This window comes from Alligator mississippiensis, chromosome 1 (genome assembly GCF_030867095.1).
Source record: "Alligator mississippiensis isolate rAllMis1 chromosome 1, rAllMis1, whole genome shotgun sequence".
Classification (NCBI taxonomy): Eukaryota; Metazoa; Chordata; order Crocodylia; family Alligatoridae; genus Alligator; species Alligator mississippiensis.
Window position 1 is genome coordinate 437,406,857 of NC_081824.1, and position 144,139 is coordinate 437,550,995.

The following is a 144,139-nucleotide window of genomic DNA, read 5'->3' on the forward strand; positions in this document are numbered from 1 at the left end:
GGCCCAATTCCACATGGCTGCATCAGGCCCAGGCTGGGCTGTTCCCAAGCAGCTGTATTGGGCCTTGGGCACCCAAGGCTGCATTTGTCCCTCACTGGGTCCCATGCAGCTGCATCAAGACCTAGCCAGGCCGTTCTGCACAGCTGGATCCAGGTGTGTGGAAACAGTGCCCAATCCCTCAGCTCAGAGTCAGTTTGGCTGGGGGGGTCTCCTGTGGGAGACCTACATGCCAGATTACATGGCTCCAGGAAATGGATCTGGCTCTTGGGCTGGGGGTTGAGCACACCTGACTTAATCACATGCCATTTTTCTCTCAGGAACCTTGCTCTGTTGTGTTGCCCAGTACTACAGCAGTCCCTGGCAGCCAGGAGGAGCAATTTTAGGGAAATTCTGTTCTGCTCCTGCAGGCCTAGGATAGAGCAGGCCCAGTACAGATGAATACTTCAGAGAATTTAGCTGATTAACCCCAAAACATCTCCACTGAGCTCTGTTTTAGAAATGTTTTAATAGACCAAATTTGGATGAATTTTCACAAGGATAAAAATACCAAACATGTTCCTTGCACCAAAATCACCAGCCTCCAACATTTCACTCCCTTGTTCTGAAGCGTGAAGTCCCAGGAGGAACAAAGGAGTTCAGTTGTTGCAGACGACCACATTGCCCAATCCAGTGGTGAGCTAAATGGTGGATCCAGCTGGCAGCTGGACTCCATTTCCCAGCAGCCCCTGTCCACATTACTGCAGCCAGTTTCTATGGAGACCCCAGGAGGAGCAGCCTGTGACAGCATGGGGCCGGGGTTTCCTTGGAGACCTGCCCAAGCAGCGCTGGCAGGGCGGGCTGCTGGGTGGGGAGCTGCTCCAAGGCTGGGGCCAAGATTTTGCAGTGGTGACAGTGTGGTCTGGACCTGCACACCCCAGGCAAGGGCATGCAGGCAGCAGATCGCAACTCTGCTCTGGCTCCAGACGATGCTGTCATCACCAAAAAATCTGGGCCCTAACCCTGGAGCAGCTCCCTGCCCAGCCATGCGCCCTGCCAGCGAGGTTTGAGCCAGTGTCCATGGAAACCCTGGCCCCATGCTGTCAAGACCCTGATCCTCCTGGGGTCTCCAGGGAAACTGGCCACAATGACGTGGGGAGGAGCTGCTGGGAAACGGAGTCTGCCACTGGCCAAATCCAGCCCACGGGCCGGCCTGTGCCCACCCCTAATATAATCCCTTAAATAAACTTGTCAAGGTCCAACTAGTTCATTCCCACCTGTTCCCTCACTGATCTTATGATTAGAAACCTTCTTCGAAATTCTGACCTTTTTCATAGCTACTTTGTACCCATTTGTGCCAACCATATTCTGTGACTTAATTCTTTTTCCTCCCTGGATTTTAGGTCCTCAATCTAATGCCTCTCAGCTTTTGTTAAGTTAGTTTAAACAAGTCCACCTCTCTTACTTTTATGTTGTAAGACAAACTCTTTATTCCTCCACTTATCCTGGTAGTTCTTCTCTGCATTTGTTTTAGTTTGAATTAATTTTTCTTGAATGTGGGTGGCAACATTGTACAGTGTTCCATTAGTACCTTGGACAATGGCATTAATATTTACCTTTATGTACTAGAAATGCCTCCCCTGATATGTGCCTGGAGATCTTTTCAAGGGTGCCATGGGGTGCCATGCAATGCTAGCACTGTTAGGTGTGTAAACATAATTCACAGGGCAAACCTAGGGATTTCAAAACGGAATCAACAGTATGAAATATGTTCTGACTTGTGGTCTTTCTGAGTTCTTTGTAACAGAAGAATTGCCCTATCATTTTTCTGTAGTCAAAAAATGTCAAAACTAAGAGCTGGCATTTTCTGAGAGGTGCCTCAAGTCTATCAAGGGGTGCCTCAAGTCTAAAAAGGTTGAGAACCACTGTTCTAGAATTTCATTTCCTTTTTTTGTGATGCCATTACATTAGTGGCCTACTTTCATCCTGTGATCAAGTCATATGCTTAACTCTTTCTTTTTCCTGTCATTTTCAATTGCTGACACCCTGGTTAAGAGCAAAAAATCTTGTTCTTATTCCTTAAGTGCATAACTTGGCACTTAATATAATTAAATTTAATCCTGTTTCTATTACTTCTGTCTACAAGGTCTTCTTATTCTTTCTATATGATATTCCAATCCTCTGTACTGAAAGCACCTCCCAATTTTCTTTTATTAGCAAGTTTCCTTAACACAGCCCTACTTTATGTGCCATAACTCAGATCAGTCTAAAATTGATTCTTGAGGAATGAATAGCTCCCTCCAGCTGGATAATTTCTCTTTCAACACAACCTGTTGTTGTCTCTCTTTAGCCAGTTCCTTAGCACCATACAATTCTTGTGGTAATCCATATCTTCTTAAAGCTGAACTAATAACTTCCCATGTGGCATCCCTTTTACTGAAGTCCAGATAAATGAGAACTATGTTTTCCTTGCCTAGAAAATAAATACTCTTATCAGAGAGTTTCCAAGCTAGTTTGGCATGAACTGCTTTTGTTAAATCTATATTTTACCCAATTTTCTATTTTCCTCCAGATCTTTAATTATTCCTTATTTCAAAATGTGTTCTAGCCCTGACATTTTGTGGAAACTAATGGGCTAGTATTACCTCCTCACCTTCTTAAAGCTAGGCACTACATTTGTGGTTCTCTAATGGAATGGTTCCAACCCATCTTGACAGATTTAATAGTCCTGAGCTAGACCAGGAGTTTGCCCACGAACTGGCTGAGGCAGCTTGCTCCAGGACCATGGTTGTCATGGGTGACTTCAATTACCCAGACATCTCGTGGGAGGATCGCTCAGCAAAATCTGAGCAGTCGCAGAGCTTCCTCTCGTGCGTGGATGACCTCTACCTGACTCAAGAAGTCTATGGGCCAACGAGAGGCAAAGCGCTGCTCAACCTGGTGCTGGCTACTGGGGAGGACCTAGTCGGCGACCTAGTGATCGATGGGAAGCTGGGTGACAGCGACCACGAGCTGATCACCTTCACCATCCGCCGAAAAGCTGGCAAGTCAGTCAGCAACATGCAAGTCCTTGACTTCAGGAAAGCCAACTTTGACAAGCTCAGGAGGCTTGTTAGTGAGGCCCTAAGGGACTGTGACCACAGGGAGAGGGGAGTTCAAGAAGAGTGGTTGCTCCTCAAGGGAGCGATCCTCAATGCACAAACTAAGTCTATTCCATCTCGGAGGAAAGGCAGCAAGAGGGCACAGCAGCCCCCGTGGCTCTCCAGGGACCTAGCAGACCTCCTGAGGCTAAAAAGAAAGGCCTACAAAGGATGGAGGATGGGAGTCACCTCCAAGGAGGATTATTCTGCACTGGTCCGGTCCTGTAGGGAGCAGACCAGGAAAGCCAAGGCTGCAACTGAACTCCAGCTAGCTTTGAGCATCAAGGACAATAAAAAGTCCTTTTTCAGATATGTGGGGAGCCGGAGGAAAAGCAGGGGCAACGTTGGACCCCTGCTGAACCAGATGGGGCAACTGACAACTGACGCCCAGGAAAAAGCCAACCTATTAAATAGGTACTTTGCGTCGGTCTTTCATCAGCCCTATGGGACGCCTGTGCCTGCTACAGGGCCGGGAAGTCCGGGTGAGGGTGATCCCCTGCCCTCCGTTAATGCTGACTTTGTGAAGGAACATCTTGAGAAGCTGGATACCTTCAAGTCAGCCGGCCCTGACAATCTTCACCCCAGGGTACTCAAGGAGCTGGCGAGCATCATAGCCCAGCCTCTAGCGCGGATCTTTGAAAACTCTTGGCGCTCTGGTGTAGTGCCCGAAGACTGGAAGAAGGCCAACGTGGTGCCTATCTTCAAGAAAGGGAGGAAAGTGGATCCGGCTAACTATAGGCCCATCAGCCTGACTTCTATCCCGGGGAAGATCTTAGAAAAGTTTATTAAGGAGGCCATCCTTAATGGACTGGCCGACGCCAACATCTTAAGGGATAGCCAGCACGGGTTTGTTGCGGGTAGGTCTTGCTTGACCAATCTCATTTCCTTCTACGACCAGGTGACCTATCACCTGGACAAGGGAGATGAGATTGATGTCATATATCTTGACTTCAAAAAAGCCTTCGATCTGGTGTCCCATGATCGTCTCTTGGAGAAACTGGCCAATTGTCACCTTGGGTCCCCCACGATCCACTGGCTGGAAAATTGACTCCAGGGTCGGACCCAGAGGGTAGTAATTGATGGAAGTCACTCATCGTGGTGTCCTGTGACCAGTGGGGTCCCCCAGGGCTCTGTCCTTGGACCCATACTGTTCAACATCTTCATTAATGATGTGGACACTGGAGTCAGAAGCGGACTGGCCAAGTTCGCCGATGACACCAAACTTTGGGGCAAAGCATCCACACCAGAAGACAGGCGGATGATCCAGGCTGACCTGGACAGGCTCAGCAAGTGGGCGGATGAGACTCTGATGGTGTTCAACGCCGATAAATGCAAGGTTCTCCACCTTGGGAAAAAAAACCCGCAGCATCCTTATAGGCTCGGCAGTGCTATGTTGGCTAGCACTATGGAAGAAAGAGACTTGGGGGTCATCATTGACCACAAGATGAACATGAGCCTGCGATGCGATGCGGCGGCTAGTAAAGCGACCAGAACGCTGGCTTGCATCCATAGATGCTTTTCAAGCAAATCCCGGGACGTCATTCTCCCCCTGTACTCGGCCTTAGTGAGGCCGCAGCTGGAGTACTGCGTCCAGTTTTGGGCTCCACAATTCAAAAAGGATGTGGAGAAGCTTGAGAGAGTCCAGAGAAGAGCCACGCGCATGATCAGAGGTCAGGGAAGCAGACCCTACAATGACAGGCTGAGAGCCCTGGGGCTCTTTAGCCTGGAAAAGCGCAGGCTCAGGGGTGATCTGATGGCCACCTATAAGTTTATCAGGGGTGACCACCAGTATCTAGGGGAACGTTTGTTCACCAGAGCGCCCCAAGGGATGACGAGGACGAATGGTCACAAACTACTACAAGATCGTTTCAGGCTGGACATAAGAAAGAATTTCTTTGCTGTCCGAGCCCCCAAGGTCTGGAACAGCCTGCCACCGGAGGTTGTTCAAGCGCCTTCATTGAACACCTTCAAGATGAAACTGAATGCTTATCTTGCTGGGATCCTATGACCCCAGCTGACTTCCTGCCCTTTGGGCGGGGGGCTGGACTCGATGATCTTCCGAGGTCCCTTCCAGCCCTAATGTCTATGAAATCTATGAAATCTATGAAATAAAAATCCTTGTAATTTCATAAACTAGCTCTTTCAGATTTCTGTCAGAGATTATCCAGTCCACATAACCTGAGCACGTAGAACATATTATATTTTGTTTCCAAGTTCAGTGTGGCAATTTCATTTTCCAAGACCTCATTTCCATTAGCCATCTTGTGCTTGCCCACATCATTGTCCATCTTGTGCCTGCCCATACCACATCATTGTCCATCTTGTACTTGCCCACATCATTGTCCATCTTGTGCTTGCCCACACCACATCATTGTCCATCTTGTGCTTGCCCACATTATTGAACAAAAGCAAAGGATTTGTTTAATTTTTGGCTTGTACCAATGCTATCTTTAATTTCTTCCCCGTTCTCATTATTGTGTGTCCCCATTTCTTCTTTCCTTGTTCACTTTCCTATTTGCTTTAATATATTTTACCAGATCTAACTCAGTTTGACTATTGGCAATAAAATAATACGTGTAAGCATACTACACTTACTAATCTCTAAGAAACAAGCTTTCTTTGCTGATCCATCTTCTGTTCGTTGTAGGCTCTTGTCTTACTACTAATAATGTTCTTGAGATGGTTGTTCATCCTCTTTGGTCATCTTTGATTTGAATTTCAAACTTCTTCCAGTTTCAAGTCCTTGAATTTTTCAGTCTAGTTTATTTCATGAAGTAAAAAGTTCCATTAATTTCTCAAACTCTGCCCTTTTTTCAAGACCTACATTTATTTATCCTTTCACTTAATTTTCTACAAAGTCAACACATAATTACTTGATCCAAGGCTATTTTATACCACTAGCACTACTGCAATGTCTTCACTCTTCATCAAAACCAACTCTAAGGGTAGGGACAGACATTACACAGAAATTGGTTTAAGCGATCAGAAACTGGTTTAAACCTGTAATAGAACAGACATTCAGTACACATAAACCAGTCTAAAAATGGCTGAAACCAGTTTGAGATAAACCTGGTTGAATGTAGTGTCAGACTTAACTGATTTGGCTCAAACTGGTTTATGCAATGTCTGTCCCAGACCCCTTCCTGGTTTAACTTAAACCAGAGTCCCTCAGCACCCTGGATGCTTTGTAGCCCTGGCCGGGGATCTCTGTTCCAGTGAACAGGCTGGCCCCACCCCTCTGCTCCCTGGCTGGAGCTCCAGCAGAGACAGCAGGCACAGCAAGGTTTGCCTGGCTTCCCCTGCCTCCCCCCAACCCCCGGCACTCCCCGCTCAAGCAGGGATTCCCTCCTTCCCCTCTTCCACAGCATGGACTGTAGCCAGCATGTGATTCATAGATTCATAGATGTTAGGGTCGGAAGGGACCTCAATAGATCATCGAGTCTGACCCCTGCATAGGCAGGAGAGAGTGCAGGGTCTAGATGACCCCACCTAGATGCCTATCTAACCTCCTCTTGAAGACCCCCAGGGTAGGGGAGAGCACCACCTCCCTTGGGAGCCCGTTCCAGACCTTGGCCACTCGAACTATGAAGAAGTTCTTCCTAATGTCAAGTCTAAATCTGCTGTCTGCTAGCTTGTGGCCATTATTTCTTGTAACCCCCGGGGGCGCCTTGGTGAATAAAACCTCACCAATTCCCTTCTGTGCCCCTGTGATGAACTTATAGGCAGCCACAAGGTTGCCTCTCAGCCTTCTCTTGCGGAGGCTAAAAAGGTCCAGGTTCTCTAGTCTCTCCTTGTAGGGCTTGGTCTGCAAGCCCTTAACCACACAAGTTGCCCTTCTCTGGACCCTCTCCAGGTTATCCACATCCCTCTTGAAGTGCAGCGCCCAGAATTGCACGCAGTACTCCAACTGCGGTCTGACCAGCGCCCGATAGAGGGGAAGTATCACCTCCTTGGATCTGTTCGTCATGCATCTGCTGATGCACGATAAAGTGCCATTAGCTTTTCTGATGGCTTCGTCACACTGCCGACTCATGTTCATCTTGGAGTCCGCTAGGACTCCAAGATCCCTTTCTGCTTCTGTGCCACCAAGCAGGTCATTTCCTAGGCAGTAGGTATGTTGGACATTTTTCCTCCTTAGGTGCAGCACTTTGCACTTCTCCTTGTTGAATTGCATTCTGTTGTTTTCTGCCCATTTGTCCAACCTGTCCAGGTCTGCTTGTAGCTGTTCCCTGCCCTCCGGCGTGTCCACTTCTCCCCACAGTTTTGTGTCATCTGCAGACTTGGACAGAGTACACTTCACTCCCTCGTCCAAGTCGCTGATGAAGACATTACAGAGTATTGGTCCAAGGACCAAGCCCTGCGGGACCCCACTGCCCACACCCTTCCAGGTCGAAACCGACCCATCCACGACTCTCTGGGTGTGACCCTCTAGCCAATTCGCCACCCACCGGACTGTGTAGTCATCCAAGTCACAGCCTCTTAACTTGTTCACCAGTATGGGGTGGGATACCGTATCGAAGGCCTTCCTGAAGTCTAAGTATATGGCATCCACCCCTACTCCTGCATCCAGGCGTTTTGTAACCTGGTCATAAAAAGAGACTAGATTAGTCAGGCATGATCTGCCTGCTACGAACCCGTGCTGGTTTCCCCTCAGCATAATTTTTCCTGTCGGTCTCTCGCAAATGTAAGCCTTGATAATTTTTTCAAAGACTTTGCCAAGGATGGAGGTGAGACTGACTGGCCTATAGTTGCCCGGGTCTTCCTTCCTCCCTTTCTTGAAAATGGGGACCACAGTGGCCCTTTTCCAGTCCTCCGGGACTTGGCCCGTGCGCCACAAGCATTCAAATATTCCCGCCAGTGGCTGTGCATTGATGTCGGCCAGTGCCTTCAGTACCCTCGGATGGAGCTCATCCAGGCCTGCTGACTTAAAGGCATCCAGTTCCTCCAAGTGACCCTGCACCATCTCAGGGTCTACGCATGGTAGTGTGGCACCTTGCTGCTGCCTCTCTACAATCCCAGTGAGAGACTTGTCTTGCCCCTCGCTTAGGAACACTGAGGCAAAGAACTCGTTGAGGAGTTCAGCCTTGTCCCCCCTGTCTGTCACCAATTGTTTCTGTGATGTGCTAGCTAATGCTGAGAGGTATCTGTGTAAGGCAGACAGCACCAAGGCAAGCAGGACAGGCCATGCAAACAGGCGCATTTGTCTGCCCAGCATGTGAGTTAGTGCGGAGTTTGTGCAGGAGGACCAGCGGGAAGGCCCGAGGCCCTGCCTGTGATCCCCCTAGGGTAGGCAGTCCCAGCCGTAGCCGGCCTCCCAGTGGCATCATATGGATGGGCACGCGTCACAACCCGAGGGTCCCCTCGGGGTCTGCACCTCCCCCCCCAGCTCCTCAGAGGCCTCCACCTAAACGGAGCCCATGGTTCCGGGCTCGACACAGACGGAGACTCTGGCTCTCGGCTGTGGAGGCTGCCTGATACTTTTTCAGGCTCTGGGGTCCGGGACCATGGCCACCTCCCCTCGTGAGGTCTGCTCCTTTTTGGGGTCTCTGGCGCACCAGCTGGAGGAACTCCAGGCTGTAGTCCAGAGACTGGTGCCATCAGGGAAGGTGAGCGGGAGATTGACTCCTACTGCCAGGCCCTTCTCCCCTTGGAGGCAGAGGATAGACCAAGGTCACCTCCTAGGACAAGGGAGGACTCAGGGACCTCTCATGCTGTCCAGCCAAGGGGTTGGACCAAGGTGGTCAAGGGCCCTAAGGCCTGCTGCACCAAGGTCCCCGCCCCACTGGAGCTTTGCAAAAAGGTATGAACCTCTCACAGCCCCAGCAGAGCCTGCTATGCTGCTAGCTCCGGTAGGCAGCACAGGCTCAACTGTAGCTGCTGCCCCCACTCTCCCTAGGACAAAAGGCAAAGTGTTTGTCTTGGAAGACTCCATCCTGAGGGGGAATGAGGGGGCAATCTGCCACCCCAACTCCTTAGCCCGGTAAGTCTGCTGCTTACCGAAACCAAATCTGAGACATTGCAGAGAAGATCCCTGAGCTCCTCCAGTCCACTGACCACTACCCTATGCTCCTTATCCATGTGGGCACGAATGACATGGCTTGGAGCAATCTTAGCCAGGTCATGAAGTGCTACAGGGATTTGGGAGCGGGGCTTAAGGGGTTGGGGGCACAGGTGGTGTTCTCTTCGATCCTCCCAGTCTTGGGCTATGGGCTGAGGAGAGAGAGGAGGATTGAGGTAGTGAACCAAAGACTGCGGCGCTGGTGTCATCGGGAAGGCTTTGGCTTCCATTATCACAGTCCGCTTTTTGGTGAGAGAGGCAGTGAGCTGCTGGGAAGGGACAGCCTCCACCTCTCTCTGCTGGGGAGGAGGCTCTTCTCAGTCAGACTAGCTGACCTGCTCCACCGGGCTTTAAATTAAGCCTGCCGGGGGTTGGGGGGACTACTGCCACTGCTGGCCTGCTGAGCAACCTTTGCAAAGCCAGCAGGCCAAGGAACTTTAGCTAATCCACCCCTGTCCCAGCCCTGGAATGATCTGTGGACAAGGCAAGGGCCCCCAAGGGCCCGTACATGAATGCCAGGAGCTTGGGGAATAAACAGGAGGAACTTGTCGTCCTGCTTAACACAAACAAATACGACGTCATAGGGATAACGGAGACCTGGTGGGACTCCATCCATGACTGGGCCAGAGGTCTAGATGGCTATACCTTGTATAGGAGAGATCGAGTGGACAAAAGGGACGGGGGTGTAGCTCTCTATGTCAAAGAAAGCTATGCGTCCCTACAAGCCAACATTGGCACCCAGGGTGGACAACTGGAGACCTGTGTGCTGGGGAACACAGCACAGGGGACACAATGGTGGGAGTCTACTACAGACCCCCTACCCAGGGTCAAGAACTTGACCAGGAGTTCGCCAGGGAACTGGCTGAGGCCACATGCTCCCAGTCCATGGTTGTCATGGGAGTCATGGGAGACTTCAACTACCCAGACATCTCATGGGAAGAGCACTCGGCCAAATCCAAACGGTCACAAAGCTTTCTCATGTGCGTGGATGATGCAAGAAGGATCTTGCAAGATCTGATGCAAGAAGTCTACAGGCTGATGAGAGGTAAAGCGCTGCTTGACCTGGTACTGGCAACAGAGGATGACCTTATCAGCGACCTAGCGATTGAAGGGAAGCTGGGTTACAGTGACCACGAGCTGATCACCTTCACCATCCGCTGTAAAGCTGGCAAGTCAGTCAGCAATACAGAAGTTCGCAGCTTCAGGAAAGCTGACTTTGACAAGCGCAGAAAGCTTGTCAGTGAGCCTCTAAGGGACCACAGCCCAAAGGGGAGGGGAGTTCAGGAACAGTGGTTACTCCTCAAGGGAGTGATCCTGGATGCACAAGCAAAGTCTATCCCATCTCGGAGGAAAGGCAGCAAAAGGGCACAGCAGCCCCCCTGGCTCTGTAGGGAACTAGTGGACCTCCTGTGTCTAAAAAGAAAGACCTACAAAGGATGGAGGACCGGATCCACCACCAAGGAGGAATATTCTGCACTGGTCCGAACCTGCAGAGAGCAAACCAGGAAAGGCAAGGCTGCGACTGAACTCCAACTGGCCACAAGTATCAAGGACAATAAAAAGTCCTTTTTTATATATGTGGGGAGCCGGAGGAAAAGCAAGGGCAACATTGGACCCCTGCTAAACCAGATGGGGACAACTGACAACTGACGCCCAGGAAAAAGCCAACTTGATAAATGGGTACTTTGCGTTGGTTTTTCACCCATCCCAAGGGACGCCCCTGCCCATTACAGGGCAGGAAGGCCTGGGTGTGGGGAGATCCCTTACCCTCCATCAATGCTGACCTTGTGAAGGAACACCTTGAGAGACTGGATACCTTCAAGTCAGCCAGCCTTGACAGCTTACACCCCAGGGTACTCAAGGAGCCGGCAAGCATCATAGCCCAACACCTGGCACAGATCTTTGAGAACTCCTGGTGCTCCAGTGTAGTGCCCGATGACTGGAAGAAGGCCAATGTGGTGCCTATGTTCAAGAAAGGGAGGAAAGTGCATCCAGCAAACTACAGGCCCATCAGCCTGACCTCTATCCCGGGGAAGATCCTAGAAAAGATTATCAAAGTGACCATTCTCAACAGACTGGCAAAATCCTGAGGGATAGCCAGCATGGGTTTGTTGCGGGTAGGTCTTGCTTGACCAATCTTATTTCCTTTTATGACCAGGTGACCTTTCACCTGGACAAGGGAGAAGAGATTGATATTGTATATCTTCATTTAAAAAAAGGCTTTGATCTGATATCACATGATCAACTCTTAGCAAAACTGGCCAACTGCAGCCTCGGCTTCACCATGATCCACTGGCTGGGGAATGGGCTTCATGGTTGGACTCAGAGGGTGGTGGTTGATGGAAGTCAATTGTCATGGTGCCCTGTGACCAGTGGGGTCCCTCAGGGCTCTGTCCTTGGGCCTATATTATTCAACATCTTCATTAATGATGCGGACATTGGTGTCAGAAGTGAACTGGCCAAGTTCACTGATGACACCAAACTTTGAGGTAAAGCATCGACACCTGAGGACAGGAAGGCGATCTAGGCTGACCTTGACAGGCTCAGGAAATGGGTGGACAAGAACCTGATGGTATTTAACACTGAAAAATGCAAGGTTCTCCACCTTGGGAGGAAAAACCTGCAGCATGCTTATAGGCTTGGCAGTGCTACACTGGTTAGCACTATGGATGAAAGGGACTTGGGGGTCATGATTGACCACAAGGTGAACATGAGCCTTCAATGTGATGCTGCAGCTAGTAAAGTGACCAAAACGCTGGCTTGCATCCATAGATGCTTCTCAGGCAAATCCCAGGATGTCATTCTCCCGTTGTACTCAGCCTTGGTGAGGCCGCGGTTCGAGTACTGCATCCAGTTTTGGGCTCCACAATTCAAAAAGGATGTGGAGAAGCTTGAGAGAGTGCAGAGGAGAGCCACGCACATGATCAGAGGTCAGGAAAACAGACCTTATGATGAGAGGCTGAGAGCTATGGGACTCTTCAGCATGGAAAAGCGCAGGCTCAGGGGTGATCTGGTGGCCACCTATAAGTTTATCAGAGGTGATCATCAGGATCTGGGGGGACGTCTGTTCACCAGAGCACCCCAAGGGATGGCAAGTTCGAACGGTCACAAACTCCTCCATGACCATTTCAGGCTGGACATAATGAAGAACTTCTTTACTGTCTGAGCCCCCAAGGGTTGAAACAGACTGCCGCCAGAGGTGGGTCAAGCATCTACTTTGAACACCTTCAAGAGACATTTGAATGTTTATCTTGCTGGGATCCTATGACCCCTGATGACTTCCTGTCCCTGGGGCAGGGGGCTGGACTTGATGATCTTCCAAGGTCCCTTCCAGTCCTAATGTCTATGAAATCTATGACAGTGTCCGCTTAGGGCTTTTTGGAGCGAAGCAACAGGTCAGCTGGTAATGTCCCTCTCTACCTTCCTTGGAAAAGGTTGTTTAAGAAGAGCTTAAACTAATGAGAGAGGCTTTTGTTTTCTTGATGGGGTCCTAAATGCTGTGTTATTAACTCCCTGCTGGCTTCCTTACTGCTCAGAATATCCTGCAGTGACGCATTTCCTGTTAGTATTTATCTCTATATTATCAATACAGATATCTCTAACCATATCCAGACTTGGATAGAGGTCTGTATCAGACACCTAGAGCTACCCCAGTAAAACATCTTTTACTGTTCTTTTCCAAAGCACTTTACATTCAATTATGTTTTAGCTATGCTATTCCTTCTTACTTATTTAGAAGAGAATGGTTGTAAGAATTTTTTCGACATGAGCAAAATAGCTTTCTTTTACCTAATGTTATTTCTCAGAAACACTTTGCTTATCTAAACTGAAACTTAAAAAAACAGACACACAGCATGGAAATATGAGCTCAAATGGCTAAGTTTGGCAAAGGTATAAGTAGTAATTGAAAACAGGGTCTTATAATGGCAAGGATTGGGTTACCTGAACAATACAGATCTCTGCCTATAATGAATTATTTAAAGACTAGAGTCAGTGTTCCTGATTCTCAGTTACACTACAGTTATTTTATGATTCTAAGCATAGCCACTGTCCATGGAATTCCCCCCAGTCAGGTGAAGCATGAAAGCTCTATACCAGTCCTAGTCCAAGTTCCTGTAATAAGGGATATATTAAGGACATAATAAGGAGAGGGCAAAGGTGGAGCAGCTGTTCTGATCTTCTTTAGCCCATAGGAAGGTATAGGTATTAGAACGTAACCTAGAGTATCCCCAAGGCTGTTTGAATTTACAATGGATGGGCGGGGGGAGGGCAGGGGTGGCACACAGGTCCCTGAATAGGCTCAGAATACAGGGAACATGAATGTAACTTAAAGCTACCTGTCTTTGTACCTCAAACCCCTTATAAACCAATAACAGGATCAGAAAAACTGAGAATCAGGTCAGACATTCACATCAACCACCTTCCAGGCTGAAGTAAAGCACAAGTCTCCCATGACACACTTGCTTTTCCATACTGTATGATCCTTAACAAAGCAGATGGAACTGGTCAAACCATTCTGTCAGGCTGTATATAAAATGTCCAATAAAAGAACACTCCTGCTAGCAAAAATCTGCCCCAAAATTAAAAATCATGCATTATCACAGAAATAGAGCATGTCGGCTTACACCCAAGAAAGATACAAGATCCTAGTAGAACAATATCACAGTCTTCCAGCAATAGCTGGCAGAACCTGCTGTGAGTAGTAATGAAACAGCAAGGTCACCTGTGAGATTAATTTATTGTTGGAAGACAGTGACAGAGGGAGCAAAACCAGATAGCAGCAAAACTAGATCAGATCTTAATGTAAATCAAACAAACAAGTTATTTATTATTTTGGAAGGGAAATTTCTGTTGTTGAGCATTATATTGTTGGAGATGAGCCTGATATAAAGTGTGTATGATATGGCTGTTCAAGTCTTGAACATTATTTTTGATGCCTCCCAGCAATTTTCCTTCCTCATTGTAAATGCCACTCAGCCACCATTAAAACACTGTGTAAAGCTGCTCTTCCTGGAAAGCCAGCACATATATGTGGTTGCCGAACAGTTGTATACATGGTTGATGGGACTTGTTTAGTTTTCTGACTACTATCCCTTGCTGCTCATCCATGTGGGCAGTAATGATATTGCCAGGGGTAACCTTGAGCAGATCAAAAGTGACTTAATGGATGTGGGTGCAAGGGCGAGAGGGGCAGGAGTCTAGGTAGTGTTCTCATCAATCCTTTCAGGCAGGAGTAAAGGCCTGTGTAGGAGCAGATACATCTTAGAGGTCAACACATGGCTGTGTAGATGGTGTCGCTAGCAGGGCTATGGCCCCTTTGACCATGACGTTGTATTCTAAAAAGAACTACTGGGAAGAAATGAGCTGCACCTGGTGAAGAGGGGGAAGAGTGTCTTTGCATACAGACCTGCCAGGCTAGTGAGATGTCTAAATTAGGTTCACTGGGGGATGGAGACAAAAGCACAGCCACCTTAATAAAAACTTAGTAAGGAGAGGCAATAGTGGAAGCTTTAATATTCTCAGGGAGAAAATAAGACAATCAGTTATTTATCTGAAATGTTTATACTCATGTGAGAAGTATAGGGAATAAACAGGAAGAACTGGAGGTCCTAGTATAGTTATCTAGTAGTAGGCAACAATTGATCCTGTGTTTACCTGGTGTACCTGAAGTTTAGTCAGATTCTTGATGGATCCATTTGTGGCTCATAAGCACAATTAGAGAGCAACACAGCTTGTTACAAGTTTCACAGATCTATATGTTGTCTGAGTTGGAGTCCAAGTTTACAGCATGCTGCTTTCTTTTTTCTTGCTTTGCTTCTATCTTCTGGATTAAAGCTACTTCATGTTGACCTGCACCCAGTGCCGGATGTTCCCTCCAGATTGGATGGGATTCTGCATGCTCCTCCCAGCTTTCTATGTTGATGTTGAATGACTTAGTATAACTTTTGCACACATTGTGATATCGCCATAGAAGATGAACCCACTTTCCAGAGCCATCTTGAATCTTACTATACAAAATATTCTTGGGTATATGGTCTCCTCCCGTTCTCCTGAGATGACCAATCCATTGCAACGTCCTCTTCTTGATAGTGGTTTCTAAGTGTGTCAGTCCTGTGCACTCCAGTACCTCTGTGTTTGGTATTCTGTCTTCCCACTTTATTTTCAGGATCTTATGTAGACATCTCATATGGAAGCTGTTCAACCTCTTGATAAGCCTAGCATATGTAATCAACTATTCTGAACCATAAAATAGGGATGACAGCATACAAGTCTCATAGTCACCTTAGCTGATAGTTTGCTGTTATTCCATGCACATTTCTGTAATAGCCCAAAAATTCTTAGCTGCTTTTCCATAACTTAGTCAGCTTAGTCTGAAGGTCAAGATTCCTGTTGATTGTAGAAACCAAATAGCAAAAACTGTCAATGACACCAAGAGATTTATCCTCCAGAGTGATGTCAGGTATTGGTTCTTCCACCCATTGGTATATGATCACAGGCTTCTTGGGTGCCTGGGCATGTAATTACAGCACATCAGAGCAGACTTGATTAACTGAGTTTGCTGGAGCTTGGTAATTAGTTTAACGAGCTTTAGTTCAAGTACCCCCACTGCCATTTTGAAGTGGAGGGATGCTGATTCATGAGATGCTGTGGGCACTTTAATTAAGGTGCCTCTCGGAGCTGTTCTAATTAAAGCGCCCCTCCCATCCTCTAGAGCACATGTAAAAATGCCCCTTGAGACTAATTGTCATCCTAAAGCTTTTGCATGACTCAGAAAATATGCCCAAGAAATTTTGCAGGAAGATTCTTTGTGAGCAACTAAGGCCGCATCATCGGTGAACGGGAAATCTCTCAGGACCAGTCCTTTCACTTTGGTTTTCTCTCTAAACTTTGCAATGTTGGACAAGCCTCCATCTAATCTGGGGCAAAGATAAATGCCATCATTCCTGTCCTTGAATGCATTAAGAAGTAGGAATGAAAAGTAGATATTAAAAAACATAGCTGTTTCACTCCATTGTTGATGTCAAAGGTGTTTGATTCTTTATTTTCATACAATACAGTACAATTATTGGGTATGATCATAAACAGTATCTGACTGGAGGGCTTGGTGGCAATGTCGTGAGGCTACTTGTGGCAGGATAGCTCCTATAAAATACCATGTATAAAATACAAAGTTGCAACCTCCAGAGTAAGATGAATTTAGGGTGCCTCAAAACTCTAGCTCCCAGTGGTCTGTGGGTATTCCTTGGTTGGAAAAAAGCTACGAGAGATCACCCGACAGAAACACACCCTTGCTGTGCGTTAGGCAATCAGCAACAGCTTTAATCTGTTGCTGTCTGGCAGAAGCTACAACCATTTAGGGACTGAACATATGGACTCAATCTGACCTTTAGACTCTGTCTCAGTGGACTAAAGAGCTGGTGGTAGGTCTAGGACAACCTCAACTCCTCCATACTCTTGCTTAGGCATATGTGCTGAAGGTCTTGGTGTGATCTATACTGGCCAAAATGATAAACTGACTTGCATGCTGGAATGTTCAGCCTCTGACCCCTGGGTTTGATTTGGACTGATTTATGGAAAACTGCATTACTAAACTATGAATTGGTTAGACTCAGAATTGACATTGCTGCATTATCAGAAACTCAGCTCTCAGATACAGGTTCTATCCAAGAGAATGATTACATCATATTCTGGAATTGGAAGCCGGCAGGAGAAAGGAGAAAACAGGGAGTAGGCCTTGCTATTAGAAATACCTTACTACCTTTCTGTGAAAAACCCATTGCTGTATCTATTTGACTCATGATGCTTAGAGTGTATACACAAAATAGCTTCATCATGTTGTTTAGTGTCTATGTGCCTACCCTTCAAGCTAGTGACAAAGACAAGAATGTTTTCTAACATCAACTTGAAGAAGAGATTGAGAAAATTCACAGAAACAAGACCATTATAATACTTGGTGACTTCAATGCAAGAGTTGGATGTAGTTTTAAGAATTGGTCTGGTACAGTTATTAAATCATGATATAATTGGGATCAAAGAGACATGTTGAGATAGTTCACATGACTGGAGTACTGTCATGGATGTGTATAACTTGTTCAGGAAAGAGAGGCAGGGAAAAAAAGGAGGTGTTGCCCTATATGTAAAATAAATGTATGTATACTCTGAGGTGCAGGATTAACAGTGGGAGGTATTTCTGTTGAAAGCTTCTGGTCAAAGGGTGTCACGGGATGGGGTCCCCATGGATGGCTGTGATACCCCTAGGGCTCCTTGACCATGCCAATCCTGCCCAGTGGGCACCGTCTTTCTCACCTGCCACATCTTGTTGGTAATTATTATGAATGGGGAGGCTGCCATTGAGATTGTTTGGACATGGCCCTGATGGACCCCACTGAACCCTGTGGGTTCTTGGATCCCTTTTAGGTCCTGCACAAAATGGTTGTCTCACGGGCCACCCTCAGCTTTATGGGCTAGATGCATGGCTCCAAAACTTCCCCTTTACCATGCCCCAAGCCTGACAGATGGTATTCACACATTCTCTCTGGGGCCTTAGTTAGCTTGGCCTCTGGTCAACACTGGGCTCTCTGCAGCACTGTCTCTGCACCCCGCAGCACTGGGGTCTATTGACCCCCTTTGTCACTGTGCCCCTGGCGCTGGGATCTGCTCACCCCCTTTGTCTCAGCGCCCCCTGGCGCTGGGCTTTGCTCACCCCCCTTGTCTCCGCACCCTCTGGCACTGGGCTCTGCTCACCCCCTTTGTCTCCGCGCCCCTGGTGCCAGGGTCCCCACACTGTAGTGGGCCTCCCTCAATGAGGCCTCCTCTTTCCCCAGTAGCCTCAGCCTGATCCACTGGTCTATAAACAGCAACTAAAATGAGCCCCTGGGCTATAACATAACACAAGCAGTTCAGGGTGTGCTCTGTCCCTTTAAACAAGTCAAACTTCCCCCCCAGCACTAAGTGCCTTGCAGGCCAGACCTGGTGAGCTCCTGGAGCCCCATTAGCCCTAAGTGCAGCATATCAGGCAGCCACAGCATCGCTGGGTGATTCCTCCCTGGAGGCTCCTTCCCCTTTGGCTGCTGACAGAGAACTGACCCTCTAGACCAAGCCCTGGGGTTTATATGTGCCCAGGGCCCTGCCTCTTCCAGTCAGCTGACCGGCTGCACGTGCAGGCTAATTTCCTCCTTAGCCCGCTGCCACAGTAACCTGCACCTGTGGGGTTCCTGCCTGACTGCTTGCTAGGGCCCTCTCTCTAGGCAGTTTCTGTCCTTAAAGGAGCAGGCACCTTAGTGCCCCATGACAGAGGGAAAAGCAACAGCCGGGATATCATGACCACCAAACTAGGAAAAAGAGTGGACAAGGCCTTCTTTAAGCAATTAAATTAAGCTTCCAGATCACAGGATCTCTTCCACATGAAAAACTTTAATTACTGTGATGTCTGCTGGGACAGAGACATAGCAGCAAGGGCAACATGTAGGGGGTGCACATGCGCCATTCATGCATAGCAGTGCACAGGAAGTTCAACAAATTCTTGGGAAAAGGAGTCCAGGAGAGCCGGCTGTCCTTTAAGGAGGTCATATTAAGGGTTCATGCACAAGCTATTCTGATGCAACAGAAGAATGGTGCAAAAAGAGACTGGCCTGCCCAGACTGTGATCTCCTCACTGAGTTGAAACTCAGAAAGGAATTCTATAAAAAAGGAAACTTGGTCATATTATTAGGGAAGAGCATAAGAGTATTGTGCAGGTATGCAAGGAAAAAACCAGGAAGGCCAGGGCAGGATTTTAAATGCAATTGGCAAGGAATATAAAAGGCAATGAAAAGGGATTATACACAAATGTGAGAAATAAGAGAAAGACGGAAGAAAGTTGAGGTATTTTGATGAATAAAAAGGCAATTTAGGTATGGATGATGCAGAAAAGCCTGAGGTATTTAATTAGTTTCTTTACTTCAGTCTTCACAAATAAAGTCCGCTACTAGATCGCAGCAAAGATGGGGATGGAGACAAGCAGACTAGAGTAGTGGAAGAACAGGTTAGAGAAGTTAGAGCCTTTTAAGTCAGCAGGACGTGGTATGAATACACCTGTGGAGCTTGCGCCCCTCTCGCTGCCCAGTCTGTCGGGGTGTTGCCCCTCCCCTCAACTTTCCTGCCACGACTTGGATGTTAAACACACTTTAAGAGGGGTCTACAGTGGAGATCTTAGCTTGGATGGGCCTCCCGATAGACGGTGGTACTCACGGTCGTCCGGCGTGATGTTCCACAGGGCTCTGCCTCCCATACACCCTGTCCACACGCCAGCTGATGGGTGATGCATTAGAGATGTTTCCTGGCCCCGTATGATGGCCTCAGACCAGTTCTCTGGGTTCCAGTCAATCTCCCTCTCTTCGTGGGGGAGATTTCTTTTCTTATAGAAAATATTCCTCCGAGTCAGGAGGAACTTTATGGTTATCCCCCTTGTTCCAGCTCCCTCTCGGATTCTCAGCTGCCTCCTCTCCCCTACCGCAAGCAGGGAGCTCCCTTGCCTCCTGGGTGTAAGCCTCTTCAGGTGGCTGAAAGGGTGCTCCTGCTTGACCTGCTAGTCGGCCTCCTGCTCTGCCTCCTGCAGAAGGCTTAAAGCCCTTCCCTGGGCTGCCTGCTGGAGCCTCGCAGGCTGGGTCGCTTCCTCCCCATGCTGGAGCTCACCTCACAAGCTGCCAGCGCGTGCTCTCTCTCTCTGGCTCTCCCTCCATCCCCGTTCCGACAGGGTTTTTAAATCTTCCTGCAGCAGCCGATACGGCCGCTGGGATTGGCTCAGCTGTTCTCCTTGCCGGAAACAGCTAATGCCACAGCCGGCGTAATGCCAGTTTGCGCGGCTGCGGCCGCGGCTCCTGCTCCCGCTGCTCTCCGGGAGGTACATACGCCCCTCTGGGGGCTTGGTCTCGGGGTCTGGGGTCCATGGGCTCTCTTCTCTCTCCCTTGAGAGCCTGTGGGGGCACCTCGCCGCCACAACACCATAGGGTAATGAAGGAATTAGTTAAGGTAATTTCAGAGCCAATAGCCAGGAGCGAATCCAGAGGGGGTACAGTAGTGCAAATGCTACTACCCTTTGATCCATCCAAAGTTTAAAACTGCCTAGCAGTGGTGGCCACATTTCTATTTAGGCAGCAATGAGGGAGGAGATTGACTTCACGGCACATTATCTTTTCCCCAATTCCTGCTAATCTCTCCATTCCACAGGTGTTAACAAACCTCTCTCCTTTTTAATGATCTTGATGTTCCACTAACCAAACCTGCCTTTCTTCTATAATTCTGTTGTTTGTTAGTGGCTCTTGGTAATGTAGCTCCCATTTTACAGCTACAAACGTTGATTTAGGTGTGGAAATGTAAACTCAAGTGAACATTAACTCAGGTGTGGAAATAAACTTTCAGTGAAGCATTGAATGCACTGTCAAGATGATCAAGAAGGCTAGATTTTATTTTACGAATCTGAAAAAGAGCTGTCCGTTTAATTCTAATGACAGCAGAACTAATAAAACAACTTATTTTGATTATTTTTGCCTAATTTGTTTTGTTTTGTTATTCATAATATATGATACAATAAATTATTTCACATCGCAATCAACTGATATTTGTTTTTGCTCCTACCTTAAACTGAGTAATATAGCCTTAGGCCCCTTGCTTATTAGTAAAGCTCTTAGTTTTTTTCTCACTGGACAAAAATATGTATTGTGTTATATGGGATGATGCACTGCACCATCTGCACCCCAGCTTTTCAAAATCCAAGATCCACCCATGCCAGTAGCTATCCTGTTTAAAAACTTGTTGAGGTCAGGTGAGGTCTTAGATGATTGGGACAGGGCAAATATAGTGCCCAACTTGAAGAAAGGGAAGGAGGAGGAGGAGGAGGATCTGGAAGGTAAGGCTTGTGAAGAAAAGCTAAAAGAATTAGGGTTATTTAGTTGGAGAAGAGAACACTGAGCAGGGATTTAATAATGGCTTTCAAATACCTAAAGAGGATGGAGGTAGACTTTTCTCTGTGGTTGTAGGAGGCAGAACTAGGGCCAATGGTCTCAGAATGCATCAGAGGAAACTTAGTTTGGAGATTAGGAAGAACTTTCTGAATATGAGAACGGTCCAGCATTGGAACAGGCTACCTACAGAAGTTGTGGAATCTCCATTCCTTGACATTTTCAAGAGCAGGTTAGGCAACCACTTGACTGGGATGGTGTAGTCAGGGATGATCCTGCTTTGAAGAGGCAGCTGGACTAGATGACCTCATGAGGTCTCTTCCAACCCTACTTTCCTATGATCCTATGAATTTCTCTAGGCTATTTTGGAAGCAGTATTGGAATAAATACACCTAAACTGACAAGAAAGTTTTGTTTATATATTTATTATAGCTGCACTCTTCTAGCTGTGGTGGATAAGTCAACATAAGATGATCAGACTTTCAAGGAAGAGGTGAAAAGTTGTGTCACTGAGGCTGTCCCGGTTTTCTAGCTGATTGAAATATGTTTTGTCCTGGTTTCAGTTTAAATAGCTCTCTGGCCCCTTCCTTCCCATGGAAACACACGGCTCCTCTTTCACTACAACAGTGTATGGTGTGTATAACAAAAAAACTGTTGAAACTTTATTGGATCCTGGCATAAGACCTCATCAGTAAACTCTGGAATACTGGTGTGTGATGAAATGAAAGCACCCCAAATGCAGACACATAGGGGACATTAATGAGCAGAGAATACTGACTCCCACAGCAGTGTGTGCATGTAATTCACTTGACTCTGGGGCTCTGCACAGCTGCAGCTGGATTATAGGTTTATTTTTGAAAAGGAAAAAGGGGACCCACCCCAGACTCCCTCCCAAACACAACTCTGCTGGTAAGCATTACTGTATGCCTCCCACACAACACAACCATCCCCACCCTGGCAGTCATATGCTCCCACATCCTTCCATAATAGGGCCTTTAATGGAGGCCCTTTAATATTTGCATAAGCACCTAGAACTTGATAATTTATACATTTAAATAAATAAATAGTAATATCAATAAGAGATGTGGAAGCATGCCTTTCTGTGGACCTTTGAGAGGCTAACAACATTGCAACAATTTCTATGTATATGCTGGTGTGCAATAATTATGAGGGTTCCTGGTTCTCTCTCAAAAAAAAATCCCCAATTTTCAGTTTTTAAAAAGTGACCCCAAATCCACATTTTTTCACATTTTTCCATGTTTCATTTTAACAATGGAACAATGCAGATTTACTTTTTTAAATTTGAAAATTGGGGATTTTTTTTTAACAGAGAAAACCAAAATCCCTGATAATTATGGTTTGTACTTCCAGTGAGCCTTTCATCAGAGGAACTTTAATTGAGTTAGTACCTCCACGTTACTTCTAATATTGCATAATATACCTGTATTCTTTATTGAATATGATAATGTACCAATTATATAAAGTGCAGGTATATTTGTGTTTGCCTGTAAATAGCCTTATAAAGCACAAACACAATATAATAGACTAGGACACACACTAGAAGATGTGGGAACAAACTTGTATGGACAGAGAGAGGAAATGGATGACAGAAAAGGACTTTTTATCTCCAATGCCTATGGCTTTATTTAAAAAATCTGGTTACTTTTGTTTAAAAAATCTGGATAATTTTTTGACCCTGGATGGGATTCACAGTACTACTCAAAACATGCCTTAATACTTTTCATTAAAATATTGGAAAGGCTGTGGTTTCCTTACACCTAGATCAGGACTAGCATCACATAACAGTATAAGATTGGATTGTAAGGAGTTTGTAGATATAGATATTATAGTAGCTGAAACAATCTGCAGAAGAGCCTTGTGATCATGTCATAAACCTCTTTCCTAGTTGCTTTGTTAATTACAGTGCTATACTGTATTTCTCTTAGATTCATTTGACTGAAAATGTTGAAAAGTTTAACACAGGAGTCAATAACAAGCATGTGGAGGCTGACAACATGAAAGACAACGTGTGTCAGGCTTACTTACATAGCTTACATACAGGTGACAGCTACATGAAGCAGCCAGTATGCTCATTTAATTTACCCATCTCTTGAAGGCAAGTATTCCATTGGAAAGGACTCTCTTCAGATGAATTAGAAATTATATTATGCTTTCATTTAAATTGTGCCATTCATTATTTCCATGTAGAAGCAGCTCTGTAGATACAGCCTGTGATATGGATATTAATTCAAAATTCTATATACCATGAATAAGTGTCTGCAGCACAGTTGATCCAGTTATGTCAAAATGCTGCAGGCATTTATTCATGGAGATTCACAGAACCCGGGAAGCGTGTATGTTATTTTTACTTGAATTACACAAATTGGCAAGTTGAGTCACTGGAGAAGCTAGGAATCCCAGTTTCTAAAAATTCCCACTAGTTGGGGATGCTTACATTTTGGGGCACAATCTGAAAAATCTTGCATCTTGATTTTTGGAGGGGGCTGAGTATACACTACCCTGAAGGAGGATATGGGTTTACAATCCCTCTCAAAATGTAGCACTAGACCTTTCAAGATGGGTACCCCAAACTAGAGTTTACTTCTGAAAGTACTGGTGTACTGATTTGTTTAAGGTATACAAAGGGCCAATTGCAAAGCTATTCTACTTCTATAGAATATGAACAAAAGTCATGAGTAATAAATACTGTAACACCTGATCATGATACAAGGTTAGGTTCCTTACCATCCTGCAAAAATAAGGATTTGTGAACTGTCACAACCCAAAGTTGTAATTTTTTGTTTGTGTGTGTGCTTCGGCACCGCTAAAATATTTCCCGCCAAATTTGTCGCTTTCTTTGCACGGTAGAGTTCTCTGCTGCTAGAGAGAACTCTGGTGCAGCGGGGGATTTCCCGCCGGATTGCAGCTTCTTTGCAGTGTGTATCTCTTTCTTGCACCGTAGTGATACACGTTGTAAAGAATTTCCCGCCATTTGTATTAGGATCCGCGCCATGTTATTGGCCGATTCCTAATCTAGGCACACGTGGCGGCTAGCGATTGGCTTGCTAGCCATACAAAAGGCTTGGGTAGTTTCCGCCCAAGCCGGAGGAGGGAGGAAGAGAGAGAGATTCTGTGTGAAGATCTCCAAGCGCTGTGGACCCTCGCGGACCGGACGCGCCTCCCCTAAGCAGGCAATAGAGGCAATAGAACCGAGCCTACGGAGCTTTCGCTTCTCGCCTCTCCCCGTCGCCGAGCGCAATCCTAGACATATCCCTTTCCTGTAACTTCGGACCCCGCGGAGCCTAGCAAGCTCCGGGGAAAACTTATCAGACCCGCGGAGCCTGAATAACTCCGGGGAAACTTTTCGAACCCAACTTAACCGGACCCGTGGAGCCTAGCAAACTCCGTGGGAGCAATCGATTTGTCAGAGTCCTCCAACGAGGGTTCAAGCGGGAGCTGTGCCTGGAAACTTGTCCAGCCTACACCAATACCATCTTTGGGTGTAAGTAAACAATCTTTTCAATCAACCATTACGCCTCTGTAACTAATTCTAACTCACGTGCGCTAAACTGCCCCGCGGTTCTCTCCCACCCCGCGTGCCCGGGCTGCTGGCCACAGCCCGTGTGCACCGAAGACGGGTCCGGTACGACCCCGGTTCGCCCCCGGCTTGCCCATGGCAGCCAGAATGGGATTGGAATCACCGCCGCGCATGGCGACGAGGGAAGGATCGGGGCCCGGCCTGCACATGAACTAGCTGTGGGGTATTATATAGCCACAGCAAACAGCTGCACAGGACTGCAGAAATGCTCAACTGTTTGTTGTGTCTTATTTCAAAGGGTGCCACTTCTCTGATGAGATCTCTGGGACTACTGATGAACTACAGCTGATCAGAGAAGCAATGTGCTTTGAGGTAAAAAGTTCAAGTGAGCTGAGTTCCTAATTCAGCAATACACTGTGGTTAACGTGGGTTTTATACTACCCCAATGATCTGGGTTCTAATGTAATTAGAAGGCATTGTCTGTTTTTCTCCTCTCTCCTGATTCTTGAGGAGGACCTTGCTAGGAGATGGAAATAAAAAAAAGTTGGTAAACATGTATCATGTAAATCACATAGTCCCTGATGTATGCATAAGTAATATGGTCTCCTTTAAAAAATAAGATTGCAAATGGCAGCTGGATTGCAAATACTGCAGCTGTAAAATACATAACGTTAAATTTGTGGAGTGGGCAGATTCACTGCATAGTGTTCCCTAATTGTTTTTGTGATACACATATACCCTCATGGATGACCCTAGGAAAATTATAGTTGCAAAGATATTCAGAGAAACAAGATGCCTGCTTACTACTAAGGATCCCTGGGTAAGGTTGCATAGCTTTCCAACTGCCCACCAAATCCTAATAGTTTGTGACAGAACAGGGCTTTGCCAGGTTACTGAAAGAATCTGACTGCAGGGACAATGAAGAATAATATTTGAAACTAGTGATTTTGGAAAAACAATACTTTATGTCTTACCTTGTGTGTAAAGCAGATACAAAGAACAAAAGGAGAATTTAAACTACAGTCAGCTCTTTGAAGAAAAGAGTCAGCCTTTGGCATGCCAGGGAAAATACTAGTATTTTTAAGCCCAAACTATTTGTTTGCAAGGCCAAACAAAAGTATTTGGCGATGGGAATAAGAAGCTGAACAGGCTAGGAATAGGAGCCAGTGTGCTGGGCTGGTAACATTTTTCATTATTTTCATCATCATCATCATCATCATTATTATTATTATTATTGGGAGAGCCTACAGGATTTGCCTAAAATGGGGTATATACATCACTACCAAATATCTCACTCTACTGAATAATTTAGATGATATCTTCACTGAAGATCTCTGTTCTGATTTCTTACCTTGGCCTCTCATCTCAGTTTCTCCCTTAGTTCCCTTGTCCACATACAAATCCCTTGCTGTGGAGTTTAGTGGTGATTTCAACCTTATTTGGTCCATCTTAGGGTAGGGAAGACACTTTAATTTGGAGACTGGAAACTAGCTGACTCGGCAGTGAGGACACAGGGTAAATCACTTGAGTAAGGATAATTTTCCATACCCTTCCCACAATTCTCTATGGGTGCCCATAGAGCACAGAACAGCAAACAAGTTATCTGACGTTCACTTATGAAAGAATCTAAGCGTGAGTCAGCAAACTCCAGCCAAAAGAACCCAGGAATAAGTTGAAAGTCCACACATAGGATGCAGCACCAATGAGGAAACAGTAACACATACAGGTTTTAATGGTGTTGAGTTCGGTTAACATGAGTGCTCGGTACTGGATGCCAATCTCCTAAACTAAGTCAGCACTGAATGCATAGCCTTAGGGGGCACGGCTCTGCCACGATGCTCACAGTGATATTGGTATTATACTTTGAGTTAGATGGTGGGTTGATCTTGGTGCACTCCTGTGGTGTGTAAAGGGGAATCAGAGCTGTCCTGAGCATGCTGCGCAATCTTGGGGGCTGGAATATAAAAATAAGTGAGTCCTACATGCCCATTACTTCATCGCTGCAGCAGACTCCCAGTGAGAAGGAAAAGGTAGGGAGTGGCCCCAACACCCTCCATGGCTAACTAACAAGGAGCTGGGGGGAAGAAGCAAATTTCTATATGCAGTGGGGAACAAAATTTTTGCTATTTTAGTCATCATTATTTCCCTAAGGTGTACTTGAAACAGAGCGGCAAAAAGTTGTCCTGACTGTGGATGAGCTTTGGCAGGCAATGCCAGATTTTGCAATTTCTGTGAAATCTGTGAAATTGTGACTGGTAGGTCCCTAGGTATAAGGAGCCTACTGAGAAGGGAATTGCTCGCTGGCAGCTTTAAATCCTCAGAGAGACAAGCAGTAGGGCAGCAAACTGAAGGAACAGTTGTGAGCCAATAGGTGGTGGACAGAACTGCTGGTTGCCAGATTGCTGTGCAAAAGCCAGAGCCACAGGGGACCCCTCCCAGTCTTTGGGAGAGGACAACCAGATTTTTTTCTTGTTTTGCTTTTCTGAAGACTATTTACTGGTGTGAACTGGTTGGGGAGCAAAAGCCAACCAGGAAAAGCCAACAGAACTGCTTACATTCTCTTATCTGGGGATATAACAAGAAGCCTTTCTGGGCATATGGAAGCCTGGTCTCCTGCATTTTGGAGGAGGAAATTCTGAGTCTTCAATTCATAGCAACTCTCAAAGAGAAAATCCAGAGTTGTGTAAAAGCTAGAATCAGCCCATCCAACTTCTCAGAAAATTTTCCTTTGCTTCATTTCTCATTGCCATAGCTTCACTTCTCAAAGATGCTCTTTTTCCAGAAGATATAATACACATCCCTTCAGACAGGAAATCTGGGCCAAGACCATTAATGTCATGTGTTGACATGCCAAACAAAACCTACATTGGCTATTCTTGCCATTTTATCATGAATCATGCTACATTTAGTGTATTCTTTAAAATAGCTCCTGGAATCGAGAGACTGCAGGAGAAATTCAGTTTTCATTCAAAACACAGTAAGTTTCAGGCTTTCCCGGTTGCAAAGAAAAGCATGAAAACCTGGTGTGAGTGCAGTCTGGAGGCTCTGAACCAGCAAGCTCTTTGAGGTCATTGGTTTTTGGAGTCACTTGAAAGATAGGTTTGCTTGTTGTAAGACCGGGGATAAAATTCTGGCTCTATTCAAGTCAACGGTGGTAAACCTCCCATTGACTTCCACAGAGCTAGGATTTCTTCTTTGAACCTGATCTTGGTCTTACACAATAATTGAAGGGATTTATTTTCTGTGGCAGTCATTGTTTTTCATTCTGATTCTTAAGAAAATGCTCAGTATGAAAATCTAGCACTGAACAGAATGAATACAGAATCAACTTGACATGCAGCATGGAGCCAGCCTTGATATCCTCAAGAAAAATGAGCCTTTGGCATTGCAGAGGTTTGCTACAGAGAGTTTTCCTATCCTGAGTGGCAGCAGCAGCAGCACATCTTGAATGTAGGTCAACAAATATTTGTCAAGGCTCCTTACTACTGCCCGAACATTCTCCTAAAACAATCTGCCCACGTCTCATCGTTTCTTGTAATATGTACTGTTGGCCTCTTCTCTGGTGGTTTTAAGCTGGTTTTTATGCCAATAGGTTTCTTCTTGTTTCTGTAATAGATTTTGTTTCCTCTGACATGAGTGGTTGGGTAATATGCTACTTTTCTGTGTTTTTCTCTTTGACTCATTTTGAAAGTGGCAGTAGATTTAAGAGTACAAGCAGAAGACACATTTACACTTGTGCAAATGGCCTTTACACCCATGTAGAAAACAAGTGTTTTAATTCATTGTTTTAAAACAATGAATAGCTCTGCATTGGGGTACCTTACTACTTAAATCTGGTGTAGATGTTATCCAGGAAAAAATATGGGGTAAAACGATGGTGCTGTTTGTTCACACCTTACCTGGAATAGCCATTTGCTTAATGCAAGCACACTATTACTTGCTTCCCTTCTGCTAGTAGTGAGATATTGTAATACTGCCAATAAAATGCAACTACTGGAGATAGCTTCTCATATCTGTTCTAGATCCTGATATAATTTATGGAAATGTTGCTTAAAATCATTGCCTATTACACTGGCATAGGTGTGTTGTGTCAAGGGTCTCAATGTGGTCACATTAGGGTAAGTTCATAGCACCTTTCATCCCCACCACTGCCCACTAATGTAGTAGCACTGCTTAGAAGTCCTGAATAGACAGGAACTAGTCAGCTTCATGGCTGCTCACCCTCTTATTTTCAGGGCTTCTAATACCAGCCCTTAAACTGATCAGTCATCCATCACCCAAGGGTGACAAGTGAACACCTGAAGCAAACAGCTGGTCTTCTGCCAAAATCTATCAGTTTACAAAATGAAGTGTGGGCTTCCATGCATGTCACAAGCCCCAATAACCCTATTTACTCCAGCAGTGCCTACCAACAATGCATTTCAAGGAGACCCAGTAGCATTAACAGAATAGGAAAACTGAGATCCTGTTCATTTTCCCACACACATCACTTAGAGATGAAAGCATAGTTAGAACAGTGACACAGAAACAACCTTGGGGCAGCAGGCAAGGTTGCTCCACTTGCTGGAGCAGATTGGTAGTGAAACACCAGCTCTGATCCCCCTCTTCAGTTACCTGTACACTTCACAGACCGCATGCTGCAGCCTCAGAGTATTCCAGCAGAGGACAGCTGTCCACATGGTATTAGGACAGGGGCGGGCAATTATTTCTGGTGGAGGGCTGCTTACTGAGTTTTGGCAAGCCATCGAGGACCGCATGACAGGCAGCCAGGGCCAGATAAATATAAATCTTCTAGATATTTTAGGGGCCCTGCGGGCCGGATAGAATGGCCTGGCAGGCCACATCCAGCCCTCGGGCTGCATTTTGCCCACCCCTGTATTAGGACATCAAACCTCAGGTTACAGGCGTCCCAGGTAACAACATCACTCAGCATTTTCAAAAATGAACTGATCTAAAGCATCCCTGGGAGATATGTAATTATTACACACATTTTACTTATAGGAAAATTGAAATCTAGAGCTTAGCACTGGAAGTTACAAAAGCTTGCATATATAGTCAGCTTGGGAAGTCCCCACCACCTGGGAAGTCTTCAAGAGCTGCATCGCGAGTTGAAGGGTGATGTGGAGAGGGCGTCAGAGGTGGCTTGGCTCCTTCGGCTCCACTAGGGTCAGTGGTGGATTTAGAGTTAGTGGGGCCCTGTGCGCAGCTTCATTTTCGGCCCCCCCCGGGACCCTGCTAAGAAAAAGAACATTCAAGACAGCAAAAAAAAGATGAAGCCAATTCTTTGGTAGACTACTTTAACAAACCACGTTTAGGGCATAGTTCGCAGAAGCTCCCAGCATGCATAAAGCCTGGACCGCTTTGCAACTTGCAGTGCTTATTAAGTTCAGTCATTTGTCAAATTTGTCCTGCCTTTTGGACCCCTGTACCACCCCACGGTTTGTTGCGCAGTAAATCTGCCACTGACCAGGATCATCACTGCCCTTATCTTTGCATCCTTGGTCCTTCTCTACTTTCCCCTCGTGTGTTACTTTCCAGCTCCTTCATCACATCTAAAACTAGACTGGGAGCTTTTCTGTCCTTTAAAATGCTAATTTAGGGGCCATTATCTTTGTAAGGAAGACTATAAATAATATCCGGAACGATTTTAAGTGAGGAAACTGCTTCGAGTAAGCCAGCGGACAAAGCAGGTCTCCTGGCAGGCAATACCGCTGTCCTCTGGGGGCCACTTCCCTTGTGCGGGGTGACGGGGAGAGCAGCTCGGGAGCGCCGGGACCACCAAGGAAGGTGCTCGAGAAACAGAAAGGACTGGGGTGGAGGCAGGGGGGATAGACTGGCCCAGGAAGAAGCGGGGCGGCCTGCGGGAGGAATGGCGGGAAAAGGGCTCGTGGGGAGAGCGGAAGAGCCGAGCTAGGCGCGAGGGGGCGGGGTTAGACCCCGCGAAGGCTGCCGGGAGTTGTAGTACGCAGTGTCGCCATGGCTGCCGCCTGCCAGGTAACGCGCCCCTTCCCCTCCCTCCCCCCCTCATAGCTGGGCGGCGAAGTCCTGGGCTGGGCTGGGCTGGGCTGGGCTGGGCGGGGGGTTGGGCCTTTAGGATCTGGGGCATCCATCTTCGACACCGGCTCCACCGCCGCGCCGGGCAGATGCAGCGTGTCCCTGCGGGCCTCCCCCTGCACGGGCCTTGCTCTCAGCTCTGCTGGGGCCTCGCGAGCGGCAGGGAAAGGCCCATGGGCATAGGGTCTGAAGCGCCGTCGCGCCTCCGGGCGCTGTGGGATGCACCACCCTGCCGTCAGGCCTGGTTGGCAGCACGGCGGGAATTGGGGTCGCCATCCCAGCTCCCCTACCCCGGCCCCCACGCCGTGAGTCCCGTGGCTGACAGGACTCGCAGCTGGGGCAGCACTGGTGCCTTTCACGACCCGGAGCCCCACGGCTGCTGGACAACGCGGGGTGGAGAGTCTGGTGGCTGCAGGGCTCTCCTGGCTGTAGGCGCTGCAGGGCTCAAGCACCCACTGAATAAAGTTAACAGGTGCTCAGCACCCATGAGCCACGCCGGGCGAGGTGGGCTGAAGTAACGGGCTGCCTCGTCTGTGTATGTGCGGGGCTCGGCCTGGGACACCCACAGGCAAACACAGGTCGGTGTGTATGGTCCTGGCAGCAGCTGGGAGCCCCCTGTCAGCCGAAGGGGCTCCCAGCCTCAGGAGAGACCCGACTACACCTGCAAATTAAAGCTGGACAACAACCAATGATAAAGTTACTGCACATTTTCCAGCTCTAACTTTATAGCTGGGTGGGACCTTTTTATTGCATGGTAATCACTTAGCACGTATAGCCGGTCTAGATTAACTGCACAAATAGCCAGTGAAGTGCATAATGTATAGTGTGTAGAGGTGGTCTTCACTGCCTCTGGTAGTGTAGCTCCTGTTTCACAGCCCTGCAGACCGTTTTTAACTCTACACATTAACTCAGGTGTGGAAACGTTACATCAGGTGAATATTCACTGAAGCATGGAAATAACTTTCAGTGAAGCATTGCACGCACTATCAAGATGCTTATCCATCTGAAAAAGATTCATATTAAATGCTAATGACTACAGGACTAATGAAATAGCCTCTTTTGATTATTTTTTGCCTAGTTTGTGTTTGTTATACATAATACATGATACAGCAAACGAATACGCATTCATATCTATATAATTTGTGCTTTGATCTTGAATTCATTAATAGAGCCCTAGGTCCCTAACACATTAGTAAAACTTTTAGTTTCTTTTTAACTGAAAAAAATGTGTTGTGTTGTATGTGATAATGCACCACACCATCTGCAACCTCTTTTCAAAATCTTAGGTCTGTCTGTGGCTGCAGGCAACAAGGTATCTCAGCTGATGCTGACTCCGGGAGAGAAGCGGTAGAGCTGCGGGCATGGTGCCATCCACCCTGGCACTTGTAGCCAGGCTCTGCTGCTCTCTACGCCCCTGCCCAAACTAGCATACAGGCAGTTGACTGCTGTCAGTGTCACAGTCTCTCCCCCTCGCACATACCCACCCTTGCAGGTAGCTCCATGCCTCTTGGTTGAGATCTGCTTATTGACACTATGGCATCTCTTTGAGGAGGGGGAAGCTCTCACTATGTTCGTGTATCACACTGAGCATAGCAAGGCTGATTTCCAGCTTTTTTTTTTAAAGATGCTGCTGTGAACTTATCAGCTGAATGAGTTCCAGCAACTTTGAGATCTTTCATTAGAGAAGGGTTGAACCTAAATCCAGACCCTTGATCAGTCCAGCCCTGAATTTTAGGGCATCCCTTTTTAAATAGTAATTTTGCAAAAGACCCCATCTTGGTAACAATAAAAAACGCTGGATCTTGGGAGTTTTGGAGCCCAGCTTTTGTTTCTAAAATAGAGTCTTGAGTTAGGCTCCCCGTATAATCTTGCTAATTACTTGCAAAGTAGGTTAATGAAGGACCTTGGAGATACAGAACAAAATCCAGGCCTTGATCTCCAGTGAGAAATGCTTAGGAAGGTGTGTGTTGTCAGAGATATTGTTTAAGAATCCCTTGTATGTGTATCATTGAAAGGTCAGGGCTTTAGCAATTAATAAGTATAAAGGTATTAATCTATGGGTACTTCTATATTGGATTAATAATTAACTGGATTATATGCAGTGGCATTTTACTACAGTATGTCTTATGTACAATATTAAAAACATCAAGAAATAATCATATTATTTAAAATTATTATAATTTAAAATAGTATTTCTCCTCATACCAACTGCTGTTCTTACTAATATATTTTAAATGTCTAAGCCTTTAGACCAGTGGTGCTCAACCTTCAGCCTACAGGCCAGATCGAGCCTGTGGACCTGTGTCATCTGGCCCATGGGGCTCCCCGCAGCTCCAGAAATCTGGTGGCGGAGCAGAAAAAACAGTGTTAATTGCTGCTTCTCTGTTACTAAATTTCCGGACCCGTGGGGAGCCCTGTGGGCTGGACATGTTCCTGTGCATTAGATCATGCCAACAAACAGGATCACTCCACAGCTAATCTGGGCCCACAGGGTAGACTGACATCCAGCCTGTGAGGCCAAAAGGTTGTGCACCTCTGCATTTTACCCTATTTTTTCAGAATTACAAAGCACCCACAATCCAAGTGAAGTCAGTTGTTAGTTCAGTTGTTGAACACTACTGCCAGATACTTGCATCGCATTTGTCTGTCCAGAAGGATGGGCATATGTATGTGTTTTCATAGCATAAAAAATTAAAAAACGCCAGAACAACTTTACAACTAGTCATAGTGCTCCATCTACTGGTAACTAGGTTGCCCAACTACAATCTACTAAATGATCTTAGAACACTGGTTCTCAAACTTTTTAGACTCCAGACACCTCTCAGAAAATGCTGTCTCTTATTTTTACTTCTTATTTGACTGCATAAAGACCTTAGAAAGACCACAAGGGGTCAGAATGTTTACAACATGATTTCCTATTAGGAAATGTTTGGATTTATCTTGTGAATCATTGTCAGTGGTAGGTGTTGTAAGACTTCGGCCCCTTTCTGGTTGGCGCCTTTCTCCCTAGTGACGTCAGGGTGAGACCGCACCCTGGGGCCACCTAGATGGTTCTGAGTGCTGCCCCAACTCGCCTGCCACGACTTTGATGTTGATAGATGGGGAGGCAGTTCGCTGTTGGTGATCCCAGAGAGGTCATGGCCCTGGTCTTTCTTTGTGGGGCTCCAAACCTCCCCTTTACCCCACCCTTACCACATCCATGGCCTGGGAGGGCTCTGCTCCCTGTAATCTTCCCTGGGATGATCTCTTCTTACCCACGAGGCCCGCCCCAAGCAGGGTTGGGTATGTTTGGCTGTCAATCGCTCTGGATAACTAAAACATGCCCCACCTGGGGTAACGATAACTTAGAAGTCTCTTCACTCGAGGCGAAGATGTTCGGCATCTGCCGATGAAGTATAATGGGGACTCTGGCTCCCCAGGTCTCCTCTCCCTCCCCGGGATGGGAGAATGAATCTTTGTCTGTCCCCCCAGTTACTTTTCCCAGGGACTAGCAAGCTAGGAGTTAATTGCTCCTGTTCCAACCACCTGGTGAGAGTCACCTCTTCCCCACTGGGATCTGGGCCAGCCGCTGCCTGCACCTCCCTCTTCACCCAACTGCCCACTGGGTCTGGCTGTCGCTCGCTGCCCTTCCCCGCTGGGGTACCTGAATGCTCCAGTGCAGCCGGGTCTTCCCTCTTGATTGCGGGGATGGTCTCGTTCTCCCTGCCGTGCCCATCTGGCCAACTTTGGCTCCCTGAGCCCCGACCTGTGGTCCTCCCCACAAGGGTTCCTTGGCTGACGCTGGGGCTTCTTGCCCCGTGCCCAGCTCTGCTGCTCCTACTCGGCTCTGCCACCTGTGTATCCCTGCTGGCTCTGTGCCTCTCCCCACCGGCATCCTGCTTCTCCCTGCTCGGCTCCGCCACCCGTCCCTTGGTGGCGGCGTTCTGCGCTCCCTCTGGCCAGCTGGGTGTTTCCCCAGCTGCTTTTTGAGCAGCCCGTGCTGCTTTTTGCCCCCACCCCCAGGGCTCGCAGTTTTTTAATACTCGTGAAGAATTGGGTCCCATTTATGAGCAAGTGTTAGGTAAGCTTTTCTACAGAGTCTATATCACTGCCTTCAAATCCTCACTTGGGTGTCCATTTGTTTTTTCAGTTCTGTTGTTGGTGCATTTCTTCTCTCTGCCTTTTTTTTCCACTTTTTTTCATAATGCTGCCAGTTAAACGTAATAGCTTGAGCATATCAGAGATCAGTTTTGAGTCGCTCTAAGGCAGGGGTGGGCAAAATACAGCTTGCGGGCTAGATCCGGCCTGCCAGGCCATTCTGTCCAGCCTGTGGGGGGTCCCTAAAAAATTTAGAAAATTGTTATCTACCCATGGCTGCCTGTTTAAGGCAGGTGACAGGACCCAGCAGCCACAGCAGCAAGGCCTGCCCAGCTTGGCCCCACCCCCAACCCAAAGCTTCTGTCTGGCCTGGCAACCCTGGGGCTGTTCCCCTGCCCTTCCTCCGTCTGGGAGTGCAAACTCAGCTAAGAACAGGCCGGGGTGGGGGTGGGGGATTAGGGTTAGGGGAACTGCTGACAATAACTCCAGTCCTCAGGGCTGGGCCAGCTCCTACTGTGTCCTGTGATCCTGCCCTGGTTCATAGATTGTAAGGGGCTGGAAGGGACCTTCCAAGATCATTGGGTCTAGCTCGCTGCACCAGGCAGGAAAGGCAACTGGGGTCAGGTGACCCCAGCAAGGTGACCATCCAGTCTCCTCTTGAAGATTTCCAGGATAGGTGATTGCACCACCTTTTGGAGGGAGTTTATTCCACAGTCTGGACACCCTGACTGTGAAGAAATTTTTTCTAGTGTTAAGCCTGAAAAGGTTTTCCAGGAGTTTGTGGCCATTACTCCTGGTTTTCCCCAAGGGCGCCCTGGTAAACAGTTGTTCGCTAAGCCCCTGATGTAGTCCCCTGATATAGCAGTAAGCTGCTACCAAGTCCCTCCCCCCAGGCCTGGCCAAGAACAGGGACTTACCCCTCCACGTGAGGTGGATGCTGTCCCTTCCCAGGAGTCCTCTCTCTCTGAAGTATGTGCTATGGTTGAAAAAACTGAAGCCCTCTCGGTAGCACCACCGGAGTCATTGATTCACTTCTTTGGCATGTCCTTCTCTCCTACGTCCGTGGCCGCACCTGGAAGCACAGAGGAAAAAACTACCTGTGTTCCCAATGCCTTGAGCCCAGTCCCCAGAGCCCTGTAGTCACTCATGACCTTGTCTGGAGTGCTCCTGGCCGTGTCAGTCGTGCCCACGTGGATGAGCATGGGGTAGTGGTCAGAGGGCCAGACGAGCCTAGGGGTCCTCTCTTCAACATCCCAGATGTGGGCCCCAGTGGAGCAGACCTCCTGGGCTAGGGGGTCTGGACAGCAGATGGGTCCCTTGGTGCCCTGCAGGAGGGAGTCCCCCACCAGGACCACCCTGTGTCTCCTCTTGGGGGTGGGAGTTCACTGACTACCCACCTCCTCCTCTGGTGAGGGGAGGGGTAGCAAAGATCAGGGGTTAGGGGGTGGGACTTCTGGCCCCAAGATGGTGACCAGGGGGTGTGGCATCTGTCAAAGGCTGGGGCTACCCGTGTGGCCCTCGACAGCTTGCCAAAACTCATTAGGCAGCCCCCCAGCCAAAATAATTGCCCACCTCTGCTGTAAGGAAAACTGTTTAACTGATTTCTCAAGGTCTGTTCTTCAGTTTTTTTCTAGAAGATGAACTGGAATTTTAACTTTGTTCTTTGTTTTTTCTGTGTGCTTTCTGCTTCCCAAGTGAAATGTAGATCCAGTGCATTTTTGTTTAAGCAGATCATTCCCTTGCCTTTACTTGGCCAATTTTTATTTTCTCAGGTTCCGAAATGTATAATAATAGGATTATTACTTTCTAAGTATTTAATTATGATTGAAAGCAAACAAAGTATTCCAGAAAAGAACATGATTCTGAATCTGCAATCTTCATAAGCCAGTGCGGTTTCCCTTAGGGCAGTGGTACTCGACCTCTGGCCCTGTGGGTTGGATGAGTGGTGCAAGGCTGGTCTGTAGGCCAGGCCCTACTAATCCCAAAGGCTGCAGGAGGCAAAAGTGAGTCTGAGCCAGCTCTGTCTGGCCTCACATTCTCAGATCCTGCCCCTGCCCTCTTCCCCTCCTCCTCTGGACAGGGCTTAGGGATTTTGCACCCTTTTGCAAGGAGCTGGTTACAGGCTGGAATCTGCCAGCCTGTGGAGAGCTGTTTGCAAAAAAGGAAACCTACTGTTTCCTGTTTTATAGGGGAAAATGTTTTTTTCCCCACAGGAAACTGAAAACCTGGATTGCCACTTACAAGGTTATATCAGAGGATCCTAGGAAATGACAAATTTCATTTCCTTTTCTCAGGATACATCTAGAACTTTATGCTCTGGCTGTACTGTAGTTCAGTAGGTACAGTATCATGGTATCCAGGCTATCTGGAGTATTGGAAGCAGGTTAGTGACAGTATTACAAACTGCAAGCTAATCTACGGTGCTTCTCAGCTCAGTTGGAAATATGAGACTGTATGAGGATATTTAGGGACTCTATGACATTCTTCAGAAAAGAGGTCAAGGACTGAATGGAAATGGAGATTTGCATATTCCCTGGACCCTCGTACTAGTCACCTGAACCAGATTCATTGTGGTTTTTCATGCTGGCTTCTGGGTTTTTAGTAGAGGATATTGGTTTCCAGCAGGGAAGGTCATGATCACTTGTCAGTCAGATTCATGGCATTAGGGAGATTGTTGAGAGAAATGGGAGTAGGAGAGACCAAGAAAAATTAGGTGAATAGGTAGAAAACACAGAAGGGAAGAATGAGTGTAAAAGATCCAATTCCCATTTAAGTAAGTAGGAACTTTGCCAAAGTTTTCACTTGGGTCCAGACTCTCTCTCAAGTGTTAAGGAGGTATGGAGAGACAAAGGTGAGGAAAAAGATATTGAGGACAATGGTGGCAGTTATATTGCAATCGATGATAGAAATTAAAATGTATTGTGAAGCCAGGGAAGGCAGCAAGATATAAAACTGGAAGAAAGGAGGAAGTCACCCTTTCAAATGGCAGAACATTGGTTAATTCAATGAAGAGTACAAGGAGCTGGCTGTTTTAAGGCACAGGTTTGGGAGGTGTGGTGGGACACGTGTTTTTCCTCTAGGCATAGTCTTCAGGCTGCTAAGTATCGAACACTTTTTTCCCTCCAGTTTTGGAAAATAATTTTTTGTCTGGTTTCAAATGTGCTTGACCATTGCAAGCTTGAAAAATCAATTTGGAATTCAACATTTCAAGCCAAGCTCTAGGTTTTGTGCTAGGCATGGTGTAGACGCAGAGGAACAGAAAGATCCTGTCCCAGTAAGCTTACAATGTAAATGGGCACAGGGAAAGAGAGAGTGAATTTTGTTAATAGATGTTTAGGGTTGTGAATCCAAAAAAGATGACAAAAGCCAGTAGGGAAATACAAATTGCCTGAGTGAGGGACTAACATTAGAGGGATGGGGGTGAGGAGGGGAACACAACTAGGTTACAGAAAATACAGTGTTAGCCAACTAAGTCTGGGGGAGCAGCATGACTTCCTGACAACCTGACTTCCAACCCTGGTAGGCTTCTCTTTTCAGATACAGGAGATCCATGAGTCCCCTGTTTAACCATGGGGGTCACCTGGCCCTTTTGCTACCTTTCCTGTGGGCTGGGATGGACTTCCCTTGTGCTTCAAGGATCGTGTCCTTTAGGAGCAACCACTCATCATGGACCCCCCTTTCCATTAGATTCTGGTTTCTCAGGGCCTTGGCAGCCAGCCTCCTGAGCTTATGAAAATTGTCTTTCCTAAAATCAAGGATTTCTGCATTGCTGACTGATTTCCAGCTTTGCGATGGATAGAGAAAGTGATCAACTCATGATCACTGTCTCCCAGCTTCCCTTTGATTCTCAGGTTGCTCACTACATCATCCCCTTTGGCCAATACCAGATCCAGGAGCGCCTTACCTCTTGTTGGCACATAGACTTCTTGAGACAAGTAGAGTTTGTCAATGCAGATGAGAAAACGACACAATCGGTCATATTTGGCAGGCTGCTCCTCCCATGAGTTGTCAGAGTAGTTGAAGTTACTCATTATTACATTAGCAGAGCCACCAATGTGGTGGAACACACATTTTGTTAGTTTTTTGCTGTGCTTAGGAGAGATGAAAATGAAAGGAGGAAACCAAATAAAATGTGTGTGGGGGTGGTGGGGCAGTTGGCAGAAAACAAATAAAATGCCCAGCAGAGGGGCAGGCAGAGTGAAGAATAAACAGAATGGGCTTGTGAATACTGTATTTTCTTATATACAGCATGCCTTTTCTTATATATTGTATATTATGTGCCTTTTTCATGGGCAGAATGAGGAAAAAAGATTTTTCCAACATTATGGCTGCATAGAGTGGGGACAGAGCTTAATCTTCAACTAACTCACCCTCCCTTTCCTGCTTAACTAAAGCTGAATCACAAGCTGCAACTGAACACTGATCTCCACACGTAGATTTATGGGTGGGTCTGAAGACAGCTGAAGAGTCTCCAAGACTATGGAATAGGAGAGATACCAGGAGCAGTTGGCAGACTGCTCCTGGTATCTCTCCAGCAAAATTGCCTTTAAAGGTTAGCTTGATTAATAGAACATCAAGACTGTTAACAAAGAGAGATGATTGTTAACACCTCTGGAGTGAAGAAAATGAGCCATTAAGTAAACGGGCTCCCTCAGCTACCTGAATAGTAATACAACAGCTGCTGCACTGTGGAATCAAAGCAGGGTGTTTCTATTCTCTGCAAAAAAATCAGATTCCCCGCTTAATACACATGATTCAATTTTGGGAAGCTGAGTTTTAGGGAAAAGGTGCATATTGTATGCAAGAATATATGCTAAATGACGGCTGGGAGAGAAGGGGGTGAAGAGGAAAAAACGCAAGTGGAAAAAAGGAATCTGGCATCAGATATTGCCTGAAAGGGCTTCCTGATGCCAGAGTGTCTTAATTTGGGGGAAATATTTTCATTTCAGATTGACTTTTATTTAATTAGACTGTGCTTTAATAAGAGTATTTCTTAGTGGGAGAACTTTATGGGGTTGAATTGAAGGGAGAAAATAGTTTGGGAACTATTTTTGATTGAGCCCCCAAAAGAGTTTGTAAAAACTTTAAGTATAGGAAGATCTCCATTCTTCACAAAATGGGGTTTGAAAAGTAGGTAAATAATCTCACCACAATACCGTGACACAGGTGAGTTTTGTTTTCTTCTTTTTTTGCATATGGACAAGGGATACTGACCCAACATCTAAGGAGGATTAATGTTAAAGGAAAGATTAGAATGTAGTTGCTATTACTAATAAAGGAAATTGATATTTTTACATATGAGCTTCATGTGTCAATGGCTTTTTAAAAATGAAATATTGACCTTTGTATAAATTACTTAATGCAGATTTCTTTCTTTTTCATTAGGAATTTTGAAAGCAACATCTTGTATCTTGTCTGTTGCTTTCACTTTTCACATGGCTGACTTGGAAGTGGACAGTGCCCATCAAGAAAATTTGAAACTCAGTAAAATGAAGAAGAAAGTATTGAGGAAACAAATAAAGGCTCAACGTACCTTAATGCGACATGAGGGCATTGAATGCATTTCCCACACCACTCAGGTGACTTGAAGCTCTTATTGTTATTATGCCAGTATGCAGGCATAGCCTATCCATACCCTCAGTTCACTTGTGGCTAAAGCAGAGATGTCAAACATATGGCCCATGATCTGTATCCAGCCCAAAGAGCCGAGTGATCCATGATGGAGGTTCTTCTCCTGATGGCAGCCAGGTACCTGGATGAGGCCCGTGATGCTCAAGTCCCAGCAGCACTATGGTTTGTTTCTGTGGTGGCAGCCAAGCACTTGTGATGCTGAGCTTTTTCCTGAGTTGCCACTGGGGCTCCAGTGCCAGTGCTTTTGCCAGCTTAGCTGCTTAGCACCTGGGTGAAAAAAACAGTGCTGAAGCCCCAGCAGCACCAGGGAAGAAGCCCAGTACCACGCAGCTGGTTTCTGCTGTGGCAGCCAAGTGCCTGGATCTGGTGGCATGGCACCATTCTTCCAGCCTATGGGCTGGTCCCATTGGCTGCTTGAGTGGTGCGAGGCCAGATGAGTGTGATACCTAAATTAAAATTATGCTCTGAAAACTGACTCTTAAAAGGGTGTCTTGAGACTCAATGTTTGTTTTATTGGCATGTTACATATTGTTAATGGCACATCACAGCCTCCTTTTCTTTCTCCATGTTACCCTCTTAGTCTTCCCTGCTTTCAGCTTTGCATAGTTCTTTAATTCCTTCCTCCCATGCTTCTCCATAAAACTCAATCTCTCTTTTTCAAACTCTGTTAAAATAGTCTTTTAGAAATCCTTCCTACTTTGTTTTTCTCTGCAATAATCTCCTCCCTAAACTGGTGACCATGCTTTCTTTATCAGTGTCCCCTCTGTCTCATGGCTTGAGCCTGCAGACTTTCTCATTCATATATAGTAGCTGATTGTTTTGCATGTGCTGTGGCAAAGTTGGGCTTGGTTGTCATCAGGATTTCAGAGAAGATGGCTATGTAGGAAAATGTTAAGATCTGAAATTCAGGTGTACATAGTAAGCTCTAGTGCTAAGACTGTTGTTATTTTTTCTGTGTGGGTAATATGCCTACTTCTAGGCCTATTAGTACTAGTAGTAATTCAGAATTTGAAGCTGAGTTTAGAACAGAGGATGAGAAATACTCTGACTTTTGTGGTTCAGTGCACAGATTAGGTATTGATGAAACTCTCCTGAAATTCTACTCTTGACCAAACTCATATATGACAATGAACTTATACAACTATGAGCTATGAACCTAGTGCTCACTATTTGCTGTTTCAAACCCGACTGTTATATTTTGCATTGTGGTTGGGTTGTAAAACCTCTGAAAAACACTATCTTTAATGCAGAAGCTGATAATGTCCTCAATATAATAGCATTAACTGAGCTACCATAAGAGGTATGCTGTCAGTAGGAGCTCATACATGAACCCAGTACTCACTGTTAGGATGCCAGTACCCTTAAAAGCTCTCTTTTTTCATTTAGTAATTCTTTTTTTTTCCATTTTCACGCTAACTTACTGTTGTTTGGAAGAACTATTTGCTGCTTCTTGAAAGAGTAGAGTATTTTATTTTCTGCTTTCAAATAGGGTAATAAAACATTTTATAGAAATGCTCTAAAAAAAAAAGATTGCCTACAACTTTGCAGGAAAGATACTGAAGAGAGAAAATGTCTGAAAAATAGCTCTGGTTGGCCCCAGAAAAAGTGGCTAAGTCTTGCTAATTATACAGAGCTACTGATACCAGACTCCATACTTCTTATGGGCATTTTTCATTTGCCCTTTCTCCATTTTACTGGAATTGATTAAATTCAGTCTTCAAACATGGCAACATAACTGTTCAGAAGTCAATTAAGCTTTATAGTTTACATTTTTCTAAAATTATGTATCTTTTGCAAAAGAAATATGTTAAAAAGAAATGTTTTTAAATAATGACAACAGGACAACTATTTGTATTCCACCAGTTAAACAGCCAGTCTTCACAAACCACCCACACAATCTGATAACCTAAATAATGTTTAGGTTGGATGACCAGTCTCCTTTCTCCCTTTCATGTTTGTAAAGGACCTTTGTCTGAGGTTAATCTCTGTCTGAGGCTGGTTCTTTCTTTGGTGTAACCTGCAAAATTTCCAGACAAAAACATAAGTTTCAGGAGAAGTGAAACTGCTGTCTGCTATCAATTTCACTGTCTGCCACCTGAAAGTAATAGTGTAGCTAGATACCCATGCATCAATAACTTGTTTGTAGGCAGTGCTGTGATTACCACACACACACACACACACACACACACACACACACAGAGAGCTATTTTTACCAGGTAGACTCTAACTCTGTAAAACCCTGGCCCTTAAAATACATATGGAACAAATTGTGGTTGCTTTAGTTCTGATCCTGACAGACCAGATTAACTGGAATATAAATATTTAATCTGGAACATCATAGACTGCTCATGGGATAACAGTTTTGTTTCTATATGTCATGCAGGTGTGCTTGTGCACTGCAGTTTTCAGATAGAGAAATTGGTGATCAACACTGATTTATTTTTTATTTTATTTTGTTAATTAGAACCTGGTTGTTGCCAATGGAGGTCTGGGTAATGGAGTGAGTAGACACCAACTACTCAGGCTAGTAGAGGAATGTGGATTGGTGGAAGCACTCCTAATGCCTCCAAACAAACCCTATTCGTTTGTGAAATATGGAACGACAGAAGAAGCCAAGAAAGCCTACGATGCTCTCAATGGAAAGGAGCTAATACTGGAGGACACCAGCCACACTGTTATTTTATATGTTAACTTTGTGAGAAAAGGTACGAGTATTGTTGTCTCATAAAGCACCATTGTTTTCATGTCTCTTTTGAGTGGTCTGTTAGAATTATAGTGGTCTCAGTGAAGTTAGTGACAAAACTCTTTATGATTTTTTTTTTTTTTTTAATGGAGCCAGGATTCATAGAAATGGAAGTGGAAGGGACCTTGGAAGATCATCTAGTCCAGCCTTCCTGTTCTGGGCAGGAATACTGCTGAGATCAAATAATCCCAGCAAGGTGTCTGTCCAGGCTCCTCTTGAAGACTTCCAAGGTTGCCTGAAGTCTTCAAGAGGAAGATTGTGAGAAGTCTTCCAGGGGAAGGTTGAAGATTCCAGGCTGCATTTTTAATCTTGATTTCTTCTTGCTTTTTAATTTTTACTTTAATTCATACTGTTGCACAACATCTGCAAGTGCTTTCACAGATCATGGATTTTTTTGTCGCTAAACAAAATGTATGAATAAATTAATATAAAGATCAGCTTGTCCAACAACATGAAAATCATAATTTGCAACTGAGAGGAATGCAGCATCCCAAAAGTAACTATTCATAATAGCAGAAGCATTCAACTGACTCATTAAGTCAAATCTCGAGGGGAAAAGCATCTTACTGCATACCATGAAATCTGGTCTCGTAGGGTGAGACAGGAGTTATGTCTGTACAGCCTGCCTCCCAACCCAGGAGCTAGTGCAAAAAAGGTAAACTTTGCCCCTTCGCTCACTTACACACACCAGAAACTAGTGTTTAGATAGAGCAGACAGCTCAGGATTGGTGCTGGAAAGAGTGCTTTTGTCTGCTTGGGCATACTCCCAAGCCATCTCCCCTATCTAATTGCTGGTTTCTGGTGCTCCTTAGTGCAAGTGAGTGCAACTGAAGCACATTGAGAGAGAGGGCTGAGGGGTGCAGGTTCCAAACAATTTACTGTGGAAGAGTAAGAAAAGATTTGTTGCAAAAGAAATAGATTGGGAATTGTGGGGGGAAGGGGATCAATTGCTGTCCAGTAGATTTCCTGTGTGACCTTGGACATCTGATAGATCCTGATCTCACTCCACGTTTATTTCCCAACTATAAAATAAAGGCAGTAACACTCCGTTTCTCCTACCCTTAGTTTGTTTACACTATCAGAACCTTGGTACAGGATTCTGTCTTACTACGTGTTTGCATAGCACCTCACGTAAGGGCCCCTGATCTTGGTTGCTAAACTCTACTGTAATTTTAATAATAATTTTAGGGCTGCAAAGTCTGAGGGGTTGGGTGCTATTACCTGTAGTAGTCATTTTCCATGAAGATAGATGTTGCACTATATATTTTACTACATTTTGTCACTAAACTACAAATGATTTCCAACCCATTTGAAATTAAATGTAAGAAATTATGTATTCAACTACAAAATATACAGTATTCAGACATGCTTTTTTCTGTAGTTCTCTTTGTTTGCCAGCCAGAAACAATGACAAACCTCAAGAGTCCCAGAAAGATGAATTGAGTACAGCTAGAATCTATTTTGAAATATGTGGGAAAGGTTTGACCTTTTATTTTGACAGAAAAAAAGCCTCAGGCATTTTTAGGGGTCTGGAAAGCACTGAGTCCCACAAGTCCTACTCGGTGAGATGTGAGAAAAGTGTCATATAGCATAGGATTTGGGGTCCTGATTTTGTTTAGTGCTGCTAAGCATGTTCATTAATTCAGTTGTGATCAATTTAAACATTTATCACATGTTGCACAATACTAGTAAAATATAATTTTAGCCTAAGGGGCACAAACGGGTCACTTTCCACGGACAGCAGCACTATTTTCTTTTCCTATATCTGTAGTGCACTGGGAGGATATTATGCCTACAAATTTGCCTCCGGGCCTGAAAGTGGTTGATGAGCTTGTTTCTCCTGAGGAAGAAACAATGATGTTGGAGAGTATCAATTGGACAGGAGATGAAGTCATTCAAAATGGTGAGTAAAACATCTGCATGTTGTTATTTTGTATCACTTCATTTCTGTAAGATACCATCTTTGGTATAGCACTTGTAAAATTGAGTCATATATAATAAAGTTACATATATCCAGAAATGTGTGGTGTAAAGTGATGCCTTTGGAATGATTTATTTTCACAGGCAGCTAACTAGAACAGTGGTTCTCAATCTTTTCAGACTTGAGGCACCCCTCAGAAAATGCCAGTTCTTAGTTTTTTCTTTTTTTTGACTAGAGAAAAATAATAGAGCAATTCTTTGCAACAGAAGAACTTAGATCACAACAGGTCAGAATGTTTTTTTCACTATGTATTCCTATTTGAAATCTCTGGGTTGATCTTGTGAATTATGCTTGCACTTCTAACAGTGCTAACATTGCATGGCATCCTACAGCACCCTTGAAAGGATGTCAGTGCACCCCAAGGCATCCTGGTTGAAAATCACTGAACTAGAGTCATTTCCTAACAGCAGGCTCATCTGATAAGTGTTTTAGAAATGTCATGCCAATACTTTGGTATCCTATCTGAAAGCTGATTTTTTTTTGTGTCGCCAAAGAGGAGTCAAAGAAGCTCCCACTTTAGCTGCTCATGTAGTTTCAGTTGTGCTCTGTAGAATTAAATATCTTAAAGCCAGTTATTTAGGAATTGAGAAGCTAATTAGGAAAATAACTGATACCTCGTCATGGTATAGAGCATTATGTTGACCTTGGTAAGAATGTGGTATCATGATGCATAGAAAGTAGGAGCCTGTTGCATACTCAGAATCCCATGTTATGTGCTTATCCAGGTATCAGGACAGAAAAAAAAAAAAAGCATTAAACATGGATTGGGGGAAACTGGTATACTTCCAGGGATAGATGAATGCAGTAGGGACAACTGCAGTCCTGAATTCCATGCACCATGCAGTCCCTTCAGATCAGTGGCAATGACAAAACATAATGTTAAGTAATGCTTCTTTATTGTGGCAAATGTCTATTTGCTCTGTGGCACCTCAGAAATTCCCCTGCAGGATCAAGTCCCTTAAACCTCAGGAGCACCTGCCTGGTTTTCCCTACCTACAGAGATCTGCCCCAGTGAATCTTGGGGTACCTCTCTGTATGTAGAGAAATTCGGGGTTCCCTGCTTATAGAGACCTGCCCCATGATTTCCAAAGGCACAACTCCATAAGTGGGGGAAAGCCCACTCAGGTCCTGATGTGGGGGCTCAGGACTCGGGTAATTGCTGGCGATCTGTGCCTCCACGCTGGGACTCATGACCTTGTGCCTCCATGCCGGGATCTACAGTGGTTCCTGCATTGACCCATGCTTCATGCAGAGGCATTGATCAGCATGGGCACTGGCCAGGAAGTGCAGGTTGGTGTGGAACCTGGGGAATTCCTGCCACCCCACGTCTCTGTGCCGGGACCTGCACTTCTCCATGCCTCCCTGTAGCACAGGTTAGTATGGGATGTGGTGCATGTCCCAGCATGGAGACATGGGGCACTGGGAATTCTTTGTGTCCCACACCGCTCCACACCTCTGCTCTGCTCTATGCTGGGATCTGTGCCAACCCATGCTTCTGCTTGACCCGTTGGTCCCAGCAAGTAGACAAAGGGGAGCAAGAGACTTGAGGAATTCTTGAACAATGGATGACATGAGTTTTGCTTCAGCTGATCCACTTCCTTTGGCAGTGTCTGTTCATACCCTTGTTTTATAGAAGTGTTGAGTTGTACTATCTTGAGGGCCACCATAGTTCTTACCAACTTGTGAAAAACATTTTTGGTCTGAACAGAAGTTATGTGGAATAGGCCTAGCAGGAAGTCTGAAAATATTTTTAAATTCACTTGTTTTACTTTGCAGCACAAAAGTCTTTAAAACATAGAAGAGTAGAGCATTTTGGCTATGAGTTTCGATATGATAACAACAATGTGGATAAAGATAAACCACTGCCTGGAGGTAAGAGTTTTGTTTTAAGAAGACACCTTAAAAAGACATTGGTTTTAAATCTGTTCCAATAGATCTAATAATAGAGCTAGAAGCTAGCATCAGCATCAGTGATCTATCATGTCATGCAATTAAAGGTATGAGTGTGTGACACAAGACTACTTTGTTCTGTGACAAGCTATACACATCAGTTCTTTTGCCCATGCCCTCAGGAAGGCACTTAAATATGTACTTAAGGTCTAGTTAACTCGGGGTGCAAAATATGGCCCATGGGCTGGATCCAGCCTGTGGCAGTCCGTCCACCTGCTCAGCTCAGGTGGAGGGGGAGCCCAGGCCATGGTGTGTGCAGCTGGTTCCACTGTCCCTGGATGTGGAGTTGTCGTGTGGTGCAGAGTGCAGCCCATCCTATCCCTGTGTGTGCCTCTTGGGCATGCTGAGTGCTACAGCAGTGGGGCAGGGATGGCACAGTGTCACAAAGGCTCTACAAATGGGTGCTTCCAGGGCACCCTAGCCTTAGGGGCTATGCGTGGCTCCTACCACCCCAGTACCATGCCCCAAGCCTCTCAGGTGACATGGACGTTATTCTGTCCCTCTATGGTGTTCACGCCCTCTCAGGCACTCCTCAGCCCTGTCTCTCTTTCTCCACGCCCTTTCTCTGGGGCCTTCTCCACAATGCTGCCCCTCCTCAGTATTGCCGCCCTTCTCTGGGGCTCTTCTACTATGCCGCCCCTCTCTGGGGCTCTTCTCTCTGGGGCCTTCTCTGTAGCGCTGCCCTCTCGCAGGGCCTTCTCCGCACTGCTGCACCCTTCTCTGGGGCTCTTCTCCGCGCTGCCCCTCTTTGGGGCTGGGGTTTGTGCACCCCAAATGCTGCGCCTTTGCTGGTGCTGGGGTTCCCACACTACTGTGGGTCCCCTATGAGGCCTCCTCCAACCCCTAATAGCCTCACCCAAACCACTGGTTATAAACAAACAGCAACACAAAATACTAGCCCTCTGGCTATAACTCAAACTGAAGCCGTCTGGCCATAACAACATTCACTCCTACCGGAGACCCTTTATCTCTCTCAGCTATGTTAGATACTGCTCCTGTATCAGGCTTCTCCTTTCATCTTTACTCAGGGAACTCCTTCCTCTATGGTTGCGGGCAGGGAACTGCTAGCCTGGCCTCAGCCCCTGGGCTTTATAAGGGCCAGGCCCTGCCCCTTCCGGTCAGCTGACCTTCCCTGGTTGCCCCGGCAACCCGCAGCTGGGCTCCTTATTCACTCACTGCTAGGGTCCCTTCCCTAGCAGTTTCTCCTCCTTAAGACACACAGCAACCAGACTTGGCTTCCTGGCAACCCCTGCTGTGGCAGCTCCTTCCAGCTGCCACTGCCAGTTTCTCTGCCACTGCTGCTGGATCCACTCCACTGCCTGAGCACCCCAGCCTGTCCACCCTGCACCCACCACCAGGGGTGCTGGATGGAGTGGGTGGGCAGGGTCTCCATGGAAACTGGCCTGGGACCCCTGTGGGCAGGGTGCACTTCTGCTGGGTGGATGTGATGGGGCTGCAGGTGGGCAGGCAGTGGGACTCAGGAGTGGGGCAGTTGGGCTGGGATGGGGCCAGGAGCATGGGGCAGTGACAGTGCAGGGCTGAGGCCTGGGGCAGAGCTGCAATCCACTCCCTACGTGCCCCTGCAATGGGTGCTGGTTCTGCGGCCAGGGGCTGGCTGCTGCCTGCGGAACCATTGCCTGTCATAGGGACGTGCAGGGAGTGGATTGCAGCTCTGCCCCAGGCCCTGGCTCTGCACTGTCACTACCCTGCAATCCTGACCCCTGCCTGCCTGCTCCATCTGGTATCCCTGGTGATGGGTGTAGGGCAGATGGGCCTGGGGCTATATATAATCAACTGGCACCCCCAGCCCTCCCCACCTTCTCTGTGCTGGGTGGTATAAACAGCTGTGACAGGGAGCTGAGGCCAGGGGTCAGGCCAAAACCTCCCACCACCCCTCAGCCCTCAACAGCTCACCAAAATTCCTTAAGTGGCCCCCCAGTCCAAATAATTGCATACCCCTGAGTTAACTTCACTGGAACATATGCTTGAGCACCCTCCTTCAATAGTGATGCTTTTCTGAATCAGCGCCTTAGCTGTCAGCTTTTGTGGTGCGGGCATGAAGCCATATTAACTATGTCTAATTGTATTTTTAAAACCCACATGGCTGTTGACTTACATTGGTTACTAGTCAAATGTGCATTTTGAATTTAAGCAGTTCAGAATTTTTTAATTAATATTACATCAAAAAGGATTACCATATTTTCATGCATATAGCCCTCCCACAGGCATAAGCCGCACCCACGTATAACCCGTGGAAAACTGTATTTTTGTAAATTAATCCGTGTATACGCCACACCCGTGTATTCCCCGCGGTGATGTATACACGGGGAGGCGGTGCAGCCCGGCCTGCCCCGGCCCCCGTGGCAGCGGCGGCACAGCCTGGCCTGCCCGGGCCCAGTGGGGAGGCGGCGCAGCCCGGCCCCGGCTGCAGTCCAATACCAAGCCAGTGCTGACCACCGACTCTGCCCTGGCTGGCTCTGCCTGTGTCCCCCCTCAGCTACTTTCTGGGAGCCGCGGCTGTGGCGGCGCAGCCCGCCCTGGCCCCAGCCCCTGCGGCAGCGGTGGCGCAGCCCGCCCTGGGCCCAGCCCCAGTGGTGGCGCAGCAGCCCTAGCCCCTATGGCGGCAGCGGCGCAGCCCAGTCTGCCCAGGCCCTGCGAGGAAAAAAGTCCGTCAATAGCCCGCACCCAGTGGAAATTTGCCATTGTTTTCAGTAACACTAGGGTCTGGTGCACACTTATTAAGGGTACTAGAATTTACAGATACAAACGCTATTTTTATGACTATAACAAGAACTTTCCATGTGTGTGCCATAACAAATTCAGAATTACCTGCATAAAAGACAATGTACATAGGCCTACAAGGCTATTCAATGGGTTTTGTCCAAGATTTTGATTTCTCATCCGTCATGAGCAGAAAAAAAAAGAAAACATTTTGTTTAGACTTTTGTATGTCAAAATAGGTATTCCTGAAATTTGCAATATGCTCCTGGAGAAGTGCTTGAGACAAGGATATATCAAACATAAACCTGATCAATTGACAGTAAACCAGTATGAACCTGGACAAGGTAAGCATATTTGTGCTTTTAAAAAATCAAACCTATTTTTTAGGATTGTTAACCAAAAACCGTCTCTGGTGGCCCTGACTCAGGGGGAGAGATTACCTATCCACTTGCAGTTCACACTCCTGAACAGTTGTTTTGTTTTTTTTTTAAATAAAGGCCTGTGTCAGGATTCAGTTTTCTTAACTTGGAAACTTGCAATTAGAGGTACAGTTTCAGTGCTAATGTAAATGAAAATGGAATCTGACTCTTGGCTTTTAAGATGAATGTAGCATGGAAGAGTTGGTGATCTGAAGAGGTAAACAGTCCATATCTTTTTCAAACGAAAAAGAGATGGAAGCTGGTTGTGATTTCTCTCTTATAGGGCTGTATCTGTATTATGGATATGGCCCTAATTCTGAATTAAAGGAAAATCCTTAGTGCAGTTGTTTGCATGTAAGTAGACTAACACAGCTAACTGTGATATGCAGAACATTTTTCCTGTTTATAGCTACTCCTGATCAAGGAACAGATTGAGAGGGAGGTGCATGCTCTTTTACTGTGTTGCAGGCAGCTCTTTTCTACTTAGTTCTGAAGTCTATGAATCAAAAATATATCTTAAATATGTACAGATAAATAGCCATGAAAATAGGACTTGCCAGTTGTGATACTTAGCATTATTGTTTTGACAACCCTTTGTGATTTTTGTTATGCAGGAATTCCTCCTCATATTGACACACATTCTGCTTTTGAGGATGAAATTCTCTCTCTCAGTTTAGGTGCTGAGGTAAATTTATTATTTTTTATATATATTGGATGTTTGAATGATACAAAAGCAAAGTTCTTAGCATTTAATAAAAGGTCGTATGTTTTACATGGTATTTTTTCACTCTACTCATGGATGCTAGCATGTTAAAGTAACCACGTGACAGTGGGCCTAAAATCCTGGTTTCGTTAAAGTTGCAGGGAGCTTTATTGTTGATTTCGTTGGTACTAGGATTTCACCATACAGGTACCTCCTGGCTGTTTTAAGGTCCTAGGACCCGGTTCTTTGTTGTCCTTCCTCAGTTTTGTATGCATACTTTACAACACTGCTCTTGTATTAAGCCTCTCACCTCACTTCTTCCTACATCCTCCTCTGCTCCTGCTGGTCTGCCCAAAATATGCCTGCTCTTTCATTTGCGTTACAATAGCACCTAAAGTTTCCAGCTGGGATCTGAGCTCCACTTGGGCTATGCTCTGTACAACCACACAATTGCAGTCCCAACTCTAATGACCTTAGAACAGAAACAGAAAATCCAGACAAAAGGTGAGAAGGGACAAAGGCAGTGAGAGGGGAAGTGGCTGATGAAGGTCCTGGAGCGGGTCACTGGCAGCGCTGGGAAAAGAATCCCGATCTTGCAGCTTCTGTACAAGTTCTCCTTCAAGGTTTTACTGCACCTGGCCCCAAGGGATGAGAGCACCTTGGCATGTACTCTCTGTGGCAGAAATGCCACCGTCGGTGCCCCTCTCCAGAGACCTGTCTCAGCCAGCCTGGGAGGCGGGTGTTGAATCCCTCAGGGCGGGGATCTCCCACCTGGTCTGCATGACAAAAGCCTGGCGCCTGGGAGGCGGATGCTCTGGTCACCTGGGCAGGGGGGAAAGACCCGGCCCTGCGCGGGCCCAGGTAGCCAGGGATGCGGGGCAGATTGGTCAGCTTGTGGCCAGTATTGGCAGCTTCGATTGGACCGGGCTGCTGAGGTCAGAGAGGTTATTTAAGGGCTCGGTCCAAGAAGAAGGGGCAGTCAGCCATTAGCCATGCGGTCATCCAGGTGAATCTGAGCCTGGCTCTCTCCTCATCACCGCATGCTCCAAGAGTGCCCTGCCTCCAGAGGAACAACAACTACCTCTGGACGATGAGAGTGAGTAAGCTACTAAAGATCCGATTAGATATTTAGTTTCAGTAACTCAGATGCGTTTAAACGGCTACCTCAGCCACCCTGGTTTGCTCTATGGGATTCCTTTGATATTCCTGTAAGATTTCTATGATACTGCTCTACCTTTTACCCTGTTTTCACCCTACCCCCTGTATTCAATAAAGTTCTCCTTTGTGACCGGTGTGGGAAACTTATTGAGGGGTGGGTCTAAATTATGCCAAGGAGGCCCCTTAGGTCTGTGGACTAAGGGAGGCTTCCTAATAAGCCCCTGACTTGGGGAAGTGCCCCAAGTGCTTGTATTGGGTCTAGTACCCATTGGACGATCAGGCCTGCGTTCTCCAAGGCGCGCAGAGCCAGAAGTGAGTCCAGAGCCTTGGATGGTGGCAGCGGGACCCCAGGCTAGCGGGTGTGCTCCAGGGAAGGGGTCGGCCGGACGGGAGGCACCCTAAGGGAGGCACTCGGAGCCTGGAAGGTGGGCGGGCGCAGGGAGGTGGGCGGCTCAACGCAGGAGCGCCCCCTACTGGCCCGCCACACGTGGTGGCAGCGGTGGGATCCGAATACCCTGCTGTATTAGAGGCATAATTTTGGGAAAGGAATAGAGTCACTGAAATCCCTTGAGCAAACAATTTCTAATTTGACATCGGGTCGACTGGATAGGGTAGAGAGTCAGGATGGAGGACGAGTATGTCCGGATGACTGTGCCCGAACTGAAGGAATTGGCAAAAGAGAGAGGCCTTCACGTGAAGAAAGGGCTAAAGAAGGAAGAGCTGATTAAACTTTTGTGCACCAGCGAGTCAGAACCAGCGTCAGCTTCACGCTCATCAAGTCCTGGGCCTGACTCAGGACCACCCTCCCGCTCGTCAAGCCCGGAGGCTGCCAGGAGATCACTCTCCGAGAGGGAGCAACAGAGACTCCATGAGAGAGAGATGAAAAGGATGGAGCTGGAGGAGAAAAGGCTGGAGCAGGAGGCCCAGCGTGAGAAGGAGCAGATAGAATTGAAAAGGCTGGAGCTGGAGGCCCAGCGCCAGCGCGAGAAGGAGCAGATAGAATTGAAAAGGATGGAGCTGGAAGAGAGGAGGTTGGAAAGGGAAGCCCGGTTGGAGGCACAAAAGCTGGAAGCACAGCTCCATTTGCAGACCATAGGGGGAAACGCGAACCCTCCGCAAGCGTCCGGGGAACAGCCCAAACTGGACGTCTCCGCCTTTGCTCGCTACCGAGAGGGAGACGATCCTGCGGTGTTCCTAAGCAACTTCGAAAGACAAGCCCAGCGGTGCAAGGTGCCGGAGGAAAAGATCATGATGTACTTGTCTGCACTGGTAGAGGGTGACATGGCGGTGGTCCTTAACAGCCTGCCCTCAGACGCAGCTGATGACTATAATGTCTTTAAAGCTGCAGTGTCTAAAAGGTTCCAGTTAGGACCAGAGTATTTTCGGAAAAAATTCCGGAATACGCGCCCACAACCCGGAAAGTCATTGACTGATTTTGGGGTCCTGTTGGAGGACACATACATTAAATGGTTAGCCGAAGCCAAGGCTGACACTGCAGAAAAGTCACGCCAGCTCCTGGTGCTGGAACAATTCTATTATTGCTGTCCAACAGAGGTTAAGACCCTGGTCAGGGACAGGGACCCCAAAAATGTTCACGAGGCCGCAGAAATTGCAGACCGACTGTTGCTAAACCGTGAGAAGCCTCCCTACTCTGGGAAGGAGCAAAAAGGGTTCCAAAGAGGGGGGAAGGGAGGCCCAGGTCAAAAAGGGGAAAGAGGGCCACCTCCTGCCGAGCGCAAGGCGGCCCCAGATTCGAACAAACCACCCAATTCGGAAAAGAGGGGGTGCTATAACTGCGGGGAGCAGGGCCACATCAAGCCCAACTGCCCAAAGCTAAGCACTAGACCCAGGCCCGTCAGGCGTGCAACAGCCGTGAGCAGCGAGGGGGAGGGCCGGAGCCCCTCTGAGGAGAGTGTCTGTTGCTACAGGATCACAAACTCGGAGGAGGTGATGGCCCCCCACCGGACCATGATCACAGTGAAGGGGAGGACCCTTGTGGGGGAACTGGACACGGGGGCCAGTGTGACACTGATTAGTTCCAACCTGGTCTCACCTGCAGACATAATCCCAGGCAAGACCCTCACTATTCACGGAGTGGGGTCCGCACCCCAGAAGGTACCGGTATTCTGTGCCCCCATCGTGTGGAACGACTGTGCAACGTACCTGGAAATGGGGGTACTGGAAGGGGCTCCGGCCCCCATCCTGGTGGGACGGGATCTTATAGAGCAGGAAGCCCAGCTCCGGAGGTGGGAACAGATCCAAGAGCCAAAGCCCCGCACCGTTCATGCGGTGACTCGCCTGCAGAGCAGGAAGGCTAAAGAAGGGGGGTTAGGAAATCCCCGGGAGAAAGTCACACCATTGGCCACAGGGGAAGGGACCCCTGCAGACGGCGATTGCACCCTGGTCCCAGAGGGAACCGGTAACCCCGAGGGTGGGTTAAGTGACAGTTCCGGGGAGGCGTGCATTCCGTCAGTGGCAGAGGGGGGTGACACTAGCAGGGAGGAGACCCAGGAAGTCCCTGTGGGTGAGTGTGCACTCCCTGCTGATTGCCTAGCTGGGCAAGAGGAGTTCAAGCAGGAGGTTTGGGTGGACCCCAGCTTGGAGGGACTCCGGCAGATGGCTCAGGAGCAAGAGACTGAGTTCACTCCGGACAAGAGGGAACAGGTGGTCTGGGATAAGGGGCTTCTCTATCGGTTGTGGGTGCCGAAGAACCATGCCGAGACCAGGGAGCCCCAGCGCCAGCTCATAGTACCCCAGAAATACAGACAGCAATTGCTTGCCCTGGCTCATGATCTACCGTGTGCTGGTCACATGGGCAGGGAACGGACACGCCAGCGGTTGCAGGTGAACTTTTTTTGGCCCAGAATTGCCCAGAATGTGACGGACTATTGCAAATCTTGCGAGACATGCCAGCGGACGGGCAAAAGCGGGGACAAGAGAAGGGCTCCCCTGCAGCCCCTCCCGATCATAGACCAACCCTTCCACAGGGTGGCTGTGGACATTGTGGGACCGCTGAAGCATAGGACTCGTAGGGGAAAGAAATACATACTGACTCTGGTGGATTACGCAACGCGGTACCCGGAGGCAGTTGCCTTGACCTCCATCGAGGCCCCCGTGGTTGCTGATGCCCTCATCAAGGTCTTCTGCCAGCTGGGTTTTCCCTCCGAGATCCTGACGGACCGGGGTGGGAACTTCATGGCGGAGGTAATGGAGTGCCTGTGGGACTGCTGTGGGGTGCAACACCTTAAGACCACAGCCTACCACCCTCAGACAAATGGGCTGGTGGAAAGGTTCAACGGGACCTTGAAAGGGATGCTCAAGGCCTATGTGGACTCCAACCCCAATGACTGGGATGAGAAACTGCCGCATCTGCTCTTTGCCTACCGGGAGGTGCCCCAGGAGTCCACTGGGTTCTCGCCCTTCGAGCTGATGTTCGGGAGGCGAGTGCGAGGTCCTCTCGATTTGGTGAGAGAGGAGTGGGAAGGGAAGATCGCTTCCACAAAGACCTCCGTGGTGGAGTGTGTGCTTGACTTCCGTCAGAAACTGACTGACATGATGAAGGTGGCACGGGACTCCCTGGGACAGGCCCAGGAGAAGCAAAGGTCCTGGTATGATGAGAAGGCCCGCTTACGTACCTTTGAGCGGGGTGAGAATGTGATGGTTTTCCTGCCACTAAAAACGGACAAGCTGCAAGCTGCTTGGGAAGGTCCCCATGCTGTCCTGGACAGACTGGATGATGTGACCTATGTAGTGGGTATTAAGGGTAGGAAACCTAAGACAATTCACGTGAACATGCTTAAACCCTACTACGACAGAAAGGAGATGGTATTCTGGGTCCCCTCCATTGAGGGAACTCCGGAGGACCCCGAGGAGCCGGTCATGTATGGAGACTGGGATGGTGAGGCAGGGATCGAGGAACTCCGCCTGCCGGACCATCTGCCCTCCCAGGACAAGGACCAGCTGCTCGCAGCGCTCAAGGACTTTGAGACTGTGTTCTCTAACAAACCAGGTAGAACGGACCTGGCGGTACACTCGATAGAGACGGGCAGCCATCGCCCTATATACTCCCGACATTACCCAGTCAACGAGAAGGTGAGGCAAGAAATAGAACGGGAGATCGCAGAGATGGAGGAGTTGGGGGTAATCCGGCCTTCGACGAGTCCCTGGGCCAGTCCGGTGGTGCTCGTCCGGAAGCAGGACGGGACCATCCGGTTCTGTGTGGACTACCGGAAACTGAATGCCATCACCACCCCTGATGCGTACCCTATGCCCAGGATGGACACGTTGCTGGATCGCCTGGGCCCAGCCAAGGTGATCTCAACTCTCGATCTGTCCAAAGGATTTTGGCAGATGGCCCTGGACCCGGATGCCATAGCCAAGTCTGCCTTTACCACACCTACGGGGCTATACGAGTTCACAGTTTTACCTTTCGGTTTGCGCAACTCGCCCGCCTCTTTCCAGAGACTGATCAATAATCTGCTGCAAGGATGTGAGCAGTTTGCCATGGCGTACATCGATGACATCGCCATCTTCAGTCCGGATTTCGAGTCGCACCTGACTCACCTGACCACCGTGCTAGGTAAGATCAAGCAAGCTGGTCTTACGGTGAAAGCCAAGAAGTGCCAGTGGGCACTATCGGAAGTAGTGTACTTGGGTCATCGTGTGGGTGGAGGTCATATTGCTCCCTTGTGGGACAAGATCGAGGCCATCAAAGACTGGCCACCTCCACAGACCAAGAAGCAAGTCAGAGCCTTCCTTGGCCTGGCGGGTTACTACCGAAGATTTGTCCCAGGGTTTGGAGCAACCGCAGCCCCGCTGCACGAGCTGACCAAGAAGGGCAGCCCGGACCCGGTGGTCTGGAAGCAGGGGTGCCAGGAAGCATTCAACGCCCTCAAGGCTGCCCTGGTCAAACAACCGATCCTGAAGGCACCGCTCCAGGATAAACCCTTCTACGTGGCAACGGATGCCTCCGACGTAGGACTGGGAGCTGTGCTCTTACAGGAGCACCAGGAGACACGGCACCCCGTGGCGTACCTCAGCCGGAAGCTAATCCCTCGGGAGCGGAACCTGTCCTCCATCGAGAAGGAGTGCTTGGCCATCGTCTGGGCCCTGAACAAGCTGAAGCCCTATCTGTGGGGACAACAGTTCACCGTCCTGTCGGACCATGCCCCACTACAGTGGCTGCAGACCATGCACAACACCAATGCCAAGCTGCAACGTTGGTCTTGGCAGCTGCAGGAATTTAATTTTACTGTCCAACACATAAAAGGAAGCCAGAACGTGATAGCGGATGCCTTGTCACGAAAGGACTCTGGGTAGTGGGTCCTTGGGACTTGGGACTAGTGAGGAGATCACTAGTATAAGACTGCTACCAAGTTTTATGGTTTCTATCTGTTATTGTCTTAACTTGTTCCATGTTCCAGGTTTTTCCCTTTTCCTTCTTCTGGCATCCCGTGGGAACTCCCTGACCCGACACGCCCGGACCCACGGCCCTGAGAGGCCCCGTGTCCGAGCTTGTAAAGGAGGGGGGGGAAGTGTGGCAGAAATGCCACCGTCGGTGCCCCTCTCCAGAGACCTGTCTCAGCCAGCCTGGGAGGCGGGTGTTGAATCCCTCAGGGCGGGGATCTCCCACCTGGTCTGCATGACAAAAGCCTGGCGCCTGGGAGGCGGATGCTCTGGTCACCTGGGCAGGGGGGAAAGACCCGGCCCTGCGCGGGCCCAGGTAGCCAGGGATGCGGGGCAGATTGGTCAGCTTGTGGCCAGTATTGGCAGCTTCGATTGGACCGGGCTGCTGAGGTCAGAGAGGTTATTTAAGGGCTCGGTCCAAGAAGAAGGGGCAGTCAGCCATTAGCCATGCGGTCATCCAGGTGAATCTGAGCCTGGCTCTCTCCTCATCACCGCATGCTCCAAGAGTGCCCTGCCTCCAGAGGAACAACAACTACCTCTGGACGATGAGAGTGAGTAAGCTACTAAAGATCCGATTAGATATTTAGTTTCAGTAACTCAGATGCGTTTAAACGGCTACCTCAGCCACCCTGGTTTGCTCTATGGGATTCCTTTGATATTCCTGTAAGATTTCTATGATACTGCTCTACCTTTTACCCTGTTTTCACCCTACCCCCTGTATTCAATAAAGTTCTCCTTTGTGACCGGTGTGGGAAACTTATTGAGGGGTGGGTCTAAATTATGCCAAGGAGGCCCCTTAGGTCTGTGGACTAAGGGAGGCTTCCTAATAAGCCCCTGACTTGGGGAAGTGCCCCAAGTGCTTGTATTGGGTCTAGTACCCATTGGACGATCAGGCCTGCGTTCTCCAAGGCGCGCAGAGCCAGAAGTGAGTCCAGAGCCTTGGATGGTGGCAGCGGGACCCCAGGCTAGCGGGTGTGCTCCAGGGAAGGGGTCGGCCAGACGGGAGGCACCCTAAGGGAGGCACTCGGAGCCTGGAAGGTGGGCGGGCGCAGGGAGGTGGGCGGCTCAACGCAGGAGCGCCCCCTACTGGCCCGCCACACTCTCTTGTATGTATTTCTTATACTTCCCCTTCGACTTAGAATAGCCTCACCCCAAACCTTTGCTAAATGCTCTCCTTCATCACCCTTCAAATAATTTTTTTAAGTCTTTCTCTATTCTGCCATATTTATATGCACTATCTTCCACAACTCTCCACAGTTTCCATAGCTCTCCGAGCCAGGGAAATAGAGATATAACTCTGTTACTTGCCACAAATGTCCTGGTGCTGTATAAATAGCATCATCATGTGCAACAGTGACATCCATAGCAGGGTCCAGTAATGGTCTTATTTCAGTGGGGCCTCATGAGCTAATGACTGCACACGTGAATGACACAGTCTGCCATTTGCTCCTTCAGGCATTAGAGCACAAAGATTGTGAGCATGCATCTGTGCAGAGCTGTATCTGCAGGAGTGAGATTAAGTGCAAATCATCAGTCTCTCAGGGTATGACATTATAACCTGGTGATTAGTCTGCAATTGTGTTAAGTGTTGACAGAAAGAGAGAGCTGTGGTCAGCTGGTCTGAGTACAGGATTGGGAGCAAGGAACTTTTTGGAGCTGTAATCAGTGCTGTGTCACTGATTTTTATTTTTGGCTTTGGTTAAGTTGCTCACATCAACATTTTAAAGAGTCCATTAGCTGTAGGTGCCTCTTAAGACCAGCTGTGTGTAGGGGATCGGTACATGCTGCTCCATGTAGCCCAGGTTTGTTTTAGAATTACTATTAGTAGAGGTGAAGTTGTCCTCCTGCATGGCCATTTAGTTTTTGGCCTTGTTTTTGAGGCTCATCATCTAGTCTGCTGTGTTGGTGCTTTTAACAACATGGGACACCTGTCCACTCCAGCAGGAGTTGACAGCCTTTTAGTCACTATGGGCCCCTGGTTATGACCCACCATCAGCTGTGGTTATGACCCACCACCTGCATCCCTTGGTGATCAGCAGATGCTGCAAGGGGAGCTGATAGCTAAAGACAGATGCTAGGACCGACCCTAGATATGCTGCCTCTGCTGTAGCAGACAGAATAAATTGGATGTGGCAGGCACTACCATCCTGGAGACACTTCCTCTGCTGCTGTGGTTGGAATGTGCTGTTGATTCCCTGAGCTACCTTGAGCTGGATCCAGTCTCTTGGCTGGCTTGATCCTGCCAGTTGTGAACTCCTCCACTAGGGAATAGGCTGAGAGCCCCTTTCAATTCTCTGAAATGGTTGCTTAGAAGTAAGAGGCTCTTTGTCCCCTAATCCATCCCCTTAAGTGATCCACTCCTTTCCAGTTTAATTTTTAAAGCATGCTGAGTATTTCAGAGGTTGAGTAGAAGATGAACACTACCAAAACTACAGCTAACTTGGCTTTGTAGATTTAAAAAAAAAAGTTCAGTCGTTTTTCTTTTTATAAAGTGTACTGGTGCTGAATAATTTTTTTATCCTGTTTCAGCTGGGCTTGGGGCCCTGGGCTGCTGGTACCTTCTTTTTCAATTAAAAACTGACTGGTCCATAGCCTGTATTACTTCAGTGATGAGACACCATAGGCAGTGCAGTTCTGGGTGATTATATTACAGCACACCTTGGTGATATTCTTAAACCAGTGGCTGAAGGCAGAGTGATTTTAATCACCTGAGAAATACAGGCATTTTCTGGAAGTGGGCTGCCTGGAGTGTTGTGCTGTTGTTGAAAATTGGAATTCATATGTTTTAATCAAGGAGACATGCAGACCTAAGTCTTTGGTAGATATCTTGGACATGGGTATTGGAAATAATCTGTTGAATAGGTCCCCAAGTTTTAATGTATTTTCCTAATGGGCTATTAACATAGTGTTCTGATGAAGGCAGCCAAAGAGAGCATTTAAGGGCTAGTAAACCAGCCAGTGCCCCATAAAATTCTGCGCTATTTGATAGTCTCTCCTTCTGGTAATTTTCTAACTTTTTATATTTCTGTAATATCTTTTTCTTGCCCATGTAGATCTTCATCTGCATTTAAAACATGACTCTCACCTGTATCAATAATGAAATTGGCTATTGTAGCATTTCTTTTGTGCATCCAACTGTATTCTTGCTGTAGTTTTCCACATATAAAAATTATACACTTCAAAAATGACATATTATTGTGGTACTTTTACATCAGCACAGTTCTGTATTCATCTTTTGTTCCCCCCCTCCTTTCACTTTTAACTAGCACATTTCCTGGGATGCCCATTTGCATCTCTTAGTACATTTGCTCTATCTGACTAAGACATGATATACCTAGCTTTTTTAGTTCTATTTTCAGTCTGCGTGTTGTATCCTTTTCTGGTTTGTCACATCTTATTCCAGCTGGCTCTATCCATGATGAGGAAAAAACCCATAATCATAGTTATACAGCTAATCTTTTTCTAATTCTTCTCCAAAGAATAAGAACTTCCCTAAAGAAACAAACTGTCAGTCTGTCTGATCCAGTGTCCTATTTTCAAGCCTGACCAATACTAGATGCATCAGAGGAAGAAAAACCATAATGAATGTATATACTTCATGATTATACTAAGTCCTGGAAAAATATTTCTTTCTCACCTTTACCTGTTGACCAGCTTATCATGTGGTTTTATAACATTGTGCCCAGCAAGTGCACTGGCAGAATACTGTTCCTTTAGTGCAAATAGCTATTTTTTTTTTTTAAATCTTTCTATCATAAGTGCTTTTATAACCCCTGTAGTATCTTAATGCCTCCCATTACTTAAAACAGGGGTAGGCAACCTGTGGCATGGGTATCAAAGCATGGCACACAGAACCATTTTGCTTGGCGCACGTGCCTTGATGGAGAAGGGGTTGGGGCTCTTGCTGCCACAACAAGGATCGGGCCTCTCGCAGCTCCCCTGGCATCTTCTACCTTTGACACGCCAATATTTTACAAGGCAAGGTTGTGGGTGTTTTGGGCACTCTTCCCAAAAATGTTGCCGACCCATGACTTAAAATATTTATCTTTGCAACACACCTGTGAGGTATAATGCTATTGCTATTATACATGTGGGCACCTGATACCAAATGACTTGCCCAAAATTGCACAGGAAGCCCATGGCAAAGAAGGGACGTGAACCCAAGTATCTAGTGACCTAGCCTAGGACTTGACTTTGAAGGTCAGGGAGAGAAGCTTAAGGAAATGAGGAGGGAGGCTTAAAAGCAGTTAAGGAAAATGGAGAGATTTAAAGAGGGAAAGAAAATGCAGAGAGAAGTGCATTGCACTGAGATGCAGTGTCTCATCTCACCATGCATCAGTAGAGTTGAGGCTTTCTGGAAGTGCCTAGTACCTATCAGATCCAACAGGAGTTACCTAAAACATTTCCCTAATCTTTGTCATACCACAGATGACTACGATGGAGAATAGAGGTACTAATGGAGAATAGAGGTACTAAACTATCCTATTGGGCTCCATAAGGTCATAATAAATCAGCATGTTTACCTTTGCCTTTAGAAGTTACTGCAGATAAATGATGAGTGTAATAACCATGTGAACCTTGCAGTGCTGCATTCCTTTATTCAGAAAGCAGCACAACAGAGAAAAGAGAAACATTTGGGGTGATGCCTATCATAGGGGCTTAGAAGGCTTGATAGCAAATTGTCTGTCTCCCACTTCCCCCTATTAGCATCATTTAATTAGGATGCTGTAAAATGGGGAATAGATGCCTTCTTTAAAGTAGCTTCCACCTTGTTTTGTAGTGGCTGTTATTTTCATTGCCTCCATTGGGTGTCTCTGGAGATGCATAAGTTACAGCCTTTTATTCAGAGCATGGATTCAGCATGAGGCCAGCTTGGCAATCTTGAGAGAAGTTATGGTTTAAACCTGTGAAAAATGTCAGGATTTCCTTTTGCAGATCTGCAGTGGTTGCAAGAACGAGCGCAACATATTTTTCATTTTCTATTCCTGAAATTGATTTAATTTGACATGTCATGAATAAACACAAGTTCGCTTGTGGTACATTATTTAAAAAGCAGAAACAGAGGAATTGCAACACCAGTTGCAAATCAGTGGCCCCTCTCAGTTTGTGTCTTGTTTTGACACTTATATTATGGTTGCTTCAGAAGAAGGCGTAGAAATATCCTCGGGCATAACTTAATTCTGTCTTGTGGGGATGAGATTCCCCCCCTCCCGATTTCAGATCTTCTAACTATAAACCTGATAGTGGTACAGTGTAGTCACTTCCCTTCCCCTTATCCTCCTCCCCATCCCATAGCTGAGCCCTTCCTGGCTCTTTCCAAACAATGAAGTGGAGCAGTTTGTTTGATGCCCTTTTTACAACTGACTGAAAAAAAGGGGAATTTCAGACTGTGCGGATGATCTGTCTGGTTCATAGGTAACTGTGCGTTTAAGTAACTGTGCACAGCCAATGGTGGGTCCCTGTGCTCTGCCAAAGTCCCCGTACATCTTAGAGTAGTAGTTCTCAACCAGGATGCCACAAGATCCCCTCAAGGGTGTTGGAGTGCAAGTGCAGCTGCGGTGGCCAAGTAAAAGTGCCTCCATGTCTGGTGCACAGCCAGACCTCGAAGGGTTGGAGAACACAGCTGAACATGTGCTCTCCTGCCTCATTAAAGTTTTGTAATAAGCCTAAAGCAGGCAAGAAAGCTTGTGCTGTAGCCCTTCCTGGTCTGATCCCTCCCACACTGCTCCCAGAAACTTGTGTGCGGGATGTTTCCACTTGCCCCATGCATATCGCTATCCAGGAGAAGCTGTGCAGGGTCATCCTGGGAAGGGCTGCACCACAAACCAACTCTTCTGCCTGTTTTAGGGTTACCAGAGATTCGTAATGAGGCAAGAAAGCACACGTGTGTCACAGCCTTCCTGGTCTGACTGTGCGCAAGGTGTGTTTGGGAGCACCAACAAATTCCAAAACGTTGGGGAGGGATGTTCTCCCTCTATAAAGCCTTAGAACCACTGTCCTAGACTTTCTTCAGTGCCCTAACCGTGAGTATTGAGGATCTTCATTCAAAGAGGCAAATCTTGACTCTATCCAGTATCCTGGAAGTAGGGGTACAACAAAAAGAAACATTTTATATCACTCATATAACTATTTATGAGTAACACTGGTCCTTGTGCTGATCATATTGGTTACCTGTCTATTAACTGCCTTCTGTGCTGAAAACTGGCCATTTGTTCTTGCATTTTGTTTCCTATCTTTCAATCTGTTTCTAATCAGCCTGGATTAAGACACAGAAATGTGGACGATTTTTGCCTCTAACCTTTTGAAACTAAGTTTCCTTACCAATCTCTTTGGAGGGATTTTTATTGGAAGCCTTTTCAGAGTCCAAATTCTAGTCAGTGGTTCTCATGTATTACTTGTTGTGTTAGGTCTTTCCCAAAATTGTAAAATGTTAGACATTGTACACTAGCACTAGTTGTGCTGTCCCAATCATACTTCCCTTTTTTATTACTCAACCAACATATTTTTTGCTTGCCTTTTCTTTTCTTTCTTTTCCTTTTAAGTTATGTTATATGAAATTAAGTTATATCACATCTTTTGTAGACAGAAACATTATTCCAGTGGTAATTAAGAATTTGTATAAACTCATGTTTAAACAGTACCAGTTTAACTGCACTAATTGAAATAATTCATTTTTAAAAAATCACAATACTTTAGTCCCTTCAGTTTAATTTGAAAAGAACCCAGGTTCAGATGATTGTAGTTGAAGTAAAAAGGTTTGTCCTGGCTATGTGAAGAATCACCTCAGCAGCCCTGTCGATGGGATTCCTTGAACATGCAGCCATCCAAAGCAGTTTTAAAACATGTTTTGTACCAGTTAGTTGAGTGCCTGAATTGCTGCAGTTTGTAGAGTGTATGGAAACCGAGAAAGGTGGAAGCTGCACCAATTTAGTTCATTCTTCCAGATCAGTTATATAATTCTAATATTAAATGTTTGGGAGAAATTTAAAAACTCCCTGCTCCCAGCTGCTGTTTTGGGCATCCTGAGAGAGATGCTTGAGACTGTCAAGACTACCTTGGAATCCCTGCTTCCCCAGTTTGCTTCATATGGCTGTTTTCTAGGCTAACTTCTCACAGAGTCAAAAATAACTGCAAATACTCTATGGGAAGGTCATAGGAAAATAGGACTGGAAGGGACCTCTTGAGGTCATGTAGTCTAGCCCCCTGCTGAAGGCAGGATTGTCTCTGACTAAACCATCCCAGCAAAGTGCCAGTCCAACCTGCTCTTAAATTTCCAGGGATGGAGACTCCACTGTTTCTCTAGGTAGCCTGTTCCAATGCTTGACCACCCTTATAATCAGAACATTCATTCTTCTCTCCAACATAAGCTTCCTCTGCATCAGCTTGACACCATTGCTCCTAGTTCTTTGTCTTATGGCCTCACTCGGGTGAGGCCTCACTATAATTGTCCTTCAAGTATTTGAAGGCCATTAACAAATTTCCCCTTAGTCTTCTCCAGATTATGTAACCCTATCTGTTTTGGCCATTCCTCTATCGTTTTTTTTCTGTTGGACTCCTTCCAATCTGTCCACATCTTTCTTGAAGTGTGGGGCTCAAAACTGGGCACACTACTCCAGGTGAAACTTCACCAGTGCTGAATAAAGTAGAAGAATCACTTCCCTTTGTCGGGACCGAGGGTCAGTCTGAGGCTATGGCCAGTAGCCCGGACCGTCAGGTGGGGTTTTTCCACGACGGAGTAGAGTTAGGCACGGAAGCGTATTGGTTTTACAAAGAAAACTTTACTTACGCTGCCGATGGTCACAGTGCAGGGAGGAAACTTGCTTGAGTTGCAGTTGCACACAAACACACACAAGTGAGATCTCTTCCGAACCGCACCGAACCGAGATGAGTCGTCGATGTACGACTCCACGAGCGCTTCACATGGGGGATACGTCAAATTTCCACGATGACGGGGAGTGGCTAGAAGCTGATCAGGCCTCTATGTCCTCCTCCAAGACACACGCGGAGTTTGCTAGGCTCCACAGCGCGCTCAGAGTTCCCCACGAGATGGTTGTGGAGTTCTCCAACTTGGGCGGAAACTGCTCTGACCTTTTGTACAGCTGGCGAGCCAATTGCTAGCCACCACGTAGGAATAATTTAGAATTGACCAATAGTGGGACGCTAATTTGCATATGTGTGGCTGGAACTCTTTGCACCGGGGATTTCTCTCTGCAGCTGAGAAATCCACCGTGCAAAGAAAGCTCCATGTGGCGGGAAAATTCCAATGTGCCGAGGCACTAAAAATCATTGGGTTATGACACCCTTGATTTGCAAGCAGCACTTCTGTTAATACAACCCAGTATGCTGTTGGCCTTTTTTACAACAAGAGCACACTGTTAGCTGATATTCAGCTTATGGTCCACTGTAACTCTAGGGCCTTCTCTGCAGTAGTGCAGTCTAGCCAATTATTTCTTGTTTGTGCATACAATTACTCCATCCCAATGCAGGACTTTGTTCATGTTGAATCTCATCTGGTTGAGTTTTGGACCATTTTCCCAGTCATTCCTGGTCATCCTGGATTCCAGCCCTGCTTCAGTGTCTGCAGCTCCCTCCAACTTGGTGTCATCTGCAAATTTGCTAAGTATGCACTTCGTCCCATCATCCAGATCTTTAATGAAGATGTGTATCCATCTTACAGTACTTCCATCTAGTCTTTATTTCCTTAGCTCGTTAACAAGAATATCTTGCCTAAAGTCTAAGTATATCACATCCACTGTTCTCTCCTATCTACAGAGGGCCTTTATCATAGAAGTGTCTCGGACGGCCGGAGCCGACTCGAGATGATTAAAAAATTACTCGGTCATTTGGGCGGGCTGGTGAATGGAGAGGCAGACACAGCTTATTGGTTGCAAAAACTTTACTTACGCCGCTTGTAGCCGTGACGCAGGTGGTCCGGTCGCTTGAACAACTATGTGAGTTGCTCCAGCTGGCAAGGCTCAGGCCAGCTAATCCGTCCACAAATTAAGCCGGCGGGGAAAGGGTACGTCGAGGATTGCGCTCGGCGATGGGGAGAAGAATCGATAGGTGATCAGTCTATCGATCAGCTCAGCTGCAAGTCAGATCTCTTTAGAGGCACTCTGCAGCGTGCTCAAAGTTCTCCGACTTGGGCGGAAGTCGCACGAAATTTTAAACGGGTAGCAAGCCAATTACTAGCCGCCATGTAGGAATAATTTAGAACTGGCCAATAGCGGGACACAAATTTGCATTCAAATGGTGGGAACTCTCTTGCACTGGGGTTTTCTGTTGCAGCAGAAAACTTTTGCTGTGCAAGAGGCTCTCACGTGGCGGGAAAATTCCATTGTGCCGAGGCACCAAAATCACTGGGTTGTGACAGCAAGGAAATCAGGTTGTCCAGGCATGACTTGCACTTGTTGAATCTCTTCTTGCTGTTTCTGATCATTTTGTTCTCCTCAAGATATGTCACAATAGATTCCTTGAGGACCTGCTCGGTGACCTTTCCAAGTATAATGGGATAATGGAGCCAACTATACTTCTCAAAAGCCTTAAGAGTCCACTACCAGAAATTGCTTCACAGTGAGATGCCACCAAAAAGAGCTTTCAAATAGCATTGCCCCAAAAACAATGGTCCTCACAATATTTCAGTTAGAACTGTTTGACAGTAGTTTTTCTCTGAAGAATGTCATCCAGATTCTTACCTTGCTCTTTGGTCCACCTGCTATGGGTGAAGAACAAAAAGATCTGAATGATTAAGTTTTAGTTTTAAAATATAATGTCTCTCCCATTTCCCCACCTCCCATCTTGGTGGGAGATTGGTTCACTGTTGGATTTTTGTACTTGCTATGATAAGCCCTATTTTCCTATGATCCTCCTATAGAGGTTTTGCAGTTATTGTTGACTCCATGAGAAGTTAGCGTAGAAAACAGCTATATGAAGTAGACTGGGGAAGTAGGGATTCCAAGGTAGTCTTGACAGTCTTAAGCATCTCTCTCAGGATGTCCAAAACAGCAGCTGGCAGCAGGGAATTTTTAAGTTTCTCCCAAACATTTAATATTGGAATTATATCATTGATCTGGAAGAATGAACTAAATTGGTGCAGCCTTCCACCTTTGTGGATTTCCATACACACTGCAAACTGCAGCAATTCTTGCATTTACTACTAGGGGCCTAAATTGAGAGAGCATCTGAGGGAAACTTGGCTTTCATCTCTCCCCTCTGCATTTGGTAGCCAGCATATCATATACCATCTTCCCTATAGCTTCAGAAAGGAAGAAAACCTCCCATTTCTCTTGACTTCCCCTAAAACTCTCATCAGCAAGCAATGGATTTGCTGGCTGGTGTTAAGGAAAGGGATTTCCTGATCTTATCCATTTATTGGGTTGTAATGTTATATCTGTCCTAAGGGTGGGATAGCACACAGTTTCACTGCTCTAGGAATGGGCCAAAGCATGAACTGTGATTTGGTGAGTTGCAGTCTACCTTCTACTGCCTGAATGCTCAAGGAGAGAGGAGTAAGTTAATGCACCCTTTCTCTGTGGAGCAGCTTGTTCTCTGTCTCTGTAAGTATGTCCAGTCCTGCTGAGTACTGAGTGGAGAAATTGGAGCTAGGTCACCTCCCATTTTCTTCCTTCTCTCCATGCTCTTTCCAGCTCCTTGCTTGCTGACAAGAAGCTACCCTGTGGTCTCCACCCTGTGGCCAAATTAGAGTAAGAGGTGAAAGGGGGAGCCTTATTGCTGTTGACCAGAGTTCTGTAGAGCCTCTGTATTAGCCCACACCTGATAAGACTTTGGAAATTAGACAGGTGACATGATAATGGGGAAGATATTGGGCTCAGTACAACTTTCTTCTGATAATGCAGTTAACCATTGGTTTTTCAAAAACTGTTGTATTGTCCAGATGTAATTGGCCAGCAATTGCACCTGAAGCCTACCTATGTATGAGAGAGCAGAATGTATCTTGAAGTCCTGGAAATCTCCCTGGATTTTCTGGCATTGTGAGAACAGTCCCAGCTGCTGAACAGATAAGAAAAAATAGAGAAAATTGCTTTATGAAGGTGATCTGATGTTAACCAGAGCACTGTCAATTCTTGTCCATAGCTACAAACTCTGTGTTTCTTCAGTTCATACTAAACTGTCCTGTTTTGCATGCTGAGACAGCATGGTTTTGTTTCTAATTTTTCACTTGTCTGGCTCTTAAAAGTTTTAGTATGAAATGTAAATGCTTGGATTGAATTTTTTAGTGGACTCTGAACTGCTTTTTTAAAAGTGGCTTGTTATCCCATAGTGTTTTCTGTAGAGAATTCTCACTGGCTTCCATGTAATGGGGAGTATGAATGTGGAAAACTGTCCTAAAAACAATCCTACCGCAGTCCCTATCTAGCTTCATGGAAACCTTGCCATCGACTTCAGGAGGAGATACATTAGGGCCTGTATGCGTCTTGTTTCAAACGAGATAGCGCGCCTGTTTATTTACAAAATACAAAACCAGTGTGTCCTCTTGGGTTCATTAGAGTGGTGTGTCTTTTTGGGGACGCGGGGGGAGAGGGGTAAGTTGTCAGTCATTTAAGGTTTAAAACAATCTTTTTGCTATCTTATGAAAGCTCCAATAATGAAAGGAACAAACTCGGACAGCTTGCAGTTTAAACTACAGTAGCCATTATACAATTGTATTTAGAATTGCCTTTCTCTCTCTCCTCCTGTGGAATCCAAAACCTTTCTTGGGTAAGCAGCGTTCTATCCGAGCTTAGAAATCTCAGTTTTGCTATCTGTTGATGACGTGCTGGGGTTTTTCTGTTTTATTTTAGTTTTAGTTTTAATAGATTGTAATTTTAGGAAGAGAGATATCAGTAGAATTTATTTTTATTCTCTTTTCTTTTTTTGGAAGATCAGTACATAGTACATGAAATAAAACCTCTGCTGCCTACTGCAAATTAACAGTGAACAAGCTGAACTCTAGGGCATTAGAAAGTCGTTATCTTTAGCTGTTGCATTTCAGTAATACTTCGGTTCTGGAATTCAATAAAGAAAGCTAATTTCATCTAGTCAGTGACGTTGTTCTCCATTGTTCTAGGAGTCTATTTTAAGACCATGGCAAATTTCATTTAAAAATTCAGGCCTATACATGAAGCCAGTCACAATTAGTCTTTAAGCAATGAAACAAGCTTAACTTGTTAAGCCCATAGCGTGACGCATTGTTTCTCCTGGATTTAAATTGGGTTTTCATAATACTGCAGCTCAAGAAAGCAACAGAGTTCAAAAGATCGGGTAAAGACAGGCAGACTTGGAAACTGAGTGCTTTGCTTGCTGCAGCGTTGTGTCAGGTTGCATAACTGGGGACCTGCTCAACAGTGTTGAGAATTGAAGGGGTATGGTAAGGGGTGTATCTTCAGGTGTTGCAAATTGTCAGTGCTCCATGGAACTCTGATGGTTTGTACCCACTGGGGCTGTGCCCCCTAATCCCTGTTATGAGCAGCAACAAACCTGTGTGTGCATGCTTTTTTAAATACTAGTTAATTTTTGAAGGATCTTCCAAGCAGAGCTATTAAGTCTTCAGGATGGGAAGGAATTTTGACCTCGGGGACTGGGAGGAAAGGGGAAGTTCTGGATTCCAGGTGGGCTTTTAAATGAGAAAAGCTGATGGTGCTAAGGAAGACCATTGAACCAGCATGTGAATTATATGAAATGATTCCTTGGTCCATTTGTTGTTGGGGAAGGAGCTGTAGGAAGGAAGTGATGGTTGATTATTGGTCTGAGAGAGAAGACAGGGAGGGAAGAAGGGGGACCGTTACCATCCCAGGTCCATTTCAGTTTTTCCCTAGTTCCTTTCCCCAGTTCCTTCCAGCATCCTGTCCTCATCTTCACCTTGATGTTCCAGACTTCACTTTGAAAATCTAAGTGGCTCAGACAGGATCTCACTTTAGCTTTTTGGACACTGGCTACCGCTGCTGTGTTGAACATAGTTTGTTTGTTTTAACAGGGTGATCATTCTACTTCCAAGGGAGAAGTTAGTCCCCTTTGGTTTGATCGTGCTGTTTATGCACTGTTCTCTTCAGTTGTTATAAGCTGTGACTTATTTTTATTTCTAATTAAGTATGTAAAACTAAGGCTTGCCCTTGAAGTCGGTTGGAGTTGGCCATATGCTGGCCATATGGCTCCTCCCGGGCTCAGACTCTACGATAGCCCTCTCTTGATTACTCACCTGCCACACTGATGTTCCCCTTCACTCATTCAGCCACCTTTCTGGGCTGGGGGACCCTCTGTGCCCCCGCTCAGCCCCTCTCTGGGTTACTGGCTCACTGAGTATGCCTTTAGCCTGCCTCCAGCCAGGCTCAAAGCTTATAACTCATACAAGAGTATCAACATAAAATAAAGACGACATGCCTGCATGAAACCCTTCTGTCTCTGCCCTGGGTAATTTCCTTGTTTCCAGGTCTGCAAAATTGCTTACCATACTTCTTTGGTCAGTCAGGTGCCTTACCGCCAAGAGCTCTTCTCCTTGTGGCTCTCAGGCTAGACTGCCTGCCTGGCTCAAGGCCCTGGGCTTCCATGGCTCAAGCCCAGCCCCCTTCTGGTCAGAGTAGTCTCTAATCAGCCCCCCACACCACTGGAAGCTGCCTATCAGGCAGCTTCTCCCCTTAAAGGCTAAGGACAGACATTCAAAAAGTCAGAACTTATATTGATTCTATCTTTGCAGGTTAGTTTAACCTGCCTAGATTGAGCCAATTTGCAAGTGAATAGACATTCAGGAAATGCAGGTACATGCCTGCAGTGGCTCAGGCCAGGCTCTGGGGGGCGCTAGAGCAGCCCTCAGCCACAGGGAAGCTGGGCTGGGGGGGTTTGTAGAAGGGGCAGGGAGGGGGGTTATTCTCCCCTCTGCCCCAGGGGAGGCCGCAGCTGGGGCCTGCCCGCCCTGACCACCACTGCCACTGATCATTCCCTGAGCAGGGTGAGCAGCAGAATATGCTTCTTCCCTGCCCCTGCACCAGATGCTGGAGGGAGGGGAGAAATAACTCCTCCCTACCCCCTCACCCAAGGGGGCCATGCCAGCTAGCCTCTGGCCATGCCCCGACCCCTGCCACTGGAGTGGCGAGGGAGGAGGGACCGTGATGGGGCTGTAGGCCTTGTCAAGGTTTTCCAGAGAGTGCAAGCTTGCACTCCTGGGACACCACGAGAGGGGCTGCTGCCCTTGTCACGGTCCCTGCCCCCTTGCCACTCCAGCGGCAGGGGTGGGGGTGTGGCCAGAGGCCAGCTAGTATGGCCCCCTTAGCCGAGGGGATGGGAGAGGGGTTATTTTTCCCCCTCCCTCTGGCATCAGCAGAGGGCAGGAAAGGAGCTTATTCTGCTGTTCACCATGTACAGGGAGCGATTAGTGGCAGCGGCGGCGGTCAGGGTTGGCAGACTCCGGCTGCCATCCCCTGGGGACAGAAGGGATGGAGGGAGGAATAAACCCACTCCCTGTCCCCTCTGCCTCATGGGCCATGCCCCCACCACTGCAGCAGTGAGGGGGGAGCACCAGGTGAACCCCAGCTCGGGTCTGTGCTGGTCGGACAGGCCAGTTCACTTGAGGCTACTGCCAGGGCTGGCCATGCCCCGGCTGCTGGAACAGCGAACGGAGAAATGTCTGACAGGTCCATGCTGGTGGAACAGGGGAATAAACCTTTTCTCTGTCCCCTTCGCCTTAGGGGGGCTGGCATCTGGCCACGCTCCTACCCCTGCCTGCCCTCCAGCTAGGGAGCAGAGGGGCAGGGCTAGCCTTGCTCCCCTGGAGCAGAGAGCACAACCCTGCCCAGGGCTGCAGAGCATGCTGGGATGCTGGGAGACTCTGGTTTAACTTGAACCAGGAATTAGTCTGTGGTCTGGGAAGTTCCATAAACCAGTTTGAGCTCAGTCAGTTAAGTCTGATACTACATTCAACCAGGTTTATCTCAAACAAATTTTGGCCATTTTGAAACTGTTTTATGTGCACTGAACTTATTCTGTTACAGGTTCAGAAACCAGTTTCTGATCACTTAAACTGGTTTATGTGTAATTTCTGTCTCTAGTGGCAAGTGCTCCCCAGTGCCCTGCTACAGGGTGCCTGACATCAAAGCCCTATTGTGGTAGGCGGTGTCCAGACTTTATAACAAAGTACCTGAGCTCCTCACTCAAAATGGAAGAGAATTGAAAATGGGTGGGCAAAGCAAACAAGAAGGAAGCCTAAGGGAACAAGGAGATAATCCTAGTTAGCATGAAAAGCAGTGGTTTTAGTACACCAGCTGCCTAACTGTTGTTATTAGGTTTGGGGTTTTTTGAAAAGTTTTTTTTTTAATTGGTGTACGAAAGTAGTATTTTAAAAGTTTTAAGTACCCTTGGTATTTTTTGAATGTTGGAGAGAAATGTAGAAATAACATGAGTGGAGAAAGCAATTTCCCCAAATGTGTTTAAAGAAATCTGTTTGGTTTCATGCCTTGTTTGAATCGTGCTTCATTCATTGCCCTATAGAGACAATATTGACCAAGAAGATGATTTTCATTATTTTTATGGCCTCTTTACGGAGTATGATTTGGGTTGCAAAGGAATGGCTTTCCTTTTAGTTTAGTCACTTCTGTATATCTAAGGTCAGATTCTGGGTCCTTGACATGTCCCTTTTGCCCAGCAGTGCAAAGAGGATGTATTGGGGATTTCAGAAATAAGATGACAAAGAGCAGGTGAGGTGTGGTGTAAGCAGATGGGTGTGCTTGCTGCCTTGCAGCCTAGCCTTGCTCCCTTGGGAGCTTTTCAGCCAGTCCTTTAAATACAAACACAGTTTTTGCATCAGCCAAACAAGTGAACCAGCTAACAAAGCTTGTAGCCCTTCTCTGGGCAGTAAGAAGGGCCCTTTAGCTCTAGCCCAGTACCGTTGTGTGGTTTCTTCCTAGTAGTGAGTATATGGGTTCCAGTTTGCCTCCTGTCCACAAACTGCTCTTTCACCCAGGTGACTGTCCTATGTTCTGTCCTTTAGGCTTTTAACTGGTAGTTAAATACTCCTTCATTAGCCAACTGCCTGCGGCTGGGCTTTACAACACAGCTGTCTGCTGTCTCTTAAAGGGCCAAACCATTCAGCTACAGGTGGGAGGGAAAGTGACCATAATGTCTGCGATTTAGTAATCCCTAGCTGTTGTAGCAGTCATTATAACCTCCTGTTCAAGCCTGGAAAGATCAGTTCAGCCTTTCATCTTTCTGAGATAGCTATTCAGTACCATGTAGTTTACATGTGAAGAATACAGACAGTATGCCAAGGATCTTCTAGAGGTAGTGCAATGATAATGTTCCAGGCTTTTCAGGTGGTCCTTGTAGGTCTCCCAGGCTTCACAGCCATAGCAAAGACTCAGGATTGCCACAGCCTTATATAGTAGGAGCTTGGTTTGAGTACTGATGTTGTGATCGTTGAACACACAATGAGTCAGTCGTCCAAAGGCAGAGCTGGCACATTGGATCCTATACTAGATCTCCTCATAAATGTTGGCCTTCTTTGAGAGGTGGCTGCCAAAGTATGTAAAGTGTTGACCATTCTCCAGCTCCTATCCATCAACGAGGATCTTTGCTGGGGGAGTTGATTGGCCCAGAGCAAGATGGTGAAGCACCTTTGTTTTTCTGATGTTAAGGGTCAGTCCCAGGTATTGGTATTCTTGAGAAGCAGTTAAGGGCTGTTTGTAGGTCCTCCTCCATATGTGCAACAATAACACAATCATTGACATACTGAAGTTCCACAGTCAAGGCCTAAGTAACTTTGGTTTTGGCACGGAAGTGGCAGAGATTGAAAAGGTTCCTGTCCATCCTGTACTCAGTGCCGATGTCATATGACAGATGGTCACAGATGAGCATCTTGATGACAAAATTGGTGTGATCATGCAGCCCTGCTTGATGCCAGTTCGAATGGCAAAGGACTCTATAGCGGAGCCACTGCATAGGATGGAGACAGTCATCTGGTCATGAAGGAGTCTTAGGATGGTGATAAATTTCCCTGGGCAGTCAAACTTCGATAAGATTGACTTAGAGCCTCACAGTTAACAGAGTAAAAGGCTTTTGTCAAATTGATAAAGGCCACATACAGTCCCTAGTATTGTTCTCAGCATTTTTCCTGGAACTGCCGGGTTGTAAAAATAGTGTCAGTGATGTCTCTCAATGGTCTGAATGCACATTTAGACTGGGGAAGGATTTCTTCGGCATGAGGAAATCCTTGGTTCGGCAGAATTTGAGCGAGGATCTTCTCAGCGATGGAGAGGAGAGTGATACCTTGATAGTTTCCACAGGCAGACTTATCTCCCTTTTTAAAAACAGTGACAATGTTTCCATGGGTCAGTGGGAATTTCCTCAGTGTTCCACATTTTGAGAAACTGTGTAGAGCTTGTTGGTCATAGTTTCTCCACCAACGTTTGAAGACGTTACCTTCAGGGCCAGATGCTTTGTTGTTCTTCATCTGTCTTATTGCCTGGTGGACTTCTTCAGAGGTTGGTGGACTGGCAAGTGCTTCCCTTACTGGATGCTGCGCATTTGATTTGATGGTTTCATCAGTCACCGTTGATTCTCAGTTCAGGAGCCTTTCCAGCTCCTTTCAGCTGTTTTTGATGGACTTGTCTTTGAGGAGTGTACTGCCATCTTCAGATCTAAGCGGGGTGAGTCCGCAGAGCTTGGTCCATAAAGTAGGAGGACCGTTGCGCAAATGCCAGCATCTACTTTGCTCTTTGTCCTGTAGTATTGCACATTTAATCATTATTATTCATATTACCCAGGGCCCCCACTAGAATTTAGGTTCTCTGTGCTAGTACTTGGCAGATGTATGAAGCAAAGACAGTTCCTGTTCTGGAAAAGTTATAGTTTAGAGATATAACAAGGGTCAGCAGGTGGACAAATGGTGAAGTGGGTGAGGTAGGAGCATGGTTATAGCAAGGAGGAACACCTAAACATACATTTGCCATCTGTAATCTTTGGTCCTAGACCAGTTGACATTAGTGTAATCCACATTTATACCAGTGTTAGGAGCAGACAAGTAATGTAAAGCATATTGCTGTACAGGATAGCTTCACCCGATTAACTTGTAGAATAGCTCCTGAACAAATCTAGTAAAACTATACTCATGTAATTTAAAGCAAGGTAGATTAATCTGAGTGCTTACATCATTATTAGCTGCTCCCCTGCCAGAGAAATGCAATTTTTGTGCCTATGGAGTGTAGCTACCCCAGGATGTACGTATGCTTGTGTGTCTAACCTGGATCCCAGCATAATTTATATCTGTGTTAAAAACAAGTGTAAGGTATAGAAGAATAACCTGTCATGTGTACAAGCCCTAATTTAGATGGCACCTGCCAATTGGGTATGTTTTTACATTTTTAAATTAAACAAGCTGAGGACCTTTTATAATGTGAAATTTTCTTTCTGAGAACCCTCAAGTTCTGTCCATTCTAGTCATACATTTTCTATTTGCCAAGAGATCTTTATAGTTGTAAGGGGAAAGAAAAGCTTGTGGCACTATATTTATTTTAAATTTCTCTTCTGCACACATCTATGCAGGGTGCTATATGCTGGTAGGTGGTTACCCTGTCTTAGAGTTGGCATTGTATGCATGATTGTCTGTGTGTAAACTACATATTCACCATAGCACTTTATACATCTGTGTGCATTTGTTTAAGTATACCTATACAAATTTACAGACCAGTACACCGTTTATATAATTTTACATATCTACCCAAATGCAGTGTTCAGTGATATTTCTATACAAGTACAGTAGTTTTTCAGTAGGCTGTTTCTATATTCACAGTGAGCATGTGTAGTTATGAAGTGGAACATAGAGATTTAAACTAACATAAACTATAAGTTTTGAGGAGATGCATGTAATGATACAGAGCCACTTCAATCTGGGGCAGGTCTTGGACCCCTTGAAATCAGTGGCAAGATTCTTTTTGATGTCTTTGGGCTCAGAATTTGACCTTTGCTTTGTGGTCTGGTGTTGTCACCTTAACCTGTGCTCTATCACAGCATAGGAACTCTAAGTGAACAAGAATAGGAAGACGGTGGACTGGATACATTGAAAGGGTTGTATTCTGCCCTGATGAAGATGGATGCAATTCTCTATCTGTCAGTGAAGTAGCATACACCTTTGTGGGAGCAGAAATTAGACTCAAAGGAGACGTCTACACGAGACGTCTTAATGCGTATTAGCCTAATTTAATGCATGTTATGGGTGCACATCTACATGTGCACACCCTTAATGCGCATTAAAAATAGTGAAATGAGGATAATTGCATTTGATACCTGCAAGTACAGGTATCAAACTTAAGTGTGATTAGTTAAAGTACATTAATTCACTTGTAGACGTGACCCTGCACTAACTTTAGTGCGGAGTCTGCCAAGCCACTAGGGGCACATGGCAGGGCTGCAGGGTCTTGGCACTAACTTTATGTCAAGTCCTTGCACAAGTAGACACCTGCTAAAAATTGCTTAATGTGCATTAGCTTGATATGTATTAAATTTAGTCATGCTTAAATGCAGGTGTAGACACACCCAAAGAGTATAAAAGATGTTGTGAAGGGAAGCTAAGTCAATAGAAGAAATAAGGTGCAGACTAAACAGTATTAAACTTTTAGTATACAGAAAGCAAGTGGCTGAGCCAGGAGTTAGTAGGGCCATTTATTAAAGGATGAAAATTGGGAGTTAGCAAAATTTAGTAAAGTAGATACTGCTGCAAACCTGACCGACTCTTTGCCTCAGCAATCACAGCAGCAGCTCAAGGTCATATTCTGGGGTTGGATCACATTTTCTAGAGGGAATAAGTTATAACTATGCCAGATGAGAGAGCAAAGCAATGAAAATTCAATTAACCTCTTCGCTACAGGAACAGGAGTTACCTTCTGCAGAATTCTAATATTAAATGTGTTGAGGCTTAACATGGGAAAGAGCTGGGATGTGACAGAGAGACCTGATGAATTACATCCCAACATGCCAGGGAAAGAAGACTGCAAAATAGTGAGTTCTTTAGAACACCACTGGCAGTCTGACTGTAGCCTTTTCTTTTGCATATTTTTTCATTGGTGTAATGTACCAAAGGAAAGAGGAAAGAAAAGTAGGGGGAGAATAAATGCTAACTGAATGCTGAAGCAAGCAAACATGTTAAAAATTACTGACAAAATGAGGACTGTTGCAGTGGGAGGTCATTGGGTGGAATTGTGATATTAGAGATACAGAATCCTAATACACCAAACTTCTACAGAGCCTTCAAAAGCATTTTCATGATGTCTGATAAACAGCATAAACAGCAGTGACTGCCTGCCAGCCCTCTTCCACGAGGTAGGACAGAGGCGTCATCCTTTTGCTGTTGATGAAGGAAAATGAAGCAGTAGAAGGAAGTGACTTGCTCAAGAGCAGCTAGGAAACTGCATCTAGGAGTCCTGATCTGGTATTCTCCTTCATTAATTAAAAGCACTCCATTATGACTATGAAAAAACCCACTAGGTCTGTAAAATCTAAGTGTGCTGCGATAGCTGAATACTTGCCTATGCCTATACCAACCATACATTTGTTCCAATAAAAGATATAACACACAAGAATTCTTGTCCCTTGCAATGTCATGACTGACAGTTAAAAGGGAGAGTTAACATAAGCACATCAGGTAGTATAATCAAACAGGGTGAATGCCACATAACTTGAAGTACCAGAAATATGGTAGCGCAGAATTTTGATGGAAAAGGGAATGCTTTTGTTGAAGAAAAGTCTGTTCACTGAAGAGTACACAGGTCAGTCAGTGATTCTCAACTACGGTGCTTTGGCACACTAGGATGCCTTGAGATCTTTTCAGGGGTAATGCAGGGTGCCATGTAATATTAGCACTGTTCGTTGCGCAAACATGATTCACAAGATAAACCCAGAGACTTCAAATAGGAATTCATAGTGTTAAGAACATTCTGAACTATTGTAATCTGAGTTCTTTGCAACAGAAGAATTGCTGTATTATTTTTCCGTAGTCAAAACTGAAAAGTAAGAGCTGGTGTTTTCTAAGGGGTACCTTGAGTCTAAAAAAGGTTGAGAACCACCGATGTAAGTACACAGTAGGTACAGTCACTGGGCATTATTTTGGTGTCAATGTTATAAAGGGATTAATTTACTGTTTGTGTTCTGTGGCTTGAGGACAAGAAGCACGTGAAGATTTCAGCTTTATCATAGTTCCAGCTGCTGAAACATGTTCATATACCATGTGTGCAATGTAAATACCTGGATGGATTTGATAAAGCACTTTGCCAAGGTCCTTTTTTGTGAAATAATCTCATATCACATAATCTAATGCCACTCAGAATTCTGGGACTGAAAACTTGGAAGTAATGAAGTTTAAGGTGTTCTTTCTATTTAATCACAGGGCACTGTGCACATATATGTGCCTCAATCCTGCAGATGAGTCTTTGTAGACCCACACAGAACCCACTGTTGCTGGGGCTCTGTGTGGATGCATACCTGTTCTTGCAGGATTGGAGCCTGAAGTCTCACAACAGCCTTGTGAAGTGAGCATCAGCATCTTTGTGTGTCCCATGTTTGGGGAAGCTGAGGTGCAGAGCGGCTGTATGGCTTGCTCAGTAGTCACTCAGCAACTTGGGGTTTTTCTATACGTGCAGTTAATGCAGTTGTCATGACCTTCAGGCCATGCTTTCTCCCGAGTTTTAAATTAATGTAATTAATGTAAATTATGCCAGAGTTAGACCTTGGAAAAATGGAGTATTATCCCCATCATGGAGATCCTGCTTGACAGTACATACATTCAATTGTATTGTTCCTTTCCTGCAAAAGCAAATTTTCTTTTTGTATAAACTCTTGAACAGATATTCACCTGTCAGCTCAGAAATGGGGAGAACACAGAATTCTCATACCCTGAAGATTCAAGCAAAAGTGATTTTCCTACTTCCTTTTTTCTTTAATTTCGTTCCTTTCTTCTTTCATTGCATTTTGTTGTATTTTATATACTAGGAATAATGTGTCTAATTTGGATGTCTGCTTTGCTTTGATGTTTAGCCAGCCTTGGAAGCTGTTTGCTGCTTTAGATACTCCATCATCCTGAATGGTATTCCTTAAACTAGCATGATGAGATATTTACATCTACAATGGACATTATTAGCTTGTTTATGTCTTATGCTTTTGGTGTGTGTAGAGAATAGATGTGTATTTTTTTCCGTAGTTACAAAGAAAGGTGGTATACGTTGTATAAGATCAAAGCATCCTCTATTTTTATTATTGACTGCAGTCCCCAGAGATGCACCATGGGCTAGCTGGAAATTTGATCTTTATTGACTCTGCCACCTCTGAGAATAAAGAAAATGGATAAAAACGAAAATAGTAATTGGAAATAGCTCCTGTGGAGCAAAGCTGTCATGAGACAGATTGAATCAGCAATGGCAGAGTTGCTTTATTGATTGTGAGTCCTTAGTGAATTAGAAAAAGGACCTAATGCCTTAATCTTTCTTTTTGTGTGTGTATGATGGTGACAACTTAGAGTGTTCTGCTAGAATAAAGACATATATGGATGTATGGGAATGGTATCTATTTCAGTCAGCAAAAGTATTTTCAAGAGATAAGAATGGGACTCTTCTAAAACTCTGCAGGGTTAAATGTTCTTTACTATAGACAAAGAATAGCAGAAATGTCAGTGCTTAGGCTTTTAAGTCGGGTGCAGTTCTTCTAGGGGAAAAGAAAGAAATGCACACATAGAAATTACTATAATTTCCTGCAAATGTTCATGCTATGCCCCTAAACTGTGGTTCCTCATATCCCCAAATCCCAAATCTGGTGCTGAAGCAAAAAATGACAAGTTCTTTTTGCTCCACGTGAATCCAGTAATTAGGTTTTATCACTGATGAATAAGCTGTTACATCTCCTTCCATCTATCTCAGTGCTTTGCAAATGCTGATTGTATGCATGTAAATATTCTATTCACTGTATAGATGAACAAACTGAAGTGCAAAAGTCTAAGTTCCCATTTTCCTTACAACCATCATACATTATTCTACTTGCATTGTAGAGACACTTTAAGCTGCCAGAGCTGTGCAAAGTATTCTTAGCCTGAATAAGGATCATGCCCATAGATTAAATGACTTGCCCAGTGTCCCATAAGAGGGTGCCCTAACTTTCAGCTCCTTTCTCTAAGCAGTAGACAAGTCCTGCCCTTACTTACTCCTATACATAAATTTACTAGAGTGACTCATTACCAGGGATCTAGATTTTTCGTTTCCCATGGGGAAAACATGGAAAAACACGGATTTTCCCCTTTAAAGGAGAAAAATCCTATTTATTTATTTATTTTTCTCAGCCCCCCCCCCCCCCCGTTTTCCCCCAACAGTACAACTTTGGTATAGACCATATACAACTGTATGTATCTGGTCCTCAGATATAGCCTTGGCTCTTTTAACAACACAGATAAAATTTCCTCCAGGTTTTCATGCTCTTCTCCCCTGCCTATCTCTTCCTTTGCAATCCCCACCCAGGTCCTGCATTATTCCTTGCAGTTAAGTCAAAACATGGCTACCAGGAACATTGGTGTTCTCTGTCGTTCTCAACATGCTGTGTGGCATGGCTTTCCCAACTGCTAAAGGCTAATAGAGAGATTGATCAGCTAAAGCTTATCATGGGCCCTTCAACAACTGGAAAATAAGGCTTTGGGAGCTTTTGGGGAAGCAGAACATGAGATGTGCTATCTGGATTACATGCATTTAGTGTGTTTGCTGTTGTTAAAAGAGGCAAAAGTTGGGTCTACACCCTGGCTTTTTGTTGTTTATGCTCACCAGAGTCAAAAGTAAATACTTCAGTGCTTGTCTCCTTACCAAAGAGCACAGTGTAGAGCCTCACCTGTGCTACCTGGGGAGTCTCACACAAACTGGCATCAGATCTTGAATGTGCTGATTCTCTTGTTTTCCCTTCAGTTCATATACCCCATTTTTATATGTTGCTTACTCTGTCATACAGTTACTGAGACTTTGGGAAGCAAACTGAACCAGTTTTTCTCTGGCGTTAGAAGGTGTCAGTTAGATGGGGTTTATGTCCTTTGCAACTTTTTGGTAGGGAGGATTTCTTATTTCCTTCTTTCACCAGTTTGAAATGCCACTTGCCACCATCCTGTTTTCTTTTTACTTTGGTTTATGGTCTTGCTAGCAAGGCTGCTTTTGTTTTACAATTTATCTAAAGAATTTAACACACATGTATCTGTAATAGCAAATTTATATCCACACATTTAGTTACATCAATTGTTACTGCTAACATTTTTAAGTTAAAGCTATAATATACTATTTTTCATTATCTATCTAAAGACCTTCTTGTATAAGGTCTCCTCCTCTCAGGTCTTTCACATTGTTTAGCTGGACAGACTAATTTCTTTCTTTACCTTGCTGACCAGTCCAGTTATGTCTGCAAAGGTCTGCTCTGCAATCACACACAAATAGTCTTTGGGTCTTCTGCTTTAACCACACACCTGCAGCCTGGCCTAAGCTCCTTGAAAAAGTCCAAGGCTAGTAACAAATGTGAATAGGAAAAACAACCCGTGAGAGAGAGGTGAGGTAGGAAGCAGGCCAGGAGAACAGTGAAGAATTGGAAAGAACTGATTCCAGCTGCTTCAGACAAGGCCCCTAAGTGGGAACCCAGAGGCATTGGACAGACTCTGCAAGCTGATATGCAGAGCTATAAAATTACCTTCTCAAAACGCATACCTCCCATTGTGTTCAAGAAATAGTCAATTGTGAAGTGTAAGGGATAGGGTAAGTAGGAATTCTTGGCACTTGCTTTGTTGTTTCTATAGTGTATTCTTTTGCTTCCGAAGGTGAACTACTGTATGTAGGCACCTGTGTAAAAATCATATGCACTTATTCCTATTGCTCTCTCTACCCATTTCAATCTTGTTTTTGGTCATTTCTTGTCTTTAAATTAGATGGTCAGCTCTGCAGGCAAAGGGGATACGTCATTGTATGTGGGTGGTACCACAGTATAAATAATAAATAAGACATGTTTCCTAAAGTGTAAATGTTATTGTAGATTGTTCCAGTGTATACTGGTGAAAGACTGCTTTAATGAAAGCAGTGGATATTGTAATTGTTAATTTGTGGCCTTGGAAGCTGAGCTTTTTGTATGACAGTCTCCCTCTTTGTTTTAAATGACTGACCATGTGCACCATTATTTCCTCTTTGCTAAACATCTCTGTATGGATAGGCTGAGCACTGCTTAATTTTGTTTGGATTAAATCTCCTTTTTAAACTCATGTTCTTCATACTTTGCAAGTCAGATGGCAGCACTGTTTAGTGCATAGTGCTTCAGCATAAATGGAGATACTGACCTTTCTAATAGTTTCTGACTAGCTTGTTTTCAATGAACCTTTTCCTTTAGTCCCCTGAATTCCTTAAATGCCATCTGCTGTCTTCCATAGCAGCACTTTTGCCAGTTTGGGAAATATTTAACAATAAATTCAGGGTATAGGCAGCCCAGGATGCAATGTAGCATTGACAACTCCTGTGATTTTTTTTTTTTTTTTTTTATTGCGAGTCTCATGATATTTGATCTCCTGATCTTCCATTGTGATCTTCCATTAAGTATTTTGCATTACAGAGCTATTAGACAAAATGCATAGATAGACTTGAAAGCACAGATAAGAGTCCAGGACTCCCTCCTGTTGAAGTAGTGCCCTCATCACAGAACTAGTCGTGCCCTCACTTGCTCTCTCACTGGGTGTATGACTTTTGCATTTCCTTCTGCACTGTGGCCCAGCCTCAACTGGAAAGGATGGAGAAAGCAAGCTGGGCTGAGAGCATTCTTGCCTGTGGGACAGAGCACTGTCTTGGGAGGAAGGAGATGTGAGTTTGAATCCTCTCAGACTGAAAGGCCCTTATCCTATTATGCACAAACCCATCACCATCACCTCTTCTCACCACAATTTGGATAAACATTGCTCTGGGTGGCAACCTCAATGCTGTCAATTTGCATTAGGCACATTTAGGGTGCCTCTACCAGTCCCTGAAGGGACTTAGGTACAAGGACTTCATCCAAGCAGCCTTAGATGATATTTAGATCAGATTGTGGCTCTTCTGAGCATGCACAATAGCTGAATTTATGCACCTGAGTAAGCTTTTGCCAGAAAACTAAGGTGTCTGTGGCCTCTCAGGGGCCTAAGTAGTTAGATCAGGGGTTTGCAGTTCATCTACTTGAACTTTAAATGCTTAAATTCTGCTGAAATGAAACTTGGGTGTATAAATAAGTTTTGTTTTTAGATGTGGCTCTTAGGTCAAAATTCACAGAGTTATGGTGCCTAATCCAAGTCCCTCTGAAGTCAAAGGGAACCAAAATGGGACTAGAAGATGAAAGTTTTTTGTGGATCTGGTCTTTAATTTCTCTATGCTTCAGTTCTCTGTCTGAAAGAGGGATAAACTTTACCTCGTAGAGATCTTGTGACGGTAAACACAAAGGATTTTGAGATGCTCTATTACCTAGTTGAAGGTGTGTTTTACTATATAACTGCAACAGATAAATAGGATCTGAAACTTTCCATTCTTAAAGTTTTGTGATTTTTTTTTTTTTAAAGCAGATGTCCTTCAGGGGAGGGGAGGGAATATCTTACATTTTTGAATGCTTGAAGTTAGAAATACTGTAAGTATATGAAGGTCTTAAGAATGCATGGGAACCTGGAGGCCGTTGCTGCCTGAGGAAGGAGGTAGATGTTCTATGGTAATAGATCAGGTAACACTCACTGATGATCTGGCCTTGTCTCTACAATGACATGCACACTTATAGGGATATGTAAGTGATGATGGTTATTAAAAAAAAAATTGTTTTTGTCCTTAGATAGTGATGGATTTTAAGCACCCAGATGGCTGTACAGTTGCGGTAATGCTGCCTCGTCGTAGTTTGTTGGTGATGGCTGGAGAATCCAGATACCTGTGGAGTCACGGGTGGGTATTGAACAGAAGTATAACAAAGCAGCTCGGTGTCTGGGGCAACAGTGACTTCCGGCTGTTGCCATATTACTGTCATAATTTGTATATTTGAGATTTGATATTTCCACGCTCCCATCCTTCAGCCTCCTCCTTACCCCCCCACCGAAGTCAGTGCCTGGAGCAGCTGCATCAGTTGCTCTGTCTTAGTCGTACTACTAGTATTGAAATGCCTTGGTTATGCATATGCCTTCATGAATATGAATTTTTTACACTATTCTATATGTAAATATTCTCCGAAGAAAATTAATTTGAATATTATGATTCTCTCCTACATCCCAGTTGCATTCAGAGGTCAAAAAGCAGAGGCTGTAGGGAATCTGACACAAGTTCAGGCTGCACAGGAATATCTTTAACATGTCCCAGATGTAAAATCCCTTAGGAACCGTATGCCAGTGAGGGATTGGCCATGACAGATCTCCATTTCACCACACACCTATTTCTGTTCAACCCAGCCCAGACCCTTGGCAAACCCTTGCCTTTCCCCTTGCCTGAGTTTTGTCAGGAGTATCTGGTGCAAGAAACAGCAGAAGTGTGACTGTTCTATCAGATTTTCCCCTGTGCAGAGGAACTCCATCTTCTAAATCCGGCTGGTTTGAGGCCACTTTGAACTGCTCATGCAGCATAGAGTGGCTTGGAGCTCCTAGGAACAGCATTTTTTGACAAATACATTGGGAGACATTATTTATAGTATAATTTAAATACATACATCTGAAATTGGGAACAAACCAGAAATGTATGCATCAGGAGCATTGCAGTTGTCATATAGGATCAGACCAATTGTCTACCTTGTCCAGTAGTGTGCTGTGGTAGTGGGCAGGGTCACACTGGTTAGACCAGCGATTCTTAACCAGGGTGCTGTTGCATCCTGGGATGGCTGAAGATCCTTTCTAGGGTGTCATGGGGTGCCACACAACAGTAGCATTATTAGGTGCTCAAACATGATTCGAAAGATAAAACCCCAGATTTCAAATGGAAATTCATAGCATTTAAAAGCATTCTGCCCTGTTGTCATCTTTCAGAGATCTTCGCAGCAAAATAATTGCTCTATTGCTTTTCTGTAGTCAAAAAAAGGTGAAAGCTCAGAGCTGGCATTTTTTGAGGGCCTTGAATACGGAGGAGTCTCTTAAGCTTAAAGAGGTTGAAAATCACTGCTTTAGATGAATATGTAAAGCCTTCATCATGGACAGTTGTGCTCTGGGGGAATGTTTATTCCTCCGCTAGATTCACAGAGTAATTAATTATGTAATAGCGCCACACTGACTTAGCTGTGTGTCATTTAAATTAAAAGAAATCTTATTATCAGTATAAAATATGCTGTCTTTTAATTTCTCTGAATGATTTCTTGATTGTGCATCATGAGGAAAGGTAAATATAGGATTCTCCCTTCTGTGTGCTGTTCAATAATTTAGAGATCTCTTCTGTCACCTGTATATCCTGTCTTTAAATATTAATGAAGAAGAGGCTGGGACTCCTGTGAAGTGTCATATTAAAAGTACTTAGGCAATAAAGGACTTTGTTGACAGAGAAGATTCAAATAATGAATCTATTAGGCCTTGGTCTTACTGAGTTTTTTTCACCCTTATCAAACTCTCTCAGCCTTCTTCCAGAAACATCTCTGAAACTCAGAATATAGTTCAGGCTCCATATCAGTTGAAGCCCTGGCCTCTCTGATGGTAGTGTCTGTTGGCAAACATGCAATTTTGTGATATGGGCCCCTTGTGTTCTCATGATAGGGTGTCTTTTGGGGACCATGGAAACAGGCTGGATTTAAACTGGAGATCTCAGGATTTTCTCCCTTGATACAATAATTCCAGTCCCAGGCAGTTGATGCACTTTGTCCACGTTCCATAGAAATGATTTATTTGTCCTAGATGTTCAAGAGGATCCACATATGTTTAAAGAGGCATTTGTGAGGCCAGATCCTCAGTTGGCATGGCTCCATTTGTTTAATTACATGCAGAGCTTTACACCCACTCCTACATCTGTCTAAGTATCTCTTGCTCCCAATAGTTTCTTTGCTTCTAAATGCCAGTTATTGCCATCATTGCATCAGGTGACAATCTAGCTCTGTATGGCTAAATGGCATTTCCAGCACTTAGCGCTTAAGAGCTATGAAACTAAAGAGGACAGCAATAACTAGATAGACATACAGGATGACTACTAACCTTATAGTGATACCTATACTTACAGTCTATAAAATTAGCTAATTATCATGCAAGCAAATGTAGTCCATTCATTTGCAAATCATTTGCAAATACATCATTTGCAAATCGTGATGTATTTAGGATCATCTATAATGCTTCTTATCTACTTCTTACAAATCAGATTACTGAAAGCAAAAGGTTCAGTATTGGGATCACTCTGGAAATGTTTCATTGCATGTATTTGGAGATGAGGCAAATTAGAGGGTTCATTTTATTCCTGTTAGCAGGGTGTACAGGGAAAGTACTTAATTTTTTTAGCTCTTTCAAAGAGCAGTTGTTTCTGAGACATGGTTAAGAGACAGACTAGATGGACAGTATTCTTGAAGAGACTAAAGGATATATGAAGGAAAAAATTTCATCTGTACCTTGTATGTAAAGGTTACTCTATTTTATGACTTTGTTCTTGGTTGCAGTGGCTGATTTTTTTTTTTTGGTTGAGTATGCATGCATATGCTGGTATAGTGGCCTGTGTATGCAGGTTGCTTAGCTTCTTGCAGAGTTGCTCCTGCCCCACTACAACTGGGCTACCTGTGGAGCCAGGCTTGGCTAGAGGCAGCAGCAGCAAATTCTGTTCCTCTGTGTCTGCTTCCAGGCTGGCAGGGCACACCAGGGGGTGGGGGGGACTGATTAGGGAGAAGGGACCTGTGTGTTGCTGCTGCTGTTCCTGGCTGAACCTGGCTCTGTGCAGAGCCTGGCTGGAGCAAGCAGAAGTGGTTCTGGAGCTTTCCCCCAGCTCTACCCCCAGGGCAGCTGGATACAGTGGCAGGAGAGGGGGGAGTGGGGAGAGGATGCAGAACATGGAAGGAAGGGAGTAGGGAATTATTACTTGCTTCTGAGACTTAAAAAATGTCCCTGGCTGCTTCTTGTGTGGCACTATCAACAGAAAAATGGGGTGCCTCCACACTACTGCACCACCCCTGGATCTGCTCCTGCTTCTGCCCTGAAAACTAGGAGGGGTGCCCCTTTCTGCTGGGGCCCCCTACTTGGAGCAAACGGTTCCATTCACAGCTTCCTTCCTCCTGTCCTCTACTCTTCTGAGAACGTTTAAAACTTCCAGCCAGACATTCCCTACTTATCCAAATGCCCCCCAGCTGGGTTTTCTTGACAGGGTTGACTGTTCCTTCTTAAACAGACAGATCACTCTGGGTGTCTTTACACATGCTCCAGGAGTGGCGGAGGGTGCTTTAATTAAAGAGGCTCCCAACGCCCGCAGCATCTTATGTATTCAAAGTCCGTGCTTCAAAAATTAAAGCTTGCTCAAGCTTTAATTAAATCGCCCCTGCTGCCATTTTGAGGCATGGGAACACTGAATACACATGACATGAAGGCTGCTGGAGTGTGCTAGATTAATCAAGTCTGCTCCTTCATGTGCTAATTAGCACATGTTGGAGCTGGCATTCGGCATGTATAGGTGTCTTCTGTTGCAGCCTGCTTGACCTCACAGCAATAAAACAGCTCTGTGCCAAGCAAAGATATCTCCAGCACTTTGTTCTCCATCCTTAGAATCAAATTTTCAGCCTTGAGCAGGTGTCTTTTATAAAAAAAGAAAAGACAACTGGATTGAAATAATTGTACAACCTCAAAAATGGTGACTGCTGTCTGGCAAGATTAGCCCTGAATGCGCATGGGTTATTGCCAAAGGAATAGGATTTGCCTTAAGTATAGCATCAAACAGGAAAAAAAAAGAAAGATAAAGCTTGGGGCTAGCAACCCAGTAGACTAGGAACTGTGGACCAGGTCCTCATCAGGTATGCTTCAGTGTAGTTAAGTGAATTCAGTGGAGCAAGGCAGACTCAAGTCAGCTTGAGGCCTGGTCATACATTTTGAGTTCTTAGTTTCAGAGGCTCACAGGCAGCTTCTGTTAGAGATCCCAAGATTTCGTTGACCATGCTTTGCTTCATTATTTTGCTGTGGATATATGGAAAATCTAGGCAAGTAGCTAATTTACTGCCTTCTGGTATACCAGCAGGACATTTGCTCTTTTCTTCCTGTGTAAATGGAAAGCCCGTTGCTCTAAGAAATCGGATGCATATTTTAATGAGCAAGGGAGTGCTGATGAGGGTGAAAAATCCTCATTCTTTCAGAAAGTCGCATAGTTTACACACGGAAGAACCCAGTTCCAGTGATACAGCTGCATTCTCAGCTAGGCATGTATATGGATTGGTTGGTTTTGATATTGCTGGGAAATAAGTTACAGTAGAGATCTGAGTTAAGATTAACTGCTGTGTTCTGACAGAAGATAGGAAGAAACTATTTTCTTTCCTTCAGCTATTTTTTTTTTTTTAACCCAGGAGGGTTAAATTCAGCTTGCCAGTATGGAAGTCAGTATAAGTCTAAATGCCTCTCATGCTGGGAATCACATACTTCCTTTTGAAGTCAGCAGTTCTGAAGGCACTTAATTGAGGACAATCCCTTAGAGATGATTTATTTTTCTTGAGGAAATTTCTGCATTAATCTCCTTGATGACTAAGTTCAAGAAATGCATCAGTGTGACAATAACAGCTTTGAAGTGCCAAGTTATTGCCCTGAAAATTATTAATTTCTTTTCCAAGGACATCTATTTTTTCCCCCATGTGAAATGGATGGGAAATCGCATGTGGGTCCTCATTACCTTCTTTGCCCGCTTATGGTTTTCTATGATTTTGTGCTTCTAGTCTGTCTCCATCTTGAACACAGCAATGCACAGTTCCTATTTTGGAAGCTTTTCATTATGCATACCAAATCTTTTCACAACGTTGTATGAAATGGTTGTTCACAAAAATGGAAGAGTTTTGTTGTTGTTAATCTCTTCCCCTTTTCGTTCTGTTTCTTTGCTCTTCCTCACAAGAATTTGCCAAAAGAAAATCAGGGGCTTTGTTCTAGCCATTCTAGCTCCCCTCTTACTTTTGATTCAGCTCTTGCCTATTAGCCCACATTTTCTCTCTGGTAAGCTAGAAGGGCTTTCTCCTGCTCTTCCTCAAACTACTGGTCTGTACTATTAGGCATTAAAGAGCCACATTTTATGGCTCACCTAAGGGGGATGGTTGAAAAAACATGGTTGTTACAGGTCGGAACTGAAAGAATTAGCAGATTTATTTAAAAAACCTTGCAGTCTACCTGGGTGGAGTCAGCAATACTCTTCCATTATTTCCACAAGCACCAATTACACTCAAACATAATTTTTATGTTGTTTTTTTTTTTAAATGCGCTTTCCAAGACAATCTTTTCATTTTTCATTAGCTTCTAAGACAGGGATCTTGAAAAAAAAATCCAGCGAAATATTGGAGGGGGCACAGACCTGGTATATTTATTGTAATTAAAGTTAAGGTTCAGTGTAGATAGTAAAATCTATTGACTCATTCGTACAATTCACTTTCCCTCTGGAGTCAAATAATTTACAGGTTGCAAGAGAATAGGTTGAATGGCATTAGAGGCTTAAATTTACATTTTGCCTATCCAGTCTTGAGTAAGGTGCTGTTTGTAGATATTCGGCCTCAGGAAAGAGCAAGGGCAGTAAACTTGTGCCACTCAGTTTCCTGCTGAAACTCACTTTCCCATTCATGTCAGTACAGGTGTACCATCTGGTGAATTGTGGATCATAGATCCATCTCTCCCTATGCACCTGGATACCAGAGGGAAATAGCAGTCTCTTCTCCTACTGTGCATAGGTCTCATGTTACCTGTAGCCCACTCTGTGTGTTGTTTTACTGCTGTGTAACATTGAGTTCTCTATTTAAAAAAATACTTCCACCATAAAATTATGGTTCCATTATTTTTATCATAGCACAGTTCAAAGCACTGCATGTCATTAAGAATTTATTTCATTATATAGATTGAATAACGTTATACAGAAATTTGCTACTTATGTAATTGTCTTTGTTTTGATCCTATTATTTACTTTTTCCTTCTATGTTTACTACAGAATTTTGTTCTGTAAGGAAGGAAACAAAACTTTAAAGAAAATTGGACCTATTAAAAGCTACCATACAATAGTAGCAGAGGTAGCAAAAATACTGGGGTAGCCATTTTATGGCACTCAGTAGTCACTCATAAATTCTGCCCTTTTGGGAGTGACCAGTTTATATGATGTGAAATGCAGGTGGCTTCTGAGCAGCATATTTGTAACTTGGGTGGCAGCAGCACATTAACACATTGTAATAGAATAGGTTTGAGACTTGCTCTTTAAAAACAGAAGCAGTTTTTTTCCAGCACAGATTAAATAATGTATTGATTTTATATTAGGATCACCCCTAGAAAGTTTGATATTGTTCAGGCCTCTGAGGGACAAAAAGTTGGAACAATCACTGCCGACACTGGAGATTTAACATTGAACAAGAGGGGAACGAGGACATCATTTACTTTTAGGAAAGTGAGAAGAAGCCCCTGCAACTGCAGTAAGTATCTTGACTTGCACTTCAAATCCAGTGTTACTAATTTGCCATATGCTCTTGTTTGTTTGAGTAACATATAATAAACCTTTCAGATTTATATGAATAGCTCGTAGGGCCTTGTTACACAGTAATTTTGGGTTGCTCCTGGACCTCTTAACACCTGGGTTGTCTACGTATTAGCACCTGAAACTGGTTTTAAGAACTCATAATGTGGCTCAAAGTTGCACCACTCCAGGGCAGGATTATCTCTGATCTGTGCTACCCAGCTTGTACTACATTGTAGGCTACACCTTGGTGTAAACACCCCATTTGCCCCCCTCCTCTATGGGCTTGAATCAGGCCCACTACCCCCCTCCTGCTCTCCCAAGCACTCCAGATCCCTGCTTATGCCCTACCTTCCCCCATTACTTGTGGCTGCCTACACTGTCTGTCCCAGGGGAAGGGTTGACCTGCCTGCTTGGCTGCTGCCACTGCTGCTGCTCTCTTGATGGGTTCAGTCCCAGCCCAGAAGTGGTGGTGGCAGTGGCGGCAGCAGCTGCTGAGTGGACAGGATAACTCTTCCCTGCCTGCTCCCCTGGGACAGAGAGCTGGGCAGCTAAAAGTAGGTGGGGCAGGGAGGAACTGGGGTAGCCCTGGTGGCAGGTGGGGGGGGGGAATTCTTACCTTTCAGTCCTTCAGACCCCTGCTGGTCTGAACATGTGACTGCACTAACGTCGGTCAACATTTGTGTCTCAGCATAACATGTAACAAGGCCCTTACATCCAGAGCTGGCTCTCCTTGTGTAAATAACAAACCTTTTCAGATATTTTCTTCTAAAAACTCCTTCGTAGGAGACACCATTCATGAAGAGTGCAGTGTTGAAAAATTTATGCTTTTTCCTGATTATTCTCAAAAGGAAGAGTTTGGGTAGCATGATTGTTCCTAAAGAATCCCAGTTGATTACTGGGCAGGGTCTAGTTTTGAGATGATCAGATCACACTGGAAAAACAAGGAATGGATGTGGAAAGAGCCAAAGAGGATGATCCTTTTTAAGGCTGGCCACATGGAAATCCCCTATACCCTCTAGGGTCTTAAACCATGTCATTTTTAGGGTGAAATTTTATCCCCAGAAGAGGGCCAGTGTATGGCCTGGTGTTTAGTGCATTATCCTGGGACTTAAGAGACCTAGGTTTAATTTTCTTTTCCACCACAGACTTCCTGGAGAACCTTGTACAAGCCATTTTAGTTTCACTGCTTCTCAGCTCCTAATAGAGTCTATAATAAAGGAAAAAAAATAAGGGGGTGACGGAATGATAATGATTCTTCCCTTTCCTCACAGACAGGTTTCAGCTGAGATTTAAGTGCTTCACTCTTGTATATAGAGGTAAATTTCACTGTAGGTAACCTGCATATTCACAGGAACAGAAACTTTAACAAAAAGTGTATGATCTTTGACACCAGTGGTAATGTGACATTTTTTTGGAGGCTCGGGCTGTTAATTTTGAGTAGTGTGAAAAATTATTGGTTTCCAGCAGGCTTCATGTGGACTAATGGGCTGGCTGCTACTTTTCAATTTCATCAGAGGTTTTCACATTTTGATTTGTAAGTTAGCCAAGTTGACAGATGCTACATCACTTAAGTTTTTGCTTTTAAGATGATGGATGAAGGAAGTGAAGTTTTACTTGTATTCCAAGGGCACCTGTACATGTGCTCCAACACATTCTGATTTGTCTTGAGCATTCTAATTGGAACACTCCAGCATGCTGCTGCATCTCTTGTGTTCAGCGTCCCCGTGTTTCAAAATGGCAGCAGGGGCACTTTAAAGCTTGTCGAACGAGCTGCTTGAGATGCTGCTGCCATTTTAATTTGAATGGCTTCCAGAAACCTCTCTAATTAAAATGCCCACTCACCCCACAGCCCATGTAAAAATGCCGTAAGAGTTTATTAACTTTTTAAAATACATGTAATCCACAAGAATTGTTCAACTTAGAAAGTTCCTTTTTTGTATTTCTTCTTCCTGTGTCTAGCTTACCCTTCTGTATGTGACAGCCAACAAGACCAGCAAAAAGAGAGAACACCCATGTTCACTGGCAATGAAACAGTGGCTGCAAAGCTGGAACAAGAGTATGTCCACAAGGTCTATGAAGAGATTGCAGTCCACTTCAGCAGCACCAGACATAGCCCATGGCCCAAAATTGTAGAATTTCTTAGGGCTTTACCAGAAGGGTCTATAGTGGCTGATGTTGGTTGTGGAAATGGGAAATATTTAGGTATCAACAAGGGTCTGCACATGGTAAGTAACTGTGTTTTTCTTATTCTTGTTGCTGTTGTTTGTTAGTTTGTTTATTCATATTATCATAGTGCCTCAGTTGTACTAGTTGCCGTGCAAACAGACAACCAGAAATGGTCTCTGACTTGAAGAACTTTATGGTTTCTGTGTTGGCCATTTGTCACATTACTCCTCCCCCTGCCCCTCACTGCAAAAATTCACTGGGCCAGAGATAGCAAGAGAGAGCCTGATGCTGTACCCATGTAATGAGGGTACTTATATGGGAGGAGAGAGACTTGGGTTTTGGTCCCTGCTCTCAACACTTAATTTTTAATCTGAAGGCTCTGTAATGCAAAATGTTCTAGCAGTCCTGGGAGCATGGACAAGAACCTGGGAGTGCCCCCAGTCCAGGGTTCCAGTTTCTTGCACCTTCTTGGTTGTTCTCTCTCTTTCTGGACATGCCCAGATGATGGATGATGGCACAGGAATGGCCTTTGAGATGCAGGGGGACGCAGCAAGGGATCAGAGATGCTTTGTTCACCAGGGCGTCTCTTGGGGTAACAAGGAACAATGGTCACAAACGGACAGAGAGCAGATTTAGGCTAGATATCAGAAAAAACTTCTTCACGGTAAGGGTAGCCAGAATTTGGAATGGGCTTCCAAGGGAGGTGGTGCTCTCCCCTACCTTGGGGGTCTTTAAGAGAAGGCTGGATAGGCATCTGGCTGGGGTCATCTGACCCCAGAACGCTTTTCTGCCTTCTAGGCAGGGGGTTGGACTCGATGATCTGTTGAGGTCCCTTCCGACCCTAGCATCTATGAATGCCTAGAACACTATACAGATGCAGATTCAGGCATCTATGGCTTTAAGAGTGTATAAGCAGTTTTTGTAGTCTTAAGGGGCACCTGTACACGTTCTGGATGTCTGCTCTGATGTGTGCTAACTAGCATGTGTGGGAGCAGACTTGATTAATCAAGTCTGGTGGAACATGCCTATTAGCACAGGCCAGCAGCCTCCGCATTGCATGTATTCAGCATTCCCATGCTTCAAAATGGAGGTGGGGTCACTTTAACTAAAGCTTGTTTGATGAAAAAATCAAAGACCATTCTTGCCAAACTGGCTGAAGGCAACTTCTGGAGGGGTAGCCAGCATGGGTTTGTTGCAGGTAGGTCTTGCCTGACCTTCTATGACCAGGTGGCATATCACCTGGACAAGGGTGAAGAGATGGACGTCATATATCTTGACTTTAAAAAAGCTTTCGATTTGGTATCCCATGATCATCTCATAGAAAAACTGGCCAACTGCGGCCTCGGCTACATCGCAGTCCACTGGCTGTGGATTTGACTCTGAGGTCAGACCCAGAGAGTAGTAGTTGACAGAAGTCAATCATTGTAGTGCTCCTTGACCAGTGGGGTCCCCCAAGGCTCTGTCCTTGGGCCTGTTCTTTTCAACATCTTCATTAATGATGTGGACATTGATATCAGAAGCAGACTGGCCAAGTTTGCTGATGACACTAAACTTTGAGGTAAAGCATCCACACCCAAGGACAAGATGGAGATCCAAGCTGACCTTGACAGGCTCAGAAAATGGGCGGGTGAAAACCTGATGGCCTTCAACACTAAAAAATGCAAGGTACTCCACCTTGGGAAGAAAAACCTGCAGCATGCTTATGCTTGGCAGTGCTACACTTGCTGGCACCACGGCCAAAAGGGACTTGGGGGTCACGATTGACCACAAGATGAACATGAACCACCAATGTGATGTTGCAGCTGGCAAAACGAGCAAAACTCTGGCTTGAATCTATAGATGCTTCTCTAGCAAATCCCAGGATGTCATCCTCCTGCTGTGCTCAGCCTTGGTGAGGCTGCAGCTGGAGTACTGCATCTAATTCTGGGCTCCACAATTTAAAAAGGATGTGAAGAAGCTTGAGAGAGCCCAGAGGAGAGCCACATGCATGATCAAAGGGCAGGAAAACAGGCCTTATGATGAGAGGCTGAGAGCCATGGGACCCTTCAGCCTGGAAAAGCGCAGGCTCGGGGGGACCTGGTGGTTGCCTATAAGTATATAAGGGGTGTACATCAGGATCTGTAGGAACGCCTGTTCACCAGAGCACCCCATGGGATGACAGGGTCAAATGGTCACAAACTCCAAGACGGTTTCAGGATGGACATAAGGAAGAACTTCTTTACTGTCTGAGCCCCCAAGCCCTGGAACAGACTGCCGCCAGAGGTGGTGCAAGCACCTACTTTGGACTCCGTTAAGGGTCAATTGGACGTTTATCTTGCTGGGATCCTGTGACCCCAGCTGACTTCCTGTCCCTGGGGCAGGGGGCTGTACTCGATGATCTTCCGAGGTCCCTTGCAGCCCTAACGTCTATGAAATCTATTAAATAAAGTGCCCCTGCTGCCATTTTGAAATGTGGGATGCTGAATACATGTGACACTATGGGTACTTTAATTAGAGTGGCTCTTGGAGCTGCTCCAAATGAGGCATCTTGCCCTGCTCTCCCCTGAGAGAATGTGAAAAGATGCCCAAGGTGCCTAAATTATACCTACCACCCCTTATAGGTGGCCAACTGCTGTTGTTGACCTGGACCGTACAGTCTGATGCTCCAGTAGCAGTACTCAGGTCTATTTTGCAGAATAAACCAATAAGAAAGGGGGATGGAGTACAGACTAAAAGCATGAGATCCAAACTGTTTCAGTCTTGTGTGTTGGAAAGAAAAGCTCTAGGCAATTTGCTGTCCCTTAGCTTCCCTTGCTTATCTTTTTGCTTTTCCACTCCAGCTTCTAATTTTTATTAGTTTGCTTAATTTAACCTTTTGACCTTTATTAAAGAGAAAGGTATATTGAACTTCCTTTGATCCTGCATTTCTTTCATATCAGTTTTTGTGGTATATAATTAATTCTGTCACATCATTCCTTTGTATGCACTCTTGTTTTTGAGGTTATGGTCTTTATAGACTTTTGCTTTTCCCTCTATCCACTCCTTCCTCTAATCTTTCCTCTCAATACCTTTCCCACTGCCTAAGACACCTATATTACTTACTTTCACTATTATCTCATATCTGTTACTGAAACTCTATTTCCCACCCTCTCTCACTTACTCATCTCTCTTTCCAACAGATATACAAGTGTTAGGCAAGGAATTTTTTAAAATGCTGAAGAAATAGAATTTTTTACATTTTAAATATTTATATAAAACCTCTTTTTTTGAGAATACAGCTTTTCAATGGTTTCTTTTTAGCCACAAAATTCTCCTTGTTGTTGCATAGTATGTTGTCTGCACTGTTCCTCTTTCCAGAAATGACTGCATTTTAGCAAAGTATTGAATCCTTTATGTGTTTAGACTATAAAATACCTTTGAAATCCTTCAGGCTGAAAACTTCTATATAATGTAAAATATTTTAGTATTAACAATAAAAGCCAGACTTGTTTATATGTTTCAGGAGTTTCTGTCCTACTATTTGTATTCATCTATAAAACATAACTTATTATTTACAGCTCTGTCTGTATTTATAATGCATCTATTTCCATTACTGTAGTCATAAAGTAGAAAGAATCAACTGATTTATAAGCAGGCATGCTCATGCCCAACTGCTGTAGCCTAAAAGTAATTAATAGTCCATTGGTATGTTAAATCCATTGCAGTCCTTCATGTCTGCGTGAGCATTCTCCAGTAAAAGAAATCTGTAAATCTAACTAGGGGGAGAGAGTTTTTCAAAGAATCACGTTAGCTCCACTCAGGAAGGAACTTTTTGGCTTGTTGGAACTCATTTAGGAGACAGGAGTGGGTATACGCCAAATGCTGTGCCCTGTTGACCCTGCTCAGAACCTCACAGGTTCAGGTTCTGTGGCTTCCTGACAGACTTGATGCATGCAGTTTTCTTTGGAGGAATACCCTCCATGCTACTCTTCTAAGACACTGGTCATTTTGTATACCCAGCAACACAGAAAATCCCCAAAAGTAACAGAAGAAATGGGCAAGAGGAGAATTCAAAAAAGGAGATGAGATGGGTGCAAATAAAACTCTCAGCTGTTGTCATCTGACTGTTCATCTCCTCCAAAAAGCTGGTTCCTCTAGAACAGTGGTGCCCAAGCCATCCGGATCCATGAGCTGGAGCAGTGGCACACGGCTGGTCTGCAGACCGGACCAGGCTATCACGTGTGGTCTGTCTTTGGTCAGTTCACATGGACTGACCCTCTGTACTAGATCCGACTGCAGATCAACCCTGCGCACATAGGATTATATCATCTGGCTCTTGGAGCTCTCCAAGGGCATAGTAGGCAGCTCTGTGCTCAAGGCAGCCATGTTGCATGGCCAGTGCTGGCTGCTGCCATGCTGATGGCAGCAGTAGCTATTTTTGTGCCTCTCTCAAAAGCTGTGCCTCAGAGTGCTGCCCCCATTGCCTCCCCTCAGTCACAGTGCTAAGGCTTCCTGTGGATTTGGAAATTTGGCAGCAGGAGAGCAGTGGCAGCATTAATTGGGACTCACAGCAATTAAAACCATTACTGCTCCTTCACTGCCAAATTTCCAAACCCATGGGGGCCCTCGTGGGCTGGATGACATGGTTCCATAGGCCACATCCAGCCCAGAAGCCATACTTTGAACACCACTGCTCTAGAAGGAAGCGGGGAGGGAGCTAGAGTCCAGACAATATGTTCCTCATCTTTGTACACAAATCAGTACAGGATTTCAGGATGAGCCTTACTGCTTTTGCTTCTAGAATTCTTTAAGCATGCCAGCCAAAGAGTGGATAAAGAAGAGCCAGTAGATATCATTTCTGGCTTTTTTTAAAGGTCTTTCGAAAAGGCTAGTAAGGGAACAAAGTATTTATGGGTTGAGAAGTAAGGTACTGTCATGGATTAGAAACTGGGTAAGGAATAAGAAAAGGAGCATAGGATGATAAGGTTAGTAGTTTGCACTAGTAATGAAAGGGAATAGTAGATGCTACAGTTAGCAAAGGTAGCAAATGACTCAAAAAGATGGAGTAGTCGAGGCTAGAGATACTCCAGGGAGATCTACCAAACTTGGTGACTGGGAAGAATGTTTCCTGGATTAGGCAGTTTTGTAGATGATGCAGTTCTTTTGTGTGGGAGTGATGCAAACTCTTATGCTTTGGAATTTACATCAGCATCAGTAGATCAGGGTTAGGTGCAGCGTTTCCTCTAAGCTGCATAGTGTGCGCGGTCATGGAAGCACACCTGGCAGCGCTGCATGAGCATGCCTGTGCGGCTGCACACACCACGCAGCTTAGAAGGAATGCTGGTTAGGTGGATGCCCTCTCTATGGGACAATTATTACATCACTGTCTCTTAGCATAGTGCGTTTATGCACCTTCCTTTGAAACAGTTACTATTGTCTGAGACAGATTACAGGACTGCATGGGGGACAGTTTTTTTGTGGGGTTGGGCATTCACGTACCTCAGTTTACATGAACAATACGTTTTTTGGGAGAGTGCTGATAATTGACTCCCCAAATGGATTTTGGTACTGTTTTCTGAAATCCTGCCAGCAGTCTTCACAGGAAGTAGTTTAGAACATACGGAAATGTCAGTGCCATCTAAGGGAGCAAACACTCTTGGTATAGCTATGCAGAGGTAACATCTCTTCCATTGAGACTAGTTTTTTTACTTCTGGGTTAGTCAGCAGGTTCTGCTCGCCCATTATGAGAAGGTGCATCTCCCCCTTCCCTTTGTGTTCATGGTGTATCCTACCGAGCAGCTCTGAGTGCAGTCTTATTTCTTAGATTGTTCAAATGATACAAACCCCCATGTTTCAATCCTGTATACTTTGAGCTGGATGTTCATGTGAACTGGTTGGGTGGAACTTGCAGGGTAAAATCCTTGTATGAGTTGTATTATTGGGACAACAGGATTGCTCCATAGGCATAGAGAATCAACTTTTTCCTACACTTATCCCCACAAAGTCAGGGGGAATAACTGCAGGCAGCATTTGACCCAGGATATTTATCAGTATCTGCAGTATGTCTTTGCATGGCAATACTTGTAAGTCTCATTTTTTTTTTTTAAGTCTCTGTAGTCACAGTGCACGGATAGAACTTTCAGCTCAGACACTAGAGGAAGAAAAGCAAAGAAACAGGGCCGGAAAATTACGTGTTACGTTTCTTGGGGCACAGATATAACAATAATCATGCAGCCCAGAGTATTTTGACCTGTAGATATGGGAAAGTAAAGAGAAGGAGCCGAGGCAAGGGCTGTCTGCCTGTAGGCAGCGTGCTCTAGAGGTCACTGTACATTTTGAGACAGAATACTGTAAATAGAAGCTCTAACAGTAGTTCAAAGCTTTTGTGGGTCTCCTGGTGTTTTAATCTTAAAGTGCTGTCTGAAATGTTTCCACAGCTAACTGGGCCATTGCATTTGCTTGACTTTTTTTAGATGATTACACAGTCATTATTTAACCAGGTATCATTGTGTGACAGTGAAAGTAGCATGAATCTAGGTATGCTCCACAAAACCAGCTCTGGTTATTTCATTACAATAGAGCAGTGGTTTCAGCCGGGGGTACGTGTACCCCTAGGGGTACTTACAAAGGTTGTAGAGGGTATGCAGAACTTGTGGCCGATAATGCGATCGATAAATGCCACATGCATGTGTGCAGCCACAGTGCAACTTGCAGGTGGCCAGAAGCGCAGCCTGGCAGCATGGAGAGAAGCTGGGTCTGGCTGGTTACTCCGTTATGAGGGAAGGGACATGGAGGCAGGGGGGCAGATCAAGGCCCCAGCAGTGGGGGAGGGAGCAGGACTGGAACAGAGGCAGGGGCTGCCCAGCTGGGGTGGGGCATGGGAATGAGCCGTGCAGGGGGGATGGTTCCAGCTGCTACGTGCACCACAGGGAAGGCATGGGGGGCATGTGCCCCTAAATCTGTGCTGGGGCAGTGCTGAGAGGAGGTTTGGGGGGGGCTATGGCAAATTTGGGAGTGGCTGCAGCCCCTCCCATAGACCCTTCCCAATGCTGCTGCCTCCCGCTCCAAGCACAGCCCGGCCCAGCCTCCTACCAGGAAGAGCCTGGCACAGCCCTGGCCCCAGCCTGCAGTGGCAGCCTGCCCTGCATGCAGATCCAGGGGCACATGCCCACCATGCCCTCCCAGGGTGCGTGCAGCAGCGGGAGCCGCCCCCCCCTCCAGACCAACCACTCATGGCTCTGTTCCGCACTCTACTCTGCCCTGGCTGTGCAGTGCCTGCCTCAGCTCAAGCCCCACTCCCTCCCTCAACACTGGGGCCTCAGTCTGCACCCCCCATACCCTTTAAATACAACAAAAAATATAAAAGGGTACATGAGCTGAAACTGAGACAGAAGGGGCACACTTGTTAAAAAGGTTGAAAACCCCTGCAGTATAGAACAGCAGTTTCATGACAAGCAGAAGTTCAGGTTAATAATTTTTTGGTGAGAGATGGAATCTGAGCCTGATTTAGTTAGGACAGAAGCTGGAAAATGCATTGAATCTTAAATTGTGAAATCCATCAGTTTTCTGGCTCCTTACCACTGTTTCATTGTTTGAATTCAGAAATGGCATAGAAATGGATTTGTACCCCCAAAAAAATCCCTATTTTCGGGCTGTGTTTTGATATTTTTTATTAGCTTTGCATCCCGCACTACCACAACCTAGGTCCAAAGGTCATTGAAGTCATTACAAAGACTCTCATTAGCCTCAATGAGCTCTACATCTGGCTTTCAAGTTTCCAGAGTTTCAGAGTAGGTATGACAGTGTATGAATGCATGTTTGAAGGGACTTTATCCCTGGAAAACTGCAGTGCAAATTTGAAAAGTAACCGAGCCCCTCAGTTTCATAGTTTACATGTTTAATAGAAGAGGCATGATGATGCAAGTGACTGTGTGAGAATTTATAAAAAAAAAAAAAAAAAAAATAAAATTGGCAAGAATATTGAAAGAAGGTGAGAAAACAGATAATCAAAAAGCTCTAAGAGCAGGTGTTTATTTGGCAAATTGCACTGCACCTTACCTTTTTGAATCTGCTTTCTGTACTGAGATGTGTGTCCATGCCTGCCAACCTAGGATTAGTGGGAACTGGGAATATCACTCAAAGTTTTGTCAGAGAGGGGAGTAAAGCTTTGATGCATTAATTATGTTGGATCCAGTCTTTTCCTAGACTGGAGGCCCTTTCAGTAGATGTGGTGGAAATGAGATAGGCAGAAGTAACACTTAAAAGTGAACTCTGAGAGCTGCACTAATTAAGAGTGCCTGGAGCATCACATGTATCAGCTTCCCTGCGCTGAAAAATGATAGCAGGGCACTTTGAACTAAAGCTCATCAAATGAGCTTAAAACAGCTTGCTGCCATTTTTTAGTGTGGGGATGCCGATACACGCGACACTGAAGTTTTCTGGAGTGCGGTAGTTACCATGCTACAGCAGATTCGATTAATCAGCATGTTGGAGCAGCCTCTCTGCACATGTATAGGAGCCCTAAATGCAGGCAAGTAGAGTCTGTTCCACTTGCCCTGTTCTCTCAATTGAAGGGGTGAGAAACCTGCAGATGGAGAGAGCTCTGCAGCAACAAGAGCACAAAACTATTGAGCCCACTAATGGATATAGCTTGGTGCTGATATTTCATCACCAAAATATGAGCCTATTTTAGTTATGGCACTTTGTTTCCAAAGGCACTTTGAGTCTGTGCAGCAGAAAACAAACAGTACGTGAAAGCAATACGGAAAGTCTGACTCAGACCAGCTGAAGCAAGGGAATCATTCTCTCTTGCTGTCACTGCGTGTTGTCTCATATGCTGTGTATGCGTATGCTTGCTAGAACGTAATTTGGTTCTTCAGGGCTCTCAGGCTGTTATTTATAGCGGAGATGTTTCTCTGGGGAGTTGCATAATTTCATTTGGTGGTTGGATTTCAAAATTAGATGTAGTTCTCTTGATCAGTTGATGCACTGAATCAATCGGGTTTCTAGAATCTTAAATGAACTAATTCTACCAGGTTGAACTGGTTATAACGCGGCAGCATATAAACAGTTACATACAGGTTATATATAACGCTTATACATAATGTTAGGCAGCATAATGACTTCTTTCTCAGTTTATACCTCAGCTTGGGTGAGGATTTAACATCTCCTGAATTGTGATGTCACTAGTAAACATACTCATTTCGCATCTTTCATCCACAATGACCCATTCTAAATTGTTTTATGAACTACCCACTATGAAAAAAATTGGGGGGGACACCTTGATCTCCACTGGAGGGTGATCACTGATTGAGTGAAGCCATGGCAGTTCAACATAGTAGCAGGGAACTCTTTCAGGCCTGGTCCCTCTCCCATACCAAAGACTCCTGTGGGTTGCTGGGGAACCACCTCAGTCACAGCTTTGCAGACTTTTTTGAAGCTTCACTTCCCTTTAATTTCTTTTCCCATTTGTTTCATCGATCTAATGAGTTTTGCAATCCAATAAGTCCTAAGTGTAGAATAGAGGGATGCGACACCACTCGAATGACTCCCACCCAGTAAGTTGAGCTCCCACCATTCACATGGTCCATGTGACTTATGCTGTGTTGTCACTGGGATTTTCTCATGCGCACTTACAAGCCCCAGTATAGGCACAGGATATACCAATGTAGCTGCTCTGACAGAAACATGCTCTGGTGAAAACCACATCTACATTAGTGGCTTATCTAGGCATGGCTATACTAATGACTGAAATCCTATTTTAAGACCTTAGAAACATAAAGGTGCTGAAACCTCACAGCAAGTGTCTATGGATCCCAGCACCCAAAATATTATTTAGAAGGGCAATGCTTAGTTTCAAGTTCTATTTTGCTAGCTGTCAGAGAGAAGCAGCAATCTCGGCAGTGCAGCTCCTGTTGGGCCAAAGTTCCATGCGGAAAGGTAGGAATGTGCCTGCCATGAAGTCAGGCATTAGGGAATTGCCATCTAAGAAAAAATTAGTGAAACCTGAGATGGGAGCCTCCTTTGGGGGAAACAATAAAAGGTGTAGAACAACTTAATGATGGAGTGACTGAGGTAGGTTTAGTTGAACAGTCAGCCCTGCTACTTGATGCAGATCAGAGGCTTCAGGTGGCTCAATACAACGCGTTTGATTTGGAGAACAAATAGAGCATAAACACCATAACATTGAAAAAAAAAATTTCCAGAGGTGAGCGCTTAAAAAAAAACCAAACAAACAAACAAAACTCACCAACAAAGGTGGTGGAGTTTCCTTTAAATCAAAATTGAACAGTTCATCTTAATTAAAATGAAACCAAGATTGGACATATTTCTAAAAGATGTCCCTGCTCAGCCAGAAATTGAATCATAGAGTTCTCTGGAATTTGTTGTTCAGGGTGTTAGAGCACTTCTCCCTGCTAGCCTTAAAATCAAGTCCCAAAGGCCATATTACTAGAACATATTTCTTCCATAGTAAGGGCTGGAAGAGTAGAAGGATAATTTGAAGAAAAAGATACAAAGGAGTTTCTGGGACTAGTTTGTATGTCTGTGGGCACATCTACACAAGATGCTATAATTGCAGTATAGTGATTCTACAGTGCATTAGCATGTCATGGTGAAAGCCATGCTAATGCACTAAGGCACAATAGAATTGGTCTGCTGCACATTACTGTCACCTAAAACTTGTGCACTGGTGCTGCTGTGCAGTAGCACTGATTACAGTGCATTATTAAACTCAATGCTCTGTAATTATACCACATTAATGCATGTGTAGACATGCCCACTGGGCTCTGCTATAGTTGCTCACAAAATGTGCTGGTCACTGCAGAGATGCAGGAGGGAAGAAGGATTTGAAGCTTTCTGCTATAGGATTGTGTAACAGGAGGGCGGTCAGGGTTGCCGTGCTCTCCCCTGCCGCCTCCTTTACTGTGCCAAGCTGCTGACTAGCACCCTCCAATTCTCGCCCGCCACGACTTTGATCTTATATATTTTATAGGGAGACTGCCCTTCATCTTTTTGTCCATGGTTCTCCTGTTATCTCTAGTTCCTCTCCAGTATTGAGTGTTCTGTACACTCCTGCCTTATGGGCTATGCTTGGCTCCAACCACCCCTGTACCATGCCCCAAGCCTCACATATGTGACTGACGTTGTTCTCTCTCCCTCCCTCTCCGCGCCCTCTCTGGCGCTCGGGCTCTCCGCAGCCCTGTCCCTCCCTCTCCCTCCGCCCTCTCTCGGGGGCCTTCTCAAGCACTGCCGCCCTCTCTCGGGGGCCTTCTCAAGCACTGCCGCCCTCTCTCGGGGGCTCACCACAATGCTGCCCCCTTCTCCGGGGCTCACCACAATGCTGCCCCCTTCTCCGGGGCTCACCACACCTGCACTGGGCTTCTCAGCCATGCCCCCCTCTCTCTGGGGCTTCTTGCTGCCCCCCTCTCTCTGGGGCTGGGGTCAGTGCACCCCAAATCCTGTGCCCTTGCTGGCACTGGGGTTCCCACACTGCTGTGGGTCCCCTATGAGGCCTCCTCCAACCCCTAATAGCCTCACCCAAACCACCGGTTACAAACAGCAACACAAACGTAAGCCCCTGGGCTATAACACAAACAGAAGCCGCCCGGCTATAACCACGCTCAAGCCTACCAGGGGTTCTTCATCTTGCAGCAGTGTCAGACATGGCTCCTGCATCAAGCTTCTCCTCTCTTCCATGACCAAGAACTCCTTTCTCCTTGGCTGCTGGTAGGGAACTGCCTCCTGCCTGTGATTTATATAGGAGCCAGGCCCTGCCCCTTCTTGTCAGCTGGCTGGGCAGGTGTGGGTCATTAGTGCCCTCTAGTTGCCTCAGCAACTGGCACCTGAGGAGTTATCTCGGCTCTCCAAGTAGCAGGCACCTTAGTGCCCTGCTACCGATTGCATGATGCCATGTCTCATTTTTGTGAGGTTTTTGGATATCCCAAAATAGTAATAATTCTTCTTCCTTTCTCTGCTGCTAGAAAAAAGATAGCAGTCTATACATGCATTAAGGCACTTTTCCTCATGTGTGTTAAATTTAGCACCTCCAGTGTGAGGTACTAAACAAATGTGCATTAGGCTGCTGTAATGTGCAGTAATGAATGCGAACAGTTTTTAAGTTACACTTAATGTGCAGTAGCCTATTTTACTACACTTTAGCACAATCATATGCTTTTTTTATGTGACACTTTACTGCACAGTACAGTAGGCTACTGCACATTAAAGTGCACATGTACAACATGGATTTTGAGTTCTGACTCTCAGCACTAGATAGCCATCTCCCTGAACAACACCTCCTGCACCCGGCAAAAAAAATTCCAAAACGTACTCCTCAAAATGTGGGCCAGAACTTTGGCTGTGTTTTGGCATGGTATCACTGGAATCAGCTAGTTCATAGTGGCTGAGGATCTGGCTCATCTTTTTAAAAAAAGATCTAAGCCAATACCAATGAATACATAGTTCTCACATTGATTTGTATAAAGTACTATAAATCTTTCATAACTATATATTAAAAATGTCATCCTGTGATAATCCTGGTAAGGATCCTAAACTTGCTTCTCTCTAGTAAGAGAGAGATTTATGGTGACTCTGTGTGCCCCATTTTTATGCACATGCATGCAGTATCTATCATAATATTTACACTAGACAATTTAACATTAAGTCTAGTTTATCCTTCACAGAGCTGCTGTGCATTCTAATTGATATATTTCAAGGTCTCCTGTTTCATTGCAAGATGCAATCTTTTTGTTTTTGGCAGTAGATTCACTTTAATAAGTATGACATTGCAACTCAGCCTGTCTTCACAATTATTTGGTATAATTTACATGCAAATTAGGACTTCACATTCTGGCAGTCTTCAGTCTTTCTTCTTCTCAGGTTCAGTGCATTGGATTTCATCACTGTTCAGTGTGGTCCCTTTCAAGGTCATTTCTGTGTTTGAGCTCACACTACTTATGCCCACTTGTACTGTATAAATTGAGGGCTAAAACTGAACAGTGGTATAAATTACGGCAATCCTATGGAAATCAGTAATGCTCACTCACTCATAGCAGTGGTTAATTTGGTTCTGTGTTTTGTTAACTGCTGCAAACTTGTGCCATCCTAGTCACAGAAGACTGGAAGGGACTGGCAGTGAGGTATAGAGCCTTTCATGTACAGGTGATCAGTCCAAAATCATCTCTTGACACTGCCACTGGATTCCAGTGTATATCTCTGTTTAGTTCCAAATGAATGCACATCCCATAAATCAGCAACCAGAATGAGCACTAGCTGGCTTAATTTTATAAACTCAGTGAAGGGTCTGAGGAGGAGGATTCCAGAGCAGAGGATTCCATTTTCTTAGACTGATGGTTCAGCACCTTTTCTCCAGAACTACTTTTACTTTGGACCACATCTGGCAGTCCTGGCCTGGGCAGAACTCCCAGTGAAAAAACTGGTAATTTTTCTGAGGATCTGGGCCTGGTGTCTGCATTGCAAGCTGGCTTCGTATGTTCCAAAGCTACTTACCATAGGAATGTAGAGTTATAACAAAAAAGCCAGGTTTTTATGGTATTGTCTCTCCCAATAGTAATTTTTCACAAATCAGTGCAGAAAAGATTTTTTTCTTTAATTTAAGATAGGCTGTCACCTTTCTGAAGTTGTTGAGTTAGAGCAGGTGGCTTGCTATTCTTGCATCAAGACTGACTTAATCTTCTCTCTGTTTAAAATGACACAAACCCTGTCAGCAATAATTATCCAGGAATCTGACCATGTTTTTTTCACTAACTGTTTATTGTTGGATTATCTGGAACAAAAATAAATGTAATATTCTTGGACAACCTGAGTTTAAAATACATTTGGATATCAAAACATTGGTTTAATTATGAAATTCAACTCACACAGGTTAAAAATCAGAGCAATACACACTTCACTGAGAGGTTTTTTACAGAAAGACCTTAATCACCACTGATTTATTGTTGTTATGCAAAGCATGTAAGAAGCTGTTTGTAGATATTGGTTTCTTCTGGCCTTGAGAGAGACAGGGAAGCAAGGTCAAGAGAGGAAGTAGCATTTTATGAAAACTACCCTAAAACTGATCTTTTGACACATCTCAGCATACACTGTCTCTCTTAAAATGCCTTTGCTTCTGTGCTGAGGTTTTTAGGAGGTAAAGAGAAACTAAAGTGGCAAGAATTGTGCTCCCAGTGTTAGATGTGAAGTGTTTTATTCCATTTGAAAATCCAGCATTTTGGGCATTCAGTATTGTACCTGATTTTAAAACATTACCAAGCTAAAATGTAATGTGCAGAGCCAAGGTTTGGCTCTGCTGGAATCAGTGAATGAGAGTTTTATCATTGGAACTATCATTGGAGTTTATCCCTTGGCTATTACTCAAACTTTTTCTCATATAAAAGCTTAGTGATCAGATCCTTTGTTCTTCCCAAGTCACTTTGCACTGCTCAGACAATGAAGAATGGTTGGATTCTAGCTATAGCAGCCAATGGAAACTTAACTGGATGGAGGTTATCTGGATAGAGGTGGACTCCCTGTTAGTGTAAAGCCAACAGCTGAAGGAAAAAAGAGAGAATTTGGTGAGCAGGACAGACTCCCCATCACACTGTTGACCCTCCACTGGCATACAGTTTCATAAGAAACCTCAAGGCTGGTTCACCTTGTGCTGAGGAAGAACCAAGGAGCCATAACTAATGGTCTGGTAGCTCATCACCTCCCCAGTCCATTTTAAATAAGTAGCAAAAGGAAAAAAAGAAATGCAAAGCACTTCCCACCTCCCACCCAGCACATTTTCCTATAGTATGTATGGTTTCATATTACTATCAACAGCGTACTGTTTTACCAAAACATATCCACTAAAATATTTCAGTTGCAGAAAATGATGGTACTAGTCTTAACGTTCTTCTGTGAAAAACAGCACTTTAATAAAACACCTTCTGTTGCAGGTTGGCTGTGATCGTAGCAAAAACCTTGTGGACATTTGCGGAGAAAAAGAATGTGAGGCTTTTGTCTGTGATGCCTTGTCTGTGCCAATTCGAAGTGGTTCTTGTGATGCCTGCATCTCCATTGCTGTAATCCACCATTTTTCAACAGCAGTAAGTCAATGCTTTCTTTAGTTGCCATTCCTATTTCTTTAGAAATCCTAACACTTTCTATGGGGTTGAGTACTAAGAAGATAATGTGATGAACAGATGGTTAATATTGTTAGATGTGCTGCATCTTGAACTTATTGTTATTAATTTAAGTTTAATATGTATTTAGGTTACTTTCCTTATAAGCCTTTCATGGCAGGAGGTGTCTCTGCTTTTTTTCTGTGCAGCTCTAGCACAGTAGGGATGGAAACTCCAGGCACTAATGGTAGTAGTAGTAATGACAATAATAAATTGTACTGCAGCGAGACCCAGTCAGCGATTGCTACTGCATCTTTTTCCGTAAGAGCTTAGGGCCAGATCCAAAAATGCATTTTGTTACCTGAAATGTAACTGAAGCAGAACTGAGTTGCCTAAGTCCAAGCAGACAATCCACAAAAGCTCTGCTTAGGTACCTGAGAAACAGCTGGCACAAAGTTTTTGTCAGAAAACTTATTTGGGCACCTAAAGTTCTGCTGCTGCCCATGTTCAGAATTGTTGTCATCTTGGCTTAGCTTAACACCCTACCACCTCTCTCCTGCCTAAGGCTCTTTGGGGCACACAAAGTGAAGCTGTGCTTGTGTTGCTGAAGGGGCCTGATCTGGTGGCATGCTCAGAACACAGGCAGCACATGCTGGCAACACTGAGTTCAGCACAAAATACAGCAGCCATGGCCACTTCACCCTAAAACAGGTAGAGAAGGAACAAATGGCGCTGTAGTGGTAGTGATAGCCACCTTTTATGTCATATCCTAGTGGTTAGTGCACTAACAAAGGAAAGTGCCTTCCTCAGTTTGCAGGGATTGAAACCAACATTTCCCACCTCCCCGTATAATGCCCTGGCTACTGGCTGGCCTGAGATGGGGGCATGCTGCACTCCTTCTGTTGAAACTGGAATGTATGTTTCATGGAGCCAGAAAATGAATAGGCAAATGGCAGTGTGACACTTGCTCAATGATGAAGGCACTTGCTTGGAAGAGGGGAATCGTGGAATTGTGGCCCCTGTTTCAGGGGCTGCACCTATTGAAGTCATTGCATAAAGCATATAAGCAGTGTTGGGAGCAGACCAGAAGCACATGCCCCACCCCTTGTTGAGTTCCTCCTCACTGAGGTAGAGGTAGGCTCCCAGTTGTGTTGTGTAGACTGAGATTTCAGGCTGTGAATCCCAGCCTCACATAGGTGCAAAAGTCTGGCAGAGGGACAGGATTTTGGACACACCCTACTCCATCATTTCTTATTTGCTGGCTTAAGCCTTCCTGCTGTTCAGTGTGCTGGCTGTTGTGAGTCCCACTCCTAGGTGCTTAACTCTTCCATGTTCACTGTGTAAAGCATTTAGGTGCCCCTGAAAATTAGGTATAGATCTCAGTATGGATCTGAACTGTATAGCCTAAGCAGTTGAAGAGGAAGAGATGATGTCCAAGATGGGAGGACAGGATTAAAGAGACAGGATCTAGCCTGGTATAGGAAGCTGTCTGAGCATATGAGATGAACTGATATCTTGCTACTATCTTTAGACATTCCCTTCATGTCTTGTCCGTTTCTTGCCAGTTGCCCTGTTTTTTCCAGCTACTTTCCAATGCTCACTGTGTTCTGTCTTCGGTGATGAAAGATTACAAAAGCTCTGCATTGTGTTTCCAAGGTGTCCTCAGGCCTGCGAGTCTCAATTGGCATCGCTATTCCTGTTATTTTTTCCATGCTGTGTGCAGACCCCTGTTGTTCCATTCTGCCTGAAGAGATTACTTTGATTGTTATAGATACTGAGCTACATCCTGTTTCACCTTTACATGCCTAAGTGGCACTTACATAGCCACAAAACAGCAATTTTTGGCACTCATATACAGTTTGGATTCTATTTCCACCTGTGGAATCACTCAGGATCACTCAGGTACATGCAAACCTCCCAGAAGTAATCTGGAAGAGAAAAGGGAACAAGGACAACCATCCTCTGATCATTTAGCCCAACAGCCTACAAATTAGGGCACTTGCCAGAGTGATTGGAGAAGCCAAGTTCTAGGTTCCCCTTACGCTGTTTCTCCCAGGTCCCATCAAAGTGCTGTAATCCCCAAGTTATTGTCCAGAGCTTTTTCCAGCCCTGTTCTTGAAGTAGGCCTACTTGGCAGGAAGGGAAGCTGTGTGAGGCCAGGAGGAAGAGAGCAAGTCAGGAAAAGCAGTTCACAGAGATGGATGCTGCAATGGCTCTTCTGTACCTTGTATTTAATAATATTTGGATAAAATGGCTAAACAGCTGTGGGACAGTTTCTGCCCTGTTTGAGTCTCCCTTTAAACCAACTCCTCACCTGCCCCATAGCTGCAGCATTGATCCATCCTGTCAAGTTTGGCCAGGAATTTCCCATGGAGTCTGGCATGAAAAGCTTTGCTTAAATCTTGATAAAACAAGTCCTTTATCAAGATTTAACCATACTATCCATACCATATTATCCTTCTCCTGTTATCTGTTATTTTATCATAAATGCTGTTACAGGCATGCCACGGTGATTCTGTTTCCTCAGGCCAACCTGCAGCCAGAGTTCAGCCTACTAAGCATGCTCAGAAGGGAAGTGTAGGCTGAGAGTAACTATGTAGACTCCAAACTTTGTGTAAATGCCAGAAATTGTAGTTTTGTGGCTATTGAAGTGCCCTGAGGTGCTTAAAAGGAAACTAGAGTTTATCCCATTGGGCGCCTATACACATACATTGAGGCTGTTCTGATGCGCTGTAATTACACTGCATCAGAGCAGACTCAATTAACTGAGCCTGCTGGAGTGTGGTAATTACCACACTCCAGCAGGCTCCAGCGTCACATGCATCAGTGTCCCCATAGGTAACTGGTAGGGGGTGCGTGGGGGTGCACGTGCCCTCCTGATGGCCAACACTGATGCTGTCAGTAGGGCTGGTGCCCCCCCTGACGGGGCTGCCGCTGTTGGAGGCTTCTGTGGGTACCCCCCCCCCAAATTCAGGAGGCACCAGTCACTCATAAGCATCCCCATGCTGAAAAATGGCGATGGGGGTGTTTTAACTGGAGCTCATCAAACAAGCTTTTGTTAAAGCACCCCTGCCACCATTTTTCAGCACGGAGACGCTGATACACATGACTCTCTGGGCACTTTAATCAGAGCAGCTCTTGGAGCCACTCTGATTAAAGTGTTCCCCACCCCCTCACTGCCTCCTGAAGTATGTGTATAAATGCCCAATGTATTTTACTTTTAGCTTTGCTTAAAACATGGCAGTAGAGAGAGGAAGGGTTTTGAGAGATTGGATTCAGTTTGAGTCAGCCTGCAATTTCCTCTTAGACCTTGGATACATTTTCTAATCTTTCCATGCTACTGTTTTTTCACTTGAAAAATGGGGATTATAGTACTTGCTCCTGTCTGTTTACACTGTAAACTTTTCCTAACAGGGACTGGGTGTTTTATAACACAGGCACAATGGGCCCTTGACCTCAAGTGGGATCTCCAGACAATACTGTAAGAATAATAGCAATAATATTCATGCAGCTGATGTTTTCACATGTAGTAAGCAAAAGTAGCTCCCATGCTGACTTGGACCAGTTCACATGTCTAGCGTGTTCAGAATTTGACTGATTTATGAAATAATTGCTGCTTCTCAGCTCCAAGCTGGAGGAGGGTGACACTGTATGCTTGCCTGTCTCAGACAGAGAAGATATTGTTATAGAGCATGATTTATTAAAAAAAAACAAAACAAAACCCTTCTTCTTTCTGAACTGGGGAGCAAGCAGAGAGGCAGCATTCTCTGGCAGCATTCACTGCAGCAGCAGTGTTGTTGTTAATTCTCTTCTCCTATGTTCCTGTTTATATACTAACTTCAGACTGGCTCCTCATGCTATTTCTTTCCTAGGAAAGAAGACTAGCTACTCTTCGTGAATTAGCCCGGCTTCTAAGGCCTGGTGGAAAGGCACTCATTTATGTCTGGGCAATGGAACAAGAATACAACAACCAGAAGTCTAAGTATCTTAAAGAAAAGAAAGCTAAGAAAGGGAAGGAGAAGGAAATTGATACTGGTGTCACTCAGAGACCAGTCAGTGATCAAACACCTGACAACAGCACCCAAGACTTGACAGTCTCTGATGGAGTCCTCAATGATTTTGAGGACAAAGGCTCCATTGCAAAGCAGGTCATTAACTCCAGTCTGCCTGTTCACACTAACAGGACGTCCTTTCATTCACAAGACTTACTTGTTCCCTGGCACTTCAAAGGTGGCACTAAAAAGAAAGAAGAAAGTATCACAACTCTGCAGCTCCCATCTGGCTCTAACAAATTGCAAGAACTCAGTCCTGTTTTCCACCGCTATTATCATGTGTTCTGTGAAGGAGAACTTGAAGCAGCCTGCAAAACTCTGGATGGTATAAGAATTCAAAGGAGTTACTATGATCAGGGAAACTGGTGTGTGGTTCTTGAAAGGCAGTAACCAATCATACTTCCTCCTGTCCATTTTGAATAGACACCCGAGACAGTGTCCTCCAACAGTCTTTTAAATTATACAAATAAACTGTTATTTTAAGGCATTAGTACTGGGTATTGTGCCTCCTTGTGTTGTAAACTTTGGTATTACCCCAGGGGAAAATTTATTTTGCTTCATTGAATCCAAATAGAGAGGTAAGAGCAAGAGGAAAATACCGGTCCCATGGAAGCCAGTGCCATGACTCTTGTGACCTTTATAGGGCCAGGATTTCACCCATGATGTATAGTTTTAAAGGCAAAAGGGCCTGATTCCCTACCACTTCTCTTTATTTCCTACCCACTCAGACTCCTTGTGCTCCCCAGGGTTTCCATGATTGTTCACCAACATGCAGCTTGGCTGACAGAATGAAGATTTCCAAGACATGACACATTTGCCCAATTTGAATTTTCTAGCCAGCTTTATTTTTAATTATTTTTGCCTTCAAGATGAATAATTTATCTGTCTTGCCTAGCAGTAGCACTCCGTTATTGTGAAAGCAGAAGCTAAAAATTCTGAAAGTTCAGACTGCATGAGTAGTGCAAAAAAAGTTCGGTGCACTCTTGAAGACAGACAGGGGAGTGATTTCAACTCCCTAAGTTTTGGCAACTAAAAAGCTGCATTTACTTTATCAAGAGCAAACAACATCTTGTGTCTGTACTTTTCAGTACTCCTACTGCCTCACCAAGGAGGTGATATAGCAGCCAAAAGAGTGGCCGTTTTATGCAATATTCCTTAAAAAAATGGATCAACTTATTTTTTGTGAGCAAAATGCTAATGGCATTTTCCTCCTTTAACAGTGTTGATATAGGAGTGCTAGTTCCTCATTTCCTAAGCTTTGACTTCACTAAAACTTTTTTAAATCCCTCATCCTCACCTTTCCACTGGTGCAGCTTTAATGGTGGTAGCAAAAGTGGGAACCCTAATCAAGTTTAGGATGATCTATGGCTTTTTGAACCACTGTCAGATTGAGTAGGGCATGCTAGACTGGCATCTGTACTGTTAGTGGAGCTGTAATGGTAGAAGGCGTAGGCATACCTTAGACATCCCATGGTTCCAAGTCTATAGGGAAGCTAGAGATTAGTGTTTTTTAATAGGACTGTTGAGAAACATGATAGTGTCAGCCTGTAAGGAGAACATTAGAAGATAGAGTACTGTATTACACAGGATGCCAATGGTAGTATTGTTTCTATTGTGATAATACGTAGCTCTGCATGCAGGACTTCATTTTGCAGGGCACTGTACAACACCCTGCAGTAAGTAAGTGTTTACAATCTAAATAGATAAGAAAAAACACAAAATGGGAACAAAAAACAAACTATGGAGAGGTGAAGTGTCTAGTGTCACTGGCAGAGATAGGAACAGAACTCGAGTCACAAATCTGTGTCCTAGTCCAGTATCCTCTCATTGGGTTCCTCTGCATCTCTGATCTTAGCATTTTGTATTTTAGGGTAGCGCAGGCTTTATTCGCCTGCCTTCAGGACCTTAATTAACTCTTCTTGTCCTGGTCCAGTTAAAACAGGTTTGTCCATCCCATTAAAAGCAGGTAATACCTATAACTTATGAAATCCATGTTGGTTTCAGACCTGTCCACACTGGAGTACTTCACACTGTAGGTTGCAGCCTTCACACTGTAGGTTGCAGCCCATGGACAGCGAGCAGTACAGTCACCCACACTAAAGAGGAGATGTAAGCATGGCCCTGAGGCACCAAAATAATATTACTATTGTGGCGTATATTTGGTCACTGCAGCAATGCTAGCTTGGAGGGAGACTTGAGCACATCTGAGCAGCGGGGAATAGTAGATATGAGATGGGATCATAAACAGACACATCATTACTCAACCTGGCAGCATCCTTCTCACTTGGGGCGAGTAATTTTATTTTTGACTGGTGAGTAAAACAAGTTTTCTCTTTCATTTTGACTGTTCTCACAAGGACAAAGTGAGTAGATTTGTGCCTTGGCTTGTAAATTTTCATAACAACTTTGAAGATGATTAGCTGGTTCCCAGAAAACATTTCCAGAATAGTGGAAAAGTGATAACACAGGTAGTGGTGTCCTCTCCTGACCTTTTTCCTTGTCCTTCCCTTTTTGTTTCCTTTGTATTTCCTTTCCTCCTGCTCTTTCTGCTCCTTTATATATCTGTCTCTCTCCTTTTCTTTCCTTTTCATTTTTCTCCTGTCCTCACACTCAGGCATTCTGGCGGCTTTTTCCAAGCGTTGTCACCTAGAATAGTGGTTTTCAACCTTTCTTTCATTTGTGGATCCCTAAAAAAATTTTAATGGAAGTGCATACCCCTTTGAATTATGCTTGTGGGTATTCACACACTTTTGATTGTTCATAGTCATCTTTTGTGCACCCCTTAAATGTAGTCTGTGGACCTTCAGAAACACAGGTTGAAAACCACTGCCCTAGAGCCAACACTCACAATTGTTCATGACAGCTGATATTGCATTCAACCCACTAGATCGCATGCTTGGAGGAAAAGGTACAGCTCTGGAAAGGGCAAACTGAGAACATTTAAAGTGATCATTGTGGTATTATATCAATGAAAATAATAAAGCTAATACAGTAGTTTAAACTGGCACTATTAAATGTTATATATCTGCTGCTGCTATAGCAAAACAGCTGCATAAATATCACTAATAATATACCATGGTTTGTCAAAGTTAAATACTTAGGGAAATACATATGTCCCTTTCAGTCATATTTTCCAATACTTAGTGCACACAGTTAGCAAGAGGTTTTTAAAAGTGCCCAGCTCCCTTGGTGACATGGCACAAAGGCCATGTCTTTGTTTTATGTTTGTATGGCATCTAGCACAAAGAAGTCCCAGCCTATAGGTGCTACAACAATCCATAAAATAATTCCTGTTCTGATGCCTCAATAGGAACTGCAATTTTCTGAAAATCTAGCCTCAATTCTGAAGCCTGAGCTCTTGATAATCTGTCTTTGGCTCTCTTCTCCAGGGGTCTTTCCTGTGTTATGGCTCCATTCATACATTGATATATATATATATTTCCATACTGGCTACCACAAGGGAACAGAAACGTACTTCCTATTCTCAAACCTTCAAACAAACAAACAAACAAGCAAACTAGGTTTGGGTGTTTATTCAATATTACTTTTTATTTATAGAGGTGTTTTTCTTTGAAGGAGTTCCTAGATCATCCATCATCCCATATGCCTGTTCTCCACGGGTTACTTTTAGCTTATCTTGAGCTGTATTTACTTAAAGAATATTCTCCAATGTAGGATAGAATAAATGTGTTGTTGTAACCTGCATGACCATTTGTTCAGCAGTGCTGGGCTCCTGCTGGGCCTGTGACAGCTGCTGCATTTCCCTGCAGGTGCATTTCCTTAAAGGCATGTAATTTAGTGGTAAGAAATGCAAGCATCATACAGTATTCTGACTAAAGCCCTGTTGTGAAAGAGTGAGTTAAGTTCACAGTGTTCTTGATCCTGCTGGGCACACTCACCCCCATCTAGCAAAGTGCTTAAACACATGCTCCATTGGTTCCACCTGGCTTTAAGGTCCAGTCAGTCAGCCCAGGCCATGAGGGTATACATTCCCCATGAGGTGAGATAATTACAGGACAGAGCAGAACATCAAGGTTTAACACATGCTATCTCCTGACACTTCGCACTCTCACCCCTTCCTAGGGCTTACTTCACAGTCCACAGCTGGTTCTAGCAGCAGGCAGGAGTCCTTACTGTCTTTGCAGTTCTTGGCTTCTCTGCTGCCCTCAGCAGGTTGCCCCATTGCTCTGGGCTTCTCTGCTGCAGTCCCCAAGTGGCAGACTCCTGTCCCCACTATCTGGGGCTTCACACTAGTAGGCAGATGTGGACTCCAGCAGGCTGGCAGGGACTTGCACAAGTACTCATGGGCCCATGCATGTTCTAGCTCCCCAGTTTATATCTCTTTCCACATCCAGCTTTTGCAAACGCCAGAGTTCTCCAGAAAGGGATTCTTCCAGTGCCATCCAGAAGGCAAAAGTGCAAGTAGCCAGGCCACACCCAGACCCTCTGCAATCCCCTTACCCCTTTCCCTGCCAGAACAAAACTCATCCAAAGAAACCCTTTCAACATAATATCCAAACAAACAATACAACCCTATAATCATCACAGTTGGGCATGTGCTTAACTGTGTTGCATATAGCTTAAGTGCACCTGACAGAATTGAGCCCTTAATATTCCTTCATCATCCTAGTTTTTATAAGTGTTACATTTTCTCTGGACCTTTTACAGCTCTCCGAGGACTCTGTTGCTCCCTCTGGCCTAATGGCAGAGAATGTGTTTTCTTTGGGAAAACAACCTCGGTTATTATCTTAAGTATTTTGTTGGGCTTAGAGGGTACTAGAGTCCTGTAAACAAACAGGCAGAGTCTCTCCCACTTTTTTTTTACCTTAATGAAATTCCATTGATGAAGAACTCCTTAAGATTAAATTCAAGCCCAGAATTTGTTAATAATTTATTATCACACTAAGAAAACCAGTTTTCCCAAAATCCTGCTAAAGGTATTCCTTTTATGATAATTCCCTAGCCTGATGAAACTTTGAGATGAGATTTATCAAACCAACCCTGGCAGATACCAGCTGTTGCCCTCCTTGGAGTATACTGCTGTTAATAGTAAAGTTTACAGCCCAAAGATCTGATGCCACAAGTTGCTTAAGTATTTGCTACCTTCCCAAGACTTGAGAAATGTATTCCTCTCTCATAAGCCACCCAGCACTTCCCTGAATTGGACCTTGTGTGAAAGATTTCTTTGATTTATAGTCAAGCATGTGCATTTTGCCAACAACTGACACTTCTCGCAATGTCCGCTGCCCCTTTTCTGCTCTTGGGAATGTAACAAGCCCGAGACCTCTATGATCCTGAATCTGATTTTAAAAGTTTAAGACTTCATGGTTCAGCATTTTTCTCATTGAGGGTTATTTAAATAACCAACCCGTTACAATAAATAGTAATTGGAAATATTGAAGATGAGAGGACAAGCTAAGGCCCATCAAGGGAGTGTTATCTGGTAGATCTGTGAGAAGTGGCAAGTATTCGTTTTGAATTCGGCCTATTTAGAGGGACAGTGATTCGATTTGGAGATTCGAATCACTGTCCCTATTCGATTCGGCTGAATCAGATCCGAAAGATTTGGCACCGCTTTGGAGATTCAGCCATAGACTAAACAGGCAGCAGTCCTCACCACACTGGACACAGTTGCCTCCAGCTGGCAAGTCTGTTGGGGTTGGGGGAAGCGGGGAAGGGGCATGGAGGAGGGAGGGATTAGGGCTGGGACTGGGACAAGCTGCCCAGCCTGGGTGGGGGGGGTGTGTTACTTGGGGAGAGGGGCAGGGGAGCATGGGATGCAGGCACAGCAGTGCTGGGAGCGGGGACTCTGCCCTGCCGCTGCTTGCCCAGCTGGCCTGGGGGGGTGGGGGGGAGGGGGGAAGATGTGATGCAGGCGCAGCTCACTCCAGGTGGAAGGGGGCAAGCAGCAGCAGGGCAGAACCCCTGCTCCTCGTGCTGCTGCATCCACATCCCATGCCCCTCCCTCCCACCCCCCTCCTCGAGTCCCGCCCAGCCTGGGCAGCTTGTCCCAGCCCCAATCCCTGCCTTCCCCATACCCCTTCCCTCCTCCCTCCCTCAACCCCAATAGATTTACCATCTGGAGGCAGCTATAATTTTAAACACTGAAGGCAGTGGGATTATTTACCTACTTGTAGCTAAACACCTGCCTTGTACACCCATGAATTTATAGCACTACAAAAGTGTCTCAGAAACCAAAAGGAATTTGGCATGGGAGGAGGGCTGTGGGGAAAAATAGTTTTCTCCAAAAATCATTAGGGTTTGGTTTTAAAACTAGGAGGAGGTTCTTGAGAGATTTAGAGATGACCCTTCTGTGATCAAAACATCAAACACACCAGAGAAGATATGGCTGTTGATCTTCCATAGCCAACAGAAATGGGCATTTAAGCCTAATCAGTGGAAAGATTCCCATTGACTTCACTGGGCAGTGGATCAAACCCTTGTTGACTAGCATAACTATCCAGCTCATTACTTTTACAGGAAGTTTCAAAACTGATTCCATTCCACTTATTTTTGTCCCTTTCCAGTGTTTTCACATTTTTATTTTATAAAGTTTGTGATTTGAAATTATTTTATGTTCAACAATTTTAAGTATGATAGTGATAATTTGTAGTGGAGGCTTACAAACTATGGAACTTTTTAAAGTAATGAACGCTTGTAGAAAGGTCCCATTTGTGGGAAAAAAAGACATTTTAAAAATGAATTTATGCAAAAAGTGTCATTCAGCTCTACTTATCTCCCTTACTACTTCTCATAATAGTTTTGTTTGAGGCACCTAAAAGCTAGACTTAGGTGCTTATGTCCTTTTGCGGATTTAGCTCAGGAAGACAAGAAGACATGTCCTAGGTGACAGGGAAATCTCTTGCAGGACAAGGAATTGAACCTGGGTATCCCAAATCCAAGGCTAGTCTCCAAACTAGTAGTCTATCATTTCTTTCGCACCAAATTATCAATATGAGTGCATAGCAGAAAACAGTCCAGAGCAGGAAGATTCTTCCAAGGGCAATGACTTAGGACAGTGACATTTCTGAACTTTGGGATCTCCAGTAGATGGTACTTTACTCCCCAAACATTTGCTTTTACTTATTTTTTTTTTTTTTTAGTCTTGCTGATGCATTGGCAAGTTTTTAATGAACATTCTCAAAAACAGAAAAAGGGACTAGACAGCTTAATTGCAAACTGACAACAATTGCCATTCACACATTGCTGTATTAGCAAACAGAGTTCTAATTGATTTCTGTCTCCTGAAAAGGCTCTTGCATAATAGTTAGGAAATTATGAAAGACTGTTGAATATCTTAGAAACTGGAGAAACACATCTTTTAAGCACCTGCTGGCATGGGGAAACCTTCAAGTCTCCCACATCACCCTTTACACCTGTAGGGTATTGTTTTAGCCTCTGCAGGCAGAATATTTGATCCACAGCAGATAAGGACTTTTAGGTTAAGGTCTCACATTCTGATTCATGTGCTCAAGGAGGTTTCAAGAGACAGAGACAAAAACTGGCACCGAGATGTGTTTGAGAAGTGACAAAGCATTGCAGACTTGGTTTGGATAGATAACATTTCCGTAAGGATGGTGCAACAGGAGAAATTGGAGACTGTTACCAGATTTGCCTATCACTTTGGGGTGTGCTCATTTGTTAGGGATATGTTTCTAGGGTCTTTGCAATTCTATCAATGTGCTGCTTGTGTTACTTGTGTTTCTGTACGGAGCTATATATCTCCCTTCTGCAAGCCCTCACCCCCAATGGAGGCATCTTGTAGGACTCAGTTTCAATGGGGCCGGGTTCCTCCAGTCACCAAATCAGTCATACACATACACACAAATAATGTGACACACCTGACTCGGCCAGGTTGATCAGCATGGACAAGCTGACACCCTCATATGCTAAGAATCAGTTCAGAGTAACAATAAACTGCAGTCAGACACAAACACAGGTAAACAGAATACCTCTGAATACAGCTGGGTGTCCAGCTGACACCCTCATGGGCATTCAGTTCATTAGGGCATGCCTGAGCCAAACTGGGTCAATCAGCCTGTACAAGCTGATCCCCTTATGTGTTTCAAACTCTCTAGCCTCTTGATGAGCAGACCCCATGGTATTCCTGGGCTTCACAGGGATCTTTAGCTTAGGTAAAAGAAGCATTGCTGTAGAGCAAGTGGGGAAGGAAAAGTGAAGAAGGAAATATATACCCAGTTACTATCAGTTTGACTATAAAAGTTATTTATTGCTAAGTATATGAAATGTATAATGGTACTAGTAGTAATAGACATGCAAAGGAAAACAAGCACAAACAATTACAGTACTACCCTGATTTCACTAAGCATTTGGGGAAACTTAGCTCAAGCTTAACTAATACAGTTCAGGTTCAGAAATCTATGCCTAGAGAGAAAAGAGAGGGAGAGCAAGAGCTGGGATCTCATCAGTGCAAGGCACTCGGGTTTCAATGCTGACAGGTAAAGTTCTTAGCACAATCCTTGAAAGTAGATGTAACAGGTCGCCCTCCCCAGCACCATCTTCCTGGTCGTCTGCGGCTTACATGGGGGCGCCCTTGGAGCCCTCTTGGAATTCTTCTGTCCCGCCCTAATTTCGCCTGCCACATCTTGATGGAAATTATTATGCGAGCTGGAGACTGCCTGTTATATTGGGGTCTCTCCTAGGATGGCCTGACCCCTTTTTCTCTAGCTAGGCTTCCCTGTCTAAACCCACTAAACAGGGTTAGACTCTGAGACTCTAGCTTTTCCTTCCAGTGCTGGGAGGCTCGTGGCCCCCTTTTCTGCTCCCTTCTGGAGCACAGCACTCCCTGGCCCAGAGGCATGGGCACCGGCCCCACAGGCAGGGGGTTGCAAGTTCAACACCAGTCCAAAGTAATAGAAAAAATATATATACTTGCACCCCCAGGTGCACCAAGGCCTCCCTGGCCTTTTTAAGATCGTCCCAAAACTGCGCCCTTACTGGCACTTGGGCTCTCCACAATGCTGTCTCTCTCTACACTTCACTGGCGCCGGGGTCTGTGCCCCAAAAGCGGTGCCCTTCATTGGCGCCAGGGCTCCCACTCCGAAGTGGGTCCCCAAAATTGAGGCCTCCTCTGACCCCTAATAGCCTCACCCAAACCTCTGGTGTTATTCAATAATCCTAAAAACAAAATAATAGTAACTGCACGTACTCAATCAACGCAGCAGGTCAGCTTACATGAACTCTCTTCAAGTCTTGGCTCCGCACCGCTGGCTACAGTCCTGGTTGTTGATGCAGTCGCCATCTTGCAGGGGCTTCGGTAGCTTCCCCCTTCCTGCTGCGGACTGCTCCACAAACTCCTTCCTGGAGCTCTTAGGGGCACTGCTTCCCCTTTGGCTGCTGACCTCCTTACTGCTGTTCAACCCAGGGTTTTTATAGTCCTGCCTCTTTCGGTCAGCTGACTAGCCATCCCAGTTCAGCAGTTAACCCCTTTCTCACCAGCCCTCTGTGTCCAGAAGGTTCTGGCCTTATAGGAGTGTACCTTCTTCCTCTTAACAGGGTTAGGGTTCCCTGTCACAGGAGATGATCTGTTTCTTCCAGCCTCTTGAGAACAACGATGGATGGTGTAAGAGAGATTTCTCCTCTTGAAGTACACACACTTTGCTGCCTTTTTTTTATACCCTCAGTTCAGCTTCTTCAAAGCATTCTTTTAATAGTGTAAATAATTGTCTTTTCTATTGACAAGGGGTTATAGATAGCTTGCAGCATCAGGGTTTTGTATTTTTACCTGTTGTGAGTAAGCCTCAGCTTAGCATGACTTTTCATAAACTTTTGTGGGGAGGACTTCCACCAGTCATCCCAGGAAAAGTATGACAGCATTTGTGGTCAGGACTCCAATGGGCTGGATGCTGTGATGAACCCTTTTACCATTTTTCAAATGTTGCCCATACCCCCTCTGACTCAGTCTCTGCCTCAACATTCTCTAACCCGACAACCAAGTTTTAGTCGATCAAGTTTAACACAGTGGGACCAAGGAACGAACAGCCCAAGATCCCTATTAAACTTTACTTCTGCTTAGTTCTGGTTAGATGAGGGGGGGAAAGTCCTTTGTAAATCCAGATTAGAAATGGTCTGATAAATGCTGAGCTGGGTGTGTGTAAATGGGGGTTGATTAGCATTTGGAGCATAGATTCCCCATCATGCAGTGCTCCCCTGCTTATCTGATCCCAGAATTCACTGCAGCCTTTGCTTCAGGCTTTCTGTTCTCCATCTTCCATGTAAATGAATTATCTGGTTCCATCTCGGATGCAAATAAGACCTAGGGCAGTTGCTCCCTTATCTGGAGGGCTTTAGGTGCGTCTCCCACTGCATCTTCATTGTCTTTCGTAATCAGTTGCATCAAAACAAAGGTCAGACGTTTGTTCATTTACACCCGAGGCAATGAACTCCAAGTAGCTGCAACTGTTCTGAGGCAAAGTGTTAATTTGGATACTTCACAGGTACTTAATGTGTGACAATGGGCTTATCATGTAAGGTCTGGGGCTTGCTGAGACTAGACGCTCAAATCCAAATCAGGCTGGTCATCTGTTTTTAGCCTGAGACACAACTGGCTATGTAACACAATTGAGCTATTTGTGTTCTGGTCACTTGCTGTGTGGCTTGAGCTAATCACTTAGGCTCCCTGCCTCAGTTTCCTAATCATTTAAATACATTGTTTCCCAGTGCTCTGACCATTTTGGACCTTCTGGGTTTATAAATCTCCTTTTCAGAAATGTGTAATTAACACAAACAGATGCACAGACTGTTAGGATTACACAGTCCTCTTTACACAAAAATAATAATAGTTGAGTTTCCATGACTCTTTTCTTCCCACTCTAGAGCATTTTCTGTGCTTAGATCAGATTCCTTTGGGATTCTCTTCTAAATCATGCATCAATTGAATTAATGGCTCATTAAAGTGTACCCGATTCCTTCTAAACTCTTCATTCCACAGATATCAATGATCCTCACTTCTTTTTAATGGTTGTGAGGTTCCACTAATCAGGCTAGCCTTTCTTCTGCAAGTCTGTTAGCTGTAAGTTGTTCCTGCTAATATAGCTCCTATTTCACATCCCTTCTTACTGTTTTTAACTCATACCAATGAAGTTTTATTGGTTTTTACTTCAACATTAAACTGATCAATATGGCCCTAGGCCAATAGCATAGTAGTAAAGCTTCTGCTTTCTTTTTACCTGGAGAAGAATACATTATATGGGATGTTGCACCACACCATCTGCATCCCCTTTTTCAAAATCCTAGATTTGCCCATGTGTATGTGTATGTTGTAAGCTGCTATGGGCAGAGTCTGGGCAGATCACAGCAGGGTATGTTTGGACACGCTAGTTGAGCTGACCAGTTTTACTTTTTGTTGCTGACTTTGGCCAAGGACACACTGTTCAGGGCCCTTGCCTCTGCTGCAGCCAGGCTAGTAGATAATACTCAGAGGCTGCCCAGGCTTGGTAGTGATGCAAAACAAACAAAAGAAGTTAAAAAAGTAAGTTAGCACTTATCAGTCTTCCAGGTTCTTTCAGGCTTCACCTCCTGCTTGCCTCTTATCTTTCAGAGGCTTTGCAGAGCCTCTGCAGGCTTGTGCAACAAAGCAAAAGATCAAGCAAACAGAGAAGAGCCTTGCTCTGGACTCTCCCAGTGGCTGCTTAACCCCTGGTAACTCCAGGCAGCCTGATTGAGGCTGCTTTCAGTATCTTTTATCCTTCCCACTCTGGGCTCATGTGGCTAATCCTCTTTTACTCCCCACACCTGTGTCAGCTCCCTCACTGAGGGGTTCACTACATCCCAGGACCTGGTTCCCCAGCCTCCGGTGAGTTCTCCCAGGTCTGGGGTGGGTGTGCAGAGGTGTTTCTGGGGTGTGGGGCTGTTCAGACTCCCCTGAACCCCTAGTAACAGGGCAGGACCCTATTATATATGTGTCCATCTCTCCTTTAGGTCATCTGCCTTTGACCTTGGCTAATCTACAGTCAGCAAGAAACCTGTGCTACATCAACACGTCCCTTTTGCTCCTCTTTCTTTTTTTCTGTCTCCCTTATTAGTCCGATTACCAGCACATCATTTTTCGGTCGTTTGCTGATTTTGGGGAAATTCCACTGATTTAAGTTCTGGACCACTGCAACAAATTTGGAGAATATCTAAATCCCTTTGATTTGAAACACCTCTTTGTTCTGTTAGGGCCTGCTCTAAACACATGTCTCTGAAAGACAGACTTGAAGGTGCTTCCCCTCTCACCCCAGCCCTTTAGCACCAGGAGCATGAGGTACACAGTGAAGGACAGTCAGAAGCCTCCAGACAGTATATCAAATTGGAATCTGACCTGCAAATACACAGATTTCCCAAATCATCACACAAGAATTGCCAAGACAAATGAGAAGACAACACTGAATTCAACACTTACAGTGTGTAGGAGAGGGGAACACTTGCAAAGATAAAAATAAACATTCATTAGTTTTTTTAAATAATGACCAAAAAACCATCAGTCAGTCTTTATCAGTTTGGTTTCCATTACTCTGTCCAAATGCATTAAAAGTATGAATGGTTTTGAATAAAGTAGATTTAGTATTTCTTATCAAAACTGTCCACTGTGACAATGTGTTGAGGCTCTCTGTCTTACTCTGGTACTAGGTCTTCATACTCTTAGTGTCTATCTAATGACTCAAAATAAGAACTGAGCATCATCCTCTCATTTGGAGGTTGTATTATGGTACTCAGTCCAAGGCCTTGCCTGCCCTACAAGCCTTTTCTGGAACACAGATGCCCCCTTTGAGAAACTACCAGGAATCACTTAGAGATATACCCGTGCTGTCTACCTGTGCCTCCTAAGATGTACTGTGGTGTGCCAGCACAGTGCTGAGGTGGAGCTAGGTAGCTTTGGCAAGAGCTACCTGAGAGGAGATGTGCTCTGATGGTTCCTCTCTGGGGCTTGCCTGCTCCCTGCCAAGAAAAACTTTGTTATTCACAGAGCAGGCATGCCTCTGCGAGCAGAATGAAGGTGTTTTGCTGACAACAGGGAGCTCTGCATGTTGATGCCTTTTCAGTTTTGCTGGCAGAATCTAGCAAAGGTATGTTGTGTAGGTCAGGCCTTTGATTCCAGGCCTTGTTAAAATTCTTGTTAAAAGTCCCTGTTCAGGGACTTAACCCCCCCCCCCCCCCATCTCTTGGGGACTTCACAACAGAATCAAGCTTTGTCATCTGTTTTAGGCTCCAATGGGCAATGGGTGAGGGTGCTTAGAGCATTGCTAAGTGTAGAGATGATGGCCCTATGGCACCTTTCTGCTCTTCCCTGCCCATTCCCTTCTCACCCACTCCTGAGTCTCAAGGGGCTGCTCCTGCCTTGATACAGTTGTGAGCAGTCTCAAGGTTGATTTAAGCTGGCTGTTAAACTGATGAGGAACTATTGAAGCTCTCCAGCCACACCCTATTAAACTCCCCCCTCTGTCCCGTAAGCTGTTACAGCAGTCGTGGCTGGTAGGAATAATTTCAGCCATTAGACTGGGAAACCTTGTGCAATGGCTCCTCAGCTCCTCTGTAGACCAAATGCTTATTCTTCATGGCTCCTCTGAGAATATGCCTTCCGGCTCTTTAGGCAACTTCTTGCTGGCATCAGAGTTCTTGCACTTGGCCCCTGGTGAGCACTGTAGTCTTTCAAAGTGTGACTCTGAAGGTGCTTGTTGCTTTATTAATATAGGGAAGCTACTAATGTGAAATTATCTGCTTAACCGTAAGCAGTGACAAGAGAAACACCCCTCCTTGCACAATGCTTCATTAGAGGAACTAGGCAAGTAAAATGAAATGAGCCAGTGAGTTACCAATCAGAACAATATAGGTGCTTTAAGTAGTATCAGCATTTATTAGCTCCACTTATAAAGGTGAATTTAGTGCTCATGAGAGGTCCCGCCTGAGGAATGAGCCTTTTATTCTTCTGACTATATGGACAGGGAACAGTAGACCAGTCCCTGACAACAGTGGAAATTTGAAACCTTGGATTGTTTTTCAAGGGTGACTGGTAGTTTAAGCTCTGTGTCCGTCCAGGCTTTGGTTTCCTGAGTTACACTGTCAAGAAGGGCCTGGGTTAGTAGCCATTTACATTGTTTCTTGTGATGTGGACATATATGGCAAGGTTCTTCACTCCTTGTGGCTGCTACCTTTACCCTTCCCAGAGGCGGAGGGAATCTTTCTCTCTAAGCCAGGGACATGTCCCCTTGCAGGTTCAACAGATGTTCTAAATAAAGCAGTTGCAATTCAAAGAGCTATTCCTGACCATTGTCTTTCAGTTTGTGGCCCACTGACTTGCAATGGAAAACCTGTGTTGAGTTCTCCCTTGCATGCCTCTTTTGGGTCCTTATGTCAAGGGAAGTCCTGTTCCTTCTTTACCACTTCATCTGCCTAGTGAAAGGAAGTAAAGAGTCTTTTCTCAAACACATTGATCAATACTTCAATCACTAGTCCTTTGTTGAGCTATTTCCTATAATCTGCACCCCCTTTGGTTAGCAGCAGACAGTGAACCCTGTCTTGGTTATCTTTAGAGGGGAGAGAGGCTGTGGTACTGGTCACCGGTTAGTGCTGCGGTAGGGGGCTTTGCTGGCAGCTAGTGGAGTGAACATCTAAGCACGTTTTCAGTAGCTGTTTGTTTGACTTTTCCTTGTTTGCAGTGATAGTTTGACTATGAGTTTGGAAACCAGGAGGGCCTTGTCTGGTATTCTGGAGCATGAAACAGGTGTGAGCCAGGCAAGTTTGTTCCTGGCAACTGCTTGTAAAAGGCAGGCACTGTCAAACAGAAAGAGCAGTGAACAGTGAGTTCACCTAAAGGAGGGAGTTAAGAGGGACTGGGTTTTCCTGATAGGTGTCCAGGAGTAGTTAGTAATTTTTGAGCAGGCTTATTCATATGGCAAAAGAATAAAAATTGGTATGGCACAATCCATATGGCACAAGAATGAAACAATTGTCAATACCTGTGCAGGACGTGGTATATTTGTTTCCCTTGCCCACTACTCCTCTCCCTTCAAACACAGGAGTGACTCCACTGCACAAACTACAAGCTGGTGACCATACTGAAAGAAAAAGGTCATGGAGTGGAGCCACTACTATTGCTCCTATGGTGCATTAGAGGTAATAAAGACTTCCCAGAGGGAGTCTTGATTTGCTGTTGCAGATACAGCATGCTGACATATCAGGCCTAGTTTGTAATGATAGGAGCTATCATTTAAAGATGGTGCTTAACTAAAGAGACGAAGGAAGATGGTAACTGGGAGATGATCCCTCAGGTAGCTAGTGAGTATGAGAGACAGACAAAGGGTCTGCAGAAGTTGCCTACTGTTCCAGAATAAAATTAATTGTTTAGTATTTCTCATTCTATTATGTCTGTGTTTACTGACTCAGTGATCACTACATGGTGTCAAGAGCGGCAAATGAGACCGAACTTGAATTTGAGATATGAACTGAAGAAGTAGAAACTGAGAGCAAGTGGAGCAACACAGCCACATGGAGGGACAAAGGCCTCTGTAATTAATCTACCTGTTCATAGTCTAAGTAAACGGACAGTTATTCATGGAAGTTTTGTAAGTTATACTTGCCCTTCTGATATTGGACAACATAGCAGAGTACTGGAGTGCATTCAGACAAAAGCTTTGAGTGGTATCTTGCAGTCACAGATGCAGAAGAGAAAAATGACAAAGTCAGATCATCAATATTCTTGCGTACTGGGGGAGGAAACCCTGGCTGTTTATAACACTAACTTTGAAGAATGCCAAAATATGCAGTTAAGTAAAATACTATCCAAAGTTAGGATTACTGTATGCAAAAAAAATGAGACCTTTGAAACAGATTTTTTATGTGTAGAAAAACAACAGGAGAAAGTATAAATCAATGCATTACTGAACTAAGGAGACTGAGTAAGAAGTGTACTTTGGGGAATTTGACAGAATCTATGATAAAGAGTAGGATTATTTGTGGCATTGCAGATTCTGCATTACAAGAAAAGCCTGCATGAGGGAGACTTGTCCCTAGAAAAGACTATCCAAATGTGCAGGACAGCAGAAACTGTGAAGGCTCAGGCTGTACAGCTGAATGCACCAAAAGGGGTCATCCATGCAGTAGCCTAGAAAAAATGTGGCCAGAAACAGCCACCTTACAGGATGGAATTTTCCTCTGGGAATAATCCAATTCTGAGGGTGGGATTTTCCATTGGCAAGGAGACTGCTAAGCAAGAGAAAGTGAACAACCAGATATGCAGCAAATGTAGAAGATGACATGCTCCCAAACATTGTGCTACATTTGGGAAGTTCTATTTTCACTGTAATAACAGGAACCATTTCACCAGGTACTGCAGAGCTGAAGCATAAGAACCTCAAGTGTGTACAACAGCGTGAAGTGGAGAAAGAGTTATAGTTATGGTAGATGTGGGCATGGGCCTGCTGTGTTCGCTATCGTGTCTTGCCTGCCACGACTTTGAAGATGGGGAAAAATGGTTAGGTGTTAACCTCTGAGGGGCTAAAGCACCACAGACCAGCCCAGAGTTGGTTAACAAGGTGTGGAGTTTTATTGAGTTTGGCTACAGTTGCTAATTGTTGCTCCCAATTGCTTAAACAACTAGGAAGCAGGGAGGATGCTGATCCTAATTGCCTAATTAACTTAGGAAGTGGGGAGGACACCACTCCACCCCGATCACTGTCTCTTTGCCACTGCTTACCCTCTGGAGTTGCTTGGTTCCTGGGCTTTGTTAGCAAATAAAAACCTAGGATTCCAGACTAGCCTAGGGATTGATATGACACCTCGTTCGATGAGTGATAGAAAGGCTTTATTTACTACAAGTGTTTAAAATCAAATCAAGTGAGTCCAAACCAAATCAAAGTCCAGTTATTAGCTATAACGTGATGATTTCTCACCAAACATGTGACAAAGAGGCGGTCTGTTTCTCTTCAGTCAGACAGGCTGTGTCCTGTGACAGGGTTCCCCAAGAACACGGAGCTGAGAGGTAACAATAGGGGTGTGTTAATGAAATTTTTGTTAGTTGTTTTTTATAGCGATTGGTGCTAATGGTTGTTTGTTAATTGATTTGTAGTGATCATTAAGAGAGAAGATATAATGATAAAAGTTATAATTTAGAGACAGTTCCTAACTTAGAAGAGTTGGGAATTGGTAGATGGTCACTCAGTTACGCAGTGGCTCTGTTGGTTAGGGAGAAACCAAAGGTCTGTAGAGGCTACCTACTGTTCCACAATAAAGTTCAGTGTTCTTTTCACCCATTATATTCCAGTATTTACTGAACCTGGTGATTACTGATCACTACGTAGTGTACATCACAAGGCTCTACCAGCAGAGCTAAGCTGCCTAAGAGTGTGAAAGGATCCCATCCCACAACTCATGCAGCTATAGCAGCAAACCTACAGTGCTTCACGGCCAACAGAAGCTTTCCTGGTAGTGCTGTTGCCATTCAGGGGATCTGATGCAACTCTTACAGCAAGGCACCTCTGCCAAAGGAGCCTGTGTATACCAGGCAGCCTGACACCATAGTGTATTAGACCATTAGAAAAAATGGTGTAGGAGAGACTGAAAAACAGGGAAGATACTTGGTAGCATGGGTCCTCCAGAAGAAGAGTGAGAATCAGAATACTTCAGATGCAGACAGAAGTAAAAAATTGCTCTCATTTTCTTCACTGTACAAGTTCTGCTGGGACTGCTTTGGATGATTTGACTAATGGAAAGAATCAGAATCGGAACCCATTGAACAAAAGGCATAAATCAAAAAGCCCAAGGGAATGGAGGTCCACAGCCACCACATTCAGGAGGAGGAGGATGGTGTACTGGTTGGGCATTCCTTCCTGAGGATGGAGACATGTATCTATTTTCCAGATCAGGAATCCCATGAGATTTCCTGAATGGCCAGGACACAAATTCTTCCTACATATCCAGATGGGCATCAATAATACTGCCAGGGATGATACTTTCACAGATTCACAGAAGTTTAGGGCTGCGAGGGACCCTGTGAGATCATCGAGTCCAGCTCTCCTGCTCTGGGCAGGACAGATTGCTGGGATCAAATAACCCCAGCAAGGTGTGCATCCAGTCCGCTTTTGAAGAGCTCCAGGGTAGGTGCCTGCACCATCTCCATTGGGAGTCTATTCCAGAGTCTGTCACATGAACTGTAAAAAGGTTTTTCCTTATATCCAGTGTGATCACTGGGGCCTTATGGGTGGCATGGCCTGTCAGGTATGTTGCCCCTCCCCTCAACTCGCCTGCCACGACTTTGCTGTTATGCTGTCAAGAGAGGGGTTTCAGTGGAGATCTTCACAAGAGGGCTTCCCGACAACGGCTGTACCCATGGTTGCTTGCTGCGATGTTCCATGGGGCTCCGCCTCCCCTACACCCCCTCCACTCACCAACCGGCTACTTGATTGTGAAATGTTGGTTTTTCTGGCCCAGCAAAGGAAGCAAAAAAGGCTCGCTCTCCCCTTAGGAATTCACAGCCAGTCACACTGTAACCCGATACCTTTATTGATCAGGGGAAGAGTGAGGGGGTAGACAAAGGAATAAAGAAAACACTTTGAGCAAAAACAAAATAAGCTGAGTAGATGGGTGTGGGGTATATGGTTGGGGTGGGGGCTGTGGGGTTATGGTGGGTGGGTGGGGTGGGGTGGGAAAGAGAGAGAGGGAGAGACGACCACCTGTGGATGACCACTGGGCCTACGATTCATTTTTCTGCTCACACATCCAGCTCTTCTGGGAGATGGATCGTAGCTCCTGCTTCTATGCCCTGGGGAGGAGATGGGGGGCCAGGAAGTACATCACCTGCCTTCTGGTGGCTGATGGCACCCCCCACACGGATCCAGGTGAGATCCACCAGCACGCGTGAGCCTTCTCTGAAGAGCTCTTCTCCCTGGATCTGACCAACGCTGAAGCCTGTCAGGCCCTGTGGGAGGGACTCCTGCTGGTCAGCATGGGCAACCAAGACCAGCTGGAGGTTCCTCTCAGCCTGGCTGAGTTCTTGGCTGCCCTCCACCTGATGCCTGGCAACAAAGCGCTGGGCATCGATGGGCTGATCACGGAGTTCTACTGGACCTTCTGGGATGTACTCGGCCTGGACTTTGTTGCAGTCTGAGCCAAATCCGAAGGAAGTGGGGAGCTCACCTTGTCATGCCAGAAGGCTGTGTTGACCCTTCTGACAAAGAGAAGGGACCTCCGTGACCTGAGGAACTGGCATCCTGTATCCCTCCTCTGCACAGACTACCAGGTGACAGCAAAGGCCATACCGCTGCACCTGCAGTCTGTGCTGGCAGACATGATCCATCCCAACCAGACATACACTGTGCTCGGATGTTCCATCTTTGACAACCTGTACCTGGTTCAGTACCTCCTGGAGCTGGCATGCCAGGAGGGCCTATTTTTCGCCCTCCTATCCCTGGACCAGGAGAAGGCATTTGACAGGGGGGATCATGGGTACCTCACAGACACACTGCAGGCTTTGGGCCAAGTTTTGTGTGGGCCCTCCAGGTGCTCTACACCTCTGCCGAGTGTTTGGTCAAGCTCAACTGGACCCTGATGGAGCTCATCCTGTTCAGGCAAGGTGTACGTCAAGGCTGCCCACTGTCAGGCCAGCTGTATACCTTGGCCCTGGAGCACTTCCTTGTCCTGTGAAGGCGGGCATCAGGGTTGGTGCTCCGGGAGCCAGCGGTGTGGCTGGTCCTGTCAGTGTATGCCAACGATGTGCTCTCCATGGTCCGGGACCCAGGTAACCTGGCACAGGTGGAGGCCTGCCAGACATTGTACTCAGTGGCCTCCTCTGCCCAGGTCATCTGGGTCAAGAGTTTTGGCCTGACAGTGGGTGATGGGTGGTAGTTGGGCTCACTCCACCCTGCGCCCCATGGGATCCACTGAAGCATGGGCTCACTGCTCTACCTGGGGATCTATCTGTCCTGCATGAACCCCTCCCTGCCGGAGAATTGGCACCAGCTGGAGGAAAGGGTGGTGGAGCGACTCCGGGCATCGGCGGGACTGCTGCGGTGTCTCTCCCTGCACGGGAGGGTACTGGTTTTGAACCAGCTGGTCCAGTCTATGCTCTGGCAGTGCTTCCGCACCCTGCCAGTGCCCCGCAAGGTTCTAGCTGGGCTCCAGAGACAGGTGCTGGAGTTTTTCTGGCCAGGATGGCACTGGGTCACTGTGGAGGTCCTGAGACTCCCCTTGTGGGAAGACAGCCAAGGCGTGGTTTGCCTGCGCAGCCAGGTCCTAAAGTTCTTCCTTCAGGCCCTGCAGCAACTGCTGTATGGTGTTGGTACCTATGCGGCATGGGGCCACCTGGGGTGTGCCTTCCTCCACCACTTCTGGGGGATCTGGTATGAGTGGCAGCTCCTCAGCCTGCGGGGCTTCTCCCTGCAGGACCTGCAAGGACTGCCAAGTTCTACCAGGACCCCCTCTGGGGCTGGAGGCTGGTCTCCACCTCCAGGTCCCCTGAAATGCTCGCTCAGCGCGCTGACTTGCTTGTCGAGTCCCTCCTCTAGAACCCCCAGCTGGAGGTGCCATCGGCAGAGGCACCCCGGTTGCGACAGAGGCTGGCCCTGGGTGGTGTCACCCATATCAGAGACCTCCTGGACCACGGTAGGTGGGCATGGGTGGACTCCACTGTGCTGGCCCAGCACATGGGTTTACCCATGACACATGCAACCTGCTGCCTAGTCCAGGGGGTGAAATCTGCCTTACCTCCCAACGTCCTTGCCTTTGTTGGCCAGGTCCTGTGTGATGGTTGTCCTCCCCCCTCCCCATGTCTCCAGCCCACCAGAGTTTGTTGTAGGGATGGCGCCTTGCCCAGCCTTGTGGCGCTCCCTGCTCCTCCACCCGAGCTGGCTGGAGGACACCAAGCCGGTCTGCTTCTCCACCATCCATCGCCACCACATCTATATGCTCATGCACATGATTCACTGTTGTCTTCGTGACCTGCCCAGACACCAAGTGGCAAGACCTGCTCAGTGAGGATGTAGCTGGGGAGCCCCAGTAGCTGAGCCTGTACTGCACCCTCATCCCATGAGCCACTGGGGACCTCAGCTGGCTGCTCCTCCATGGAGTTGTCACCACGGGTGTGTATGGGGCAAGCTGACACCCCATCTGCAGCTCCACCAAGTCCCGGGACCTCCTCGTCTCCTGGCCCTGGCCAAGTGGGCTCTGTACTTGACCAGGAAGGAGGCTCTGGTCAGGAAGGTGCCCAGGGACTGCGGGGCCGTTTTCCTTTCACTGGTCTGCACATGCTTCTGAGTGGAGCACCACTGGGTGGCATCCACCAGCTCCTTGGACACCTTTGAGGACTGGTGGGTGCAGTCCAAGGGGCTCTGCTCGGTGTCCCCCTCAGGAGCACTCATTTTCATGTTTTCACTCTTCAGCCCACACAACACTCCCGTCCTGTTTTTTGCCTTTGTTGTCCCCAGAAGTTTGTTGTTTCATTCATACATTAGCCCCCATATAGTAGGGGCTACTAGTTAGCCAGGTGGGCCTTATGGTCCATGGGAACTTAATGAAACAAATAGACAGGAGCTTCTGGGCCCTGGCCAATTAGTATCTAGGGATACTAGCCCCTTATGCCAGTTGGACTGCTGAAGCAGCTCTAGTTGAGAACTCCCTGCACCCTCTACCCACTGCAGTAGTCTGGCAGCGGGGGCTGCTGCCTGGCTATGACCTGCTGCCACCTGCAACAGCATGTGGCCCCAAGGCTGCATGCTTGCCAGACCCGCATGGGGACTGCATAATCGCAGCAGAGTCATCTGTACCTCTAGGCCAGCTGCCAGTGGGCTGTGGCTACACAGTTGGCCTTTGTGGGCAGCTATCACACAGAAGATGTTCTTGGTATGGTGGCCTGCTTTGAACTGCCAAAGCATGTCCTTCTGGCCCCAGGTGGCTATGAGGTCAGTCACCTCCAGCTGGGTCCCGGGTACCAGTCCTGAGCAGGCTCCTCTGCCTGGGACCTGCCACTTGCCTCACTAGTAGGAATTCTGGTGTTTCCTACTTAAAAACTGCAAAATCTCTGATTAAAAAATCCCAAATTCACTTTTTAAAATACCCCAAAATCCAAATTCTTCCACAATTAAAACAAAAGGCCACTAATAGATAGATAGATAAATAGTGTGCCCTGCCCTGCTTTTTTTCTGGGGTTTTTTTTTTTTTTTTTTTTGATACCTGGATATCTGGGTATCAAATTTTGAGACTGCACTGCAAGCATGCAGTGAGGGGAATATTTTTTGTTCCCAGCATGTCTCTTGCCACATCTCAAACTGCTTTGAGATGCGGCAAAGGCACATATGGGCTTGTCTGGATGCACCCGCAATGTTGTTTTTCCTGCCAAAACACTTATCTTGACTTGATGCTATATCTGTATAGAAAGGTCATAAACAGATATGGGATAGGAATGTGGCTGGGAGAGGATGATATTGCCACTGTCATGAAATTATTTTATAAGACATGATTGTTTGAGATGGCCATGGTGATGATTTACTTTTTGTTGTTGTTAAGAATTGAACTACTTCTGTCTTTCCCGTTTCTATACGCTTTATTTTTACAAAAGAAGAAGAAAGGACTTTCTCAAGGACTTCCATCATCACAGCAGAACAAGGTGAAGAGAAATGCCTCCTGACAGGACTAGTTGGTAAATCTCTTCTTCCAATACTAAAATGTTCTGTTTCATCACTATAATATTATGGTAAGTTGACCTTTGCTGTAAGACTAATAATACCCTTTATCCAAACTATAACAAAAACATCAATCTCCTACAGCAGTAATTTCTTCCTCAGATGACATATGTATAAAACAAACCCATGGTCAAGAATATTCCCATTAAATCTAAATTAAAAGAAAAAACAAATTGAACTGATGTGCAAAGCAGTAGAACAAATTGGGGTGAGATGTTTTATAAATGATTTTGGGCTTTTTGATACACTACCTTGTCCTAGATCATTTTTTTCTGATGCATATTTTAAAGAAATATATGAGGAGCACATTTCTCATCACTTTAGCCAGACATGCAAATGTCAGTCTTTGTATTCTGATCTTCTTTCATACTCTTGGATGGTTCCAAAATATTAAACTTTAACCAAAACTCATAGTAGGATTTATAGGTGTCTATCTCAGGGAGGCGGTCAGAATCCCTCACTTGTTTCTGAAGCTCTTTTTAGTGATTGTGCTATTTTTTATCTGACAACAGTTAAAACTGAATTAAAATAACTAATAATATTGCCAAGTTTCCATTTTAAAGGTTCTCTAGACTTTCAGCATCATTTTATTCCTGTAATTGGAGATTGACTTGTTGTTTAACTGTTTGCTAACCTCTGGGCCCATCTGTATGAGACATGAACTGCGTAGTAGACTAATAACACTACGCAGTAGTGCGTCACAGCACGGACAGCGCTAATACACTACTGTGCAGTATTATTAGGCTACTGCACAGTAAGTAGCATCACTAAAAAGGCATTCACTGGTGCTACTGCACAGCAACTCTGGTTACTGTGCATTTATTTAGTACTTGATTATACAAGTACTAAATTTCAATGTGAAGTAACCACTGCACATTAATGAACATGTAGATGTGCCCTCTTTGTAGTTGCTTGAACAGTTTCTGCAGGATGTAACCTTAAGGCATTCTTTAACTCTGTGTTTTCTCTGTCTTCCTCTTACTCTCTTCCTAATATACAGGAATGCATTTGTTTCTTCTTGTTTCTTAGCATTATCAGACCCACCTTCTGAGAATAATGTTCCATTTTAAATGTTCTTGTTCATGGGCTGTTCATCTTTTTACCTTGATCATTATAAATATCTTTGGTCTGTCAGTACTGCCTTTAAACTCTCCCATATTGTATTAACACATACAGAAATACTATTTGATGTGGCTGGTGCTGTTGGTAGGTGGTCCCTGCTTGTCATGCCTCCCCCTCCTCCGCCGGTGACACCACTGCCGGTCGCTGTGGGTGGTCCCTGCTTGCCGCCTTGGTGCCTCCCTCCCCCAGTCTCAGGAGGCACCAGCCATTCATGCTTCTGGTCAAGGGGAAGGGCCCTAGCAGGAGCTGATGCATCCTGCAGATCGATACATGGTTGTGCAGATGATGTCACCAGCAGGGATTTGGCTTCTTTGACCATGGGATATTGTTCCAAGAAGGATTTCTAGGAAGAGATAGGATCCACCTGATAGGGAGGAAAGAGTATCTTTGCAGACAGGCTCACTAGCCTAGGGAGGAGGGCTTTAAACTAGGTTCACCAGGGGTGGAGATGAAAGCCCTGAGGTAAGTGGTAAAGCGGGAGACCTGGAGGAAGCACAAGGAGAAGTGGGCAACAGGGGAGGCATTCTTAGTTTTTCCTGAGAAAGTAAGGTAATATGCTAGTTACATCAGGTGTCTGTACAGAAACAGTGCCTGGGAAACAAGCAGGAAGAATTGGAAGTCCTTGCATGGTCAAGGAACTATGACGTGATTGGAATAATGGAGACTTAGTGGAATAGCTCACATGACTGGAGCATTGTCATGGATGGGTACAAACTATTCAGGAAGGATGGACAGGGGAGAAGAGGAGGAGGAGTTGCACTGTATGTAAAAGAGCTGTATGATTGCTCAGAGCTCCAGTATGAAACTGAAGATAGGCCTGTCAAAAGTCTCTGGATTAAGGTTAGAGGGGAGAGCAGCAAGGGTGATGTCTTGGTGGGTGTCTGCTATAGACCACCAGACCAGGAGGATGAGGTAGATGAGGCTTTTTTCAGGCAACTTCAAATCACAGGCCCTGCTTCTCATGGGGGATTTCAGTTGTCCTGATATCTGCTGGGAGGGCAATACAGGAGTGCACAGGAAATCCAAGAAGTATACATTTTTGGAAAGTGTTGGAGACAACTTCCTGGTGCAAGTGTTGGAGAGACCAACTAGGGGCCATAGTCTTCTTGACCTGCTGCTCACAAACAAGGAAGAATTAGAGAGGGTTGTAGAAGTGGATGATTGAGTTCAGGATTCTGACAAAAGGAAGAAATTAGAGCAGCAGCGTATGGACCCTGGATTTCAGAGAAGCAAACTTTGACTCCTTCAGGGAACTGATGGGCAGGATCCCCTGGGAGGCCAGGCTGAGGAGGAAAGGAGTCCAGGAGAGCTGGTGATATTTTAAAGAAACCTTACTGAGGGCTCACAAACAAGCTATCCTGGTATGCAGGAAGAACAACAAGTATGGCAGGCAACCAGTTTGGCTTAGCAGAGAACTCTTCAGTAAGCTTAAACAGAAAAAAGAAGCTTACAAGAAGTGGACAGATGACTAAGGAGGAGTACAAGGATATTGTTCAGGCATGTAGGGATGAAGTCAGGAAGGCCAAAGCACAATTAGAGTTGCAGCTAGCAAGGGACATGCAGGGTAACAAGAAGGGTTTCTACAAGTAATTTAGCAACAAAAGGAAGGTCAGGGAAAGTGTGGGTCCCTTACTGAATGGGGGAGGTAACCTAGTGACAGATGATGAGGAAAAGGCTGAAATACTCGATACTTTTTTTACCTTGATCTTCGCAGGTAAGGTCAGCTCCCAGAGTACTGCACCAGGTAGCACAGTTGGGGGGGGGGGGAGGGGAGCAGCCCTCAGTGGTGAAAGAACAGGTTAGACACTAGTTAGAAAAGCTGGACATGTACAAATCCATGGGGCTGCATGCAATGCATCTGAGAGTGCAGAGGGAATTGGCTGATGTGATTGCAGATCTTTGAAGACTCACGGTGATTGGGGGTGGGGGTAGGGGAACCTGGATGATTGGAAAAGGGCAAATATAGTGCTCATAATTAAGAAAAAGAAGGAGGAGGACCCAGGGGACTATAGACCAGTCAGCCTCACTTCATTCCCTGGAAAATCATGAATCAGGTTCTCAAAGAATCCATTTCTAAGCACTTGGAGGAGAAGAAGGTGATAAGGACCCCAGTCAGCATGGATTCACCAAGGGCAAGTCATGCCTGACCAACCTGATTGCCTATGATGACATAAGTGGCTCTATGGATGCAGGGAAAGTAGTGGACCTGATATACCTTGACTTTAGCAAGGCTTTTGATACCGTTTCCCACAGCATTCTTGTGAGCAAGCTGAGGAGGTATAGGTTGGATGAATGAACTGTAAGGTTGTAGATGCTCCTAGTTCTTGGCTTCATTTGAATGGTGTAGTGTGTATGCTCACATGACTAGAAGGGAAAAGGCTCACTTGATTAGAAAGGCTGACTGTTTGCCCTTTTATGATGTCATGACCTAAATACATATATTACACATGTGGGGTAACCTCCAAGTTATGCAACCTGCTCTGGCACGAAAGGTATTCAGCACCCTGTAAGGGACCGAGACACCCAGTTGGTCAGAACTGTGATGGACATTTGATTGATGGGTCACTCGAGAATGATTGGGGGAGATTTGACTGACACATATGGGGTGACTGCAAGATTTATAAGTGGAGTGATCTTTATGGCTTTGTTCTCTCTCCCTCAGTTAGGCACAAGTGAGGGGATCGTAAAGTTGTTATTGGATCTTTGTTTTGTAGTTGGTAGGGTCGGAAGGGACCTGAGCAGATCATCAAGTCTGACCCCCTGCCATGGCAGGAAAGAGTGTTCATCTAGCCTCCTCTTAAAGACTCCCAGGGTAGGAGCCAGCACCACTTCTCTTGGAAGTTGGTTCCAGATCCTAGCCGCCCTGACAGTGAAGTAGCGCCTCCTGATATCTAGCTTGAATCTACCCTCTGCCAGCTTGTGACCATTATTTCTTGTCACTCCTGGAGTGCTCGGGAGAACAGGGACTCCTCCAATGCCTGCTGGTCCCCCCTGACTAGTTTGTAAACAGCCACTAGATCCCCCTCAGCCTTTTCTTGTGGAGGCTGAACAGGTTCAGGTCCCTTAGCCTCTCCTCATAGGGCCTGCCCTGCTGTCCCCTGATCATGCAGGTGGCCCTCCTCTGGACCCTCTCCATGTTGTCCACATCCCTCCTGAAGTGCGGCGCCCAGAACTGGATGCAGTACTCCAACTGTGGCCTGACCAGTGTCACATAGAAGGGGAGGATCACCTCCTCAGACCTGCTTGAGATGCATCTGTGGATGCATGACAAAGTACGGTTGGCCTTCCTGACTGCATCCCCACGCTGTCGGCCCATAGATTCATAGATTCATAGATGCTAGGGTCGGAAGGGACCTCAATAGATTATCGAGTCCAACCCCCTGCATAGGCAGGAAAGAGTGCTGGGTTCAGATGACCACAGCTAGATGCATATCCAACCTCCTCTTGAAGACCCCCAGGGTAGGGGAGAGCACCACCTCCCTTGGGAGCCCATTCCAGACCTTGGCCACTCGAACTGTGAAGAAGTTCTTCCTAATGTCCAGTCTAAATCTGCTCTCTGCTAGCTTGTGGCCATTATTTCTTGTAACCCCCGGGGTCGCCTTGGTGAATAAAACCTCACCAATTCCCTTCTGTGCCCCCGTGATGAACTTATAGGCAGCCACAAGGTCGCCTCTCAACCTTCTCTTGCGGAGGCTGAAGAGGTCCAGGTGCCCCAGTCTCTCCTCATAGGGCTTGGCCTGCAAGCCCTTAACCATACGAGTGGCCCTTCTCTGGACCCTCTCCAGGTTATCCGCATCCCTCTTGAAGTGTAGCGCCCAAAACTGCATGCAGTATTTCAACTGTGGTCTGACCAGCACCTGATAGAGGGGAAGTATCACCTCCTTGGATCTGTCCGTCATGCATCTGCTGATACACGATAAAGTGCCATTGGCTTTTTTGATGGCTTCGTCACACTGCCAACTCATGTTCATCTTGGAGTCCACTAGGACTCCAAGTTCCCTTTTCGCTTCTGTGCCACCAAGCAGGTCATTTCCTAGGCAGTAGGTATGCTGGACATTTTTCCTCCCTAGGTGCAGCACTTTGCATTTCTCCTTCTTGAATTGCATTCTGTTGTTTTCTGCCCATATGTCCAACCTGTCCAGGTCTGCTTGTAGTTGTTCCCTGCCCTCCGGCGTGTCCACTTCTCCCCACAGTTTTGTGTCATCTGCAAACTTGGACAGAGTACACTTCGCTCCCTTGTCCAAGTCGCTGGTGAAGATATTGATGAGTATCAGTCCAAGGACCGAGCCCTGTGGGACCCCACTGCCCGCACCCTTCCAGGTCGATACCGACCCATCCACTACAACTCTCTGGGTGCGACCCTCTAGCCAATTCGCCACCCACCGGACTGTGTAGTCATCCAAGTCACAGCCTCTTAACTTGTTTACCAGTATGGTGTGGGATACCGTATCGAAGGCCTTCCTGAAGTCTAAGTATATGACATCAACCCCTACTCCTGCATCCAGGCATTTTGTAACCTGGTCATAAAAAGAGACTAGATTAGTCAGGCATGATCTACCTGCTATGAGCCCATGCTGGTTTCCCCTCAACATAATTTGTCCTGCTGGACTCTAACAAATGTGAGCCTTGATAATTTTTTCAAAGACTGCCTAGGATGGAGGTGAGACTGACTGGCTTATAGTTGCCTGGGTCCTCCTTCCTCCCCTTCTTGAAAATTAGGACCACATTGGCCTTTTTCCAGTCCTCCGGGACCTGGCCCGTGCGCCACGACTGCTCAAATATTACCGCCAGTGGTTGTGCAATGACATCAGCCAGTGCCTTCAGTACCCTTGGATGAAGCTCATCCGGGCCTGCCAACTTAAACGCATCCAGTTCCTCCAAGTGACTCTGCACCATCTCAGGGTCTATGCTTGGTAGTCTGGCGTCTTGCTGCTGCCTCTCTACAATCCCAGTGAGAGCCTCGTCCTGCCCCTCACTTAGGAACACTGAGGCAAAGAACTCGTTGAGGAGTTCAGCCTTGTCCCCCCTGTCCATCACCAATTGCTTCTGCCCATTTAGCAGGGGTCCTATTCCTCCCTGGGCCTTCCTTTTGCTCCCTATATATCTAAAAACCAATTTTTTGTTATCCTTTACTTGGGATGCCATTCTCAGCTCCATGGTAGCTTTGGCCCATCTAACTGCCTCCCTACACGTGTGAGCAGAGGAGGTATACTCCTCTTTGGTAATCTCTCCCCATTTCCAGTTTTTATATGCTTCCCTTTTAGTCCGCAGGCTGCCCTGGATTTCTCTGGTCAGCCAAGGAAGCCTCCTGGCCCCTTTCCCTCTTTTTCCTTGCATCGGGATCGTCTCCCTGTGTGCCCGAAGGATCATTTCCTTAAGGTACAGCCACCCTTCCTGAGCTCCCATCTCTTCAAAACTCCTACTCTGCAGTGTGTCCTTGACTATTCGCCTGAGCTCATTGAAATCAGCTTTCCTAAAGTCTAGTACTTTCACCCTACTAGTTACCTTACCCACTCGACGTCTTATGAAGAATTCTATTATTTGGTAATCACTGTCCCCCAGGTGACTACCAATCTGTTGGTCCCCTACCATATCATCCCCCATTGCCAATACCAGGTCCAGTAAGGCATTCCCCCTAGTGGGACTGTGTACCTCCTGCATCAGGTGGAGGTCCTATACGCAGGATAGGAACGTGCGTGAATGGTGGGACTTTGCTGTGTCTCCCAGCAGATGTCTGGGTAGCTTAGGTCCCCCATGACTACCGCCTCCTTAGTTTTTATGGTCTCTGAGAGTTGCCTCAGGAGCCCCGAATCTAGTTCTTCCCCTTGGTGTGGGGGTCTGTAGCAGACCCCTACCACCAAATCCCTTTCTCCTTTCCCCCCATGTAACAGCGCACAATCCTTCTACTTTCTCCTCCTTCGATTCCGTTTTGATGAGGGTTGAAGTATATTGCTCATTGACACAGAGTGCAACCCCTCCCCCTTTCTTCCCCACCCTGTCCTTTCTGTACAGCCTCCTATACAGCCTCCTGTACAGCCTTCTATAACCCTCAATATGTACCGCCCAGTCGTGGGAAGAATCCCACCAGGTTTCAGTTAGCCCTACTAAGTTGTAGGTGTTTTCTGCAAGCAGGAGTGCTAGTTCATCCTGCTTGTTCCCCATGCTCCTAGCATTAGTATATAGGCACTTGAGCCCTGCGACTGGTGCCTTTTTTGGCCATGTTCATTTTGGCATCAATAATGACTCCAAGATCCTTTTCTGCCTCTACATTGATGACAAGGGAGTTCCCCAGCCTGTAGGTATGCTTCTGGTTCTTCCCCCCCAGGTGCAGTACCTTGCACTTGTCAGTGTTGAAACCCATCCTGTTCTCATCTGCCCACCCCTGTGACCTGTCCAGGTCCAATTGCAGCCAATTCCTCCCTTCTAGCATGCCCAGTTCTCCCCACATCTTAGTGTCGTTTGCGAATTTGAACAGGGTGCTTTTTACCCCCTTGTCCAAGTCGCTGATGAAAATGTTGAACAGTGCAGGCCAGAGGACCGAGCCTTGCGGAACCCCACTGCCCATGTCCCTCCAGGTGGAATAAGACCCATCTACCACTCTGGGTGCGGCCCTCCAGCCAACTATGTGACCATGTAGGTGTCGATGCCACAGTCCCCTAGTTTTTTAATGAGAATGGGGTGAGAGACAGTGTCGAAGGCCTTCCTAAAGTCCAGAAAGATTACCTCCACTGCAACATCTGCATCCAAGGATTTTGTGACCTGGTCATAGAAGGCCACCAGGTTGGTCTGACAGGACCTGCCTCTAATGAACCCATGTTGGTTGCCCCTAAGCATAATCTCCCCTGCTGGCCCCTCGCGGACATGTGCCAGGATAATTCTCTCAAAAAGCTTATCCAGGATCGAGGTAAGACTGACTGGCCTATAGTTTCCTGGATCCTCCTTCCTCCCTTTTTTGAAAATGGGAACCACATTGGCCCTTTTCCAGTCCTCTGGCAGCATGCCAGAGCACCCACAAGTGCTCGTAAAGCCGTGCCAGGGGTCCCGCAATGACCTCTGCTAATTTCCTCAGCACTCTGGGGTGGAGATCATCAGGACCTGCTGATTTAAATGTGTGCAGTCCCTCCAGAAGTTCCCTGACTAGGTCCTCTCTGATCCTAGGCCTGGGTTCGCCTCCCCTGGGTCTTATGGGGGTCCCTGTGGGGGGGGTGACCCGGTCCCTGCTCAGAAAAATGGAGGCAAAGAAATTGTTAAATAGGTTAGCTTTGCTGTCTGCTGTGACGACCAGATTTCCTAGCATGTCCTGCAGAGGCCCCACGTTACCTGGTACCTTCTTTTTACCCCCTATGTATTTAAAAAGGACTTCTTGTTGTCTTTGTTCCAGGTAGCTAGTCCCAGTTCCATCTCTGCCTTGGCCTTCCTGACCACCCCCCTACAGTCCCGAGCAACTGAGGTATAGTCCTCCCTGGTGATGGCCCCTCCATTGGGTGTACGCCTCCTTTTTAGCTAGGAGACATTCCCGTATGCTTTTGGTGAGCCATGGGGGCTTTTGCGCCCTCTTGCCCCCTTTGATCCGCATTGGGATTACCTCCCTTTTGGCTTGGAGGATCATCTTCTTAAGGAACGACCACTCTTCTTGGACACCTGACTCCTCTCCCCTCCGGGACCTCACTGCCTCCCCGACTGTTCTCCTTACCTCATTGAAATCTGCCCTCCTTGCGTTGAAGCAAGTACCTGAGTAGTGCGTGTATGTTGTTTGGTGAGTCAGAAGTGAGGATGCATGAGTGTGAAGGGCAGAAACTTACCAGAGTATCCCGGTGACCTGTTGGAGACTTACCTGAAATTGAATTCCTTCATCTCAGCATTCCTTTGGGGATCTGGTAATGTATTACCCACTGTAAAGTTGAGGTTCTGAGGACCTGCAAGGGGAAAGGAGTAGGGAAAAAAGTTTCATAAACTGGTTTGACCCAAATCAGTTAAGTCTAATACTACATTCAA

General features: G+C 45.6%; 1 protein-coding gene and 1 long non-coding RNA gene across 3 annotated transcripts; one reads left to right on the forward strand and one right to left on the reverse strand.

Annotated features, from left to right (window-relative positions):
* Positions 1-29,623: 29,623 nt before the first annotated feature.
* On the reverse strand, positions 29,624-30,571 carry LOC109281849 (uncharacterized). Of its 2 annotated transcripts, none has more exons than XR_009459149.1 (2): positions 30,361-30,571; positions 29,624-29,883 (listed from the first exon to the last, which is right to left on the reverse strand). It is a non-coding gene; the product is annotated as an uncharacterized LOC109281849 (long non-coding RNA). The 2 variants fall into 2 exon arrangements; XR_002088639.2 differs by having other exon boundaries at positions 29,624-29,886.
* Positions 30,571-112,842, forward strand: ALKBH8 (alkB homolog 8, tRNA methyltransferase). The gene is made up of 12 exons (XM_014600669.3): positions 30,571-30,645; positions 40,168-40,361; positions 42,878-43,118; positions 44,928-45,059; positions 46,914-47,009; positions 50,048-50,152; positions 50,842-50,912; positions 84,303-84,409; positions 90,880-91,031; positions 93,035-93,300; positions 108,136-108,285; positions 112,173-112,842. Exons 2-12 carry the CDS (start codon positions 40,218-40,220, stop codon positions 112,740-112,742), a joined length of 2,034 nt encoding a protein of 677 aa, XP_014456155.1. The 5' UTR covers positions 30,571-30,645; positions 40,168-40,217; the 3' UTR covers positions 112,743-112,842.
* Positions 112,843-144,139: the final 31,297 nt, after the last annotated feature.

Excerpts from the sequence above, each read along its gene's own strand:
- ALKBH8 (XM_014600669.3), top strand. The coding sequence starts at position 40,218 with ATGGCTGACTTGGAAGTGGACAGTGCCCATCAAGAAAATTTGAAACTC. Across the intron at positions 40,362-42,877 it reads GCATTTCCCACACCACTCAG|AACCTGGTTGTTGCCAATGG; the intron begins GTGACTTGAAGC and ends TTTGTTAATTAG. Across the intron at positions 93,301-108,135 it reads TCAACAAGGGTCTGCACATG|GTTGGCTGTGATCGTAGCAA; the intron begins GTAAGTAACTGT and ends CTTCTGTTGCAG.